Consider the following 144,179-nt stretch of genomic DNA (forward strand, 5'->3'; position numbering starts at 1 on the left):
AACTTTAGAAATATCATACCAAAATTTGGTGTCAACAACTTGCCCATTTGTTTGATTAGGATCGATGAAAGAGATCCTGGTCAAACAAAGTTGACTAACCCAAATTTAGTTTGATAAACTTTGAACAAAACAATATGAGACGTTAGTAGAGATTTTGAACAATACTCTACATCCGTCAATGTGCTGAAAATAATAAACAAAAGGCAAGGATTAATTGTAAACTGAACAACATTCACATACCTTCGATGTTACTTTCAAAATTGCACAATGAAGGTAGTGTACCTCTTTGAAAGGAGGATGATGTGAATAACATGTCACTTTTAACGAGGTGACAACCCAACGCTCTCTTTGAAAGGCGGATGACCCAATTTGAACATAACATGTCACTTTGAACGAGGCGACAACCCAATGTGTCTCTTTGAAAGGTGGACGACCCAACTTGAATATATATGTCACTTTGAACGAGGTGACAACCCAACGTGTCTCTTTGAAAGGCAGACGACCCAACTTGAATATAACATGCACTTTGAACGAGGCGACAACCCAACGTGTCTCTTTGAAAGACGGACGACCCAACTTGAAGATAACATGTCACTTTGAACGAGGCGACAACGCAACGTGTCTCTTTGAAAGGCGGACGATCCAATTTGAACATAGCATGTCACTTTGAACGAGGTGACAACCCAACGTGTCTCTTTGAAAGACGAACGACCCAACTTGAAGATAACATGTCACTTTGAACGAGGCGACAACCCAACGTGTCTCTTTGAAAGGCGAACAACCCAACTCGAATATAACATGTCACTTTGAACGAGGTGACAATCCAACGTGTCTCTTTGAAACGTGGGCGACCCAACTTGAATATAATATGTCACTTTGAACGATGTGACAATCCAACGTGTCTCTTTGAAAGGCGGACGATCCAATTTGAACATAACATGTCACTTTGAACGAGGTGACAACCCAACGTGTCTCTTTGAAAGGCGGACGACCCAATTTGAAAATAACATGTCACTTTGAACGAGGTGACAACCCAACGTGTCTCTTTGAAAGGCGGACGACCTAATTTGAATATAACATTTCACTTTGAACGAAGTGACAATCCAACGTGTCTCTTTGAAAGGCGGACGACCCAACTTTAACTTAACATGTCATTTTAAGGGAGATGACAACCCAATCTTGAACTTAATATGAATGGTGTATCACAATATCTGCAATAACAATGTTAGTAACAAATATAACATAAATGCAACATAAATTATGCAAACATGGCCTCATATGAACAAGATATTAACCAATGCAATAATTCAAACTTAATAACATCATGAATAAAATAAAAAAATGTCAATTTGAAATGGAATAACAAAATAAAAAGTGTCATATTGAATGGCATGACAAACCAATTTTAAAAAACATCATTTTATTTGAGATAACAAATTATTATTTTTAAAATGTCATTTTGAAAAGTATGATGACCTAAATTTAAAAAGATGTCTTTTTAAAGGGTATGACTACCCAAATTTAAGAAAATATCATTTTGAAGGATATGACGATCCAACTTTAAAAAAATGTCATTTTGAAGGGTATGACGATCCAAAAATTTGGTGTCAACAGTTGGTCACCCCAGCCTTGACTTAGAAACCCAAAACCACGGCCTGACCAATAGACCATCGGTCAAACCACGGTCTGTGGTTCATGACCCCAAATTTCTAGTTTCTGAATCGAATGATGGACCGACAGGATGGGCTATCGGTCAGACCACGATCCATCGGTCGAGATCCGTAGGTCGCAGGGTCGGCAGTTATTTTAGGGGTAGTTCGGACTTTTCCTAATTATCTTATTCATATACTACGTCATTTTGCCTATGTCTAAGACCCTTATATAAGTGTTTTCAACCTCCAAATTAGTTCATTCAAGTCATTCTTCCAAAATTTACAAAAGAAGATCAAATCTCCTCCCCAAAATAATTCTCTCTCTAGAAACTTGAAGAAGAAGAAGAAGATTCAAGCTAGGGTTCAGGATCAAGCTTCCATTCTTCAATTTCTTTGGGCTTTGATAGTCAGGTATGATAGTTTTCATTCATGAATTCTTTTTAATAATGGAGTTCTCAAATTCTCCTATTTTCAAAGGTAAAAATTTCCAATTGGGTTAGGGTTTTCTTTAATTGCAATGGGTTCTCTTTCAAGTTGATTTAAATGATTGAATTGTGTTCTATTATGCATGAATTGATGAAATACTATGATTTTTATGATGTTTCCCCATGAACCCATATAAATCCCATGTTTTCCAATTATGATGATGTGATGTGGGTTTGAATTATGAAAATGAATTTATAAAAATATGCATGTCTTCTCTTTATGAAATAGATGTAAATGAATTTGAAGATGCTTTAACTTTAAAAAGATCAGCTTATGAATAATTGAAAAGAATGCATGTTCATGAAACTATGTTTATGACTCCAAAAAACTTATAGATGAGATTGTCTATATGTTCTATGAAACTTGGACACATGACATGAATGACATCTATATTTGCCCTCAATACTTTTCGGGCTAACAGGTTTTCCTCAGTTCCATCCCCGAAATCAAAAGATTTCTCCATGAAATTCATCACCAGGTATGTGGGATTTCACTGGTGGATTCCTTTCATCCACTAGGTCCCTAGAATTCAATTAGAATCTTGATTCCTATATCTTTCTTAGACCTAAGGTTTCTAAAATTTTAGATATTAGTTGTGATTTAGCTTTTAGAATATTCCTAATCAGATTATCATGTTTTCATGGAATATTTGCTTAGTTCTTTGTATGAAATTCATAACCCTAGTTGTGTAGATTCTCTTAGTTCATGAATTACACATTCTAGGTCAGTTAAATAGATATACATGCTTCATTTTTTGAATGTCACATTATCAGTATATAATTGTTACATTCTCAAATTTTGCATGTCAGTATTTTGAGTTATTTAGTATTTCAGTCATAATGTGTCATATACTTATACAGTTCGGAGTAGGCTTAGAACCGAGTGGACTAGGGTTTTAGTGTACCCTCATAGTCCTAAAACTGCATGCCCCCGTAGGTTAAGTCCCCTCTGTAGGCATCAGTTTCAATGATCACGCAGTCATGCCTTTATACCCCTGGCAAGGTATATCGAACCCTTTGATGGGGTGCATACATCGGACACCATGGGTAACTCACGTGGTGGTTATGTCGGTTACTAGTAGCTCCCACAGTCAGATTCTAGTGCATTTGGCCAGGTTTTCAGTTATATTTCAGTATTCAGTCTCAACATGTTATGTACTTGGTCATTGCATTCAGTTCAGTTCTACTCAATATATTTCAGTATTTCCATCATGCTCAGATTATATCATTGCTCAGTTATGTTTTGTTTAGCTATTATCCTATCATGCATGCTCGGTACTGTAACACACCATAGCCGAAAGAGGGAAGCTTAATGAATTTCAGAATTTCCAGGTGTCACCACGAGGGCCAACCACACCCCGTGGTTGGATCCACGCCCCGTAGGTCAATTCGTAGGTGGACACCATGGACACTACCTAAGGCAGACCCATGTCAGGACCCATGCCTCGTAGATGGGTCCACGCCCCGTGGTTAGAGGTGTCGTGGGTGGCCATCATAGTTTCTGACAACCAACCGTGATTGACTAGGATGGACCTCCATCCATGGCCCGTCAACGTGGTCTAGTGGGTCAGGCCTGGTTGAGTAATTAATGGGTACAATGGGACTTTCCGGATTTATTTAGAATTAAGTGGTGTCATTTTACCCTAGACTAAACCACCTATATAAGTACTTTAGACCCTTAGATTAAGTCATTCTTTCAAACTCACCAAAAGAATTGGGTTCCTCTCTCTCCAATAATTCTCTCTCTAGAAAGTTGAAGAAGAGGAAGAGGGTCAAGCTAGGTCAAGTCAAGTCTCCATTCTTCCAAGCTTGGTAGGCGTTGTAATCACGGTATGATCCCATGATTTTCCCTATTTAGAAGAAGAATTCCCCAAGTCTAATTAGGGTTTCTTCTAATGTTATGAGTTATGATCCAATTGAGTGGATTAGGGTTGTTTATGATTGTTTATGATGGAATTACATGTTTTTTGTATGATTGTACATGTATCCATGCTTAACCTATGATTCTAAAGTGAATTTGATATAGATAGGTTTTATACGATGAAAGGAGAAATTGAGGGTTTAGATGTAATCTTCTAGGATTGACGATATACATTATAGATTGCTTGAGATTGAAGCATATAGATATGAATAGATTAAGAGTAAAGATGTCACACCCCGAGCCTACACCATGGGTGGGACTGGCACTCGAGGACCATTGTTGGCTCCAAGCGAACCCTTGGCATGGCTAGATACTCAGCGGAAGACTTTACTCATGAAGAAAAATACTTTTTAAAAGTGAACTGAATTGCTCAATAAACACTTAGAATGTATCAAGATAACATTCGCTGGCCAAAAATGGCAACTCAAGTCTCAATCATTAAAATAGGAAATAGAAACTCAAGAACAAACATCTAACTGTCTATTGTTGACATCCAATTTTGGCCCTCCACATTTAATTAATTTTCAAGCTTCTCCAATTTCAAACAATTTGAAATAATTATTTTCGCAAATTTAAAAAATACTTTAAAATTATATTTTGAGGACATTTTGTTGTTTTCCCTATATATTGTATCTTTCTATATTTTATAATATATATAGAGTCACATATTTTTCATTTTGAATAAATATTTAGAAAATCATTTTACTAAAAAATAGTTTTAATTAAGTATGCATCCTATCTCCTTTAAAAGTGATAGCAATTTAATTAAGATCTTTTCGAAATAATTATTTTGTGTTGTTAAAGTTAAGAAGCTTGGGTAATTTGTTGAGTTTATAATTTGTCTCGTTTCCATTTTTATCAAATTTGGATTAAAAGTCTAGTTGAAATTGATAAAAATAAACCATGGACCATATCCCTTCGGCCCTTTTAATTTCCTACAAGTTTTACCCCAATTTAAATCAATTACCCGACCCATACACAGTACTCTGTACCCTTCTCCCTCACATACTATGTACCCTTCAGCCCTTTTAATTTCCTAAACCCAATACTCTGTACCATTCTCCCTCACATACACACACAATAACATTTACCCAGAAAAGAACTAACCCAATTCCCAAATTTGCCGCTCAAATTTCCCATTTTTTACCTCAAATTTGTACGATCTGCATGCCTAGCATGAGCCAAAAGACACGCAGAGCTTTTGGAGGAAGCCATGGTGTGGTCCATTCTAATTTCCTTTTTTCCTTTTCAATTTTGTTTCAAATTGGTACGATTCCAGCTTACCCGAGCCTTATCCATTCAGGATTTTGAATTTTTTGGGGTTCCCACATCGATTTGGTGCACTATTTTCTCATAATCTTTCCCTATATAAGCTCATCCCTTTCAATGTTCAAAGGGGGACGATTTTTGAGACCTGAGAGTACCCTTAAAGGTTTGGGAAATCTTGTTTCAAAAGTTTAATCTTTGTGGCTGTTCGAGTTGAAAGAGGTGGTAGAGTCATCTTCTCAACCCGTCGTTTTAGTTCGCTGCTCAGCGAAAGGTAAATTCTTTCTTTGCATCATTTTTTTTAATTCCCAACTTGTTTTCTATTTATGTATTCTTGGCTTTGTTTAGACTTTGGTTTGATATTTGAATAGCTAATAATGTCTCTTATGTTCTTACTATTTTATTATTATGGTCGTAAATCTTCTTAGCTTCTTTGGTGTTCTATTCGTGTTGCTCGTCTGAATTGGTCGTGAAGATTAATGTTCATCTTGGTTCTAGTCCTTACACTGTTTCCTTTAATGATAAGCATCCAATTTCATGTTTATGCATCTAAGAAGTTAAGTGTATTAGTTTGATTTCTCTGCTTAGAGCTACTGTTTGCAAAGCTATATATTTTTTTTCTAGGATATCTCCTTTGAAATGATAGTGCCCTTGCTCGTGCTTCTTCATAGTTGATATTTGTTCAGGTTTTAAGTTGCTAGTAACCTGTTTTGGTATAGTTTCGAGCCCCTTTTTTTAACTATTACCTCAAAATGGTTTCTAAATCTATGAATCTCTTGTAGCTCTAGTTCGGAAACCATATTTTTAGCTTTTCCTAATTTTGGCATGGTTTTTGGTTATGGCACTCTTTTCCTTAAGTTCATGGTTATTCTTGCTTCCATATATATTTAAGTCTCTTTCATTTGTTCTGCCCATATCTAATTAATTCCTCTCTGTCTAATAGGATTTTCAGATTGCCGTTTAGGTTCTTGAATGATCTATTCTATGTGTCTGCTCCTGTTTTGTTCATAAATGGCCCTCCTAGTTATTTGATTCTGATCACTGCTCTCTTACTCATTGTGTCGATTGCATTTTTTGTGTCTTGTCGTGAATCACTCTTATATGCTATATTACAGATTCTCGCAAGCATTCGTATGGTTAATTTCCCTTGTTTGTGGCAAATGTATGCGGATTATTTAAGATCCAAGTTTGGCAAAGGTTTCAAATGATTGTTTCATGAGATTTAATTTTCTAGAATCCTATGTTGAGCATAAAAAAAATTATTTCCTTGCTCCTCTGTTTCCTCTTAAATTTTTTCTTTGTCCTCCCTAGTTCCCATATCTTGTTCATGGTTAAGGTTGGTTGATCTAAAGGGTTATTATCTTTTGGATAAAAAAAATGATTTTGTTCAATTAAGCACGGAATTCTATTGTTTAACTCTTATCTGCTAAGTTGAAACCATTGTCTTCTGTAGGTTCTTATCTAAGACTAGGATTATTCATTTATGTGTCTGTAATATGAATTTGAATTTATTTATGAAATGGTCTCTGTTTGAGTGGTCTTGGGCAAAGAAATTTGTTAGTTTCGAAGTGTCTTCCCTTAGAATTATGTATTGTCTTGTCTTTATAGCCTTGTTTTATATCCACGTGTGAAGATATAATCATGCTCATGCTTTCCTCTTGCATTTGTTTCACAAAATATCGTGTCTATTCGATCTGTTGCTTGCTCGAACAATGGTTCGAACCAGTTTTCTTGCATTTGTAATCGAGTGACACTTGGGCCTTTTGCTTGGACCATCATACTTGCTTGTTTTTTTTTTTAACTTGATTTTCATACCCCTTACAGATTGTTCACTTTTTTTTTGTTTAAATTATGATGAGTTTAAGTCCTAGGAAGCAACTTAGTAAATCTGCAAAACTCTCTGCTTCAGCACCTTTCTGCCCACTTCTTCTTAAATGTTTTGAGTTAGAATAGGACACTCACAATTGCTGTCCATTGCTTTTTGTTTCTTTATTCAAATTTATGGCGATACCATGTAGTTATGATTAGCTGTTAGCTTTCGATTGTATTGATCTGGGTTCGGCATATTTCTTATCTTTTAATTAATTTGATTATTTTGCTCAAGCTAGAGATATGGTTAATTTCTTTTCCCTGGTTGTTTGTGTGCATTTAGCCAGATTTACTGTCTCTTTTATTCTCTTCAAATTAGCTCTCACATGAAGTTCGTTAACTTATTATTGCCTCATGGTTGAACTAGTAATGTTAAGTTTGCATATTTGAACTATATTATGTAAGTTCTTCCTATTGGCGACCTTCATATGATATGAATCCACCACTAATTGATAATTGAGTTGGCTTAAAACCTTGATCAAGTGGAGGATTTTCTTTTAATGTGTTCACATCCATGTGTGTGATAGTGTCATTATTTTCTTTTGTTTTTGTGTAATTTTGTATCAGATTCTGTCCATTGCTAATAAATGTCGCATGATTTCCTTCCGTCAAATTGTTAAATTTTTGTTTCTGTGTTTTGTCTTTTATTTTATTTATTTCTTATGTTGGTCTAATTATTATGAGCTCTTGAAGTATTTTCCTTTAGTATTTTCGTATGTTAGATTAGATTGTTAATCTCTTTTTTTCTTTCTTTTCTTGCGCATGAACTCTCTCCGAATGAGTCCACGGACTCCCTTCTCTTGCATTTTCCTCTCTTTGAGTCCTCCATCGAAGTCGGGAAAGGGAAGCTAATATTAACGAATTAAATCCCAAACCAGTGGCAACAGCGTAATAGCAATCCCAAATGGCCGAAAATTGAATTTTGGATTTTAGAATCCAATTCAATTGCAGCAGTAGCAGCAGTAGTCCCAAAGGGACTCAAATTGGAATTATTTGGACTTTAATAAGTCCAATTTGCAGCAGTAGCAGCAGCCCCCAAAGGGCTACAAATTTTGAGATTTAGGACTTGAAGGTCCGATTTGAACAAAAGCGACAAAAGTTGTTCGAGCATTAAGTCAAGTGGCTTGATTTGGAGGCATGCTATATTTCCTTTCTTGGTTTTTATTATTTGTTTATTGATTGATTGTGAATTAACTTTTTATCTAATTTAGATGAATCCTTGGGAGTTTTTAAATAACTCTTCTATTTCATTAGTTGCTTACTTCAAATATTTAAATTTTTCAAAACCCGTTTTAGTTAAGTCACTCTAAACTTCAAGACTAACTTGAGAATTATCCATATTCTTTCATAGTTAGTATTTAGCTTTCAAATCCACGCTTAAGTTATTGTGTTGATTTTTCGACTCAAAACTTGACTCGGATAAAATGTTAAGTTTCTTAAAATAAATTAGTTGTCTTTTAATTTAACTTAGAACTTTGTACGAATGACTTAAGGATTTTTCTATGTCCTTTCTTAGTTATTAAACAAGGTCCTTTAATCCATGTTTAGGAGTTTGGATTAATTGTATGGTTCAAAACTAGACTATGGGTAAAAGTTTTCAAGTTAGGTTTATTCTTGATATCATTACAAGTATCAAAATATTTTTATCTAAGTTTCAAACATGAACTTTTTTTTTTAATTATAAGAAATTATTTTTATAAAATTAGCCAAGCTTTTAAATCTGCCGGTCAACGGCATGTTAGCGGATTCTCTAAGATGCCTAAACCCTTCCTTAGAGAATTATTATTTGAACCCTTACCCGACTCTGGTTTATTAAAGATTTTACTTCAAAATTACCTTTCAAATGGTTTTCTTAATTTTATCCCAAAAATTAAGTGGCGACTTCCAAATTATAAATTTTTCCAAAAAAACATGTACAAAATTGCCAAAGTTACGAAATTGGCTTTGAGACCTTAGTTTTTGAAATCGGATCGTAACATCTATGAAGCCTCTAAACAACTGAGATGTATCTCGGGACAAAACCCACGGCATCCTAATGAACTAATAACAATACTGAAAGTAATAAAAGGTATCCTTCAGAAAGCAAGGAGGCTCACCACAAGACTCTGAGTACTCAACTTGATCAACGATGCGCTGGATGCTGATCCTGGTTTGAGATAATTGCTCAAAACTTAGCTCAAAGGCTCTTCTTGGAAATCAAAGTTTCCTCTCTTGCTTAATTGTGAAAACATTTACTCTTTACTGAAAAATTAGCTCAAAGGTTGTTTACTGAAATACTAGCTCAAAGGCTCTTTACTGAAAAACTAGCTCAAAGGCTCTTTTGGAAATCAAAGTTTCCTTTCTTGATTAAATGTGAAAACATTTAAAACTCTTTCGGAATACATAGTCCCCATATACTCTTTGAAGAAATGAACTTCAACATTTACTCAACTCAAAACTCAAGTCTTAAAACAAAGTTAAAACGTTTGTAAAAGACTTTTGGAAAACTCTGAACTTCTTTTGACTTGACTCTTAACTTATCTTGAATTGAATTTATGGATTCATGGATTGTGATTTGTGATAGGAAATATCGCATGATGTTTAGGAATGTTTTTAGATAGTTAAACATGGGAAAATATCAAGAAATCACTATCTTGAAGCAAGTCCGCGATGCGGAGATGCATTTAATTATTTGGTCGTGAAATAAATTTTGAGGCAGAACGGTCCATGACCACTCCGTGACGCGGAGAAAAATTGTCACTTCTAAGGAACAGGTCCGTGACGCGGACCTGGTACCAGATTTGCCCGACTTGTTCCTTCTTCATTTTCTAACCCCAATTTGCCTAAACTCGGTTTTTTTTTCTCAAATCCCCTTTAGATTCAGATACCCAATATGTATACACAATAATCTAACTTTAAAAACTCAAGGAAACAACATTTTAACCTCAAGCAACCCCTCAATCACAACCTAACTCAAGAACGAAGGCCAATTTCAAGAACACCAATCAAGATTCATCAACCTTCAACTTTCTAGAACGATTTTCATTGAAATAAACATGATTGGTGAGTGGGTGAACAAACCCAACGCTATGAAAGACTCACATACCTCGTAGGGATCACCCCTTGACGAAATCCACGATCCTAGCTTTGAGAATTTGACGATTCTTGCTTTTTCTCCTCATTTCTCTTCTTCTTTTCTTTTCTCTAAAACCCTAACTCAATATTGTAAAAGCGTAAACTGAATCCTATCAGTTTAGACCCCAATTAATTACCAAAAAATGAAATTAAGTCATGGGATATGGAAAAGACCATAATGCCCTTCTAAAATCCGGATAAGATTTTTCTTATTTGAACAACCCAACTTCAAATGGGCATATCTCACTCATACGAACTCGGAATTGCGCAAATTTGGTGGCGTTAAAAATATTATTCCAAGATAATTCCTACGATATTTGGAAACACACCTAACTCATCCTGAGCTAGGATTTATGGTCATTTGAAGTTGACTAAAAACTCAACTTAACATACTTAACAAATTTTCTAGATTTTTATATTCTTTCCAAAAATGACTATTTCCATTTTTTAACATCTTTCTAGTTCTTTCTAGTTACGAGGTGTTACAATATCTCCTCCTTGAAAACATTCATCCTCAAATAAGCTTACTCTTATTATGCTAAGAGTGTAACATGAAACATGCAGTTCAAACACCCAACAAGCACAATGCAATTACAATATGCCAACTTATAAATAAAATGCCAAGAAAGGATTAGTACCTTAATTTGGAACTTCTCTGGATTCGAAGAGATGTGGATATCTCTTCTTCATATCCTCCTCAACTTCCCAAGTGGCTTCCTCAACAAACTGATTCCTCCAAAGAACTTTGATTGATGCTACCTCCTTTGTTCTCAACTTGAGAACTTGGCGATCGAGAATCTAAACCGAAATCTCTTCATAAGATAAGCTATCCTGGATCCCAATATTTTCAGTTGGTATGATCAATGAAGGATCGCCCATGCACTTCTTCAACATGGAGATGTGAAAAACCGGATGAATCGCGGCTAACTCTTGTGGTAGCTCCAATTCATAAGCTACATCACCTACCTTTTTCGATATTCTGTAAGGGCCAATATATCGGGGACTTAGTTTCCCCTTCTTACCAAATCTCACAACACCTTTCATGGGTGAAACTTTCAAGTATACCCAATCATCTACTTCAAACTCTAACTCTCTTCTCCTAACATCAGTGTAGGATTTCTGACGACTTTGCGCCATTTTCAACCTCTCTTGAATAACTTTCACCTTCATCATAGCTTGATGCACTAAATCTGGTCCTATCAACCCTGCTTCACCAACTTCAAACCATCCAATAAGAGATCTGGATCTTCTCCCATAAAGAGCCTTATAAGGAGCCATTTGGATATTAGAGTGGTAACTATTGTTGTAAGCAAACTCTAAGGTTTGAATAGTGCGCTCTGCTTGCCCATCTGTCTGAGGATGAAAGGCAGTACTTAAGTTCACCTTTGAACCCAAGCCTTTTTGGAATGACTTCCAAAATTGTGCAGCAAATTGTGCACCTCTGTCTAAAATGATGGAGACCAGAACCCCATGAAGTCTTACCACCTCTTGAATATACAACTTAGCGTAATATTCTGCTAAATGTATAGTCTTTACCAGCAGAAAATAGGTTGATTTTGTCATTCTATCGACAATCACCTAAATGGAATCGTGCTGCTTGTGAGACCTTGGTAAACCTGTGATGAAGTCCATGTTGATCATCTCCCACTTACATTCTGGAAGTTCTATATTCTGAGCCATACCACCTGGCCTTTGGTGCTCTACTTTAACTTGTTGGCAATTCGGGCACTTGGCCACAAACTCTGCAATGCCCTTCTTCATACTATTCCACCAATAAACTTCTCTCAAATCGCGATACATCTTTGTGGAACCCGGATGAAAGGAATATCTGGAGCTATGAGCTTCCTCCATGATCCTTTCTTGGAGTTCATCCACCCTTGGTACACACAACCTACCTTGATACCTCAACACACCATCTCCTCCTTGTTCAAAAGCCAATACTTTTTGCTTATGAACATTTGCCTTCAATTCAAGAAAAGTAGGATCTTGGTCTTGTTTCTCGTTTACTTCTGACACTAATGATAATTCATCCCCATTCATCACCACCACTCCTCCTTCTGTGGAATCCATTAGTCGGACTCCCAAGCGTGTAAGTCTATGCACATCTTTCGCTAACTCTCTCTTATCTTCCTCAAAATGGGAGGTACTACCCATAGACAACCTGCTCAAGGCATCAACAACAACATTAGCCTTACCTGGGTGATAATGAGTAATTCAAACCACCTCATTTGTCTGAGATTAAGCTCTTTCTGAGTAAACACATATTGAAGGCTCTTGTGATCAGTGAACACATCCACATGAACACCATAAAGATAATGACGACATATTTTCAAAGCAAAAACTACAGCAGTCAACTCTAGATCATGGGTTGGGTAGTTCTTCGCATGAACTTTCAACTGTATGGAGGCATAAGTTATGACCTTGTCATTATGCATTAACACACAACCCAAACCAACTCTAGACGCATCATAATATAAAACAAAACCTTGCATCCTTCTGGTAAGGTCAATACTGGGCAGTAGTCAACTTCTTTTTCAATTGTTGAAAGCTTTTCTCACAAGCTTCAGACCATTGAAATTTCACTGTCTTCTGAGTTAACTTGGTCAAAGGGGATGAAATAGATGAGAACCCCTCTACAAACCTTCTATAATAGCCAGCCAAACCCAAGAAACTCTTAATATCAGTTGGAGATGTAGGTCTAGGCCAATTCTGCACTGCCTCAATTTTCTGAGTATCAATTTTATTTCCCTCTCCAGACACATTATGGCTTAAGAATGCCACAGACTCAAGCCAAAACTCACACTTAGAGAACTTGGCATATAATTTTTTATCTTTTAGGGTCTGGAGAACTATTCTGAGATGGCTAGCATATCTTCCTCATTTCTTGAATAGATTAGTATGTCATCAATGAACACGATAACAAACATATCAAAATAATTCTTGAATACTCTATTCAAAAGGTTCATGAATGCTACAGGCGCATTGGTCAAACCAAAGGACATAATTAAGAACTTATAATGACCATAACGGGTCCTGAATGTTGTCTTTGGAATATCACATTCCCTTACCCTCAACTGATGGTAGGCAGATATGAGATCTATCTTAGAGAAATAGGTGGCACCCTGAAGTTGAACGAAAAGATCATTAATTCTCGGAAGAGGATATTTGTTCTTGATGGTAACCTTGTTCAACTGACGGTAATCTATACACATCCTAAGGGAACCATCATTCTTCCTCATAAACAAGACCGGAGCACCCCAAGGTGAGACACTTGGTCGAATAAAGCCCTTATCAAGGAGATATTTCAACTGCTCTTTCAACTCTTTTAACTCTTCTGGTGCCATTCAATATGGCGGAATAGATATAGAATGAGTATTTGGAAGAATATCTATTTTGATGTCTATTTCTCACTCAGGAGAGACTCTAGGAAGATCATCTGGAAACTCTTTTACTGCAGAAATTGACTGAATATGAAGTATCTTGACATTAGAGTCATTAACACGGACTAAGTGATAGACACACCCCTTAGAAACTAACTTCATTGTCGTAAGGTACGAAATGAAACGACCCTTAGGCACTGTTGAACTACTTTTCCACTCTAAGACTGGATCATTTGGAAACTGAAACTTGACAACTCGAGTTTTACAATCAACTGAGGCATAACAAGCATGAAGCCAGTCCATACCAAGAATGACATCAAAATCTACCATGTCTAACTCAACTAAATTAGCCATGGTGTTCTTGTGATTGATGGAAATGGGATAATGACGATAGACTCTCTCTGCTATAATAGACTTACCAACAGATGTAGAAACACTGAAGGGTTCACTAAGTTGCTCAGGAATAACATCAAAATTCATCGCAACATATAGAGTTACAAAGGATAAACTCACTCCTGGGTCTAGCAAAGCATAAACATTAGAGTTAAAAACTTGGATCATACCAGTAACAACATCTGGCGAATCCTCTTGCTCTAGGCGACTAGTGATATCATATAGGCGGTTTGTTCCTCCATACCTAAAGTAGCTCCTCTAGGTGCAGCTCTGTCTGGTGGAGCAACTGAAGAAGACTGGGTTCTATTGCCCCCATTACCATTACCCTACTTGTTTTTTGGACACTCTCGCATGAAGTGACAATTCTGTCCACACTTGAAACAACTAGTGGAGCCCTCATGACAAGTACCTGAGTAGTTCCTACCATACTTAGCGCAGGCAGGAGTCTTACTACCCCCTGGTGCCATACTACCCTAAGAATAGGCAGGTTTGGCTCTGAAATTCTGACTATTGTACTCACTTTTGTTCTTTGGTGCAGGTGCACTAGGAGATGATGGAGCATGTCCTTTCTGTTTCTGTTGGAAGGCTAACCGGTTGGCATTATTCTTCTGTTGTCCGGACTCATTCCTTGTCTTAGCTTACTTATTCTTGAACTCATCTCTATCCCTCAGCTTCTCTTCCTCAACCTGCTGCACATAGACCATCAATCTTGCGATATCCATGTCACCTATTAGCATTGCAGCCTTACCTTCCTTACTCGACAGACGAGACAGCCCAGCAACAAATAAATGCATTCTACTCCTCATGTCAGCAACCATCTCCGGAGCATACTGGGAAAGTTGTGTGAACCTCAGACTATACTCATGAACGCTCAAAGAATCCTACTTAAGTGTGAGGACCTTTCGTACCTTAGCCTCTTTCAGTTCTCGGGGGAAGAAATTCCCCAAGAAAGCCTCCTCAAAACAAGCCCAACTCACAGGTGGTGCATCCTCAACTCGGTTCTTCTTTCATTGATCGAACTATATCCTAGCAACACCCTTCATCTAGTATGCAGCTAGTTCCACCCTCTCAACATCAACAACATGCATGATTTCAAAAACTTTCTGAAGTTCTTCAACAAAATTCTTTGGATCCTCAGTAACACTTGAACCTGTGAAGCTTGGAAGATTCATCCTTAAGAACTCGCGGATCCTCGAAGTGCCAGCTTCTTCCTGTCGATTCCTTTTCTGCTGCTCAGCTTGGTTGGTCACAACTTGGCTCAACACATGTATAGCCTCACGGAACTCAGCTTTGGTAACCTCTTTTTGGGGTTGCACTTCTAGTGCATTAGGTACCCCTTGTTCTTGTGGTTCAACATTTCTCCTAGCCGGATGACCTCTGACTGCTCTTCGTGGAGGCTTGATCTGAAATACACGCGCAAGCACGAGTTAGAATGAACTTTTTAGAGATCAAACTCTAACGCACGAAATGAGTGTGAAAGAAGTGAGAAAATTTCCTAAGTTTTGCAACCTCCTAATTATAGATGTGGTGCGCTTCACACCGATAACTAAGACTCTACAGATACAGCTTCATAGACTCCTTGGACTCTTGAACTATGTCCCTTGATACCAAGTTTGTCAATCCCCGAGCCTACACCCTGGGTGGGATTGGCACTCGAGGACCATTGTTGGCCCCAAGCGAACCCTTGGCCTGGCTACTTACTCAGCGGAAGACTTAACTAATGAAGAAAAATACTTTTAAAAGTAAACTGAACTACTCAATAAACACTTAGAATGTATCAAGATAACATTCGTTGGCCAAAACTGGCAACTCAAGTCAAAACCATTAAAACAGAAAATAGAAACTCAAAAACAAACATTTGACTGTTTATGAAACCTCTAAACAACTGAGATGGATGTCGGGACAAGACCCATTACATCCTAATGAACTAATAATATTACTGAAAGCAATAAAAGGGATCCTCCGAAAAGTAATGAGGCTCACCACAAGACTCTGAGTGCTCAACTGGATCAACGATGCGCTGGATGTTGATCCTGATTACATGTGTCTGTATCATAAGAAGATACAGGCCAAATGACATCAGTACATTGAATGTACGAGTGTGCGAGGGAAATTCTAAAACAATACATAAGCTTAAAAGGATTTGAAGAAATTACCTGCCTCAACTCAACTCAACATAACTGAACTCATTTCAATATAAAACAGTTTAAAACAAGTGCAATATAAAGAAAAGTTGTTTAAAACATGGATGTCAATATTGTGTGTATGCGAATATAGAATATAACTTTGAAATGTATGTAAAAATACAATGAAATTGTTTATATAAGAATACAATTACTTATGTGGGAGTTTCTCTTACCGACAACAATCACTTAAGAGCTATTGTGATGATACAACGTTTTGCCTCACGCTGCCAGGGTCGTCCTATACGTTGCCGGGGGTATAGAACCTGAACTACTAAGTGGATCCACTAGTCTATGCTTAAAAGCACTAAGGAATCATCTAAAAAGTATGACCTTTTTCTACCCATGGTGGCTATATAGTATATGAGGGTTGTGAGTTGTCTCAACTCTCCCCCATATCGGTGCTCAATACTACTCCCAAAATATGATACTAGCTCTTATGTTTAAAAACATAACTTCTTTCTATGGTTTGAGATAATTTCTCAAAACTTAGCTTAAAGACACTTCTTGGAAATCAAAGTTTTCTCTATTGCTTAATTGTGAAAGCATTTACTCTTTACTAAAAAATTAGCTCAAAGGTTGTTTACTAAAATACGAGCTCAAAGGCTCTTTTGGAAATCAAAGTTTCTTTTCTTGCTTAAATGTGAAAATATTTTAAACTCTTTTGGAATACATAGTCCCCATATACTGTTTGAAGAAATGAACTTCAACCTTTACTCAACTCAAAACTCAAGTCTTAAAACAAAATTAAAACGTTTGTCAAAGACTTTTGGAAAACTCTGAACTTCTCTTGACTTGACTCTTAACTTCTCTTGAATTGAATTTATGGATTCAAGGATTGTGATTTGTGATAGGAAAGATCGCATGATGTTTAGGAGTGTTTTTATATAGTTAAACATGAGAAAAATCAAGAAATCACTGTCTGGAAGCAAGTCCGCGACACGGAGATGCATTTAATTATTTGGTTGTAAAATAAATTTTGAGGCAGAACGGTCTAAGACCACTCCGCGATGCGGAGGAAAATTGTCAATTATAAGGAACAGGTCCGTGACGCGAATCTGGTACCCAGATTTGCCTGACTTGTTCCTTCTTCATTTTCTAACCCCAATTCGCCTAAACTCGGTTCTTTTTCTCAAATTCCCTTTAGATTCAAATACCCAGTATGTATACACAAGAATCTAACTCAAACAACTCAAGGAAACAATATTTTAACCTCAAGGAACTCCTCAATCTCAACCTAACTCAAAAACGAAGGCCAATTTCAAGAACACCATTCAAGATTCATCAACCTTCTAGAACAAACTTCACTAAAATAAACGTGATTGGTGCATGGGTGAACGAGCCCAACACTATAAAAGACTCACATACCTCATAGGGATCACCCCTTGACGAAATCCACGATCCTAGCTTCAAGAATTTGACGATTCTTGCTTCTTCTCCTCCTTTCTCTTCTTCTTTTCTCTTCTCTAAAATCCTAACTCAATAAGTAAAAGCGTAAACTGAATCCTATCATTTTAGACCCCAATTAGTTACCAAAAAACGAAATTAAGTCATGGGGTATGGAAAAGACCATAATGCCCTTCTAAAATCCGGATTAGAATTTCCTTATTTGAACAACCCAACTTCAAATGGGCATATCTCACTCATACGAACTCGAAATCGCGTAAACTTGGCGGCGTTGGAAAGATTATTCCAAGATATTTCCTACAATATCTAGAAACAAACCTAAATCATCCTGAGCTAGAAGTTATGGTCATTTGAAGTTGACCAAAAACTCAACTTAACATACTTAACAAGTTTTCCAGATTTTTATATTCTTTCCAATAATGACTATTTCCAATTTTTAACTTCTTTATACTTATTTATAGTTACGGGGTATTACTAAAGCATATAGACATGAATTGATTGAAAACAAAGTATATATGATGAATTATGACTTGTAGGCGTTGAGGATAGAGTTGTCTTGAGATCAAGGCATATATGATGAGTTATAATGATTAGGGCTTTTAGAGTAATGCTTGCATGATGAAGTATGTTTAGTAGGGCTTTGAGAGTAGAGCTTATATGTTGAATTATGTCTAGTAGGGCTTGCGAGTAAAGCTAATATGATGAGTTATGACTAGTAAGGCTTTGGGAGAAAAGCTATATGATGATTGTTGAATTGTAGATAGAATTGTTGTGGAAGGTTTACCCACATGATCTAATCTATGTATGTATGAATGTATAACGTGAAATGTTTTCTCACATAGATTGATTCTAGGTTGAATGGCTTTCTTACCTAAAATAAATCAAAGCATGTATGAACTATGATAGCTTGAACTAGTGATATGAAATCCCTTCATGAATAGATTGACTTGGTAAGACAAGACCAAGCATGGTAGCTTGAGTTAGTAGATCTCATGGATAGCCTTGGATTGAGAAATAGTACCATTCCAATGGTTTGCTTGAACTGAGCACAATAGAGTACTTTGCATGGTAGCTTGACTTGGTGAGGCCATATCTTTTCATGATAGCTTGGATTGAGAAATAGTACCCTTCCTTGAGAAGCTTGGACTTGCATGAGAGTATGTTTTCCATGATAGCTTGATTTAGCATAATGATATGATTTTCCATGGTAGCCTTGAATTGGTAAATCGTAACCATTCATGAGTAATGATTATATTGGACTAGTAAAGAAGTACTCTTCCATGAATAGTATGAATATGAGGGACTAATCCCTAATCAAGGTAGCATATTTATGATGAAACAAGATTACTTCAAGGAAGTATTGTAAGTATGTGTTGATATGAGATTGATTGTAAGATGGATTTTTTAATTGAGTTGCTTTCCTTGACATGTATGAATAGAGGTGGATGACCTATGTATTGAGTAAGGACAAGTTAAGGTTACTTGAGAAGTGTTCCTCTTATGATATGATGAATTATGTGCATTGAATATGCTTATGACTTCTGTTGATTATCTCTTATGATTAGGGTATATGTCTTATGTTGACTAATGCCTATTTTATGATTATGTTAACCATCATATTTAGTACATTCTTGTACTAACGCGTACTCTTTCTAACATTCTTATCAAATGTAGGTCCAACGATATTCACTTCCATTCTTGTGGCTAGGATCTTAGTAGAGCAAGCAAGTGAAGATTTGGTGAGCCCTCATAGCATCAGGGATTTGATCACCTTTCCTTTATGTTTTTCAATTATGTTTAGAACTATTGTATGGGCCGTGTCCCTAAAACTATTCAAGTATTAGATGGTTTGAGACAAGTGTTAAAGAGTTTTGCTTCGTTTTATGAAACTTTGATATTATTTGAAAATGTTTTAATTTCCGCACCATTTTCTATTATCTCATGTTATGATATGCTAAGGGGCTTGTGTAATACTTTTCTGAGTCTTGTACGCCTTGTTACATCTAGGGGGTACCCCTGGGTAGTGACAAGTACCTTCCAAGTACTGACGCATACTCTGCGCTACATTTTTTCATGATGTAGGTTCAGGTCCTCAACATTCAAATCACGTGTAGATCGGTTCCCAATCCATATTCAGCAGCTTCAGTGGTCAGTCCTCATACTTCGAGGACAATAGACACGTTTTCAGATTTAGTCTTTCATTTTAGTTTCAGTTTTGCTAGGGTTAGCTGCGGACATATCCTAGCAACTCTAGTCAGTTAGAGGATTTTTCAGACGTAGTTTAGATTCAACTTTAGTTTTTGAGTGATTGTTCAGTATCACTAAACTCTTAGAATTTTACATATATTTAGACCAGTACTGGGTATTCCCCATCATTCAGTTATCTCATGATTTATCTTCCGCATTAGTTATCTTTTCTTAGATATATTCAGTTTTCTTATGATATCCTAGCTCAGGGTTTACTTGGGGTCACTCGTGATCCTATGTCCCATGTTTACCCCTATGGGGTAGCCTAGGGGAGTTACAAACATGGTATCAGAGCATTAGGTTTAAGAGTCCTAGGGTGTCTGAAAGCCGGACTAAGTAGAATTTTTTTCATAGGTGTTAAGTGCACCACATCTAATGAGCATGGAGGCTACAAAATGTTTTAAGAAAACTTCACTCTCTTTGCTACTCTTATCGTGCATGATGTATGATCCAATCTCCTTGTTTCTAATCCGTCGTTATGCGTTTCAGATCATGCCTCCTCATAGAGCTTACCCAAGGAATACTAATTCACACAATGCTAACGCAATTCCTTCAGTCCCAGACCATGAGGTTTCGAATGCACATATTTGAAATGCTATCCAACTTTTGGCTCAGAGTGTAACCAACCAGAACAATCAGCAAGTCTCATCTCCTACTAATAGAAATGGTGGATCAGTGGCAGCTAGAGTTAGAGATTTTATTAGGATAAATCCGCTTGAGTTTTTAGGATCGCAAGTTGGTGAGGACCCATAGAAATTCACTGATGAGGTTAAGAAAATCTTTAGAGTGATGCAAGTGACTGGTAATGATAGGGTAGAGTTGGCATCCTACCAGCTTAAAGATGTGGCTCACATTTGGTTTACTCAGTGGAAAGAAAACAAGAGTGTGGATGTAGCTCCTGTGACTTGGGAGTGTTTTAATGGAGCTTTTTTGGACAAGTTCTTCCCAAGAGAGTTGATGGAGTCCAAGGAACAAGAGTTTATGAATTTGAGGCAGGGTTCCATGTCAGTCCAAGAGTACGGACTTAAGTTCACCCAACTCTCCAGGTATGCTCCACACATAGTTGCCAATCCAAGGGCACAAATGAGTAAGTTTCTATTAGGAGTATCCGACTTGGTGAAGACAGAGTGCAGAAGTGCTATGTTGTTAGAGGATATGAATATCTCTAGGCTCATGAATCATGCTCATCAAGTTGAGGGAGAGAAGCTTAAGGAAATGGCTAAGGAGAACAAGAAAGCTAGAACACGGAACGATGAGTACTCTCAGCAGAAATCGGGCAGTGGAAATCACTTATAGTTTCGACAGGATCAGAATAGTAGGGCAACAGGCTCTAAGTATCAGGGGAGTGTTTCAGAAAATAGGACCTACCCAACTTGTCCAAAGTGTGGTAAGAACCATCCGGGTGAGTGTCTTCCATGCAAGGAAGGATGCTTTGGGTGTGGTCAGTCTACTCACAGGGTGAAGAATTACCTTTCTGCCAGGCATGGTCAAGAAGGTAACAATTAAGGCTGGCAAGGGGACGGGGACGGGGACTGGGGGACGGGGACGAAGGGGGACGGGACGGGACGGGGGACGGTTCAGGGGGGATTTTGGGGGGACCGGGATTGGGGGGACAAAAATAAGTCCCATCCCGTCCCACTATATATACGGGATGGGACGGGTTTTGGGGGGACAGGACGGGACGGGACGGGGAATTTTTTATTTTTTATATACTTATTTATTTGTATTGAAATTATATGTTATTGAATAACATTTTTAGTTTATTTGATTTTTTTTCAATAACATTTTTAGCTAATAAATAATGCTTAAGTTTTCAAATTTCAAAATTCAAATTTCAATTTCAAACTTCAAATTTCAAACTTCAAATTTCAAACTTTAAATTTCAAATTTCAAATTTCAAATTTCAAATTTCAAATTCAACTTTCAAATTTCAAATTTCAAATTCAACTTTCAAATTCAACTTTCAAATTTCAAACTTCAATTTTCAATTTTCAATTTTGAAATTACAAATTTGAGAAGTTCAAATTTGTCTTTTAAATATTTTAAAGTAATTTAAACTTGAAATTTTGATTTTGAAGAAAAGTCCCCAAAAAAGGACGTTATGTGCAATAATTTGAATTTTCCTTCTTTTTTTTTTTTTTTAATAATCTAGGTGTTAGTTGATGTATTAAAGTTCCACTTTTTAACATTTGTTCCTTATTATAAAATTTTGTAATAGCTAGTTCTCTTTTTATTATGTTCAACTATTTTCAAACAAATTAGTATATATGTAAATATGTATGAATATATTAAAATTAAAATGCAAGACAATAGTTATATAAAAAAGACTTAATAAAGCCTTCAAATTTATTCAATAAAATCTAATTGCAACTTAGAACTTAGAAGTTACAATTTACAAATATTAGTGGAGTAACTAATCTACGCAGCCACCTTCTAGGAAGGGTTCTGTTTCAATAAGTTCTCATATGTAAAACTAATATTTGTTACAAATATTAGATGAGTAACTAATTTACGCAGCCACCTTCTAGGAAGGGTTCTGTTTCAATTAGTTCTCTGATGTAATCTAATATTTGTATTTTCCTTTAAAATTCAATTCTAATTGTCGCATCATATCGACGGTAACATCCTCCGGTGTTGGCAAACTTGCTAGAAACTCTTGTGACTCTAATTCATCATCACTAGATCCAAGTACCGCATTAATCCAAGCTTCTTGTTTGGAACTTAACTTTGGCAAATTATCATTTCTCCTTTCGGCGTTGACCCAATCTCTAAATAAAACTGATATTTCCAAACTGTCTTCCGCCAATGAATGTCTATGATCGCCAATTTGAAACCTTGCCGCACTAAAAGCAGCCTCTGATGCAACTGATGAAGCTTGAATAGCTAGAACATCACGAACCATTTTGCTTAAAATTGGAAATGCAACGCTCCGCCTCCTCCACCATGCTAATAAATCTTCATTGCCATCTTCGTCTTCCACTGTTTCTAAAGATTGATTAAGATATTCTTCAAAATCATCACGGTTAGTAGAATTAAGACCAAGAAAATCTCGCATATAACTTGAAATTCGAGCTTTACTCTGAGGATTAGAAGTTTGACCAACTTCTTGAATATTTCCTGTAGTTCTACATTTTTCATACAAAATTTTTGCTTCTACTTTTATGCTACACTTACACATTTGACTAGTTGGATTTATTTCCGGTGAAATTTCTAAGGTATTATAAAAAGTGTCAATAAGTCCCTGCACACCTTGTAATTTATAGTTAGGATGAAGTAAAGTAGCAGTTAAAAAAAATTGAGGAATAGGAAAAAAATATTTTTTAAATTTTTCAATCATACCTTCAATTGCAACTCTAAATTTTTCAATATTTTTGTATTTAGAAAATTGAATTGAAATAGCACAAATATTTATTAATACTGATGAAATAGTAGGATAATAAATTCCAGAAAACATGATTGTTGCATCATAAAAAAGTCTTAAAAATTCTAATAGTTCATTACTTTCTTCCCAATCTTCTTCACAAATTCTATCTAATGGGTCAGCATTATGAGCATTAAACACCATTTGTATGGGTCCTCTATATTCGTAAGCAACTGAAAGCATTTCGTAAAAAGAATTCCACCTTGTTTTAATATGTCTTGGAATTTTTCTTGGTGGCAAATCACATAGTACACAACGCTCATTAAATTCCTTAATTCTAGCAACTCTATTAGCATAAAAAATCCAGGCAACAGCATATTCAATTTTCATACAACCACATTCAAATAATGAAATACCATCTTGTACAACTAAATTTAATACATGTGCAACACATCTAACATGAAAAGAATTATCATCAATTGGACATAATCTAGTTTTTAACATACTAGCAGCGTTTACATTATTAGATGCATTATCTAATGCGACAGACATTACTTTATCTATAAGCATGTAATAATCTATAACACTCAAAATATTTGAAGCTAAATATGCACCAGTTTTTTTCTCTACACATTCTTTATAACTTAAGATTCTTTTTTGCAAATTCCAGTTATGATCAATCCAATGTGCTGTAACAGTTAAATAATCACGTCCATTAACACTACGACCCATGTCCGAAGTTATAGACACTTTACAATCTAATATGCTAAACACAAAACGAAGATATTGACAATGTTTACCTTGATATACAAAAACATCAGATTTAATAGTATTTCTTGAAAAACCTCTATAATTAGGATTATAAGTTTGTTGAATATATTCAATAAAACCGGGATGTGAAGGAAAACTATAAGGTAAACCACAAACAGAAACCATTTTAGCTAAATTTTCACGATCTCTTTCCTTATTATATTTACGTTGTGTTAGTGGACCACCGGGGTTAGAAGGATCTAATGTTCCTTGAACCATGTTAGAAGCCCCTACCGATTCATTAACATTAATATCAAAATCATTAACTGAAATTCCTTTTTTTCTATCGACTAATGATTTAGCTTCTTCATATTGAATCGGCACACAAGATAACAAATGTCTATTTAAGCCCCCCGTCCCACCTTGACCTCCACCTTGTTTATGTTTAAAAGGTTGCTTACATTTATTACAAATAGCAATAGAATTTTCCTTATCTAAAGTCATAAATTGCCACATAACAGAAGTTTTAGGGCGTTGATACTTCACCTTCTCCCTTGTAGGAGGTATAATGGGTGGGCGTTCAGAATTTTGCTCCGTTGAATTTGTAGTTTCATTTGGAACATTTGTCACCGGACTAGTAGGTGTATCTTCTAATTCATCTTCTCCCGAACCAACTTCTACTTCTTCACCTGAATTTTCATCAAGATAAGGATTAATATCACCATAAATTTGTTGTAAAAGTTCATGATCGAGTTGAGCATTTGAATCAATATCATAAGAAGTATCATCAACATAAGTAGAATCATTTGTATTAAATCTAACTCTAGAAGTACCACCACATTTACTCTTATTTTTTTCCTTACTACTTTTTTTAGTAAAATTAAATAATCTACTAATGCCACTTGGTTCCTTCTCTTTTCCTTTACCAGTATTTTTTTTGTTAGAACTCATATTTAATTATATGTAAAGTATAATATAAAAATAATAATAACACAAAAATTAATGATGAAAAATAAAATATAAATATTATGAAACGAATGTACCAAACGTCTGCGTTAATAGCAGACGTTATAACCGATTCTTGAAGCTTGTAGTTTGTTGTAACTTGTAACTTGTAACTTGTAATTTGGAACTCCAATATTTGATAGCAAATATAATATGAAAACTTAGATATATATATTATGATATATAATATGAAAACTTAGAATTGAAATATATGTATTATGATATAATATGAGACTTAAATGAAATAAAATATTGAGATTTGAGACTTAAGATTGAGAGTTGAGACTTGAAAGAATATAAAAAATAGATGAGAGAATATATAATTTTGTAAGAAATAATAAGGGATAGAGGGGTATTTATAGTATTAAAAGTGGGTTAAAGTGTATTTATAATAACTTGAGGGTTTAAAGTAAATTATTAAAAGTAGGGGTGGTAGGGGGTGTTGGTTGGGGGAAAAAACTGCCAAAATATCCGTTGGGGGGGCCCACTAGCCGTTGCCCAACGGATAGAATTTAAAAAAAAAATATGATAGGGGATCCCGCGAACCGGCCGGTTCATCCGGGCCGGGTTGATCGGGACCAACGGGTGAACCGGACCGGTACCGGTCCCCTATCCCGAAAGCCCCCATCCCGCCATCTTCAAACGGGACCGGGTCCAGCGGGCCGGGGCGGGCCGACCCAGTCCCCCTGCCACCCCTAGTAACAATAGTAGGGCTCAATCTAAAGTCCCAACAACACCAGCAGGACGCCCAACTCAGTAGGGTGTGTCATCTGGTACAGGTGGCAGTCAGCGCCAGAGCAAGTTCTATGCTCTCCAGGCTCGCTAGGACCACGAAGATTCTCCGAATGTGGTCACTGGTACGTTACGAGTCTCTCTTTAGATGTTTTTACATTGATAGATACAAGGTCTACTCTTTCTTTTGTAACTCCCTATATGGGAGTAGTCTTAGGTGTCAGTCTAGAAACTTTTTTAGAACCCTTCTCAGTCTCTACTCCAGTTGGTGATCCAATTATAGCTAGACAAGTATCCAGAAATTGTCCAGTCACAATCTCTTAGAAAGTCACCTCAGCAGATCTTGTAGAGTTAGAAATGGTAGATTTTGATATCATTTTATTCATGGATTGGTTACATTTCTATTATGCCTCAGTCGATTATAGAAATAGGATTGTTTGGTTTCAGTGTCCAAACGAGTCAGTCTTAGAATGGAAGGGTAGTTGCTCAGTGCCTAGAGGTCGATTTATCTCTTACCTTAAGGCTAGAAAGATGATCTCTAAAGGGTAGTGTAGCACATGTTGAGGAAGAAAGGTAAGAATTAGCAAAAGATGTTCATTGGCATGCTTGCTTAGGAGTTAGTCTTACGGACACATCATATGGTGGTGTGATAATCCAGAATAGATAAAAATCCTCATTGGTAATGTAAGTTAAGGAAAAACAAGATAGTGATCTTATACTGCTTTAGTTGGAAGGTGCAGTTCATCAGCAGAAAGTACAGGTTTTCTCCCAAGGGAGAGATGGTCGCTTATTCCTAAGGTAGATGAGTAGGTGAAGCATCCTTGATTGGGCCAGATTCGGTACATGATGCTAAGGAAAAAGTTCATCTCATCAGAAATAGACTTAAGACAGAAGTCCTATGCAGATATGAGTAGAAGTAACTTCGAGTTTGAGATAGATGATTGGGTTTTCTTGAAAGTATCACCTATGAAGAGGGTGATAAGATTTGACAAACTTTATTAGGAGTTACTTGGGAAGCAGAAGCAGCCATGAAGGCCAAGTATCTTCACCTCTTTCCTTTCGATTCCAATTTAGCTTGAGATAATAGTTTCCTCTCCAATCTCTCAGTTTACTGGTGCATAAATTCAGTCTTAGTACCTTGCTCTTCAGTCGTACTTGCATTTTAGCATAATTGCAGGTTCTTGGAACTCAGTTCAGTCAGATTTCAATTTCCAGTACTTAGTAGTAGGGATTGTATCTCTTTCCCTCCATATTCAGCTAGTTTAGACTTCATTCGAGGATGAATGTTCCCAAGGGGGAGATACTGTAACACCCCAGATTCGAGAAAGGATAAAATTGCAGATTTTCAAAAGTTGCAGGTGCCACCAACAGAGGTGACCTACGGATCGTAGGTTTACCCATGGACCGTAGGTGGGGTCCAAGGTTGGTCACCTTAACTCCGTCAAAATTTTTAGAAAAAGGCACGACCTATAGCCAGACCTACGAACCGTAGGTCAAACCACGGTCTGTGGTCGAGGGTCCGTAGATCGTGACCCTCAGCCTCAGTTTCTGAAGCCAATCGACGACTGACAGGACGGACCGTCAGTCAACCTATGATCCGTCGGTGGCCTCGTCAGCTTTTAAGTTAAGGTCATTTTGGTTTTTTTCCATATGCGTTAGACCCCTAAACTACCTTGTTATACTCAGTTTAAGCCTATCAACCTAGTCAGAACATAACCAGAACCTTTATTCACCAAAATTCACCAAGCTTAGAACAAGTGATGAGAAAGAGGCGACTCAAACCCCTCCAAGAACGCAACAGGTTTTCTTCAGTTCCAGCCCCGAAATTTAAAGATTTCTCCGTGAAATTCATCACCAGGTATGGGGAATTTCACTAGTGGATTCCTTTCATCCACTAGGTCCCTAGAATTCAGTCAGAATCTTGATTCCAATATCTTGCTTAGACCTAGGGTTTCTAAAACTATAGATATTAGTTGTGATTTAGCTGTTAGAATATTCCTAATCAGATTATCTTGTTTTCGTGGAATCGTTGCTTAGTTCTTTGCATAAAATTCAGAACCCTAGTTGTGTAGATTCTCTTAGTTCATGAATTACACATGCTAGGTCAGTTAAACAGATATACATGTTTCAGTTTTCGAATGTCACATTATCAATATATAATTGTTACATTCTCAGATTTTGCATATCAGTATTTTGAGCTATTCAGCATATCAGTATTTCAGTCATAATGTGTCATATACTTATTCATTTAGGAGTAGGCTTAGCACCGAGTGGACTAGGGTTTCAATGTACCCTCATAGTTCCAGAACTACCTGCCCCCGTAGGTTAAGTCCCATATATGGGCATCAGTTTTAGTGATCACCCCAGTCATGCCATTATACCCCTGGCAAGGTATATCGGGCCCTTCGATGGGGTGTATACATAGGACACCACAAGTAGCTCACGTGGTGGTTATGTCGGTTACTAGTAGCTCCCACAGTCAGATTCTAGTGCATTTGACCAGGTTTTCAGTTATACTTCAGTATTCAGTCTCAACATGTTATATACTTGGTCATTGCATTCAGTTCAGTTCTTCTCAGTATATTTCAGTATTTCCATCATGTTCAGATTATAACATTGCTCAGTTATGTTTTATTCAGCTTATATGTTTTGTTCAGCTATTATCTTATCTTGCATGCTCAGTAACTTCAAGTACTGGCGCATACTCTACGCTATATCTTTTCATGACGTAGGTTCAGGTCCTGAGCATTCAGATCATGAGTAGATCGGTTCCCAATCCACATTCAGCAGCTTCAGTGGTGAGTCCTCATACTTCGAGGACAATAGACATGTTTTCAGATTTAGTCTTTCATTTCAATTTCAGTTTTGCTAGGGTTAGCTGGGGACATGTCCCAACAACTCTAGTCAATTAGAGGCTTTTTCAGACATAGTTTAGAGTCAGCTTTAGTTTTTAAGTGATTGTTTAGTATTACTAAACTCTTAGAATTTTACATATATTCAGACCAGTAGTGGGTATTCCCCATCATTCAGTTATCTCTTTATTTAGCTTCCGCATTAGTTATCTTTTATTAGATAAGTTAAGTTTGCTTATGATATGTCAGCTCAGGTTTAGCTTGGGGTCACTCATGATCCTTGTCACGTGTTTACGCCCAAGGTGTAGCCTCGGGGAGTGACAAAATCCAATGGACTAACCCAATTTCATATGCACTTTATTACTAAAATCCTCAATTGCCTTTACACAAGTATACTCATGAAGACTTCCTTTTGCCATAAGATTGTCATTTCGATATCGATCCACTCCCTTAGAGCTTACGATGAAATCACTAGTCCTTAGTTAAAATTCTCGAGATACACTTTATAACCTAAACACATTAATATCGTACAAAAAATTCACCACTAAAATCTTCCTTATAAACAATCTTTAACTCAAGCGTCTATAGTAACAAGCTAGTTGTTTTCTCAAATATGAATGCAACATCGAATCTCATTATACGAGCATGTGGTACAACTGATAACCCTTAAGTAGGTAGTATTCATACTTGACAATCGACGTATCCATTTCCATATACCACTCGTACCACATCGTGAATGTCTATTATATGCATCACAAGAAAACCTCATACCTATCGAAAAGATTGTACCCAAATAGCCCACATATTTCTACCCGTTGAGTAGCTGCAAAACATTATCAAATATGTTCAGTCTCTTTCCCAATCGATATGCATTCTTTCTTAGATCAAGTCGATAGCAAAAGTAAAACACTCTATAACTCTAACCAAATAAACATCGATACTATTGTAGTAGTCGTATAATGAGCTTATTTGATATACACACAATCTATAAAAATCATCGTAGATATTCTGACCTTAATTGACACAACATCATTCTGATCATTCACTAAGTAATCCATACTTGTTATGACAACTTTACAAACTGTATTTTTCGAAGTTACAATGTTCATTATCTAGCCATCCTTTTAATCCTTCCACATCCAATTGTCGAACCACTCCACATATCGTATAAACAATACAAATATTGTTCCCACTACTAGGTAACTAACCAGAAAAAGATAATACATTCAAGAAGTCTCTCAGAACATTGTTTAACCTCATCATTCAGATATCCTCAAATGCTTCGTCGAGCCATTACCTAACCTAACCCCTTCAAGTCACTAAACATTCTAAATTTGACCACATATCATTTTGATAAGTCTATCACTTCTAAACCAAATCTAACCTTCAAGCCATACACAACACCAACTACTCGTATGAAGAATTATGCACGAGTGATCACGATAAGTGAGAGAGTGGAATGAAGTGATAGGGAATCAAATCGGACCAACGACGCCTGATAGAGATTCAAGAAGTCACGTGTACAAGCCTCTAAAGTATTACAATTGATAAATGACAGTGTTTCTAGAATAAAACAAGATCATAAATAGGGGTAAGAAACTCTGCTGAGATGACAAAAAGTTACCTCACAAATCTCCATCGGAAGCCTCGGGAAAGAAGAAAATAAAAAGTATCACGAAGATCCGGGCTCATAACCTACAAAAATGTAGGAGCAAGGGGTGAGTACCAAATCAGACAGTACTCAGTAAGTTAACATCTATACACAAGCTAAGAGAATAGAATACGGGTACTCCTTACACCCCAACCAAACCTCCACAATTACAACCTGAATAAAAATCAGTCCAACCTAATAGTTCACAATTTACATATCCCACATGTCAACAACAATAGTCTAACAATTACATATCCTCAATAACAAGCTCAATATTCATCATTCACAAGTTCCAGAGAAATCACTCACAAGATCAGCAACACACAAGATCAAGTTCACCAATGATAAAGATGTACAAGACAATGAAATGCAATGTCAAGTATATAGTGATGCATGTCTGACCTAACTATACACACTCGCTGTCTCTCAGTCCGGGACCCATGGGAGACATATCTGTTCATACATCTGTCACGGCGTGCGACATGATCCTCGATAATATAATTTATCACAGTGTGCGACACATCCCTCGATAATAGAATTTGTCGCATTGTACGACACTTCCCTCAAAATATAGTATCAGTTGCAGCGCGTGACACGTCCATTAAAATGGTACATCCTCTTTATTTTTTTATTCTTCCTCAATTCACATAAAACTTGTAACAACTATATCTCAAAACTAATGCAAATGACATGTTCACACAAATAATGCAGAGATGACTATTTTCATAGTCATGCACAATTCACAACAACACAATCACGATACAACATCAACAATGAATCAATAAGCCCTTCAAACCATTCTCAACACATCACACACCAATATTTAATCACATTACCTTTTGTTACCCCTTTTTCATCATTAAAATTATTCAATATGGACAAGTCAGCCATCACCTAGTCTCATTACTTCCCAACACATACCATAAGGAAATACATGATTCTATACACTTAACAAGAGTTTAGGAATCCACTTGCCTCGAACAATTACTCTGAGACTTGAGTCTTCTCCTTTCGTTGAACTTCCAAACGGATGCAATCTATTCACATAATAATAACATTAAGATTTTGAAACTTACAACACTCAATTTACTATATGTCTATCCTAGACCCAAAAACTCACCCAAATCTATAATCAAGTTCCTAATCTTGGCGCCAATTAAGATGTCAACTCTCATATTTCTCAAATTCAAGCCTAGGGTTAGGTCTTAATTACTCCAAATATCATAAATGTAATAGACTTCATGTAATATAATACACTGAATATTTAATTACCTATCTCAATATATCATAAGCTAATTTATAACGTGATAATAATAAGGAAATTAACCATTTACGAACCATTAACTAAAACCAAATCAGAAAACCTTCAAATTACATATGCATTTTTGTCTCTTCTGTTACTTCAACCATAAAGGACCCTCATCATCACTTACCATCAATTCCTAACTACAACCACTAAACCCATCAATTTATATCACCCATGTTGCCTCTTTGCCAATCCAAATTCACGTGCATTGAATACTACACCCATAATCATCTAAGCTTCTTTCAATGGGCCCTAACGATAGTCATACAATATCACATCTAATATGCTAATAATAGTTTTCCTTAATTATCAAACCAACATCTACGTATATCAGCTATAAAAAATGGTTAAGGATTTCTCTGTACCTGGAGGCCTTCTTTTCTTTGTTTCTCTTCGTGCGCCTATGTCGTTTGCACAAGTGTGGTTCTTTTCTCACTTCAAATTCTTTAGGGAAAATAATTATGGATTACTAAATAAATAAATAAGTATTAATTCCTAATATATTTTTCATACACATGGGCCATGTGGCAAGGGTATTAAATAAATTATGGACTTGGCCCATCAACCACCAACTAATAAAAATTAAATATTTAATAAATATTTGTTGACTAAATAACCGTAGTTAAACGAATCGTTCAAGATTCTCATTTAAATTTTACGAAAAGGTTCTTTTTAAATAAATATATCTGGTACTCAAACGGACTAACGGGTCGCTACATTATCCACCACTAAAAACTATGTTCGTCCTCAAACATAAAGAGAAAGAAGGAAGAATAACTAACTTTACCAAAATTTTGGGTTATGATCTTTCAAACGGTGTTCATCTCTCAAAGTGAGCTCCTCCTTAAGACCATTCCATCAAGATTAACTACTAAGAACTGAACTTTCGAATCAAACTTTGGAAGATCAACAAATCAGGAGTGATTATCAAGCCACAAACTAACCCATAAACCCAATCTAAATTAACACCCACTGGACCATAACACAACCATCATGATGATTTTTTTTCCTCATATAATCAAGATAACGTTCTGAATCAATACTGGCAACAACTAGAAGTGAACGTGAACCAACCACCACACACTCATAATGCACAAACCATCACAGATCTTATCAAGATTTCCTTTCCACAACACAATCTTTTCACGAGTTTAAGTTATAAAAATCTTATCTTTAGACATCGGATACTAATCAAGGGAGAATCAAACTTGTCTAACCCAAAGAAGAAAATGATTAAGTAAACACCCAACAAGAGATACACTTAAAAATGCAGAACCTCTAACAACACTCCTAGACAATTGTAACTCTTCATAGCTCTTATATAAGTTCTCATAAGCGACGTTGTGCGTTTAGTACTACTGGTATACTTCAATTATCTCAAACAACACCAAATCTGTCATAACTGAAATGACCAACTCTGCCCAAGGATCCTACCCTATCAATAGGACATAAGAGGATCGGTACATCTGATCCACAACTAGGGATTCATTCATAGATGTAGAAACACGCGTGGACATATGCAATGAATCATACTCCAAATCATATCCGAAACAAAGTAAGTGGTCACATAAGAATATATGGAACCAAGGTCAAATAACACAAGATATTCTTTTTATAGTGTCCAGACCAAATATTTTCATTCAGTTGACTCCGGGATTTTTAGCTACCCACAATCCACCGGTCTGGTCCCCATTACGATCCTACTCATACTCAATGTATCATACCTCACATACTTCTCATATTACTCCACTGAAGTCAACCCTCTTAATACTAACAAAACATCATAACCACACCAGTCATTTACCTTACTGTCAAACCTTCACTAGCATTAAAGTCTTCTAAGCAAACACATTGTCGCCTTCAAAAATTCTGAACCATGGCTCCCTTTATTTTCATTTAAGCATTCCATGACAAATAGGAGTCACACTTAAGACTGATAGAACTAATTCCAAATCTAATAGTACTTTTCCATCGAGGTACAACAATTGAATCACACCATAAGTCAACTTCACACAAACTTTCACATACAATATTTCCAACTACCATTCTAAACTCACATAACTCATTCTAAAACTCATAAAAATCCTTGGTCACTCAAATAATTTTGTATACTATAAGCTCATAACCTCTATTTACCATCCAGTGTCTATGTAATGCATCACAACAGTCTATGTAGTCACATCAATAGGGTAGTATCAATCTAACTTGAAATTCTTAATAATCATGTAGAATTGTATCATATCATGTAGTGCATCCACAAGTCAATTGCCATAATTTGAACAATCTCGCTTGACATAACCACATAGAATCTTCCACACATTATTGCTTGTCACCCAAATCAAAACTCAATCTTTGTAAAAGTCGTTGATAATTCCCTAGTAAATCTGTCTGAACTAGTTCACATCTTATAGTCATATCTAAACTCATAGGCAAAAATCAATAAAACCTTCAACTACAAACCAAAGGTTTATACGAGAGGTCTTATTCCTTTACTTTTCTAAAATTCTTCCCATGACACAAAATTCTAAATATCTTGAACTCTTCAATACACTAGACTCTTGTTCTTTTTGTTGACTCGCTCACCAATCTTATTCTTTGGCCAACAACCCTTGACATTTTTACCTTATCCTATAAATAAAAATTTTAAATGAAACCCTTCCTTAGGTCCTTTGAAAATCAAAATAACACACTTTATGACTCAAATCATCTACAAGTCCTTTCAAATGTTCAATACCTAGTGCAATCAACCCATTCTTACCTCACTAATCCATACCATTATAAAACATAATTCAATGAGCATAGACTCACAGTGAAAAACTTGAATTTTGATCACAATCGTGTAACACAATCCCATTATCTATCAACATTAGTTCATACCTTGAAGATATTTATGAATTCACATATCTTAGTTTATTATTGATTGCCTCTTCATCAAGCGTACCGTATATTTTGAAAAAAAATCCAACCTTACCAGTCACCAAACTCGAAACCACAAAAGAACTTCTCACAACACTTGAACAGAATGTATGTAGACTTCTTCCTCAAATCTTATCCAACAATTTTTAACTCATATGAACAACGCGTAACACTATCACTATAACCATAGTAAAACAGATGGAACCATGTGTCTAAACCCAATTCGTCACTCCTTGCAACCACAGTAAATATTTTTGCTCTCGTTTCCTCCCAAAGTCTAAACTATACTACACTAATCCTTTCCATTAGAAATCTAACTCCTTTCAATTCTATTCGAGTGATGTCCCAACACATTCTACAACTTTTTATACAACCATACTACTCACCAAATGGTAGTAAACCATAACTTTAAATACCTACAGGTCATCATTACCATACATAAGTCGTTTACCAAAAATCATTATCAAGTAGTCGTATCCTAATTATAATCTATCGAACTCTTATTACCATTATGCTTGGTAGTCATTACCATCATCACAAAGTATACCTAATTATCAACATGACACCTTGAACCCACTTATACCAATCAAATCAAATGGACTAACCCAATTTCATATGCACTTTATTACTAAAATCCTCAATTGCCTTCACACAAGTATACTCAAAAAGACTTCATTTAGCCATAAGATTGTCATTTCGATATCGATCCTTTCCCTTAGAGCTTAAGATGAAATCACTAGTCCTTAGTTAAAATTCTCAAGATACACTTTACAACCTAAACCATTAATATCATATCAAAAATCCATCACTAAAATCTTCCTTATAAACAATGCTTAACTCAAGCGTATGTAGCAACAAGCTAGTTGTTTTCTCAAATATGAATGCAACATCGAATCTCATTATACGAGCATGTGATACAACTGATAACCCTTAAGTAGGTAGTATTCATACTTTACAATCGACGTATCCATTTCCATATACCACTCGTACCACATCGTGAATGTCTGTTAGATCCATCACTAGAATACCTCATACCTATCGAAAAGATTGTACCCACCCACATATTTCTACCCATTGAGTAGTTGCAAAACATTATCAAATATGTTCAGTCTCTTTCCCAATCGATAAGCACTCTTTCTTAGATCAGGTTGATAGCAAAAGTAACACACTCCATAACTCTAACCAAGTAAGCATCGATACTATTGTAGTAGTCATATCATGACCTTATTTGATATACACAAATCTATAAAATCGTAGTAGATATTCTGACCTCAATTGGAGCAACATCTCTAATCATTCGCTAAGTAATCCATACATGTTATGACAACTTTACTAACTGTATTTTTCAAAATGACAGTGTTCATTATCAATCCATCAGTTTAATCCTTCCACCTCCAATTGTCGAACCACTCCACATATCCTATATACTATACAACTATTGTTCCTGCTTCTGAGTAACTAACCCAAAAAGATAATACATTCACGAAGTCTCTCAGACCATTGTTTAACCTCATCATTAAGATATCCTCAAAATGTTTCATCGAGCCATTACCTAACCCAACCCCTTCGAGTCACTCAACATTCTAAACTTGACCACATATCATTTCCATAAGTCTATCACTTCTAAACCAAATCTAAACTTCAAGCCATACACGACATAGACTACTCGTACAAAGAATCATGCACGAGTGATCACTATAAGTTAGAGAGTGGAATGAAGCAATAGGGAATCAGATCGGACCAAGGACGCATAATAGAGATTCAAGAAGTGAAGATTTTTCCTAAAAGTCACCATAACCTCTCGAAGATAAGTATAGACGTCTCCATACCGATCATCGAGACTCTATTAGACTCGACTTGTATATACGTGAGACATACGAACCTGGGCTCTAATACCTTTTTGTCACGACCCAAAAATGGACGTGATGGCACTCGTCTTGTCCCATCAAGACAAGTCAACCTAAAACCCAACTAATATAGTGAATGCGGAAGTAAAAAAAGAAAACAGGACTAACACTATCTAATAATGCAGAAGTCATAATCAACTCAAAATAAAACCCCAAAACCTGGTAGTCACGTGTAAAACCCTCTAAAGTATTACAATTAATTCGAAAGAAATATACAAGTCTCAAATGACATTGTTTCTAGAATATAACAAGATCATAAATAGGAGTAAGAAGGTCCGCTGAGATGACAAACAACTACCTCACAAATCTCCACAGGAAGCCTCGGGAAAGAAGAGAATTGAAAGTATCACGACGATCCGGGCTCGTAACCTACAAAAATGTATGAGCAAGGGGTGAGTACCAAACCACACTGTACTCATCAAGTAAACTTTTAAACACAAGCTAAGGGAATAAAATACGGGTACTCCTTACACCCCAACCAAACCTCCACAACTACAACCTGCATAAAAACTAGTCCAACTTAACAATTCACAATTTACATAGCCCACAGCTCAACAACAACAATCTAACAATTACATATCCTCAACAACAAGCTCAGTATTCATCAATCATAAGTTCCACAGAAGGCACTCACAAGATCAGCAACACACAAGATCAAGTTCACCAATGATAAAGATGTACAAGACAATGAAATGCAATGTCAAGTATATAGTGATGCATGTCTGACCTAACGATACAAACCCGTTGTCTCACAGTCCGGGACCCATAGGGGACATATTTGTCTATGCATCCATCGCGGCATGTGACACGACCCTCGATAATAAAATCCATTGTGCCGTGTGACACGTTCCACGATAATAGAATTTGTCACGGCGTGTGACACGTCCCTCGAAATATAGTATCAATTGTAACGCGCGACACGTCCTTCGAAATGGTGCATCCTCTTTAATTTCTTATTCTTCCTCAATTCACATAAAATTTGTCACAACCATATCTCAAAACCAATATAAATGACATGTTCACACAAATAATGCGGAGATGACCATTTTCATAACAATGCATAATTCACAACAACACAATCGTAATACAATATCAACAATGAATCAATTAGCCTTTCAACCTATTCTTAACACATCACACACCAATAATTAATCACATTGCCTTTTATTACCTCTTTTTCATCGTTAGAATTATTCAATATGGACTAGTCACCCATCACCAAGTCCCATTACTTCCCAACAGATACCACAAGGAAATACACGATTATATACACTTAACAAGGGTTTAGAAATCCACTTGCCTTGAACAATCAAACAATTATTTCGGGACTTGAGTCTTCTCCTTTCGTTGAACTTCCAAATGAATGCAATCTATTCACCTAATAATAACAATAAGATTTTGAAACTGACAACACTCATATTACTATATGTCCAGCCTAGACCCAAAAACTCACTCAAATCTATAATCAAGTTCCTAATCTTGGCGCCAATTAATATTTCAACTCTCATATTTCTCAAATTCATGCCTAGGGTTAGGTCTTAATTGCTCCAAATATCATAAATGTAATAAACTTCATGTAATATAATACACCGAATATTTAATTACATATCTCAATATATCATAACCTAATTTATAACGTGATAAGAATAAGGAAATTAACCATTTACGAACCATTAACTAAAACCAAATCTGAAAACCTCCAAAATACATATGCATTTTTGTCTCTCGTGTTACTTCAACCAAAAAGGACCCTACTCATCACTTACCATCAATTCCTTACTACAACCACTTAACCCATCAATTTATATCACCCACGTTGCCTCTTTTCCAATCCAAATTCAGGTGCAGTGAATACTACTCCCATAATCATCTAAGCTTCCTCCAATGGGCCCTAATGATAGCCATACAATATCACATCTAATATGCTAATAATATTTTGCCTTAATTATCAAACCAACATCTACGTATACCAGCATAAAAAAATGGTTAAGGATTTCTCCGTACTTGGAGGCCTTCTTTTCTATGTTTCTCTTCGTGCACCTGTGTCGTTTGCACAAGTGTGGTTCTTTTCTCGCTTCTAATTCTTTAGGAAAAATAATTATGGACTACTAAATAAATAAATATTAATTCCTAATAATTTCTTCATACACATGGGCCATGTGGTAAGGATATTAAATAAAGAAAAAACTACATAATTAGGCATACTTAACTATCATATATACATACTAGTTAACATGTTCGCGCTTCGCGTGATCATAACAACTATTTTAGAGTCAAAATTTTCTTATAAAGTAGCACATATTAAAAAAGAAGAAATATGATCAATACTTAGGTAAAAACTTTTAAATGTTTATCATAATTGTTTTAATTTATAAGATACAATTTTCTTTTTATTTTGTTGGGGGTGAAAAAAACATGTTTTATATTTTGAAAAAAAAAATACTAATTTTATTTTTTGCTTAATTTTCTATTTGCCATTGATCATCAAATGGAAAGTAAATAATTCGTCCTCCTCATTTTTTAAAAGAAGGGATGCTTATTTTTTATGAGGAACTATTGAAGTTAGACCTTTTTTAAATCATTCCTCAATATGATTTATTTAACAAAATATCATACTTGTTAGGTATGGAATATTTTTTAAAAGTCTTTATTTTTGTGCAAGTTAAAATATGAAAAATAACAAAAGGCATGTCAATAGTAATACAAAGGAAAGAACGAATAACTATTTTCTAATAAAATAAAAGATATATATAAAATCCTAATAATAAAATTGAAAAGCAATTAATATTAATGTTTCAACAAACAACTCGATACAAAATTATATCGTCATTTTTATTTATTTTAATTATCAAAGAATTATTAGACAAATAATAAATAATTAATATTTTAACTCTTGAGGAGTTACAAAACTCACTAAATGTGTAATTATTTAGAGAAAATCAAATTTTAAAAATAATGACAAAAAGCAAAAAATAAAAGAAAAGAATAAGTAGTACTCTTACTATATAATAATTTTTGCTATTGTCTGTTTTTATATCATATCAAAATTATTTATAATTTCTTTTCCATCTTCACACAAATAAAAAAGTTTATCTTTATAACTCAATATATTTCACTAAAATAGTACGTCAATTCATTTTAGTGTGGATTTTGTATGTTTCGTTGTGGTCGTTTTATTTAATTACTAAAAAGTTAGAAAATAGAAAAATATATTTCATTATTTTAGTACAAACTTTAAAAATCTTGAGTGTTAATAAATAATATATACTCCCTCTATTTCAAAATAAGTGAATTGTTGAGCCATTTTTCATAGTTCAAAATAAGGAATTGTTCAAAGTTTAAGGGAGATGTTGAAAAATTCTTTCATTTTTGCCCCTCATTTACAATATTAAATAATTATAAATGAAATGATTTTTTGAATATGGAATATGTACACAACGACAGCATCATCAGAAAAATAAATCATTAATTTTTAAAGTTATTTAGAGCGCTCATATATGTAATAGATAAATGACTTAATTTTAAGTAATTTTAATATATGTTGTAAATGAAAGAAAAATGGGAAGAAGTTTTAAAAAGAGAGAGAAAGAATTAGGTAAAAGGGAATGGAGGAGACATGTTATTTAAGTAAAAAATATAAATAGATAAAGATTTTGTAAGTCATGAGATGGATCAACCAACTAATAAAAAGAACAACGCAACACAGTAGTATTTTCCTATTTTTTTTTTAAAAAAAACAAAGTTAGAGTATGTCTTGTTACCAAAAGCTTACAACCACAAATAGAGAAAAAACATATGCATCCGTGAAAATGTTCTTACATGTAAACCTTGAATAGCTGATGTGCAAATGATAGACTAAAATTTAAAGCCATTATATTGTGGGAAAACTAAATGTAGAGGTAATGAAGAGAATGATATAGAAAGGAGTTGATGAGATATGTCATTTAAGTAGAAAATGTGAATAGATGGAGATTTTTGTAATTTGTGAGATGTAATAAATATTATAATTTTTTTAATTATCAAACAAATTAATTAATGAAGAGAGTAAACTCATCTTTACAGTTTCATAATCAACTTAATTAAACAAATATCAATTTTCTCTATGTATAATTATTTTTCTACTTTTAGTATTTCTTAACTCAAGAAAATATGTTCATTGTAATTGGATATTGGCAGAACAAACTTGGTTCATTCGGACAAATTTCATTAAATTAAAAGAATTATATGTTATGTGAAAATTGAATCCAACAATCATATATATAGACTAATTTTACATAAGTGTTAACAAATACGAAACAAAAACTTAATGGAGGGGATCTCATCTCTTTTTTTGGTCAATTCAAATTTCACAAAAGAAAAAAATGTATTATATCATCTAAATTAGAATGAAAAGAAGCGGATGAAACTAAACAAAAGATGATGGAATCTTGATCGAGAAATTATGTCATATTAACATGTTATATACATAATATATATCGATAGAGTATGGATAGTATTTTCAAAAGACAAAAGTTTGTAAGATGAAAATATCAAAAAAAATTATTTAAGCAACAAAATAGTCAGTTGAAGATCATGTTGCCCTTGATACAAAAAGTGTTTTGTAATATAATCTTGTTCTTGAAGGGTACATATCTTGATGGATAAATTATTAATTGAAAAATTATATAACCAACAATAAGTGCATCTATATATTTGTAAAGTATTAAAACTTCTACTTTTTCAAATTATAATCTGACCAACTCTTGATGAATCTTCCACCGCCATTAAACTTTCTTCTTCATTTTGATGACTTGTAGCAAATTAATTTTTGATCATCTCTTTTGGCGAATCTTACATCGGCTTCAAACTTTCTTGTTCATCTTGATAAACTTTTGTTTGGCTATTGTAACACAAGAAGAAATTTTAAAAAATATATCTATAATCTTCATAAAGCTGAAAAACAAAAAAAAAAAAATAGTAACAATATGAAGTTGGAGAAAATATAAATGAACATGCAACAACACCATAGATGATTGCTATTTATAGATGATTTAAATCATAAGAATTAAGTAGAAGGAAGTTGAGGAGACATGTTATTTAATTAGAGAATACATATAGGTGGAGGTTTTTTTGTAACTTTCATATGTATAATTACTAGATATGGGACCCCGTGCCAGCACGGGGCCCAATATATGTTACTGTTTCTGTTTTAATTTATGTGGTACATATGAACTTTGAAGTTAATCAATTTTTTAGTATGTTTTCATATATTTTAAGTTGCTAATTATTTTTATTTAGAGTATGTTTTACGTAAATATATTATAAATCACAATAAATAACAAGTTAATTTAAAAATATATATATAAAAAAAATTCATTGACTTTTGAAATCTCATTTGTATCACATAAATCAGGACAAAGCGTGTAATATATATGAAAATGACATAAAACATACTATAACTCACAGTCATTAGTAACTTAAAATATCTATATATCTATATTTCTCCCAATTTATGTGGTATAGATGAAGTTTTGAAAGATAACAAAAACTTTTTATATGTTTTCAAATATTTTAAGCTATTAATTATTATGATTTATAATACTTTTTACGTAAAAAATTTATTTATATAAAGTATAAAAGAAAAATTTTTTAAAAAGGAAACATAAATGTTAGCAGGAGTCCAATCTATGTTAATTTCTCTGTTTTAATTATTGTAATACCGATTGAATTTGGAGAGCCAACTAAATTTTTTTAAAGGATTTTTTTAATAAATTTTAAGTTGTTAATTTATAATATTTTTATTAATTTTAAACCAATATATGTTTTTCTCTATCTCAATTACATGAGACATATGGAATTTGGAGAGTCAACTAAAATTTTAAAATATGTTAAGTTGTTAATTATTATACCTTATAGTACTATTACGTGATTTTCAAATAAAATATGTAATTTTTTTTATTTCAATTTATATGTCATTGATATAATTACATATATTAAGTAATGAAGAATTAATGTGTAAATTATGTGACACCTATGAATTTTGGAGTGTAAATCAAATTAGTTATATGATTTTAAAAAAATAAAGCGGTTAATTATTACAATTTATAATACTTTTTATATATTTTTTAAATGATATATATATATATCTTTATGATATTGATATTAGTATTATAATAAATTAAATTTTATTATTTTTAAATTTATGATCTCAATTGCCAACCTATGCCACATTATAAAATGCTCCAAAGTAGATATCAGATTTACAAAAATATCGATGCCAGCTAAAGTAATAAAATAACATCTAAGGGCATGAACCTATATATGTATATATAAAGCTGAATATAGACAATCTGATGTGTCATCTCTCTATGACCAGTATTTCTATTCATCTTTTTTCTCCTTTTTTTGACATTTTATCTTTGTTTTGTATTTCTTATTTGTATTTTTTTTTAAAAAGTATTTATATCATACCCGATTAATTATGCCCTTTATAACATCCAATACACTAATATAGATTTAAGTAAATGAAAATGGAAGATGAAAAGATAAAAACTATTCATTTTTCATAACTGTTTATAATTATTTAGCCTATAAAATAAAATAGTTGACCATTTGTAACAAATAAGAACAAATTTCTTCATTTTGGCTCTTCTTCTTCTGACGATGATGATCAATATATGGTATCAACTTCTGTCGCTAAGATGTCCATCAAATTTCTAGGTCATGTGACTTTTTTAACAAAGAGAAAGAGAGAATATCTCATGATTCTTGTGAAGACATTGATGTAAAGAAAGAGATTATGTAACAAAAAGTTCTTTTCAAAATAAAAGACTTTTTGAAAAAATGTTTATTCCTCCTACAAGGAGAAAAAATTCATTGTGGTTGACAAATTTATAAGAAGGCTGATTAGTGTTTCAAAGGGTAAGAAAAATTATTTGGAGAAAAAATCATTCTATTTATGGAATTCGTATCAAATTAGGAGGAGAACAAGCAAAAATTTATTTTGTGATTTGAAAAGAGAGAAAATTAGATATTATTTCTTTCAACCTCATTATTCTTCTAATTTCTTTCTTCTTTTATTTTGTCTTGATTTTTTGTATCTTTAAAGTTTTTTTTTCTTATTTATCTTTGATTAAAGTTTATATATATTTTCTTAAAAAAGAATTTAAAAAGATGATCATATTTAGTTTCTTTCCTCATCAATGCTATTAATCTCATAATTAGTGTTATTTATATTATTTTCTTAATTACTCTTTTTTCTTTCATTTAATTATTCATTTGAAGAAATTAGTTATTATAACTTTATAAGAATTACACATGTATTTTTACATAATTGATTTGTTATTTTAAATTTTTTTGGATCATTCTTCATCTTAAAGTTTCTATCTATATGTAATAATAAAGCTAAAATAGAAAATGTGGGGTGACACCTTCTTAGCAATAGATACTTATTTATTCTTATCAATGTTTCTGACATTTTTTGTTATTTTTTCCTTAAAATAATTGTTGCCTCGATTTTTAGTTTTAGTTTTATTTTTTTAGCATTTTCTAATTTTAAAAGACTGAAAAATTTATATTGAAATTTTGCAAAAAATAAAAAATGATTTATTTAACTCCTATCATCATCAATATTATTATTAATTTGTTTTACTTCTTTTATTAATCTTCATTTCATCATTAATGTAATTTATATCATTTTCTTAGATATATATATACAAGTTGGTCCAACTAAACAAATTTTCAGTGCAACTAGTCTTCGAAATGCCTAAAGCAGTTGACTCTCCATCAAAACATCTCTTGTTCCTCTCTAACCAAATACACCAAAAAATACAAGCAGGTATCATAATCCAGATCTTCTTGATGGCATTGCCAACTTTCCATAGACTCCAACTCTCATATGCATCCTTAACAGTGAGGGGTGTGGTCTAATTGATGCCAGAGAGACAAAAACATGCTCCATAATTCTGAGGCCACCTCACAATGAAGAAGAAGGTGTCTGAGGGTTTCAGCCTCTTTTTTGCACATATAGCATCTGTTTGGGAATTGGATTATTCTTTTCTTTATGTTGCCTTAGGTGAGACATGCCTCATATAGAGCTATCCAGGTAAAAAAAAAACTACCTTAGGTGGTAGCTTGGTCCTCCAAATGAGTTTCCAGGGCCAGTTAGCTATCACGGGGTTTCTAGAGCACAACTGTTGATACCCTTCCTTGACTGTATAAACTCCTTTCTGGTGTCCCCATTTGAGCTTATCGACTGACTGGAGATTAATGTGACAATGTTGTAGTCTAGCAAAAAGGTCTACCAGATCATTCACTTCCCAATCGTGCATATTCCTTCTAAATCTCAGATCTCAATTGATCCCTTCTCTATTAGTAGCAATAACAGAAGAGCTGGGATCTTGAGCAATTCACCATAGACTATTTTTTGTTCCTCATCCGTCTTGAAAGTTGTAAAGCAGCAAGGGCTTTTTGCTTTTAGACAACCTGAGAAAAAAAAGTGCTTTTATCTCATTATAATCCTCACATATTAGACATTCACTACAACAAAAACAGATAAATATACATATTCATGGAGTGCTAAAGCTTTTACCGACATTAATTAATTATTATTGGATCTAATGTTGCTATAGGCTTTAGGAACATTTACAAAAAGTGCCAAGTGCCGCTAAAAATATATATTTAGTGGTGATTAAGCTATTGTGGTTAATTAATTGCCGCTAAAGATCATTTGATTTTCTTCTCATATTCACATGTATTTGGCTACCAATGCTAATAACAATAAAATGTTGCCCTTGACCTTTTTCTTTCTATTTTCTTTACTCGCCGTACATTGCTCTTCTAGTTGCATCTCAGGAAGCAGTTGGTTGCAATTCCTTACCTTATCTACAAAAACTGTTTACTTGAACCTACTTTTCCCTAAGACTTAACAGGAGATCAAATCCAATATGCTATGGGAAATAAAAAGAATGAAGAAGGGAAAAAAATTCTTCTGAGTTCAATAGGTGGAGTACTTATTAGGCTATTAGCAGAGACACTACCATTGACTCTTTCTTTATAATCTCATTTAAGTACTTTATATGATAAGACTACAAAAAGCTAAACTCGATCAATCTCATCATCCTCTACTGGAGGAGGAATGTTCTGATTCATCATAGTACTATTAGTTTATTGTATTGATTCTGCTGAAGCACGATCCAAAAGAATACTATATATATCCCAAATAGGGAGAAACAAATCATATATTTTATTGATGCACGGAATGTGGTACATTGGAAATCTAGTGGATAGATTTCTTGCAACAAATAAATGATATCCACACAAATCTACTCCAGGAACCACAGGGTCACAGCAAAAAACACAATGATTGACAGTTCATAATCTAGGTGAATGCAACTCTCTTCAACTCGTAGTAACCTTTTAGAAGACTGAATTATAGGAGATAATTGCATACTAAAATCATAAGATGCAACAAAAGTTTGAATAATACCTTTGATATATGCTCTTTTATTCCATCATTAACTAGCTCATCTAGTGACCTCTCAGCAAGTTCATAAAACGTTGCATTACCTCTGGACCATTAACTTTCTCTTTGTGGATGTGCAAAAATTAGAACACCAGAAAGCAGAACTATGTGACGTGGACATGGAATCCTCTGGGTTGTCGATTCTAACCTTTGTTGGACAACTGCTTCCAATGCTAGCCTGAGGTTTTCGTGGAGGATTTTCATCAGTTTCAGACAATTCCAACCGTCTCAAATGAGGCCTAAGATTTTCTTCAACACATTGATAGCAGCAAATTTAACAATAAAACAATGAATATTGAAAGCTTACCTTGAATTTTCAGCCGTCGATATCACTGCTAATTTCATGAAAGCACCAAAGAATTTGGCAACTCAAATTCTTTCTAAACAATCACCTGAAATCATAGCGCACAGGAAAATTAAATCACCTCAAAGCAGAAGCCTTAACATATAAAGATTAATCAATTGTTTGGGGAAAATACTATATGAAAAAAAAGATATCATGGGAAAAAATGCCTACTTACCTAAGTCCACCGTTCAAGTTCATTAGCGCTTTGAATCATCTCCGAAAACAATCAACTCTTGGAACTAATAATAAGCAGAGATGACATGATTTGGTTGTAACAGAACTTCAAGATTCACATCATTGTAACAAAACTTCAAGCTTTTTGTGAGATTTTTCTTCAAAATGTAAATAGACTAGGACAATCTCTTAGGTACTATCAACTTAGTGTTCATTTGAATCGGAAGCTTTTTAAAAATGTAATGAAGAACTGAAAACGATGAGCAACCTTACTGAACAAAAGAGATTGATCCAGCCACATTAAAGTAGAATGATCCTGAAGAAACTGATACCATCAAGGAAGATACAACAATATCATGAGATAGAAGAGGGGGATGGAAAGCGACGGGAAAAGCAGAGTGAAAGAGGGCATGAAAGAAGAAAGGATAGATGGGATTAAACTAAAACAACAACATGGACTGAGTAGTTACTAAAAAAGATAGGCTGCGGAGTACACCGACGACGCGGAAGTAAGTGAATATGACCAAGACAAAATAGGGATAGAAGTACAAATGATTCAACATTTTTCATAGATCAATAATTGTACTACACATTCCTTTTCTTGATCTACTTTATACCAAAGGGAATTCTAATCAATTTTTCTATTGTAAAGATCGTATAATGTGGGGTTGATTTCTACAACATGTCTATATGAGGATACATTCATAAAAAAAGTTTCATTGTATTTCTCAAATTTAAGTAATATTCTATTAAAAAAACTCACTGACATATAAATTCATTGTTTTTCCTTGAGTACACATATACATTATTTTCAAGATGGCATCCACAAAATATGTTTGATTCCTTTTAATTGTTCAGTGATACTCATCCGATCATGTGGTAGAATATTTATTTATGATAGAATAAAAACAACATCTTACTTGTAGTGTTATTCAAAAGTTGTGTTCATCTAACTTTCCAGTAGTAAAGTTACTTGTAGTGTTATTCAAAACACCATCTTACTTTCTATCAACTTCAAGTAAAGAGGACCACTTGGTGTTCAACTCGATTTTCAATATATATAGCTATAAAGACGCACAATGAAAGAATATACTACTTACAACAAACAACATCATTCTTCATAGAAATAAAAATTGCGTTATTAATGGGAAAAAAGGTAGTAGTGGTCTAACAGCTAGCATCCTACTTGTAGAAGGATAAATCAATCAACTCCACATTAACACGAACTTGATTTATAAAAATTATAGTAATGAAAAAGTATAGCAAGCATATGTTCAAAAAATAAGTTCAAACTTAAACATAAAAATGTGAAATGTCATGAAAATACCATCTACAACACACTGCACAACTTTAACCATTCCAAATTTTGTCATTCATTTATTTGTCTGATTTTCTCTTCTCTTATCCTTCATTCTGGGGTCTTTGAAACGTTATAAGATATATTTTTTCTTCAGGACCTTCAAGATGTGAACTTGATTTGAATAACCAGAACATCAAAGAAAAAACAATAGATAAATGGGAGGGAGGAAGGGGGGTTACGTTGTGTGAGGTTAGGCCAATTCTAGCTTATATGTAAATTTAATTTTTACAATTTAAAAATAGTGTCAGACATCAAAAAGTGTACCAGGTAATGAAGGCAATTATATGAACAATGTTCTTAAAGATCTACTCTTGTGATATACTATGATTTTTTTCTCAATTAAAAATATAAGAACATTAAAAGAAGCCTCATTAAGTATAGCTTTATGACTCACTAAATTATTCTCTGTCCCAAATCCTGAGCCCTTTTATTTTACTAATTTCTATAGTTATAAGAAGTCACTCATTTCTTTTTTACATGTATTCTGCATATTAAAGTGAATTTTCATATTCATGAGTTGCATCGGTGATAATTTCTCGATCCTAAGGACAACAAAAAGATAAGTAGACTTTCATCAATGAAAATTTTCGAAAAATACAACTAAACAATTAAGAGTAGAACTTCACTTATGAAGAAGCTCGATTTCAAAAAAAAAATAGTACCTAAAAATAATAGCAGTGTCATTCCGAAAAATCTCAAGGGCCTTTTCATAATCTTAAGAGAGGGAGTGTTTTCAAGATCCTGCACCAAATTCTCATAGCTCTTTCTCTCTATCGTCGCTACTGCCTGCCCTAACAAGACATTAACCCAAAGAAATATAATTTTCAGGAGCACGCACCCAACATTAAAGGAACATAGACGGAACACGCGCCGAACATCAAAGGAACATAATTTTCAGGAAACTTGGTGCGACATGTTAAAAGACCGGCGTTCCACATGACTGAGAAAATCCTATTATGACATTTGAATGAAGAAGTTGATAATATATATGTGAGAAAGCAATAGCATATACAGTGCACATTACACAAAAATAATAAAACAAAAAGATAGAACTTTTTTATGAACAAAGAGATTTAATATCACTGTTGTAGCAGTGATATGGAAACACATGTTATGAATAATCTTTCGTTTTTAAATATACTTGGAATGGAAATGATAACATGCTTAATTGGATACCAAAGAATCACAAGCCCCACAAAATTATTTTACTATTTTCACATAAAAAATTTACTTCTTAGTTGATAACAAACTTATTTCCAATGAGCCTTTTAACATCATATATAATAGGTTCTAGGTTAAGACCTTACCATATTCCCTTGCTTCCCCTACCTTACACTTTCTGCTCAAATTAGAGAAGTCTCCTAGAAGAGTAACATATTAGATCAGTTAAAAACAACAACAATTACAAATTTCAAGAAAGTAACTACAATAATTAAATATATCTAGCAAATTGTTACCTTGTCATTGAACTTAAGCTCAACCTTTAATGGTTTCATTGTCGAGTTGCGAAATAAAAGTCACCAACATGATTTCATCTGATGGTTGAAAGAAAACTCCAAGTATCTTTAATACAGAGTCTTTTAAACTTCAGCACAAGCTCTTCAAACTAAGTGTCAAGCTCAACAAAAGGAACACAAAATTAGGTATCCATTCAAAAGTACTTACCTTGCACCAAAGTTTACTTCCAACTAAGATGATTTCTTTTGCTAATATATTCAGAGGAGAAGTCATTTTTACATTCGGAATCTAACAGAAGTGAGTAAACTACAATAGAATTTTATATACATAAGTTCCTGGAAGACGCTCTCAAATATTAAGAAGCAGCTGAAACTTTAATGTCATCTTTTAAAGTATTATCATAAGAATTGATTTGTACGCCTGCCCATAAAGATTTATATACATCAACTTCCTATTAAAAGTAGAATATTTCAACACATCATTTTTCAGAGGGCTATATCATTATGGATTATCTATCCTTTTCATTTATCTTGCAAGGTAAAGCGAGCATAGAGACTAAAATAGGTGAATATAAGAAATGTTTGTATGGAATCTTGAATTCATTTTCTAGTGCATCAATGTTTAATATTACCGTTTTGGTCTAAGTAGTGAATGAAGGATAGAGAAGGAGAAAAACTGAAAATTATATATCATGTTATTTTAAATACAAACATTTCAGAACGTCAAAGAGAAAATCTTCACAATCTAGCAAAGGTGATGCGGTGATCTTTCATCGACTGGTACTTTATTTACTCTATTATGGCAGAAGAAGCAAAAGAGAGGACCAAGAGGAAGCAGATTTTGTTGCGTCGGCCATATTTTTGGAGATATAAAAGGCTGAATGGCCATGTTTTAGTAATAAAAGGTTTATTTTTTTAAAGTGAAATATTTTTAGTATAAGTAATTTTATTTAATTTACCCAATATAAAATGTTGGGCCCGCGTAACAGAAGTGGTCTGCCTCAATCAGAAGATTTACATACACCTCCAAATTTAGCAGAATCGTTTTATCTTCAAGTATAAGACATTATAGTCCATACAGAACTTTAACATTTAATGATCGATAAACAAAGATGACAATTTATTCTAACTGTACCGAAATATAAAGGTGAAACTAATGAGAAACACGTTGACTAAAAACACATGAAGATCGTAATTTCTTTAGAAGAATACGAATGACGAAAAATATTTATCAACGTATCCATTATTCATTTCGTCAGTGCCAATTTCTGAAAAAGAGATATGTACACTGAAAGGTAATCCAGCTTTCGCTAGCTTCTTGTTTGTTTTATTTTGTTAAGTTCCAAGATGGTTGGATTTTCAGTTCATTCAATATAGCCAACATGAAATGGAAAATATAAGTGAACAAAGAAGCTTTCAAACCCCTTGAAGGCTTAATAGAGTACTAATAATCGAGAAAAATAAAAATGAAGAACCGTTATAATGGTAGCAGAATGTAACTCCTGAAGGTCAGTCCCACAAAAGGGATTATCTCACATAAGATTCTACATTCAAAAATTATAGCAAATGCTCTGAAATAAAAATATCGACAGCACACATATCACGGACAGAGCTGAATATGAGCAAGTATAATACTATGCCAAGGAAAAAATGAAACAAACTGTCACAATCAAATTAGAGAAGATGAAGCATAGTTAAGGAGTATAACTATTTAGATCGCAGACCAGAAATCTATGAACTTACCTATGAAAATTGGAGAAATTGAGTAGATTTTTTTTTAATATGAAGTTTTTATGCCCATCCCTGCATATCATGTTTGCAATCCTCTCATTTCTCCTTCAAGTAAATGCAAAGATCTACACATGAAAAATTAATAAATCCTAAAAACACTCACATCAAGAACAAAGCGTAAGGAAAACTAAATTTCAATAACCTAAATTTTTTTTAAAATAAAAATTAAACTGATAAATAGGGAAACAGACAGGAGAAGGAGAAAAAGAACCAGAAGCAACATCTAATTAACCCTAAATCCAGTGCATGCAACATTACTAAAACACAAAAGCGAAATAGATCAGCAAAATTGAATGAAAAATCGAACCAATCGAATAAAAAATCGACAAGATATGACCTAAATTCAAAACAAAAGAAATAAAAGCACAAATATCGATAGCCGTCAGATACTATTGGAATTCTATGGAAAGATTTATGATAACATTTGAAAGAAGATGGAAGAAAGCTGTTAAAAAGTAACAATTGGAAGATAATAAAAGAGGTAGTTGGTATGGAGAATTGGTAAAGTTTCATCGGACATCCCTATGCCTTCCATGAAGACGAACATGAACAATACGGTCACTTTGCAGAGCAAACTTTTTCTTAAAAGCTTGGACATAGAAGATAAAAAAAATCAGTACGTGATTTATTTTTCTAAGTACTGAACTTTCTGCACATTACCCGATCCAATCTTCCCAATATAGAAGACAATCAAAATTTTCAGAAAAATAAACTGACCGAAAAAGGAGAAAATACGAAGGGCTCTTCGACCAACCTTGTTCAAGAACCAATTTTGAGCGAAGGAATGCATCAATTTTTGTAGAGAAAGGAGTGAGAAGCTGAAGAAATTTGGGGAGAAAGTGAAAATCAGATGTCTCTCACAAAGGTAAAAAACAAGGTAATACGTTTCTGACCAAAAAAAAGAAGGAAAATGGGGAGAGTGAACTTAAAATACACGTGGACTTAAGCAAACAAAGAAATAAAATGGGCCCCAAGTCTATGGTACAATTTTCATTACTTGTAGTACAACTGTTTGATGCTGTGTTAGTCCTTTCCAACTCCCACTTCTAAATGTACAACTGTTTGATGTTGTGTTGGTCCTTTCCAACTCCCACTTCTAAATAAGGAGAATATGTAATGAATATGATTGTTTTTTTTAATTATTTAATAAATTGATTAATGAAAAAACTCAGCAAAAAAAAAAAAGGATCCTAGGCCATTGAGAGGTGCCACATCACTTCTTTTTTATCTAGCTTTTTTTTTATATATATATATATATATATATATATATATATGATTTTACCTATAGTTTAAAAATATTACTCATAATACCACTTTTTTTTATAATTATACCATACATTTTAAAAGGTTAAATCAAATACACAAATCCTTAAATATGATATTGAATAATTATCTTAAAATTCAAATTCCTTAATTAAAGGTACTTTAACAATTCAACCTCACCAATCTCCTCCCCCACCCCCACGTTATCCACCATTTTTTCTCTCTTCCCTCATTCTTTCACCACATAATTTCTTCAGAATATCTATCAAAAATGAGTTTTGTTCATCCTCTCAACAAAGACATGAGGATTACTCCTATTCAAACATTAATTGTATTTAAACTAAACAATTTCACAGCCAAAACTTGCAAATTCTATACACAAAAAAAAAAACCAACAAGAAGAGCGAAATCTTAGTAACTAGAATCATTATCACTGTTATACCTAGACTCGGCATTGGCACTACTACTTTCTTGACTATAACAGCTGCCGTTGCCGACACTGTCATCTTTGTTCAACCAATTTCCTTCGCTTTCACCATCGACGACTATGAATTGTGTTTGATTTTAAATATCCTATGTATCTAGTTTCTTTCTTTCATGTATCTGATGTAATGTTTTTATGTATTTGATCTTTTATGTTAATGTATCTAAGCTTTCAATGTCTTGTATTTGCTTTCTTTTAATGTATCTAAGTCGTTAATGTATTGAATCTAATTTTCCTGTTAATGTATCTAGTATGTATTTGAATCTGACTATTGTGAAAAAACAGGTTTACCGTCATAGTTTTGAAATGGAATAAAATGGCTATTGTGAAAAAAAATATAGATCAAGATTCGAAGAAATAAAATTGAATTAATGGAAAGAAGAAGATTTTATACACTTTTTATGTTTCTAAAAAAAGAATGAACGAAATTCTATATTTTTGAATTTTTTTTTAAGTTGTTATGTTGCAGATCCTCAAAGGTCGTTAACAGTAGTGAATTGCTCTATTGATCGAGCAAATCAGTACAATCATTTAATTCAAACGCTTTAAAACATGTATCTAGCTTCAATTGTATCCCATAATTTACTCCGTTAATTAAGGCATTAAGTTACAACATTTAATTCAAAAGTATTTCAAACACGTATCTCAACCTTATACACCCTACTGATACACATGTATCTGACGTATCTCGACACATGTATCCAACAACTAAAAATAATATAAAATGTAATATCAAAAACTATGAACTAGTGAGATTTATGTAGTTTAGCCACGAAAAAAAATCTCTTGAATTCGTCGTGTTCCAATTTGAAGGACAAATTAGGAATTTCCTAAATGGTTGCTTTTTTCTCACAACCCTGGGCCTGTGCACCGCTTTACATTGACCATTCTCCTCTTTCTTCTTCGCAACTCAAATTATATACTCAAACTCAGCACACACACAAATTAGAAATTGAAAACGAACGATGATATTTTCAAAGGGTTTATCTCAGATTTCCAGAAACCGCTTCAGTAGATGCCGATGGTTATTTTCATCGCGTCCCATCCAACAATTACATCAATCCAATCACATCCACGATCCTCCAAAGGTGAAATAAATCTCTTTTGGTTTCGGAGTTGTAGTTTTATTAGTTACTGTTGCTTCTTTTTTTTTTTAGCTCTAACGGGGGAATGGGTATTCTGAACGAGTTGAGTTTGCGGCTTTTCATGTTTTATTATCATTGTTTTTGCTGATTGTTAGCTCCTGTTGCTTTTCTTTATCTGTAACTGGGAATGCTTCTTGTTTTTAGTCGGGATTATGCAATTTTTTAATTGGAGATGTCGGGGTTTGAGTTTTGCCATTTTTCCAATCGATCAAGGACTCGTCAATTCCACTATATCATTGGTTTCTGCTATGCTGAAGTCCATTTCATTCTACGAATTTAGAATTTAGAAGGGCACAATGAAAGTATACAATCTGTGTAGGCGAGATCAATTAGTTGTGTGTTTTAATCATGCTAATACATTTTCTTTAGGTCCTAAGCTTTTTAGGAGTCTTTTAGACCTCACTTGTTTTCATTAACATTAAGATGTCTCAATCTAAATGCACATTTGAATGATTAAGATGTTATCTTGGATTTAAACACTGGATGGTTAAAATGATTTTTTTTTTCAATATGTGAATGTGCATAATTTATTTATTTGTAAACATAATAAATATGAAATTCAAATTAAAAAGTAATTAAAGTATTAATTTAATAAAATAAAATATTCATGTTCGCTAGTGATGGTAGAAATGGTTTTTTAGTGGTGGTGGTGATAATGGTTGGTATTAGTGATTAGTAATGATGGCGAGGATAGTTGTGATGGTGGAGGTGGTTGGTGTTGTAGTCTAGCCTGATGGTGGCGGTTGGTAGTGGTGGTGGTTGTGATGGTTAAGTTGGTTGATGCTAGTTGTTGGTGGTGTTGATGGTGGTGATGATGAAGAATGTGTGCTGGTTGACAATGTGTTCGCCGCAGTTGGCGGCACTGCTAGTTATGATGGTGGAGGTGGTTGGTAGCAGGAATTGGCCTCAATAGTGGTAGCGGTTGATAGTGATGTGGCAGTGATGGTGGTGTCTATGAATACAATTATAATGATGGAGGTCATAGGTGTGGTATTGTCTGACAGCTAGTAGTAATTGCCGGTGATGGTTGTGATACAAAGATGGTTGCTGGTGGTGGTGGCTAGTAGTTGGCGACTGTAATGATGTTTGTGATGACAAAGGTGGTTAGTGGTATGATTGATTATTGCAGATATAGTGGTGCTGAAAATTATCCACACAAAAATAAATGATATTAAGACTTTGTTTGAGATCTTAATGTTTAAGACCTGTTCAGACCAAATAACTTCAAACAAATTGTATGATTGATTATTGCAGATATAGTGGTGCTGAAAATTATCCACACAACCCTCAGGGGTTGGCCTGCTGGCAATTGACTTGAGCCTTGGGGTTTGCTCCCTTTCAAGGTCTCAAGTTCGAAACCCACTAGGTGCAAACAATTTCTGAGGGCCATCGGACTGGGTAAAACCTGAATTAACCGTGGTGCACTTGCGGGAAACTCCTTGCCGAGGGCCTGTGCACCCCCGGGATTAGTCGGGGCTCAAAGAGACTCGGACACCCGGTGCAAATCAAAAAAAAAAAAAAAAAAAAAAAAAAATAAATTATCCACACAAAAATGAATGATATTAAGACTTTGTTTGAGATCTTAATGATTAAGACCTGTTCAGACCAAATAACTTCAAACAAATAAGGTTTCTTCATATTTACCAACAGAAAATTATAGAGAACTCCAGGTACTTTTTATTTTGTATTTTGTAAAATATCAGGCTGGATGAGCTCAAATGGAGCTACCCATTGATATAGCCAATCCCGCTTGTAGCTATTTTTTAAAGACTGCATAGTTTAATTGCTGAATTTATTGTTATTATTGCTAATTTGGGACTTTTCATGCTTTATCATCATTGTTTTTGGTGGTTATTAGGTTTTGGGTTGCAGAGTAATTCATTCATGGGTTTCTAATGCTCTTAGTGGTATTGGGCAACAAATTCATCAGCAAAGCACTGCTGTAGCAGAGGTTTGTATAGCATTTTCATTTCATAAATCTACATTACTTCCTGTCTTTTTGCTAACATCATATGTTCACTGGTGGATCTTATGGTTTATATTTCGTGTAATATGTTGTGATCAAGTATTTCAAGAAAAGACACCACAGCACCTACTCAGTGCTGTTATTTACTAATAAACTGATCTTTTACAGATAAAAAGAAAGTATTTCAAGAAGAAAAAGGTGATTATATGGTCTAGGCAATTATAGAAATATTCACAGTTGCTTCTCCATATTCTAATCAAGAGTATATGGGAATGAAGGCCCCTTCTCTTTATTCCTCTCCAGTTGTCTTAGGCTGGCTAGGCAAATCAAAATCAAAATACTTAAAGCTTCGAGCAAGTAGATGAATTTTCTTGGGATCGAAAATGACTTCGTCTGTGTCATTATTGTAGAGCTGCCATTTTAAGGTGTTTTCTGAGTAGTTCAAGTTTCTTTCTGATGCAAATCATCAAGTCTTTTATTTTCCTATCTTATTTGTCGTCGGGTTTTCTTTTTACATCTCCTTGCTTTATATAATTGTGGGTAATGTAGTTCACACTGTTCCACATTCTCTTTTTCTCAGGAGCAAGTGGACCCATTTTCCCTTGTTGCGGATGAATTATCCCTTCTGACAAACAGGCTGAGATCAATGGTAGTTGCTGAGGTATATAACTTGTTCTGTGGTTTGGCAGTTGCTACATTCATGATGATAGATGAGAGCCTGTTTCATTTGTATACAGGTCCCAAAGCTGGCTTCAGCTGCTGAATATTTCTTCAAACTGGGAGTTGAAGGAAAGAGGTTTCGACCCACAGTATGATTTGTGACTCCTAAGCTGAATTTCTATGTGTACTGTACATTTATCATTTTTTGGTGCATAGGCTTTTGCGGATAGTTCAAAGAGAGAAACTTTCACCTTCATCAAGTAATTGTTGGATAAGCAAAATCCACATTTCCATTGATGAAGGCTGCATAGCTTCCAAAAAAAAGTCTCGATTCTCTTACATCACTGAGTTCCTTTTAAATGCTGATGAAAACCAAGTGCTTGGTGTTACTGTTTAGTGAAGTTTAGAGGCACACATTTCACACATTTCTTTCAGAAGGCTTGAAACACGTTTTCCTATAAACTAAGGAAGAAAACGAATTTCCCTTAGTTGCACTTGTAGTAGGTTCAAGCATGATGCTCCAAGAGAGGTGACTGAAAGCAAAACAAAGAATGTGAATAAAACAGGGGGAAACATGAAAAGACTAAAGAAACAAAAAAAGTTGGCAAACAAAATAGAACTGAGTTCTATTACTTTTAACAACTTGGGTCTCCTTTTTTATTTTAGTAGAACATAAAGTTTCATTTTATTTATAAAAACAACACTTAGAGGAAATAATTCCTTTTTTATTAGATATGCAATTTCAAAGCAAGTACATGTGTGGTATCGATAGTACCCTCTTGAAACATTGTACTTTGGTGGTGCTTCTTATTTGCATTAAAGGTTATTGACTTATAGTGCAGTTGCTTGGGCAGATCCATCACAACATAGATTTGTTTCAAGTTTGTATCATGTCAATGTAACATCCATTTTCAACTCATGGTTTCCTACATTCTCCCTCGAAAAATAAATAGACTGGTGTACTTCTTGTAGGTTTTGCTGTTGATGGCAACTGCATTGAACGTACAGATTCCTAGATCTGCTCCCCAGGTGGATGTTGATTCCTTGTCCGGGGATTTGCGTACAAGGCAGCAGTGTATAGCTGAGATCACTGAGATGATCCATGTAAGTATTCCGTCTCTTCATTCTGATAGGATGGGAAGACCATCAAGTTGATTGTAAATAGAGTTAATATTGACTTTGATGACAAGATTTTAATATATTACCTTACCTGGACTTTGGTACGTGTGTTGGATACAACACAGATACCAAATATGAATACATTCAACTTAATCCATGTTTTACGTGTAATTTGAAGGTTCCATACAAAAGTACCTGACCAATGTCATAACTATTTGATACGAGCACCTGATTTAAAAAAACTTTTTGATACGAGCACATGAAAGGCAAAATGAACAAGTCAAGTGACATAGATGAACTACGCTTTCAGGTGGATTTTTGTACACAGAGATAGAAGATAAATTCATGAAAAGAATCTCATATATAAACCTGATTGGTAAGGAAGCAACAGAGAAACACAGAATTTAACTGATATATCTCACCTTATTGGTAAGGAAGCAACAGGAGGACGGAGCAATCTATAAGAGAATTTCCATATGGTATGATAAGTACTAATCTACCCATAACCATGCATGAAAAATTGCATTCACTGGGAAAAGTTTGTGGAGTTCTGTTCTGAATTTTTTGGACAGCAGTTGGATGTTAAATTTTAAAGGGTGGCTGATCATTCCTTTCATTGGGAACGGTAGAGATGCAGAGTTGTTTGTTTTGGTCCAGTTGGTTGGTTTGGTGATTGTTGCTATCTTGGTTTTATAAGGGTGACCTCTCTAGTTTTTTACTTTTCCAACAGAAAAGGCAGCTGCAGCTGTTGCCAGATTGTTTGATATAATTTCGTATTTAAGGCGAGTAAGACCGGAACACGTTTCTATGCCTTACTTCATCAAAAAGAAGAAAAAGAAGACCATAATACATTGCTATACCTCATCAAAAAAAAAAAAAGACCTAGACGCGTTTCTCTTCCTTATTTGGTATTTTTCCTTAATGTATCATGTATTCCTTCATCCCTGATGCTCAATGAGCCAACCGCATGGCATTGTTGGCGCAAATTATATGAATGGGCCTGCATTCAGAAACACCAGCATGACCATTTAGTTGATATTTCATATTCTCTCTTCCTCTAGTTTATTAATTGATCTTAAAATGCCATTTCCTTACAACTTTCTTTAAGTCAGGTTTCTTTTTTCACTCTATCATAGGTTGCCAGCCTACTTCATGATGATGTACTGGATGATGCTGACACAAGACGTGGGATAGGTTCTTTAAACTTTGTGATGGGAAATAAGGTACTTAGTTCTTCACTTTCCTTTTCTGAAATATGTTATTTCCTGTTAGTGTCTTCCATATAATGCAAGCAAACAGATGTTGTAGCGAGATTGCATTGTGTTTTTCTTAAACCATCTGATATCTGGATTTCACTGGCCCAAATAATCCAAATTAATGCCAGGTAGGTCCCATTACGAGAGAAGTGCCCTCTACCAGGAATTTCTCCATTTCCAAGGAGCTTAAGGTGTTATTTGACTTGTTAACTATTTTAATGGTCGTGGAAGAAAATATTCATCTAATGATGAAAAGTTAACATGATAGAAAAAATATCATTTGAAAGTATAAACTATTTATTGTTAAAAGATTCAAATTCTTGAAACTTGTGAAAGAGGTGTAGAAAAATACTATTAATGGAATAATGTCAAACATTTTGAGCTTGCCGTAATGAAAAAAATAAGGTGTTATATAAATTGAATCAAGACGGAGTATCTTATATTACCAAGTAGAACATTGGATATGACATGCTAACTGGAGATAGTGGTATCACTTTTTAATTATTAGATTATACGGAAGCAGTCATTTTTAGAACTAGAGCAGGCTGAGCGATAAAGGGGCGTCAGGACCTATGCTCTCCTCTTGGTGGAAGAGCAATTGTATTGAAATGGATATTTTAATTTTTTTAAAAAATGGATGGGTAGTAGAGCAATTTTCACGAATGGGGTTTATATTTAAACCAAAGTAACTCTTTGTAAAGTACATCGTTAAATCATGTTATCTTGGTATCTGCTGACCCTATTATCTCTTCTCCTATTTGATGCAGCTAGCTGTACTAGCCGGAGACTTTTTGCTTTCCCGAGCATGTGTGGCACTTGCCTCCTTGAAGAACACAGAGGTATACTTTGCCTTCTCCTCTTGGCTCTAGTAAACATTTAATAGTTTTGCACAATTGACAAGAGTTGGAACCATGCTGTTCGTAGTATTCTTACTAGTCTCTGGGTTCCCATGCGTTGCATGTTTATTCCAAAATACATAATATAAATTGTGTTGCAATTGGAAAATTTAAATGGTATATAACTATATATATTATTTGACTTTCTCTGAACAATAAAATAGAAATCAAACCATATAAAAAAGTAAGAACCCATAAGCTAAGGCTAAAAATTCTTGCAAACTTGATGATACTTTAGGTGACATATATAATACTTTAATTAAAGATAAATGCATACTCGAACATATATATAAAAAATCTTCAACAAAAACAATGGAAACTAAAATTCAAATGATGAATCATTTGGAAGGAAAAGTCACATGAGAGATATTTATATTAATGTGTGAAGACATGATGTTAGGGAAAAATGCATAGTAATAAAGAAAATTTCTAACGGAAAAAAGGAAGAAGAGGATATAGTTATTTGATAGTACTTGTGCTGTGCGGCCACGTTTTTTTTTTTTTTTTTGATGACAAGGGAAACCCACAGCCGCAGCCGCTACCCTTTGGGTGCGCATAGGGTAAAACTCCCGCTCCTATGCAATAGCTCGCAAACCACATAGGAGAGGTAACCCGCACTAGGCAAGCCCGGTGCGACGAGCTCGACCCAGAAGGCGTTACCCCTTGCTTTCGCTGGCAAGGGGTTTCGAACTTGAGACCTCCAACATGGAAGTTCCAAGCCCAAACCACTGGGCCACCCCAAAGGGTATGTGCGGCCACATTTAAATAATGCACTGAAGATGTAAAACAGTTCCATACATTAATTGTTATTAGTGTTGGAAGCTAAACCTTCAAATTGAATAGAGATAATTAAATGTGAGGGCTTTAATTTAAGCACTGTAATGTGAAAGAGCAAGGTGTTAAATATAAGGAGTGAGAAGAATATAAAGGGACATCATATAGTTATATGTGTATTATAATTTAATATGATAAAATTAATTAATTAATTATATTAGATATTTTATAATTTTTTTATTTAGTGTAGGGGTAAAATGGTTCCAACTTTGCACTTTGGAGCTTCCCACTTTTAGTAGTATATGATGATTATTAAGGCTTGTTCTATTCCTACTTATCCAGAGTATTCTTTTCTGGGGATGTATTATCATTGTGCATTATTTCTTTCTATAAACTTCTTTATAGTCAACAATAAATAATTTTAATTTGTCCAGGATTATTGTTTTTACACACTTTAAACTAGTTAACCCATGTACTTTCATGCAAATTAATCTCTTATGGTTGGTGATTCAGTGATTCTTTTGTACCTTATACATTGTATCGCAAAACTAAGGTTTTTGCTCTTGTTTATTTCCAGCCGTACAACTATATATAAGTTCTTTTTCTCCTATTTAAAAATGTTCACACTTAATTTTCTGCCTGTTCCGTTCATGCATGGATTTTGATTCTCCTCCATTAAAAGAAAAGTAGAGAAATGGCAATACCAGCTAACAGGGATAGGAGTTAGCTAGAAGGTTGATATTAGCTAACCCTTCTGTTGCTTTATTTTAGTTAACCTCTTGTCATCCTCTCTTCAGTTCTGTCGCTCTGATCTTGTAGGTTGTATCTCTTCTGGCAACTGTTGTGGAACATCTTGTTACTGGAGAGACAATGCAAATGACGACTTCTTCTGATGAACGTTGTAGGTATGCTGGTAGAGTGCGGATTAGATTTTTATGGACCCTAATTGAAATTAAGTCAACTAAAAGACATCTATATCTTGAGATATTATAAAACTTCGTGAGTTCTTAAGTAGATCGTTACGTCTTCCCAAATTTGATCATATAAATTAGATCACCTTGTTCACTTAACTTCTTTTTAAAGGTAGTGGGTAGTGCAGATGCCGCAGCAGATAGGAAGAGACTCATGTATTAACAAGACTAGAACCTGTTCCCAACTAGTAGGTATCATCTCCTTAATGCTGAAGAATACAATACTTAACAGTTTTTTAAAAAAAACAAAACTTATTTGTATCATCTCCTTAATCCTGAAGAATACAATACTTGTTTCAAAAAAAAAACTAGTAGGTATCATCTATATGGATATATTTCCTCCACTATGCCCTTTTTAAGCCAAGTCTGCAAAACTCTATATTTAACTAAAGATAAAACCATGTAGCTATAGATTAGACCTTGTTTTCAACTAGAATATAAGAACAAATAAAGTCGGTGATGATGACAAGAAAGTAGTCAATTATCGAAGAGAAAAATGATATAAGGTAGTCAGAATATCTTTTGTGATCTACATTAGCTTCTTCCTCCTGGCGCATTAAGTATAATCCAGCTTAGTAATTTATTCTCTATGTAGACTAGTCACTTAGACAAAAACTGGCTACAATATGCAAGCAGTTCTAATCTTCTTTCCCAATTACGTGTCCCACTTCCCTACAACTTCATGAATCCCATATTTGGCCTCCTGAAAGGCTGAAAACACTTCTCTTATAAACTTGCTGATAATATTAACAAAACAGTGTACAATAAAAGAAATCAAGAAGATGTGGAAGATGAGAAAATTAATGAATAATTTTTTTTCCTTCTCTCTTCATCATCTTTTGTAGAATTCTAGATATTTCTTATTATATTTCATTTATTTAAACCTGTTGTATCAGTTTGGTAGAAGAAGGGGATCTGGAGCGAGCTATTGCATAAGAGCGGGGGTTTACCCTGTGCGCACCCAAAGGGTAGCGGCTGCAGGTTTTCCTTGTCATAAAAAACAAAGAAGGGGATCCAGAGTTAAAATTCTGGCTACATAATAATATTAGAACATTGGAACAGAGAATGGGATATCATTAAACCACATTTCTGTAGGAACAACCTTCTTTTCAAAATGCTAACCCTGTGAATCAACTCAACAAAGAAAATGCTGCAAACAGATAAATATGAATGAACTACTGAATCATAATTATTTGTTTGAAAAATTAAAATGTTCTGATACTATGAGCAAAATGATGCTTACAGTCAGGAAATAAGACCTAGCTTATATATCTTTCAAGGACACAAGATTGTGTTTAACTTTCAGGGTGTTAGGTGTTATGGCTCCAATAAATGGGGAATCTTGTGTCAGCTGATGCATACTAAACATGCACTTTTGCCTAGCTTTCACACCTGATACCTTAGCTGGCGAGGATGTAAACTAACTTTAGCCATATCATCTCTGTTTTAGAACACCAAGTGTTTTTACTCAGTTGTCCCAGAGGCAGATCCAAGATTTGAAGTTCGTGGGTTCCTATAACAATCTCAAATCAATATACCATAATAACTAGGTTCACAATTAAACATTTATAGATATTTATTGGGACACATAGAATAGTTAGCTCTCTGCTGCGTAAGTAGTTTGATCAGTGAATACACATGTTAATGACAAGTAAAATTAGTCATGTATGCATTGCGCTAAAGGTTGCTTACAATCTGATTTATTATCTGCATCTATTTGTTTGTTAGACATTTTGACCAACACTTCTCTGAAATTAATGTTCTTAGTCTTCTGTTGCAGCATGGAGTATTATATGCAGAAAACATATTACAAGACTGCATCATTGATTTCAAACAGTTGCAAAGCGATTGCACTACTTGCTGGGCATACTGCTGAAGTCTCCGTGCTGGCTTTTGACTACGGAAAAAATCTGGTCTGTATAAGCTTCTGCTGCAAGTCCTACTTGACTTAATATATTCACTTTTAGGTTATAATGGCTCAGTAAAACGTAGTAAAAATAGTTCTATGTTCCGATCTTTTCTCCATTGTTGCTGTCTGGGTGGAAATCTAGTATATAATACTCATAAATTGTTGATATGCGTCTTATAACATGACCCTTGTTAGAAATTTCAGTTCGGCAGATATGGTTTTCCTTGTGATTGGACAAATAAAGACCTGTTTAAGTAGTTCACCATAAGGAGTCGTTTAGTTTGAATACAAGTTATGATGGGATTAGTTATGATGGAATAACTTATGCTGAAATTAGTTATGATGGGATGATTTCTTATTGAGTGTTTGGTTTGTTGTATCCAAAACAATATGCATTGTATAAATTTTAAGAACAAATTATTTGTTTACAAAAGTACCCTTCATGAATGTGGAAAGTGATATATAAAAAGGGCTTAAAGGGATATCTTTGTCATTTACCTATTTTATATCTGGATAAGTTATCCTGGGATTACTACACCACCCGGATAACTTATCCCGGTACTAATTATTAATCCCGGGATAAGTTATCCCGGACTTGCCAACCAAACAACAAATTAAGTGGCACTATAATTTAATCCCATGACTATTTGGCGTTATCCTTCACACCAAATGACCCCTAAGAGTTCTTCTAGTTCTGATTTCTTGCTTTCTATGTCTGTTTATGCAGGGATTGGCATTTCAATTAATAGATGATGTTCTTGACTTCACGGGCACATCTGCAACCCTTGGCAAGGGTTCATTGTCTGATATTCGTCATGTAACTTCTCTGGCCTTGTCAGTTGTTTCTCATATTCGTTTACCTCAATTTTAGTTGACCTAAAAGAATGGCTACACAGTTTAGGATGTTGGGAGCATTGGCTTACCGACAGGTTTACTCATTTTTCTAATGGATTTCAATTTTCATATCCTGGTCAGATATATGTTTATAAGTTAAGAATAGCAAGAAATTGTCACTCTATGGTTTTAATATCTTATTACCATTACTTTTATTGTTACTATACTATTACTTTTTACTGCTACTACTACTACTACTGCTATTACCACGACCGTTACCACTGTCAACACGACTGCTCTACTACTGTTATTATATGATAATTGAATTCAACTACTGCAATTGAAGAATTGAGAGTTTGGATCTTCTACTAGAATATTTGAACTCTTTAGAATTGTTTTCATTAGTGTAGAAGTGAGGCATATACTCTTCTAAGGCTTCCTTTCTCTCTTTATTTTTGTTCCAACAATGATTAGTGCTCAAGTGATTTTTTCATCTTATATTTCCAATTAAACTTTTCATCTGTGTGCCGTTCTTAGTTTCTCACTGGCTAGTGATTCCAAATGCCATATGATGAAAACTAGTTTCATACTCTTTAGATAACCCTTTACATGATGTGCTCATTCACGAATTCAAGAGTCTTGTCTTAAGAAGCTATTCTCAATCACTTTTCCATATGTAGTGAATTTCTCTGGAATACTTGTGTTTGTAGGGGATTGTAACTGCCCCAATATTGTATGCCATGGAGGAATTTCCTCAACTGCGTACGCTGGTGGACCGAGGTTTTGATGATCCTGTCAATGTGGAGATCGTAAGCATTTTTGTGTTCATTTTCTCCTAGCATGTCCATAATCACCTTTGTATTCTTATAAACTTTGTGGTTGAATGTCCTTTATACCTTTTAATTTGGCGCTTTAATGAAAATGATGATAATGACTTTACTTATCCAAATGATAGAGGTGTGTTTACCCTCTAAATATGCCACAATTTTCTATCAAGTCTATAGCTTTAGTTCTATATAGGGGTGGCAATTGGGTGGGTCAAAATGGGTCAAGACAATAAACGGGTCAAGACCCAACGGAGTCCAAATTTGTTTGGGCCAAAATGGATTGGGTCAAAACGGGTTAGTAACGGGTCATAACCCAACCCGCCCAATTTTTACTATGTTTTAATTGCTTTATTTGTTATTTTATAAGCTTTTAGTACCTAATATTTTTTTTCTTTATTATAACTATATATAACATATAGAATCAAAAAAAAAAAAAAAAATTGACAAAATTTCTCAAAAATCAATTTGGGTTACATATCATCCCCATTTTTAACGGGTTGAGCTAACAAATGGGTGGGTCAATAACCAACCCAAACTTAAATGGGTTGAGTCGGGGTTGGGTTTGATTTTGCCACCCCTAGTTCTATATGAACCCTCATTTTCATTGAGTGTTTCCATCAACAGAATGCAGTGGTTGAGTGAATTGGTTATTCTGAGATCGTCCTTTCAATGTTCAATATTGGACTAATTTGTGATACAACCATTTGTTCCAAGTCTATTACCGCTCTGGGATTTGAGTTTTAGTAATGCCTATTGTGGTGCGCATATTTCTAGTTCTCGACTTTTAAAAATGTTGGAACCGATGTCCTGTGATAGATTAATGCTCGGATCTTCTGGATAGCTGGATTTATTTTTATTAGGAGTACTAGTTTTTGCTAATGACTATCATGTTGTAAATGTGTTGTTGGTGATGCATCCTTTTGCATTCCACGTCCTGATTGACTATTGGTTTTCTCATATAATGTGTGAAATTTAGTTGTGATCACTCTACCAAAATCTACTGATGAAAATTGCAGGCTCTAGACTACCTTGGGAAAAGCAGAGGGATACAGAGAACAAGAGAACTTGCCAGAAAGCATGCTAGCCTTGCGTCAGCGGCAATTGACTCTCTTCCAGAAAGCGATGACGAGGAAGTTCAGAGATCAAGACGAGCACTTGTAGAACTTACTCACAGAGTCATCACAAGAACAAAATAGGGGGAATAAAGGGAATCTATCAGGTGCAGCCACACATTCAATTAGTGTATGTTTTTTTTTCTCAACTTAACACGAAATCCTGTATTTCTAGGGACAACATACCCTAATTTTACATTATGATTTTGTTATAGATAGATAATTTATGATTCTTCTCATCCAATAATAATTTGTTAAGACCTTTGTTTTTGCTCGCTCTGTACTGGAAAGAATTGTGTAGATTAAATGTGATACACTTTGATGTTGTACAATCCAGTTGAAACTAAGTGGATACATAAGGTTGAAAAGGCTAATGGATATCTTACTAGGTATGCGAGTTGCGTTCAGTTTTGTATTTGTATTTTATTTTTCGATTTTGAGAAATTGTAATCTAGTCAAGGCAGGGGTGATGTGCTATGTCTTTTTTCTTCTTCAGTCTGTACTTATATTGTGAGTGGTGATTATTTGCAGTTTGTTTGTAATATATGTGGATAACAGAATCTACTTTGCAGAGGTGAAATTTGGTTTGAATGGGTGGAAAGAAATAGAAATGTGATGCGCAGGAGAAGTAAAGCATGGAATGGGGCTACGGAGGAAGCTAAATCCAACTTGTTTTGTTTCAGGAAGAAATAGAGGTTTCATTTTAGAAATTACATTAAATGCAGGATGGCAGTTGGCATATGCTAAACTACCAAAGAAAAGTAATTAGAGGCTTGAAAATCTTATCTTTAAAAGTTTGGAGATTGAAGCTAGCACACCCACCTATCCCTATGTATTTTGAGTGATTATGAATAATTTATTATCATATTAAAGTGCAACTAAAAGGAAGGACCAAATTACATCTTTGTCTCTACTATTTTTCAATTTACAAAAATCCCCTAAAATTGTTGTCATTCGGATACATCACATTATACAACTAATTTATGGAGATTAAATGTCAGTTCCCCAAATCATGCAAATCAAATTAATGTCAATCTCTCCAAACAATTCAAGTTTCAATTTTTCTTCTCTCAAATCTCTCCAAATTGTAACAAATTCAAAAAAAGAAATCGCCAATTTTATATAGTTATGTATCATATACAAAAAAAACTATGAATATGATATACACTGATTTACATATAAAACAGTGTTGCAGATGCTTAACAACATGTGATACATAACAAAGTTATATGTCTCATATACATAACTATGAATATGATACAAATTGATTTTGTTATATAACATTAGTGTTTATGTATCAACAATAATATTTGATTGTGTCTACAGATGCCTAGCCTTCTAGTTGAACAAGGATGGGTATATGTATTTGATAGTAAAAGATAACGAAATTTGTAATAGTTGTGTTTCTAATACATTACTATAAACATGATACATTGTAATTTGCGTTTTAATTAACTAGAATTATGTATCAAAAATAATATTTGAAAATGATATATTGTACATGGTAAAATTGTAATGTATCGTAAAGGTGAAACAAACGAATTATACATTAATTTAAGAATCAAAATCAACTAGATACATTAAAAGATCTGTTGAAAGCAACTAAGAATAAAAAAAATTCAATAAATTTGATCTACTAAAAGCAAAAAATTAAAATAAAGAAATCCTTCCATACTTTCTCCTTTGTTATGTATCAACTCTTGTAGCTTTTTTTTCACTTTCAACAATGGCGACTCATCCATGGATCTCGACCTAAAATTTTTACCGGAGCCACCATCAACCCTTGATAAAATTGTAATGTATCATAATGTTGAAATGAAGGCAATATACATTACTTTAAGAAACAAAACAACTAGATATATTGAAAAACTGAACCCATCACTACAAGAAATATGACTTTTAGCGATAGGAAATTATGTCGTTATAAGTCCAAATCCGATCGTTATAGGTCAATAACGACTGGAAAATATTTGACCGTCACCGGTAGCTAAAAGCTCCGTCGTTAAAAGTTAATGACCTGATTTTGAATCCGATCGTTAAAGATCCTTTAGCAATGAAAAATTTTCCGGTCGTCATATATCTTCATTTCAACGACCGATTTACCCTACGCTAATTGTTAAATTTCCATTCGGTCATGCTCATTCAATTATTTGACAATTTCCCTATCCTACTGAGAAATTTTAGTACATATAATTAGATAAACATTTATGATTGTCACTATAGTTATTGAATAATAGTAACCATTACTATTTCTTAAACTAGAATACACATGTATAGATACACATACACATCCAAAAATATACCAAAATAACTCACATTGATATAAAATTTTCATTGTATGAAATTACAAAGAAGAGAGGAATCACATCACTAAAATATATACCCCTTACCAATTGTAGGAAATTAGTTTTAGCAAATTCTAAACAATGAGAAAATAAAAATATAGCATATGTACAACTGATGCATGTGGATTAACAGATCCAGCAGAATGAACATTCCATATTCTGTTGCATTTGTATATAAGAGTTTGGATTTCTTGGTCATGACTACCAAATTCACTTGCTCCAACTATTGAGTCATTTATCTTGTCTATTGTATTTGTACTTTGTTCTAGATCTGCGAATAATAGACATTACAATCAAACAGGATAGGTCGTTCTAGTATAAATAACCGCAGTAGATGAATATTGTTAAATTTACGAGAGTTATTATAGAATGGTAGATATCAAAGACTACATACACGCAGAAAAGGGATATATATATCAGAGAAGGAAAAAACAATATATATATATATATATACAGGAAAGGTATGGTGTTTAAGTTAAGCTATCATTCTGTAATCAGTGAGTAGTGTTTTAGCCTGTAAAAACTGTTAGTTCTCTATGTGTTAAGAAGTCTAATAAGATATTTCAAGCCATTACTTGATGAAAATTGCTAGAAATATTTCATAGAGAGAAGTTGGATGCATAACCAGAAAGCATAAGCTATATATCAGCATTAATTGTGCCATGGTCATAAGATAGAAAGAAATTGATTTGACTAAAATTCTAAAGCACAAAGCCTAGGGTAGATTCATTTATATAATTTGGAAAGCATAAAAAGAGCAAGAGTGGTTGCGTACGTACTTTATTCCTTAAAAGTAAAAAAGCCTATTGTGTTCTTCTCCTTCCACTCTTGTCTGATCCCGGGTTGGAGCTCCCTCGCTCCCACCCCTTCATAAATCGCCACCCACTACAACTCGAGCTGATTACGATATGATGTTTCAGAATATATAATTAGAAACTGCATGCTTACTACAATTAATAATGTAACTTATGATCAGTCATCGTCTATTAACAACATCATGAGCTGGATTAGAAAACATACATGCTTCCGACAGTAGTAGTGTCAACAAAAAATTCTGGTCGGCTGACATGGACGAAAGCAAAAGGGTTGCTGTTCCTACATCCAAAGGTCAAGAAGCACTTGCTGATGAATATGGCATTAAACTAGTGCCAAGAAAAATATATGAATGTTGACGAGGTTTTCTCTTTCATAGCTAGCTCGATCGGGATATAAAACAATTAAAGGCTTGCCGAATCTGACTCAAAAGCTGAGCCTCAAACCTATAAATGATCAAGGCGACAAGCAAGCAAGCTGCATTCAATACCTTATTCAAGAAATTAATTTGGAAGTTGTTTAAAATTTACAAAATCAATATAAAGAATGATTTCCAGAAAGTTTTTAGTTTCAAAATATTATATGCAAAAGGGTTAAGATGAAATATTGTTTCCATTAAAATATTTCATTCGATCGAGGAACCACCATGCATGCATGATCGCGAAAAGAGGTATTAGTAACACGGAGAATCAAAAGCACACATGAATGGAAATTTCATAATAGAAACAATTTTATTTGGATCACATAGTCGTCAACCATAGTACACATTCTAATAAGTATCTGGTCGAACTTTCTATCGATTAAACAGAATCCTTTGCACTTCTAACCCCTAACTAAGCATGATCAACACAGAAAATGAAAAATTAAGAACCCAAAGTACACAGAGTAAGGTAACTATATATATAATTAATAATTAGGATCTCAATCATATAATTTTATCTTCTAACACCCTAACATGAAGAATCACATGGAACCGGTATAGTATTTCACAGCTTGACTAGCACTGTCATTGTGAAAAATGTCCATACAAAAAATTTGTTGAGATACATGCCCAAAAGTGTCCACAATTGATTAAATGGTCATACCTAATTAGCTTTCCAGACGTAAACATCAGTGTGCCACAAACTAAGGAATCTTGAAGCGGACTTCATATTTCATTGGAGGTGCCACATCCAATTCTTTAATTACCAATGGCTTTGCGCGGCTTCATATGCAAATGCAACTACACACATTTTCCTTCATGATCGAAAATTGAAAAATCTGGAACCTTAAACGCGCGCTACAAAAGGTTAAGGTAGAAATTTCCTCTGGTTCTTAAGCTAAAATAGGTGCATCAACCTAGCTAGCTAGTTTGATTGCTTCTTTGGATACTCCCTTGCCCCAAATATAGTAAATTCAATTCGCACATTTGTGCTGATGATCTCAATAACATGTAAAGAGTCACAAGATATGCAGCTCACATTTTTCTTTAGATTACATATCAATTAAGTCTTAAAATTCTTACGACTTAATGCATGTATAATGGCATTGCAATGGTCATCACATAGTTAAAGATTAGGATAGTTTTAAGTGACATGTTTTACGAGTTTCACACATCAATCGGATTTAGCAGCAACAATGAAAATGTGTTAGTAGGTAACTAGGATTGAACATATATAAATATTTAAGTTAAGTTTGTTTTATTTTATTGAACATCTATATCTCTCTCTATATATATATTACCTTAAAACCATGAACTCCTAACTTGAATGTTAAATTACTATAATATCCCTAACTTAGGTTGTGACTTTTTTGACGAGTTGTGACTTTTCCGATAAGTTGTGACTTTTATCAAAGGGTTGTGATTTTTCGATGAGTTGTGAATTTTTCAAAAAGTTGTTGTGACTTTTTCAATAAGTTGTGACTTTTCCAAAGGGTTGTGACTTCTCAGAAAGGTCGTGACTTTTCAGATACGACACAAAAAAACACTTGTTCATACTACCCTTTGTTGACTATAAATAGAGGGGTTTCCTCTCATTTTTAAACCATAATTTTTTTTAGGGGAAATGCATAAGACCCCCCCCCCCAGCCTATGCCCAAAATCCCTGAGACACACCTAACCTTTACTAAGGTCCTATTACCCCCCCCCCACCCCCCGAACATATTTTATATATAAATTTATACCCTTTTTCGGCCTACGTGGCACTATCCTTGAAAAAATTGTCAACACGCGATGGGCCCACAAGATCAAATCACTAGATCAAGAAAAGATAAAATGAATAATAGGTCAAGAATTTGTTTGTTCAAAAAAAGAATTTCGCTCAAAAAAGAGCCTCGAGAAAAATATACAACGAGATGAAACTAGAGAAGGGTGCAAAGTGTTGATATATTTGTCGAAGAAAGAAGAGGAAAAGTGGGTTGTTGCTAAGCTGGTCTCAGCCCATAATCATGAATTTGGTTCTCCACATAGCCAAAAATTCTTGTGATCGAAAAGAAAAAAGGCAGAAGCTCAAAAGAATCTTATTGATCTATTAGATAATTCAGGTGTTCGTCCTAATAAAGTTGCATCAGTATTAATTACTCAGGCAGGGGTGTAGAAAATCTCAATTTAATTGGACGAGACATTCAAAATTATCTAAGTACTAAAAGGCAAAAGAATCTTGAGCAAGGAGATGTCCAATTGATGTTGAAGTACTTTCAAAAGCGTCAATCTGAAAACCCGGGCTTCTTTTATGTAATACAAATGGATGTAGATGGTCATTTAGCTAATTGTTTTTGGGTAGATGTTATATCTAGGATAGCTTATAAAAATTTTGGCGATGTTGTCATTTTTTATCCTACATACTTGACAAATAGATATAAGATGCCTTTTGTCCCATTTACCGGAGTTCATAATCATTATCAATCCATTTTATTTTGTTGTGCTCTTCTTTGGCAGTGGCGGACGCAGAATTTTCATTAAGGGGTGTCAATGGTTATAGTAAAAAAATTTATAAATAGGCTAGTAGGACTTGAACACTTGACCTCATGGAGTGTTTGCAATCCTCTAACCAATAGACTAAACCTTCAACTTGTTTCAAAAAGTGTCAATTTATGTATTTATATTTATTAAGCTAAAAGTTAGTCACTATCTACAACGTAATTTTCCGACGAAGGGGTGTCGCTTGACACCCCTTGGACCAAGGTAGGTCCTCCACGGTTCTTTGGGATGAAACTCAAGAAACTTTTGAGTGGTTACTTCGCACTTGGAAAGAGGCAATGTTTGGTGCTATGTTTCATACAATTATCACGGATTAGGATGCTCCAATTACAAAAGCAGTTTGCAAATGTCTTTCCAAATTGTGCACACCACTTTTGCATGTGGCACATTGAGAAGAAAATTTCTGAATATTTAAGTCATGTCTATCATGACTTTGATGAATTCAAAACAAAGTTTAGTAAGTGTCTACATGGTACAACAACACCTGAGAAATTTGAAGTTGTATGGACTGATATTATAAAAATCTACAATTTGGAAGAAAATAGTTGGTTGCAAAGAATATATGCAATCAGTGAAAAATGGATTCCAGCATATGTGAGAAGGAATTTTTGTGATGGAATGTTAACAACTCAAAGAGGTGAAAGTATGAACAATTTTTTTAAGGATTATGTACACTGATGAGTGTATTTGTAGCACAATATGATAAAGCTGTTGATGCTAGGTATGATAAAATAAGGGAAAAGGAATATAAAACAAAATATTCAAAGACTATATTGAAGACTTTATATCCCATGGAGGATGAAGCATCAAAGGTATATACCAGAAAAATATTTCAAAAATTTCAAGAAGAATTGATTCAGTCTCAAAAATTTATTTCAGAAAAGATTGAGGTTCGGGATGGAATACATATCTATAAAATTCACTTGTTTCAAAAACAAACTCCTGCATACACGGTTAGATTGAACCTTATACTGAAAGATGCTACTTGTTTTTGTCGTAAGTTTGAGTTCATGGGAATCTTATGTAGGCATGTGCTTATGGTATTTATAAAGAAAAAAATGTACTCACTTCCATCCTATTATCTGTTGAATCGGTGGACAAAGTATGCAACCAAAGAAAAAGTTACTGACATTTCAAATGACAAATCACAAGTGAATAATTTGAAGCCTTCCTCTATACATGGTTCAATAATATTATGATGCATTCTTTTGGTCTCTCTGAACGAGATACACGGTTCGAAAGACATTATAAATTTGTGTATCAAAGATTATTCCAACTATGTAAAGAACTTGATGAACTTCCTTACTAGACCGAGAATGATAATATATGTGATGGTCTAGTTAACGAATCAAATGTGGAACTAAACACAAGTGAGCAGAGACAAAACACTATCTTGATTGACCCTTTATGTGTGGTAATTAAAGGACGTCCAAATTCATTGAGAATGAAAGGTGGTATGGAAAAATCTCTGAAGGTTAAAAAAATGTTCTTCTAAGAAACAAACTAGTCAAATCAAAAGTTCAAAGAATGGCAAGGCAAAGGACAAAGGCAATGAATGAGGTAATCTCACTTTATATAGTGCAACACTTTATATAATGTAATAATTATTGATTATTATTTTTTGTAACTTTGATATTTGATGTATAGTTCAAGCTCTATAATTGAATTGGAATCTCAAAGCACATGACGACTACTTAGTACAACTCCTAGTACAACTCCATAATGGTAAAATCTTCTATGTTATGTGTTTATTAAAATTTATTTTCATCTACCTCCATAAATTTATCTAATAAATTGTACTTCTTTTTGCTTTTAAAAAAAGCACTTCCAATCATATTCAGGATCATTTCAAGAACAAATTAACCATGGATATCATACCTCATTCACGGTAGATTTGCTCTTATCGTGTTCCTATATATTTATAACGTATCTATACATGTTAAAATGACTTTTAGTACTTTTTCAGGATCTGATGAAAACAACTTCATATCCATATAGGTAAGATTTATGATTTATGAATGTTAAACTTGTGTTTAGAGCTTCGAGACTCGAGCTTCAAGACTGATGGAGAGACAAACATCTAGAATTTATTTATTTTTCTTTTCTTTTGGTAGAAAATAATTCTAGGTTCTAATGTACAATTTTTTCCTTTCAAGATTTTGTTTTCAACTGTAATTGCAATCACTGTTACAGTTTTAATTCAAGTTTATGCTTTATATTGTTGGTTTTGTATTTATTTACTCACATGAATTTGCAAGAATGTCTCAATAAAATTAATGGAAAAACCAAATTATAATAATAGACATTAAATATATACACACATGCACAAAGATGTAGCTAATAAGATGTTATACATTTGTTTGCAATACATCACATTGTATGTAGATGTAAGAATTTTATTTATTAATATGAAGATTTGAATTGTTTACTATAGTTGTTTACACATGAAAAGCTTCTCACAAATCTACCCATGATAAAATCAAGAAAACCCCTTCAATAACCTTAACCTCTATATCCAAAATTAACTTGCAAGATTTGATCTTTTTGTGTTTTTGAACACGTTGTCACATTTCAATATTGTAATATCTATTAAGAACAAAGAAAAAGGTCAAACGGTATTTGAAAATGGCAATACCCCTCCAATAACTTATAGGTAAAGTTAACTTCCAAGATTTGATCTTTTTGTGTTATTGGTCAAAGTTGTCAAAATGTTGCACTTTTGATCTAGAACAACTTCATATGCTGTGGAGGACAAACGTAACTGATTGGAGGGGGAGTTAGTTAAAGATAATAGGAAATTACATTTCAGTTTTAGTAGTTTAAATACTAATTTCATTAACTACAGTTTACACTACAAAAAAACCCCAAATTGCCAATAAATTTTACTAACAACTTAAGTTGGTTAGTATTCTACTAACAAATTACCAACATATTTCTAACTGATTTATATTTTAAAACTTAACAACGAAATTCTAACAGATTACCAACCAATATCTTACTAACTAAGTATTTTAGTTGGTAAATACGGCGGGAAAAAATGGCGCCAAATTTAGCAACATTCTATCAATGGATTACCAACTGAAATATTACTAACGCACACCTTTTGTTGGTAATATTACAAACGAAGTATATATCGGTTGGTAAATATGACAAAAATTTGTTTATATAATTTATTAACATATTACCAATGAATTACTAACCAAACATTTACCAACGGCAAGATTGTGTTGCTAAATTTACCAACCAAATATAAATGTGTTGGTAAATTAGCAACGAAATGTAATTTGTTGGTAAACTTGCTAACCAATATCCAATTAGTTGGAAATTTTGCCGACGAATAAAGATTGTAGTTAGTAAATTACTAACATCATTAAAATAGTTGGTAATATACCAACCGATCATTAATCCACTGGTAAAATTTACCAACATATTAATTATTAGTTGGTAATATTACATATGAATGTTTTGTTGAATAGTAACTATTACCAACTGTGATAAAATTTATTGGTAAATTATTAATTACTAACTTATATTTGAATAGTTGGTAAATTTACCAATTGAAGTTAATTTTTTTGGTAAATCAGCATCTAGTGTTGAGGCTTTCATATTCAGTTTGTGTCGTTAGGCGTTTTAACTTTTAAATTTTAGCCAAAACTTCACTTTGGTCAATATTTTTTATAAACGTGCTCAAATTAGAACTCTGTCAGTGTCATTAGCTTCGAAAGGTCATTTTTGGTCTAATAGGAAGGTTGGTTCAAGTTTTGAAGCTTTCATTTTTTGTTTGTGCCGTTAGGTGTTTTAAATCTTATATTTTTGTCAATATTTTTGTGAACGTGCTCAGATGAGAATTCTGTCAGCGTAATTAACTCCAAAGGTCATTTTTTTATCTAATAGGATGGTTGGTTCAGGTTTTGAGGCTTTCATTTTTAGTGTGTGCCGTTAGGTGTTTTAACTTGTAAATTTTGGCCAAAATTTAACTTCGATCAATATATTTGATAAACGTGCTCAGATGAGAATTTCGTCTGTGCAGTTAGATGTTGAAGGTCATTTTTTATGTAATAAGATAGAGGGTTCGGGTTTTGAGGCTTCCATTTTTAGTTTGTGTAGTTAGGCATTTTAACTTTTAAGTTTTGGCTAAAATTTCACTTTAGTCAATATTTTTGGTAATCGTGCTCGAATTGAAATTTTGTCACCGCAGTTAGCCATATAAGTTCAGTTTTGGTCTCATAGGATAATTGGTTCGGGTTTTGAGACTTTTATTTTCAGTCTGTGTCGTTAAGCGTTTTAACTTTTAACTTTTGGCTAAAATTTGAATTAGGTTAATTTTTTGGGAAACATGCTCAAATTGAAATTTCGTCAGCGCGGTAAGCTCTGGAATGTCATTTTTTGTCTTATAGTATAGTTGGTTTGGATTTTGAGGTTTTCATATTCAGTTTGTACCGTTAGGCGTTTTGACTTTTAACTTTTGGCCAAAATTTGACTTTGCTTAACATTTTTTATAAACGTGCTCTGATGAGAATTCGGTTAGCACGATTAGCTTCGAAAGGTCATTTTTATATCTAATAGGATGGTTGGTTCAGGTTTTGTCGCTTCCATTTTCAGTTTGTGCTGTTAGGCATTTTAACTTTTAAGTTTTGGCCAAAATTTAGATTTGGTCAATATTTTTGGTAAACGTGTTCAAATTAAAATTTTTGATGTAATTATATGTGTCATATTGAAATTAATTTAACTTGTTATCGTAGATTTTGCATTGTTTCATTCAATTATGATTTATAAAATTGATATTAATATTTTTGGATTTGTGTTCGTGCTCTTAGATTTTTAAATGCAGTAAATTAATAAATATTTTACTATTGGATAATCATTCAGTTAATAATATTTTGAACATATTTTCAATCAATTACTAACCTAACATTGAACTTGAATGATACATTACCAACAAACTAACTATCAATTAGTAAATTGATTAGAAAAACAAATAATCATACTAACGTATTTAAAATTTATTACTAACAAGGGTTGTGGTGGAGTGGTAAATACTCCTTCATCCTTAACCAAGAGGTCTCGGGTTCGATTCCCCTTGGGTACGGAGTCTCCTTTGTTATGGAGCGTAGAGGTCTCGGGTTCGATTCCCCTTGGATACGGAGTCGCCTTTGTTAGGGAGTACTTTACCCCCCAATGTGGGACTTCCCGGCGTGAATCCGGATTTAATCGGGCTCCAATGTGGGTACCGGACCGGATGGGAAACCAAAAAAAAAAGTACTTAAAATTTATTGGTAAATTACCAACATAAATTTTATGTTACTAAAATTGCCAACCAATTACCAATGTATCTGGAAAAGTTTACTATCAGACATTTGTTACTATAATTACCAACGTATTACCAACGGAATCGAATAATGAAGAAAAAAGTTACCAACTCCTTTTCAATTCGTTAGTAAAGGTACTAACGATATACTAACCAAAAATTAGTTGGTGAATTTACCAATGGAAATTTTCAGGCCATGTTTCAAAATTTTGTAACAACATCTTTGGGTGTTTACCAACTACTTTTTGGTTGGTAAGTTTACCAACAAATTAAAATCGATTGGTAATATTTACCGACGAGCCTTTTAGCAACGGATTAATATAAGTTGGCATTTGGTTGGTAACTCAATTTGCCAACCAATTTGATCAATTTACCAACGAATTTTTTTGTTGGTAATTGGAGTTCCTTTTGTAGTGTTAGTTCTTTAATAGTTTTATTCTGCATTTACAGTCCTCTGACAGAGTTATTATTTAGTACTATGAGTCAGCTAGCATCCAAGAGAGGTCACTATCCTTGGACGGCTATATATTGTACTGAAAGGTTCTCTTTCCTTTCTTATGAATGAAATTATCTAGTGTTATCTTAGCTAGCTTCTTTTCCTATTTTTCCTTTTCTAGTTAATTATTATCTTCGTTATCACTATTCCATTGGGATTTTCATTTGCAAAAGCTCATTTTGCAACACTTGTATCTAGCCAAATCTATCAAGAACAAAGAAAAAGGCCAAAAGGGTGTTTGAAAATGACAATCTTGGATATGAAAAGGGACTAAAGAAGCAAAATTAACTTGCAAGATTTGATCTTTTTTGTGTTTTCTTCAAGTTTTCACATTTGTATATAGCAAAAATCTATCAAGAACAAATAAAAGGGGCAAAAGGGAGCGAGCGTTAGGTTGCCTGATAGTAGTGTAAAGGTGCACAAAGCTTATAAGAGTTTAGAAATGACGTACATATTATCCTTTGATCTAACTTGCGAGATTATAATGTTGTTATAACATTTGGTATCTAATGAAGTGAAATGCTATCAGGTTTTTGTTTTTCTAAAAATTAAAAAGTGCAAACCATTTTAGACAATCCAATTAAGCTCAATGCTTTCAAAAATTCACAGATTTTCTTGTTTTTTGTTTTGATCAATGAAACCAAGTTTCAATAAACAAACCCGAGACATGGTTTTAACTTTAAAATGATAGGAATTTCACATCATTCTAAAACAAAATGGTTGTGCCAAAATTACAAAGGAGAAACCGCTAATGTATAGTTTCACGTCAAATAGATGAGGTCAGTGATGGGGGTACTCAAACACAACATCTTTGCCTGAAAGCTTTCTGTTAACTGTTGAAAAGGTCTCCAACTTATACTTGGGGCCAACGTGATACTTCCCAACAATCTCTGCTGGAACAACCAAGTCCTCCAATATGGCATCATGAACAGATGAAAGAGTTCTGCTGCGGGGTCGTTGCGCACCAAAAGAACCTCTCAATATTTTTGGAGAGTTCGAGCCATAGGTTGTACCCATAATTACACAACACATCCAAAAGATACGACTCCATATCACATCTGTAGGTGTCTGGCAATTTCATGTTTTGTCTCAAAACTCCTCAAGCCACCAAAAGATGTGAAAAGGCACCGCAACCAACACAATCATCATTAGGAATTCTGTAAAAGATTTAAAAGTAAATCAATGGACATCAACGAAACAATTAACATAAAACATAGGGAAAAACCAATTTCGAGAAGGTGGTGGAGTATGAAAAGCATATGACACACACAACCAAAACAGAGGTCGTATGTCACGTGTTTATGAATCCCATATCCCATTTGATTGATTTGTGAATAAACATATCTCAGTCTTGCCAAATGAACCCACCTAGCTCTCCCTAACTTATCCTCTATGTCGCCAGAGAAAAGGAAACGAAACATTATACAAAGATAACTATTTGCACAATAGAATCTGACAAGCATCAAATCATTCGTTTCAATATGGGGCTTGGTCTGCAAAGAGCATGTTTTTTCAATTTCAATCACCCCCCTATAGATGATCTGGCCCCTTGTTTTTCCTTATCAATAGAAGGTTCTCTTACGGATTACTTATCGCAAAAATAAAAATAAACCCCACGTACACTTATTAGGTTCCAGGACCTTTCCCTTCAAAGCAAGAAGTTCATTGACATTACCTTTGGAAAATGGTGCAAAGGATTTCCCACAGCCTTGCTTCACAATGTCAGCATCATCCGAGAGAACTAGGTGGAATTCAGAATCGGTACCCCAGAAGAAGGGCACACTGCCATCAACATCCTATAACACCAAAACTCATACATTTAATCCAACACCGAGAATATCAAAGATAAGTCAAGATCAAGATAAAATGATAAAGAAAACTTACAGCTAGAAAGGTACTCTTCGAAGCACTATCATAAAGAACGAATGCAAACTTTCCATGAATATCTTTCACAACTTGATCTGGAGGATAAGGACCTCTATACCTCAAAGTCCTGTAAGCATCAATAACAATGATCACTTCATTTGCAGTCTTGTTTAACCCATACTGTTGCCTAAGATGTGCTACATTCTCGATGTGGCCTTGAAACATGCAAGGAATGTCATCCACAACAGCAAGCAAACAACCTGGGAAGAAGAGGGTTTTCGTGTTCAGATGAATAAGCCAAGAATCCAGAAGAACCAGGTTCAGATGAGATTGGAGATCGGAGATAACGACATCAGGTTGAAACATCATAAGAATCTATAATAGATTCAGATTACAAACATCTGCTACAAATTTAAAATAATTCCCCAAAAAATCAAAGGTAACAACCTTTTATGGATAATTTCACATGAATAAAAGTGATCATGAAACCCATGAGGAGCTTAGCAGCTAAGGGGAGATAGAAGTTCGGATAAAAGAATCCCAAGTCCGACGATTAGGAGTCTGAGACAGAAAAAAAAATTCCGATGGTTATGGAGTGTGAGAGAGAGAAAAAAATTACAGTAATAAATATTAAGAGATCTCAAATATTAAAAAGAAATAGATTAGAGGTTTAACTGAGTTTGGCTATTACCGTTAAACTTACCTAATTGTGTAAAAAAACTTTACACAGTCAGTGCACACAAGTTAATCTCTTAAAATTTAAAGAAGAAATCATACTAAGAAGTCAAGGGTTCAACCTCTACAATATAAATAAGATATAAGTTTGACCATATATAATGTAATTTTTCGACAAAGGGAATTCGGATAAACCCCTTTCGGTACCCTAGCACCGCCCCTCTAGTGTCTCCTAAATAAACTAGATATTGTTCAACCCAATATAAAAAGAAAACTCTACACAAATTCAAGTTGAATTCAACATTAATCAAACAACAAAAAAATTATGCTTGTATATATTTGGCAAACAATTAAGTCTATGATGAACACCCAAATACTGACAAACAATACTAGTTATGATAAAAAGTGATTAATCAAATCCAGAAGGAGATCATTGAACAACAAAAGAATATTGATTCAACAATTAGTGGTTATTATAGATTTAGAGACCTGATAGAAACTTACCTTGATGAGATGAAACTATTAAAATTCATCATTTTTTTCAATCGGAGGTGACAAGCAGAGTTGTTGTTTTAGAGCAGTTATCTTTATCCTTCAAATTGAATAAGAATTAAGTTTGCAAAACAGAGAGGATTAATGGGGACGTGTCCAAGACTTGATGTCCATATCAGCACTCTGATCTGACAAACCACCAGCATTTCAAGAAATCTTGGTATGCTTGAGATAGTGACTTCTTTCTGAAATATAATGAGCTACTGAATCATTTGCCTTTCGATGTCTATACTTTCCTATTGTAGCCTTGTCAGAACAGTAATATGTCCTAAAAACACACAATGATTTCCTCTTTACTATTCAAAATTCAAGTCCTCTGAAGCTGAGGCAACTTATGGCCACGCTCGACAAAGCGCAACATGAGCTTGTCAGCCTCTTCTACTCTGCCACCTTGCATCAATCTATCCCTCACCTTGTCACAGACCTTTAAGTCAGGAATAAGGTTCCGGTTGAACATTCGACACGCCACCTTATATGATGAAAGAGGATTCCCTTCCTTTAAATAGCTCTCTATAAGAATGTGGCAGGTATTTGAATCAACTCTTGAAGCTGTCCTGAGGACCTTTCCCAATAGCTTATAAGCCTCATCAGTATATCCTAAACCACAAAGTTTTTCAATAACCTGATTATAGGCAGTCTTGCACCCCTCTCTTGAAAGCATCTTTTCCAGTAATACCAACAGATCATCCACCCTATGTTGCTGACAAAATCGATGGATGACTGTACGATATGTCACAGCAGTGGGAAGCACCCCTCTATGAAGCATTTTATTGGACAGCCCAATAGCTTCCTCTATCCTTCCTTGTTTTCCTAATCCATCTATTAACGTTGTATATGTGACAATATCAGGGTGTTTATTGATTAAATACATGTCATCAAGGACAGAGAGAGCAGCATCCAACTCATTCTTTAGACAGAAACCATGAATTACAGTGGTGAAATTCACAACATTAACAGCACATCCTTTCTTCAGACATTCTACCATAAACCTCTTTGCTTCATCTGCTCTGCCCTCTTGGCAAAGAGATTTAATGATCAGGTTAATTTCAACGGGAGAAAGGAAAAAACCCTTTCCAATCATTTCCCTACCCACCTCACAGGCTTCAGACAGTTTTCCTTCCCTACGATAACCATGCATTACCACACTAAATGTAATAGCATTCGGTCTCCACCACCATTCTTCACACGTGTTCATAATCTCCTGTGCCTCAGCAGACCTTCCACTCTGGCAAAGCCCGTTTAACAGGGCAGTGTATGTTACAGTATTTGGCTTGCAACCATATTTGTACATATGTTGAAGTAACTTTTTTGCTTGATCAATTCTCCCTGCAAGGCAAAACCCATTCAGTACTGCAGTGTAAGTAACCACATCAGGAGGACATCCTTTGGCAATCATTTCATTGACCAGTTCCTTTGCCTTATCTAAACTTCCTTCTTTACAGAAGGAGTTCACTACAGCACTATAGCCCACTTTATCCACTCGGAATCCTCTTTCTTCAGCTTCCCTTAAGAATCCTAAGGCTTCATCAGCATGACCATACTTTGAAAGCATATGTATAATAGTGTTATAAGTAACCTGGTCAGGCAATAAGTTACTATCTTTAGCCATTTTCTCCACCAACTCCCTCACTTCATCAGTTTGTTTCTTCGTGCAAAAGAATGCAATCAAAGTATAATAACTAACTTTATCTGGGTAACAGCCCTTATACGGCATTTCAGCAATCAACTCTAACGCATCTTCAACGCGATGCACATCACAATAACCTTTGATTAAGCAATTGTATGTAACAACATTTGGTGTTATCCCAACTAGTTGCATCCGCTCTAGAAACCTCAATGCTTTCTCAGTTTTATCACCCTTCACCAAAACATAAATTGCAGTGTTGCATATAGACAAATCAGGCTCAATTCCTGCTCTTTGCATCACATTCAGGATCTGCATTGCTTTCCTTAAATGTCCAGCTCGACTAAAAGCAACCATCACACAACCAAAATCTTCAGGTCTCTGTGGAATTCTTCTTCGTGCCATCAGTTTAAGAATGCGCTTAGCTCCCTGGCACAACTTTGTCCTGCTTAGAAGTTGAAGCATCACATAGTAAATGATAGGGTCATGTCGGTACCGCCACTGCTGGTCTGCCCAATAAAAGAATTTCAAAGCAATTCTTTCATCTGATTGAGACGTTAACACAGCACAAACTTGGTGAGGCTTCATACTTCTTAGCAAACGCCTCAATTCTATTTCAAGCTGTGGATTCCAAGCTGACAGACGTTCAATTAATCTACATGTTTCCTTAACCAAATGATGTCCCATTTCCTCTTCAATTCTTCCAGAAATGCCAACATTTTCTGCCCTGTTGACTTGTTTTTTACTTTTACCAAATGAATCCAAAACCTTAAAATCATCATCAGTACAGACCAAATCACCTCCTCCATCTTCATTCTCTGAATCTTCAAACTCATGGACATGGTCAAACCTACAACTACTAGCATTATGTATATAGCTGCAATTTTTTCCATCATCAGTAAAACAAGTATCAGAAAGGCTCAAAACTTTACATTCCTTAATACCCAATTCTTCTTTTACAACATACCCATCTCCAGAATTACCATTTTGCAAGTATAATTTAGGGTTCGGATTAAATCTAGGGCTATCACTTGTAGAAAATAATGCAATGATTACTCCATTATAAGTAAATGGGTTTCCACGAAAATGGATTCCCGATAGAGAAGCCCCAAATTTTGCAGCATAAAGACGATTATACCATGAACCAAACCATAGAATGTTGCAAAGCTTTCTATGGCTAGGCAAGGTAGCGCATATATTCGATTTCAACAACATCTAGTCAGAATCTAATGCATTTCTTGTACACAACAACAAAGTTCAGACGAGTTCCAATAGCTTACCTGGGATGACAGCACTTCTCTTTACTGGGGAAAGTGAAGCCTCATTCATTCGCCCTATTTAATTGACCTTTCAAGTAAAAAATATGTGTATTAAAAAAAAGTTTAAAAAATGAATACACATAACTAAATAAGTTGATTCGATTTTTAATGTATTATAAAAATAAAATCACAAAATTTAACACATAAAAATTTTATGATTAATTTTTAAAATTATATTTTAATATACTTAGTTATGAATATATCTCCATGTATTAATTTCATATAGAAAGAGGTGTAATCATTTGATTTGAAAATGCAACGAGTATATTTGAAATTAAAGCATATTATCAGAGTATTCAATTTAATTAACTCTCAATTTTATTATTCTCTATATAATATGTGAGGTTTATTATCTATCAATTTTTCATAGTTAATATGAATCTATTTATCGATGCATTTCATATAAAAGATTTACATAAAAATATAGTAAGCGAGTTAATAATTCAAAAAAATAATAATTATGTTGTCATTCGAGGTTGGATATATTGAGACTTAATTATCGGTAGTGTAACGTTTTTAGATTACTTTCTGAAAAATCATATTTGGCGAGTGTAACATAACATTTATCTTTTAATATAAATGCAACCGAAGAATCTTAAATATCAATAGATGTGATCTATGCAAAAGTCATACAAACCTAAATTGTATATTTGAAAAAGGAACAAGAATGATTGAAAAATGAAATATTTAAAGAAGTTTTATCATATCAATATGACAAAGAAAATAAGACATGCTGATGTATTTTATTAATATTTTTCAGTTACTTTAACACATAATTCTTAGATACTCAAGAAAAAAGGTACACCGAAGTATATGTTGTAATATAAATATTCAAATTGGTTGATATTTCAATAAAATGTACTAGGTGACATCAAAATCTATTGTTAAATGCATGTTTAGTGCAATATAAACGAAACAAAAAAATTACTAAGAAAATATATCTTGACGTATTGATGAAGAATGTACTATCCCCCATTTAATAGATTATAGATGCTAAATCTATTAAGTTTCATTCCAATCGCCATTTCAAAACGATCTTCATAATTAATATACAATTAAAAAACAGAGTGATAATATTACGTTTGGGCAATAGAGAGAACATATATAATTAATTGAAGAAAGAGTAATTCTTTAACAATTATTTCAAAGATCGCGTGAAGCGTAGTCAAATTCCCTAGTATTAGAGAAAGAGCAGATTTGTCAAATTGTATTTTATTTCTAATACTAAAAAATAGGTAAAAGAGATTGTTAAAAAAGTCAAAATAATTAAAAAAGATAAACTTAATATCGCAACCACAAAAAAGATCAGTATGATAGAGCAATATCTAAGAGGAGGTCTATGAAATTATTTCTATAAAATATCTAGGTAAAATTTTCATTAAAAATTATAGAAAATAAAATTGAATTGTGTGAGAAAATACCAACGGAAAAAATAAAAGAAGAAACAATGGATCAACCGACGAACCCACCCGCTATATTTCCTTCTATTGGTCCCTCAGGTCTCCATTTCGAATAAATACCGGCACGTTCTCCTCATTCGAATTACACGACGCACATCTCCTCTCCGATCGAAATGGCCGCCGTCGAGAACGGCAGCGCGCAGCCGCAATCAGCGTTGATCTTCCTCGGCACCGGTTGTTCCAGTGCCGTTCCCAATGCATTGTGCCTGATCCGCCCCTCTGATCCTCCATGTACCGTCTGTTCTCAGTCGCTTACCATGCCACCTGTAGAAAACCCTAATTACAGGTCATTTCTCCATTATCTGCCTTCTAATTTTACTGCATTGTGATTGTTTTTTGAATAGTTGCTAACTTTAATTTGCTTTCCAGGCGAGTGATATGTGTGTGTAATTTGTATGTTCTGATTTAGGTTAGTCGAATCTAGCAATGTGTTTGATTAGTAATTGTTACATTTTCAGTATTGAGAACTGTTTAATTGCAGCTTATCGAATTATGGAGTAGTGGCTTATGATAAACCAATGCGAATTGATTACTGGTGAGAGCAGGTACAGATTGATTGATTGATTATTGGGAACTGAGAAGAAGCTCAGGAAGCAAGTACATATTCATGCTTTTCATTGTACATTTAATTATTACAGTGGAAGTCTTTTGATGATTGTTTATGCATAACTCTGTGAGATCTCATATAAAAGTTCAAGTTGTTAGATAGATACATTTATTTACTTATAATTCTTGTGTTTATTTGTATTATTGTTGATTGGTTGTGGTGAGATTTGAATCTAGAACCTCGATTTGATGTGGTACCATATTGAATTATGTGACCGTCTCATTATACAAATCTTACTAGAACTGTTCCTTTTTTATCAGTACTGTTACTGTAAAGAAAAGAAGAATAGGATGAATTGGACAAAGATACAAGTCTAAGCTGTTAGAGAAAGGAAATGCATAATTCTTATACTAGGTCTGCAACATGTTAGACAAGTATCAGCTATATACAGCAACATTTATGCACTCTGAGAATTGTTTAATTGAGCTTAAAGTTATGAGGTAGTGACTGGTAGTAACAGTTGTCTAATGGCCTGCAGGTGTAATACATCTCTTCTTATTGATTATTGTCAGGACAATGGTGAGCACAAGTACATATTAATTGATGTTGGGAAGACGTTTAGGGAGCAAGTACTTCGGTGGTTCACTCGTTATAGAATTCCTCACGTTGATTCTGTGAGTTCATTTTATGTTTATTGACTTACTTTCTCCAGTTGCATTACTAGTAGATTGAGGTTGTGTAACACAGTTAATGAGAAAATTTGTCAAATGTGCATTAAAAGTTAATTTGAGGAATAACTTGAACAATCTGGTTTGTGTATAAAACTTAGATTTACATGCTACAAGGTAATTACAACAACATACCCAGTGAAATCCCACAAGTGGGGTCTGAGGAGGGTAGGATGTGTGAAACAAATGCAACCACGCAAATTAAAAGTTCATTCATGTGTTGGTACTCTTATTGCCAAGCTTAACTTACCTATACAATACGGTTATACCTATGGATCCTTTGAAAGTTATAACATTAAGATATTTCTAGGTATATGATTTTTGTTTGTTCTTTTTTCCTTGATTATACTTTCTCTTCCCTTCTGCTACACATGTTTCTATTACATGCCTTAGCATTGATTTGCTTCTTTTAGTCTGTCATAATTTACATGGTTATCTGTAACTAAGAAACAAGATTGCATGTAAATGATATGGATAAATGAATAAAGGATTATATGTTTTTTTAGGATCCTTTAGAAATGGTAAACCATTTTTTGCATGCGAAACATGTTTATCTTTGTATTACTTCTCACTCATCCTTCATTTGATATGTTAATATGCTTGTAATATTTTGCGACTTGGAGGCATCACATTTTCCTAGCTCTGCTTCTTTCCATCTGTCTTCAGATTTTCGTTTGATCTGCGTGTCATCTGTCTTCAATTATTGATAAAGATATAACATTGCCTTCAAACAAGGGAAATGTCGCTGAGATATTTCTTTATTTTGCCTTGAATATTCCCCAAATACTTTAAGATTGGAACAAGCACAAGAATGCCCTTGCACTAATAATTTCTATATGACCTCACTTGAAAGTCAATCTTTAAATATCCTCTAGTTTCTTTACTGTCCAGAATAACCTAATGGGTCAAAAGTTGACTTCATTACCCTTTTTTTACATTAATATCCAAAAGCCACATTACATTTGCACCATAAGTGCACTATATTTAGTTTCCCATCATGGCAAGTTCATATCCTAAGGCAAGGAGATGTTCTATGTGTTTTTTGGTACTTAACTGTAAAACAATTTCCCCATTATTTCCCTAGACTATTCTAGGCAGAGTTTCTTTTATTTTAATAATGCTTGTGTTAGGGTAAGGTCTGTCTACACTCTTCCTTTCCCCAACTCCACTTGTGGGATCACACTGGGTATCTTGTTGTTTGTTGTGTTAGCATTTAGCAGAATATGCAGCTTATAATGAGTTTCCCAAGTTCCAAATTGCTAAGTATATCACTTTTACCTTGCTTAAAGAAAAGGCATCGATCATCATAATTCATATGTAACTTGATGACAGTATAGATACTTCAGGTCTTAGCACAAAACCTGTGTTTTGGGAGAAATTCATAGTATGTTGCTCTTTCGCTTGGGAATTGTAACTCAACTAACTTTCTAATAGTAAAGGAGCTTCAACATTGCCAAGCTAGGGGTGCAAATAAGCTGAGATAGCAAGCTGATAGAAATTTTCGAACAAAACTCACTTTGTGATATGACAAGTATGGTGTTTCATCAGTCTGAAGCAAACAATTCATGAGGATTTGGGAAACCTTAGAGGTGGTATTTGGGGCCCTATTTATCTGGTTTAAGCATTCTAGGTATTTATTGAATTATGAGACCTCAAAAATGCTATGTTATCTGGAGCTGAAAAAACATTAGAAGATATAGCTATTTCAGCAGTTGTGGGAAGTGTACCGAATAAGTTGTTTGAGTTTCCTCTAAGCGTTTTGCATCTGGGCTTATTGATAGAGATATTAGAAACTAGGATGACGGTGACATATGCTAAAATGCACATCCACGGGGTTTAAATTGCAGTACATGAAAAAAAAGAGGTAGAAACATCTAGCAGAATTGATAGACATCAAAAGTTTCTGAATTTTGAAGATGATTCCTAAGTGAGGAAATGAACTGTGCTACCACTTAACAGAAGAAATCATCAAAACTATAAGTCAGACATACAACACTAATCTTATTCTCCAGAATTCTTCACCAAGATTAACAGTTTCAAAGGATTCATCATAAATTGGCTGGTAACTGGGAATATGGTTTTAGTGCCCATATGGATTAACTTATGTTTAGGTGCTTTTGACTTTTAAGTAGTTTCTTAGTTTTGTAGGTATTTGGAAAGGTTATAAAGTGCTTTTAAGCACCCACTTTTAGCCAAAAAAGTTTTAAAATAAGTTAAAAGTAGGGTACCATTTACTTATGACTTTTAGCTTTTGACTTATAAGTTACTTTTTATAAGCCCATCCAAAGAGGCCCTTAGTCAGTCTTTTAGTCTTGTCAGTGATTTTAATATAGTCGAAATTTAGAGAACTCCTTGTACTTTTGTATTTTAACCTTATCGCTCAAACTTTTGGGGAAGGAACAAATATTGGAGAAATTCAGTTTAACACATAAAGGTCTGCAGGACATTTATTAGTTCAATATTCTTCCTTCAGCTTATGTATAGAATAAAATTTATTTAAGAGGTTGCATACATAGGGCATCTTGGATTTGATTTAACAGTCTTTCATGGTCTGCACCAGCTCGACTCAACTTGCCAAAAACAGAAACCTCAATAACGAAGGTCGAATGTTTTCGAACCAGAATTCTAGGTACAGAAAATAAAAAGAGAACATAAATTTTCCCAGTTTGAGAGAACACAGAATTTCCTAGTTTTTGTTCTCAAGAAACAAATCTGATATCTGATGGACTTAGTTTCTATTCGATGTAAACAAACTTTATTAACATATTTCAATATGCAAAATAAAAGATTTTTTATTTTACTTTTGGATATTAGCTTACATAGCAGATGGAGATCTGGTTCAACCATCTGCTTTGTTATTGATCAGAAAGCACTAAAAATTCTAGTCATTACCATATTTCTCTAATTCTTTGGACTAAATTTAACTGAATGGTAGTGTTCTCCAATAGAAGAAGATGTAAAAAGTCTAGAGAACTGTGATAAGACAGAGGTATATGATTGAAGCAGCTCACTGATTTTATCTTCGATATTGTTTTGTGAGATAGAAAAATCTTTCAATGTTTTTCTGTTCTATATAGAGCTGTCTATTTGGAACACAGTTTACTTAGCCGGAGGTTGTGATGTCATCAGATTATTTTGACTCATGAGCATGCTGATGCAACTCTCGGCTTGGATGATATCCGTGCAGTGCAACCATTTAGCCCAACAAATGACATTGATCCGACACCAGTGTACCTGACTCAATATTCAATGGATAGGTACATTTATGAAAATTTTGCTGCTTGTATATGTCTACCAGTGATAACCAAAAAACAATAACAAGAGAAAGAAAGAAAGACTATGAAGGAGAAGATGGCTTGAAAGTCCGTGTGTCAATTCCTCCTTAATTTGGAAGATAACATTTAACATTTAGTTGAAGATCCTGTCATGATTTGGACTTTGTGCTTTTATTATTACTTCCATGACTGTACATTGTTTATACTAATTTAGTGGTTTTACTGTTGAAGTATGTGATACAGGTTTTCTTTGTACTATAAAGATTTTTTCTTCTTCAAAGCTACGGATAAAACTTCCCCCTTGCATGAAATAATGTAAAAGGTGTAATTTGTTGGGATCTCACTATTCCTTTCTGTTGTTACTTCTGCCATAATTTCCTTTTGTCCTAGATTCATTAATAAAAAGTACCTCTGTAGATTTCACTAATAAACAATTATTGCATTTACAGCAAAGTAATGACATTGAAAATATGTGCATGTGTACTAAACATGGCAAGCTCTTCTGTATCATCTTTGGAATTTATATATAATCATGTTTCATTTATGCACCATTTGCTTCTTGTGCAATTTTCGTGATTCTCCTAGAGTTCTTTATCTGAAACAGCATTGTTCAGAAATTCCCTTACTTAGTCCAGAAGAAACTTAAGGAAGGCCAGGAAATTAGACGTGTGTCACAACTTGATTGGCAGATTATTGAAAATGATTGTGAAAAGCCTTTTGTTGCATCAGGACTAGAATTTGTTCCGTTGCCAGTGAGTTTCACCATACCTCCTTTTATTCTAATGCACTCAATATTTCCTTGTGTCTTGTCTTTTTTAAACATGTAGACTTTGGATGTAGGTAATGCATGGCGAAGATTATGTGTGCTTGGGGTTTCTTTTTGGTAAAAAATTCAGAGTTGCATATATATCTGATGTTTCCCGCTTTCTTCCAACTACTGTATCCTGTGAGTATTATCTCTATCCCTCTGGTATGTGGGGTTTGCTCTTTGATCATTGTTGATCTTACCTTTTCACCCAAGGGACTGAATATTCCATCCAGTCACTGGACTTGAGGATAGTTGAAGCCTCCTGGCCTAGTTCTCATTAGATGGAAATGTGTATATTCTTGATAAATGAAGGTCGAGTCTTGTTAAGGAAGAATTTTTTTTTGCAGACATTTCAAAAGATAGTGGTCAACAACTAGATCTGCTTATTTTGGACACTCTCTATAAGGTCAGAGGCATTGTAAAATTTCAAGTATTTGATTACATCTAGCCGTTGAAGCCCATAAAAGCCTGTTATTCATTCTAAATTCTAATGCATGTCTATGTCATTAAATTTTAAAGCAATAGTTAATCTATGTGGTAAATGACCACATGAACATGCTTTGGTTGGTACTAGGATGCATAGCAGAAGATTCTGTCTGTGCATTCTCATTGTTGGTTATTCTTCAAGATCTCACTTCAATAGCATAGTTACTAAATGTCCTCTTTATACCAACCCAATGATTGTCACCATGAGTAGAGCAACCATTTGCATATATGTTGTACTATAGATATATTTTTGTTTTTGTTTTTGTTTTGGATAACAGTGGTATTTAGATTTATATGTGCACGCCTTGGCTAATCTACTTAGCACCCACTTACCCCCACAAGTACAAATAGTGGATAAGTCTGTCCATCAAAGTTAAAACAGATGGAAAGAGAATAACCTGGCCTTTGCGTCTTCTGGGATTTGAACTTCGGTATCCCATGGTCCGTTCCTACTTCATTGATCACTAAGACACATCCTTGGGTGTTAGATATAGTTTAGTTTTTTCTCAAATGATCCTCAAAACATGAAATACGAACTTGGAGACTGCACCCAAATAACTAACTTACTATTTAGAAAAATGAAATGAGTCTTAAGGGGGATGGTTTGAGTGGTTGAGGAGTAAGGAGTAATAACTTGGAGACCCAGTTCTGATTCCTAGCTACAACAATCAATGTGAGCCCATTGCTCCTTTGGTGAGTATAGGTATACATGACACCTGTGTTTGGCTTGTAAACCGTAATAATTTAGCCGATGAATTAGTTAAGTATATGCAATGAGCCCAAGTGTAGTAATTTACCCAATGAGCACAAGTGTTGGAAGGCATACACAACTTGAGGCCTACAATGTTGAGAAAAAGTTGCCACAGAAGACCAGTGACAGAGCAATGAAGAAACAGATGGCTAATGGATTCTGTTTCTAAACCACAAAAGGAAAGCTAGAGCATAATTAGAATCCCCTTCTCTTTAAATTCTCTTCAGTCAGGGCTCAGGCAAACCTCTCTTATCACTAACCAGGAGAAACACACAACTTTTGTGGGAACCTTGACTTTCCGAATATATCTCCAGGGCCACTGTGCTATTTGCTGATGCAAATTACAGTGTATGGTAAGCAGAATTCACTGAAAAAACACCATCTTTGCCAGGTTTCCAGTAAAGCTTATCACAAGACTCTTACCCTTTGAAATCTTCTAGAGTCTTAAAAAATTCCAGAACTCCTACTTCCCAGTCATTTCGGGCCTTTCTAAAGTAATATTCCACCCTTGAATATCCCAGATCGTGTCTAATCTTGCTTCAGGGAGGGAAGCAATGTTGTAAAGGTCAGCGAATAAATCTTTTAGAGTACCATGGCCTAACCAATTATTAGCCGTTCAACCATTTCCCACCTTGATGCTGGAGTTGGCTGCAATAATTTCCCTGTGTGATCTGATAGACTTCCATACTCCAATCCTATAGGAACAACTGACACTCTTTCAGCACCATTTCCCATCTTGCTCATATTTGGCTCTGATTACCCTATGGCCTATTCCATAGAGCATTTTCCTCCTGATTATATCTCCATAGCCATTTTAACAATGTTGTGAGCCTGCAAATTTTTAATGCCCAATCACACTCTCTCCTTGCTAGTAATTAAGGATTTTTACTATGTGGATTGCTTCTGTTTGTTTTCTTGCCAATTGAAGTTTCTTCTTAGTGCATCGATTTTGTCCTTAACTTTCTAGGTCCCACTTCTTGGGAGTGAAAGCCACTTGATTGTAAGGAGAGGAGCGGCTGTGAAACGGCAATTCCCCACTTTCCATTGAAGTAGGGAGGGCCTCCTACCCCACCATTCCGGCCTATCTTTACCGATGCTGAAGATAGCTTGCTTACCTAGCTGCCCACTTGAGTATCTAGTCGCCAGGAAAGAAGCGAGGAGGAAGCGAAGCTGTCTATGAAGCTTTGATCTCCCCTTGTAGTCATAATACTCCAGCTTGCGCAGTACTTTCAGTACCCAAAGGTAAACCCAAATAGACAGTAGGTAGATAGCCTACCCCACACATCCCAAAATGGCTGCCAAGGTTTGAATACCCTCTGCTTCTTTAACGGAATAAATCATACTCTTCCTCCAGTTGACATGAAACCCTGAGACTGCCTAAAACTGACTAGAATTAGTTTTAGATACCATAATTGTTCTGCCTTAACTTTACAAATACCAATGAATCAATCAACATAAAGAAGATATGTGATCTCCACATTTTCCCCTTCCCTGTTAGAACCAGTGAAGTCTTTTAACCAGTCATTCGGCTTGCACACTTTAGCATTTGATTCAGACCTTCCATGACAAAGAGGGACAAGAAAGGTGATAACTCAAACTTCTCTGAGAAGAGAAAAAGCCTTCAAAAGGGAGTGTAATGTAAGTGAGGGTGCCCCCCCCGTTTTTTTTTTTTTTTTTGTTAGCAAGAAGTGGTTGGACCCATTTACCTAAGTACAGAACCCAGCTGTCTTGATACAAAAAGCTATCCAGTTGATACACTTCCTGCCAAAACCCATATCCTTGAGAACCTTGACAAAGTAACTCCAGTTAACATGATCATAGGCCTTCTCAAGATCAAGCTTACAAAGAATACTAGATTCTTGCCCTTATAATCTAGAGTCCAGATATCATTGGCAATGCATCCATGATCTGTCTGCCTTCTAAAAAAGCCACCTGGTTCCCATTGAACAGCTCATCAGCCACTTTCTTCAACATCTCTGTCAATTTTTTTGAAATAATCTTGTACACACTTCCTATTAAACTAATAGGTCTGAAGTCCTTAAGTTCCTTAGTGCTACTTCTTTTGGGGGATGAGAGCAATATAGGAAGCATTAAAGCACTTCTCAAAGTACTCATTGCATTGAAAGTTCCTGATGGTATTCATTAACATCTTCGTTCACAATCTCCCAGTACTTATGAAAGAAGCTCACATAGAAACCGTCCGGGACCAGGTGCCTTATCTGCTGGACAAAGTCTCAGACTCTCCACCACCTCCTGTTCTTCATTCTTTCTCTTTTGCTGAAATTCTAGTGCCACCTTGATACGAGAATTGAGGTCTCCAACTTTCTTTCTTTTTTTTAGTAGAGATTATGATAAGACACAATCTCCTTCCTAATCCCTACTGGATAAGTGATTAGGTTCCCCTGTACCTCTAGCTTATCTATATGATTGAATCGTCTGTGAGAATTTGTCATTTTCTAAAAGACTTGGTGTTTTCATCTCCTTGCTTCAACCATAAAGTTTTGGACCTCTACCTCCATGAGATCTCTTCTTTCTTTTTTTCTTGCTATATCCTGGAATTCCATATGTAATGATGCCCTTTCCAGAAACTCATTTTCATTTAGTGGCCTTTGTTCCTGCAAAACATCAAAACTGTTAATTTGATTTAAAAGCCTGATCTTCTTCTTCTGCAGGTTCCCTTCATAAGCAATGTTCCATTCCTTCAACTTGGGTATTAACAGTTAAGTTTTCTAGCCAAGATAAAATCAGGCCTTCCTGATATTTCAAAAGATTTCCACCACCCCTCTACTCTCTCCTTAAATCCTTCCACCTCCATCCACCAATTTTCAAACTTGAAATAGGACTTTGTAAAATCCCATTCCCCACACTTTAAAAGGACAGGCACACAATTCTTGGAAACAGGCTGTTTTTATTTTATTGAATTCCTCATCCCATTCAGATGAGAAGAGAAATCTATCTAATCTTGAAAAGCACTCGTGAAGATTTTCTTTGTCCCAACTCCCAAGTATGTTTCCCTCCAAGTAAAGGAGGATGGACAAACTCCAAATATTCTATGGTTTCTGAGAATTATCTCATTGCCCTGGAAACCCCTCTGCTATTCTTCTTTTCTGTAGCATATCTAGTGATGTTGAAGTTCCCACAAATCATCCAAGTCCCTTCACATACCCCTCTGATACCATCCATTTCCCACCATAATTCTTCTCTCTTCGACTATTAGGAGTATAATTCTTCTTTCTCTTGGTCTATGAATCCTCTGCATTTCTGCAGTCATTTAACTTCAATATTGTTAATTAGTGTTCAAAAGACACAGCACTTTCGTCATACAATCATACATTATCAATAAATTTAGAAGCCTGGATTATACCATCATCTATTATCCATTAAATCGTAAGTTTGGACTCTCGTGGTGGAAAATAGGGTAAAATGGATTAACCCATTGAGCTCCATCCTAATTATAAATACCCCATCTAGTCAGAATATAACAGATCTCCTACTAGCGATTTGTGACCTACCAGCCAAGCACTAATCATACTATGAATAAATGTTATGCACCAAGCTTCAATTGGTTAACAAAATGTGTTTGGGAAATTTGAAATTAGAAACTAGAAAGGAGGAATTGTAGCAATTCCATATGAGGTGCTATTCATGGTTAGAACTAATTAAGGGAATTTGCAAGTGCTGCATGGGCGGAGTTTACTTAACAGTAGTAGAAAAGGAAATTTCAGCCCGATTTAAGAAAGGGATAATACATAAGTATCCCTTTCAACTTGTTTTGAAGATTCAACTACACCTTTAAACTTTGCAGGAGACCTATTGCTTCCTGTCATTGTTTGAACTGCAATTCCTGCCATCCTGAGAGGTTTATAACCATAATAAGATGAGAACATGGTGGTTTTGCGCTGAGGCACCCGACTATAAATGGTTGCTGGACCCTTATGAACCTTAACTCTCAGCACATTCAACAATTTTAAATTTTTTTTTCTCCTCTTTTTTTTTTTTTTTTTTTTTGTATATTTTCCATCTAGGATTGATATATACAAGACATACCATTGTAAATGATTGGGTGTTCTTTTTATTTAGTCTAGTTAGGTCTTATTCTCTCTTGTACTTGATTTTGTCTTCAATATGTGCAGAACGGTTCCCACAATGTTCACCTTTGCCTTACTCAGGTGTGCTTACTTTATAGGAACTCTCTATTTGACCTTGTATTGTTCATGCCCTATTTTAACATCTGAAAATATATATTTTTTTTCCAGACTCTCGAGGTGTTGAAGATACTATGCCCAAAGAGGGCTCTACTAATTGGAATGACTCATGAATTTGACCATCACAAAGATAATGAATTCCTTGTGGAATGGTCTAGAAGGTATACTTTCTAAGTGGTCCTTTAGAGGACGGGGGGGGGGGATGCAAATTTTATGATTTAGCAGCTTATCTAGAACTTCACATGATTATTTGCTTGCAGAGAAGGTATACCAGTTCAACTTGCACATGATGGATTGAGGATCGCTGTTAACCTATAAAGAGGTATGATAATATCTCGGACATGTCTTCCATGATATAACTTCCTTAAATTATCTACTTTCATTAGAGAATATTAGGAGTCATAGTATATGACTGTAAACCAAGAAGCATGTAACTTCTCAATGATTGTGGTATACAAATTAGCTCTTCAATGTTATATTGGATTTTAGTAACAATCTAAGCGACTGCAATGTTCTTATTCTATGCACTTCGAAACCTAATGATTTTGACATCATTTGAAAATGCAAATTATCAGTAGTATATCTGTCAGTATGACCAAAAGTATTCAACCATGACTTCAGTTATCGTTGATTAAACAGCTAGTCATGTGATAGAAAAGGACAAGCTTAGTGATAGTCTTTCACGGAATGTCAAACTATAGGCCTTGATATAGAAGCTTCTTCTGCCTTGTTATTACACTATTCTAGATGACATCTGATTGGTCAAAGATTGCTCTGTTTGGCATGACAAAAAATGTTTTCTCAAGTTTAGTGATCTAAACTTGTACCAATGTTGTTTTAGGATGAGAATTAGTTTTCTCTAGCTGTTCTATTCTTACAACACTCAACTTGCTACCTCCAACTATTTAGTATTGTCAGTTTTTGCTACTTGGAACTAGTATCAATTGTTAGTTAACATATGTTACCTGCATTTTCACGACTCCCACAGTTACTACCTTTTATGTAAAATTATTGGTGAAATAGTTTTCTTTTGTAAAAAATATATACATACAAAACATTCCATGTTATAGCGACTAACTCATAATCTCAACCAGATGATACTGCGGAATGGACAAAAGAGAATATGCCTAAAGACTGAGTAAAGGCTCTGAGAGCATCCTTTTGATCTGTTAGTGCAAGTAGATTATATACATGGAAATAGTTGGGACATGATGTAGCATTGATGTCGATGTTCACCAGATTATACTTGTGTATTTTAATAATTTTCTCAAGAATACTAGGTGTATGGAGTTGAATATTAATCATTTGTTAAGCTTATACGAAAATGAAGCTTTTGATGGCAATTTCATTTTCATTTCCTGAATCTGAGAATTAGTACTCCGCTCAGGAAATAATGATAGCTAGAGCCTAGAGAGAGGTGTCAAAACTGGACCTCGCGACTTTTGAAGTCATTAGTATGCAATGGCGTAGTTAAACTGGATTGGACCAATCCGGTTTTGCAGCTGTAATAATTGTAGGAGCATAAAGGACTAGCAGATATGCACATAGATCTAACTTCAATTGCTAAATATATCATTTTAATATTCCTGAATTAAGAATTCTTTCTCGAGTTTTATCAAAGTTGGATCTAGCTTTGCAACATGTTCCTAGTGGGAGAGGAGGGTGCTTAAGTTCAAGGGATGTTGGCATTGATTTAGCTGATTAATCTTGTACATAAGTGGCACAATTACTTGCTCTAAATTATGATTTTAGGGAACAAATGAATGATTTGTTTTTCATCATTATGTAATGATATAATAAAATAAAAATATATATTTTAAACTTATGTCACAATACAATAGGATAGTGTATGTATATATAGGGAATATAATGTCGCAAGAAATTGATCAGGATTGTTGAATTCAATTAGAGGGTAGGAGTTGTAGATTCTGAATTCATTTCTACTCACAAACAAATACTTTATTTTAGGAATAATAAAGTAAAGATTAGAGAGGTCCAATGGATGAGGTGGCCACATTTGTCATACTCATACATGGTGAAGTCAAGTGATTGATAGTAACTTTGACAAACTTGTTGCTTTTAATATCACATGTATTTAGGTCCTATGTTACAAACTGCTTTACGTTCACTATTCTTCAATGGACTCCAATATTTTATGTGCCATATTTAAGGTTCAAATCATTTTAATATATTTGACATAAAATCACAATATTATTTTTTAAAATTTTTATGTCAAAGTTAAATTATAATCATTCTTATGGAGTAATATGTACGAAACACACGCAATAGTGGTGACGGTACTAATTTTAAGTGATATTTCATAAGATTTTCTATGTGACGAGTGATGATGATGCAAGAGCTATCTTAAGTGGCGGCATGTATATTATATCATAGTACTGTTTATTTTAGTGATAAATTGTATTTGATTAATTTAGTTCACCTCCCCATCACATTTTCGGTCTTATAGACCTTATCCAAAAACATGAGTCTAATAGACCTAAACTTAAAATTATTAATTTGGCTAGAGTTTGAATTTTAACTTATATTTTTTCCCTCATCAAAAACATAAAAATTCAAACATGAGTTGAGCAGCTGTGTCCGTTTGAAAAAAACCAGTTGGTTTTGGGGTTTGTAAACTAGGCATTGATAATAATATGCAAAATTTAAAATTATGTGCCAAGTTTTGAAATTTTAGAAAATTTGAAGTTGAAAATATACAGGTGAAATTTTATAGGCAAGAAAAATTCTCTTGTTATCTTTTATTGTGGTTATTAAAGCAAATACTCAACATGATTTCTAAGCACCTTGAAAAACCAAGAACATAAATAATGAAACAATATTTAATTCTATACGCACTACAAAAGCATATAAATTAATTTCCAACAATAATGGATATGCTCAAGTTGATCATTCAATTATTAATCTTTTCTTTTTTGGGGTGAAATATGAAAGATTTCTAAATTCATATTAGTCTATCACGTCCACATTAAAATGAACAGAAATTACAAGTTGGCAGTCCAAGTTGGGCTGCGGGAATGTTCCAACAAAAGTTGCTAACAATTTTGACTATTTTTAATATGTTTAACCAAATTATTTGGAGTTAGATTTTTATCCTCGTACACACGTATTTATTTTTAATCTATTAGAGCATATTATTGATCGACTCATTTTTAATATAATAATCTCAATTACTTTGAACATTTACGTGAAATTATTTTTTAGGCAACTTGATAGTTTAAAATTTCTCACGGTGTCAATCTATAGAAGAACTCGTTATTTATGTACTAACAATGAATTATTTTTTGTTACATTATCATTTATCATGGTTACTTAATTGAATATTATCATGTTATTTCTTTAATTTTTAAGATTATCATATTAATTTTTCAATTATATATGGTATTAGCAGTTAGTACAACATGGTAATGAAATATTTTTAAAATCACGAGGATGCACAAAGACATAATTTACCTTTTGGGTCTATTTTACCCTTGCTATTAAATACTATTTATCATCTAACATATTTTTCAAAGCATTAAATTTAATAAAGTCAAATAATAATATAATAATATTACATAATAAGCCCAATATTAAAAGTGATAAAATTGAGAACAAATTATTCAAACTAGCCACTCATATGATTCTAGTCAAAGTGCATGCAAGACCAAATGGGATCCTTCCAATTAACATGTTTGTCTGGTAGTACTAAAATTCTTTAAATACACCATTGGCCAACCAAAGAAATATTATTAATATATGACTCATTGCATGCCTTGTTTGAAACACAAACTAATCAATCAGTCCAACTAAATCCAAATTTGAAATATCCTTTTCTATTTCTTGTACAAATACAAATGAATACATGATTAGAAGAGAAGCTAAGACAAAATAAGAGAGGAGGATCATATATTAAAATTAAGTTAAATCGAGAAGCTAGAAGAATATAAATTATGGCTTGTTTTTTTCCATATAATAGCAGAAACTTGGATACAAGTTTCTTCATATTCAGGCCAACAATAGTGATTGTGGATGATCTTGTGGAAGCTCTCAAGCATTTCTCTTTTTCTACTCAAAATCTTGGATGTGTGCAAAGTGCTATTTTTAGAAGCATTCATGGGAATATGGTATGATCATCCTATTCACTATTGAGTTGAATTCTCTTTTACTTAAATTCTTTTATCAAGTTTCTGGAAATAAATTGCTAGGTGGTAGCTGTCTTGTACAGTTTGGAGTAATCGGTGTACGTGCATACTCCGATCATACTAGGAAAATATTTGACTCTATTGAATATACAGGAAATACTAGGTAGCATTCTATCGATGTCAAGTCATGGACTTGTTTCTTCAACTATTTTTCTATATGTTGGTGCTCTATATGACTGACATAAGTGATAAGACTCGATTAGTTTAATATTATAGAGATTCAGTAAGCATAGTGTCAAATCTCTCTACTATTTCCTTCTCTTCTACTTTGGCCAATATGAGTTCACCTAGTACTAGCAACTTTATTTCATAATTTCTCATTTTAATTGGAGCTTTCCAAAGAAATAGCTTAGTAGTCGTATTACCTGTGCTTGAGATGAGTTTGGACGTGGCCTATTGCTAGTAGCAAATTCAGCATTTGAAGGTCGTGGGGTGCTCACCTTTCTTTAACATAAAATTGCTAGTGATCACAGAGTACATAAATATATAACAACTCGAGCACGTTAATAAAAAATTACATGATAAAACAACGGTTAATTTATCATCACCAAAAATAACTTATAATCACAAGTTACAATAAAGAAAAAGAGACCAAAAAGTTTTTACAAATAGAAAAAGTAAATTAAAAAAAAAAAACTAAATGACTGCGAAAAATCAAAAAATAAAAAGGAGAGGATAAGTATGAAAAAAGAAATATTAATTGGTAAGAAAAGATGCGATTTGGATTTAAAAATATCACTAGTGAGATTCAAACTCATGACTAGTAGGCACCTACACACCGTCAGAACCAAAGCAACAACTAGTTTTTTTGTTCAATGGGTGCTTCTCTAGTTTTTATATCCATTTTTCATAATTTCTCTATAGAATATATACAAAAAATTTGTCGGAAACTCAAGCACCTCTAATGCTCCATGTATATCCCCACCTATTGCATTTTGGCTGTTATATCGCGCGTGTGGTTAAAATAAATAAATCAAAATTTTAAAAAATATACTTATTTTCAACCTAGTTTTCAATAATGCTTCGAGATGTTTACATCATTTTTAATTGAAGATTTTTTTGAGATAAATTGAAAGAGCAATCACCAAGTCACAAACTTTATAAGGTACTCATTCAAAAAAAAACAAAAGGGGGACAAAAATATACCATGCCTTTAGAAAAAAAATTGCAAGAATATAATGCCTAAAATTCGAAACTATTACACCCTAAAGCAATTTGTGACCCACATTTGCCACACTAGAAGTTTACGTATGTCAAAGGGGATTCAACAATCCTGTATATATATATATATATATATATATATATATATATATATATAATGTTTTTATCGTATTTACAATGTATAATTATTTGACGAAGAAGATTGAATTGCACCCTTGTGAACAAAGATAGGTATGTATATGCAGAGGCGAAACCAAGGTTAGGAGTTTGGGGGTTCTAAATCAATTCATTTGGAGGTTCACAAGTTAATATACATAATTTATTTAATTTTCTAATACAAATATAAGGTCTACGAAAAAAGCTAGTGGATTCGTCCGAACCCATGAACCTCACCTAGTTCCGCCTCTGCATATATGTAATAATTCTTTTGTAGCTTGATTGTTAATAGTGTATTTTTGGGGAGTGCAGATGGTATGGTATGGAGCATGGATAAAGAGATCTACTGAGAATAAGGACTCACTGGCTGCAACTCTTGTAAGTCTAATTTAATATTCTCTTTTGTTTTACCTTAGTCATCAACTCATAATCTTAATTTTTCATTAATTTATTATCTGCTTGAATTGGAAAGAAAATTATTGGAGAGAATTAATTGATTCATGTTCTAGCTCTAGGACTCTAATTTCTTGGTTATCACCTTAGGCTTGCTACGAAGAGTTACTCGTTGATTCTAGTCAATATGTTGAAGGGACCCTCAAAGATTGGGGTAGGATGGACAAAATTAAATCTCTTCACTCTTAATAAGAGGTCTTGAGGTTCGAGCCTTGAGAATCAATAAAATCTTCATAGGGAGCCATTTTCTCTTTTATGCCAATATGAAAAAGTTCCTCTTTTGCCATTTGCCAATCAAACAAAGAAATGAGGGATATCTTTAACTAACTTCCTTTCATTTATTAGTTTCAAACAAGCCAGGATTAGCAGTTTGGGGGTTCTAAAGAAGAGAAAAGGAGCTTGGGTTCTAAAGAAGAGAAAAAAATATTGCAAAGTATGCTTTCTTTTGAAGGAAGAGAAACTTTTGCCAAGAAATTTTGTTGAAAGTGGGGTTTGAACCCCCAACTCTAGCGTGGGAAAACATTTTTATTGCCCCTTCCGTACCACTAAGCCGTTAGTTAGTTTTGTTAGGGGGTTACAAGTTTATATATATATATATATATATAATTTTCTAATACAAATACAGGATCTACGAAAAAGCTATTGGATTCGTCCGAACTCATGAACCCCACTTATCTCCACCTCAGTATATATTACACTTTTAAGGTTTGATTGCATATATATATGGTGATTACATTGCTAATGTTACTCCACTTTGCTTTGATTAGCTTTCAATGTTAACAAGTGTATCAAGCATGGCAATCCTACTAGAACATGGCTTCTTTGATGCATATGCTGGAGAATCAAAGGATCATTCCCCCGCTGCGAAATTCTACACAGGGGACATTGTTTCCATGAACTCTGCCTCTTTCTCCCATCACGACATCATGCCAATCGAAGACTTTACATACGCGTGCTTAGCCATTTTTAAGGACCGGTTCCACAACATGAATGGCGCCGTTTCTGGGGTTTGCTTCAAGTCCCAACAACTATCCAAAGTAGCCGCGGTTTTCGTCTGGAAATCCTTACAATGTTGCTACAGTTACATCTTGAATCAAGATTCCAGGAGTGTTCTTCCTTATTTTGATGGCTTTTCACTAAATTTAAAATATGATGTGTTTAAAGTTGTTTATGTTAGTGGAGATAGTGCCTTAAATTTTCGTATTTTTCCTCCACACAAGATGTTGGAGGGCAAACAGGGGTTGCACAATGTTGCTCAAGAACTTAATAGAATTTGTGAATAAAAAATGAAAATAAAGATTAGTAGGTAAGTACTACTAGTATTGGGCATAGAGACATCATGTGGATCATGCCTTCAATTTTGGTATGTAATCCATAGCTATATTATGAGGAGAATGAATTTTTTCTTTTTCTTATTGGAAGAAATGATTCAATTAGTTGCTATTTTTCTTAGTTCAGAATCATTTTGTGCTCTACTAGTTTAAATATTCATAGCTCCTCATATTTGATCAGAGGCGGAGCTAGGTGGGAGTTCGTGGGTTCGGACGAACTCAGTAGTTATTTATAGTAAAAAATTAATTTTATATATATATATATATACATTAATTTGTGAATCCCTAACAAAATTGATTGACGATTCTAAATGAAATTTAGAACCCCCAAACTCTTTATTCTGACTCCGCCTCTGTATTTGATAATTTATTTTCTCTCTCACCATTTCAAATTCATGTGTCCAAAGTTCCTTTTCTATCTCTAGATTGTTTATTGCGTATGTATTTATGAGGAACTTCTTCTAAGAAAATGACTTGTATTTTTTTATCATCATTGAAAGTAATATTCAATGACACAAGAATCTTCTCGTAGCAATCTCCACTATGATTTCAACACAATAATGTGGGAAAATGTGAGAACTTATTATAGGTAACAAAATCAACCCACTAGGAAGATAGAATAAAAGAAAGTATTTGAAAGAGGTTTAATCATGTAATCAGAATAAAATTAATCGGAAATTACATTGCAATAACCGTTGATGATGACAGTATCACCATAATTTATCTAGCTTTTAAGACACACCAAAGAAGAACTCCGGATCAGAGTGTTAATGATATGATCCAAAACGAGTCATAAGTGGCATCCACACTTAATCTTTTAGGTGGACGAACCACGAATTCAAAGTCCAACTTATACTAGTTATTCAATTTATGAAATACGATAATAATGCGGAAACTCAAATCTTATTAACGTGAGAAATAGAAATCTACTAGAGTCTATTAAATATCATTCCCAAAATTCAAAAGTCATCACATCAAGGACATCTAATTCCAAAATACTAAGTCTAAGAGTTTTAAAGGCACTAGAATAAATAAATGAAGCAGTTTGTGTCCAAAACCTAAGGACATCATGTCATGACTGAGAGAATCTAACATGAGCTAGAATGAATAGCTCACCCTGAAACCTGATGTGCTGGAGACTAGCTAGAGTTGAGGGCGAGTTGAAGTCGCTGGTAGACTCGTTGCACTCCACAAAAGGAAAACAAAGAAAAATACAAGTAGGGGTTAGTACAGGACAACTGTGCTGAGTAGATATCATCGGCCGACTCAAAATAGAAACCAATATGCATAAAGTAGTAACATGAAATCAACTATAGCACTTAGTAGGTGGCAAACAACAAACAACAGAACAAGTGACAAAAATAATAAAACAAGTGCATAATTAGTCACAATATCAAAAACATACGTGAGGACTCATGCCTCCACACTACGATCTTGTGGAAAATGGGTTATTTGAGATTGAGTGCATTAAGTTATTTAATATGTTTTCCTTTAATATTATCGTGCCGGAACGTGAAATCCGATTCAATAATAACGTACCGGCTCGTGGCACCTGATCCATATATATTGTGCCGGCTCGTGGCACCCGATCCAACAATATAGTTAACTTATCATTCTGTATCATCACTTTCCACTTCATTAACACTATTTCATCATGTCTTCTCTATTCAAGGCATCACTTTGATAGAGCAAGTTCAAGATTATGAATTTCACAGTCTTAGAATTTCAGACCAATCACAACAACACATAAATCATCCAAACAACAACAATTAAGTACATAGAAAACTTCACAACATTACTCTATGACTATCGATCACTATTAAGAGTCTCTCTATCACATAGAAAAAAATCATAACCTACCTCAACTGAAGAACCGAAGTCAAACAAGTTAATTCCCCAATGTTTTCCCTTTCCTCAATGCCTCAGAAAGTTTCTAATCTATCAAGTATACAATATTCATAAGTAAACGAGTCTGTAGACACCCATATTACTATATATCTAGCCTAGACTCAATAACCCATCCAAATCTATAATCAAATTCCTAAATTTTGATACCAACTAATATATCAAATCTCATATGTTCCTAGTTTTTCAAGCCTAGGGTTAAGTTTTAATTCCTCAAAATAACAGAATTCTTGTGAATTTATAATATAATATACTCAATAGTTAATTACTTAATTTAATATATCAAAACTTAATTTATATTATGATAACAAAATAATACTATTTAAAATTGATGTCACTGGTTACCAAACCAGGTAACCAGTGGAAACAATCACGAACTCAATTGTCAACTAATGATGGAAGACAAAAGTTTGTCTCCCCAAAATTAACCAGTAATCACGTTATGTCAATTTCAATTCATATCTAACCATTAAAGATATAATAATATAATAAAAAAATCCCCCTCCAACCATTAATACATATGTAGGATACTCTTGGAACTTATTAAAATTTTACCTGAAGGCAAGCCGTGTTCCGACCCCACAGTTAATGTTTCTGTTTCGTTCTTTACTTTCCTAAATAAATAAATGTGTAAAAAGTGACAAACTCTACTAAATTATTTTAATAAATATGGGCCAAGTAGTATAAGATATTAAATAAATTTTATACTTGGTTGTAACACCTCAAATTTAGAAAAAAAGGAAAATGCAATTTTTGGACTGAGGTCTATGTCTACGGGTCCCATCTACGGACCATATAAACTTCTACAGTCGTAGATGGCAACCATAAGAAGTGGGAAAAACAATCTTTTCAAATCAGTGTATCCTTTTTACGGTTCACCTGAATGGTCCGTCACCCTATGTATGAGTCGTAGGTAGATCTCGTAGGTGAGTCCCAGACTTAGTGAAATTTTAAGGCCAAAAGTTGGTTTCTACGTTTGGCATGTACGGAACGTGAGAAGACCTACGAACCATACATGAGATCAGTCAAAGATGGGTGAATTTTAAGGTCCCAGTACTTGGTCTACGGTTGACCAGTACAAACCGAAGAAAGTTCTACGGTTCGTACGTCTAAACCATAGATCGAGTCGATAGTTAATTTTTAATTGACTTTTGGGTCTTTTCCTAATTGTTTTAACCCAATCCTATGTTGTTTTAACTTCTACCCTAATCCCTAAATAAACGTTTTAACCCCCAATTTACCCATTTGAACTCATTCTCCTAAATTTCCTAAACTTGGCCAAATTCATCCTCCCAAATTCTCTCAAATCTAAGGAAGAAGAAGAAGAACTAGGGTTCCATACAATTCTCCAAATTCTTTATTTTCTTGGGCTTAAAGGATCAAGGTATGTGTGTATTCACCATGTAGTCCTTTCCTCCATGGGGTCCCCAAAGATTTCAAGTTCCCAATTCAATCTTCAAATTATCAAATTAGGGTTTCAATTCAATGAATGCGAGTTTCCTCTAATTATGATTGATTATGATTAATTAAGTTTTCTAATGCACTATTTGATGTTAACCTATGATGTTCAGTTGAAAATGCACATTTCCATGCGTAAGTTATGCTTTTCAACCATGATCTTATGATAAACCCACGAACTATGAATTATGAATTTATGAAGATACACATGTTTTCATGAAGTGATTGTAAATAAATTGATGATGCTTTGAAAGGAAAGTGTTGATGCTATTGTAGAAAGATTTCTCACTTACTATGATGATCGTGATTCTGAAAGGTATTTCTCACAAATGAATTCACATTGGGGAAATATTTTCTCATTGATGTTGAATTATGTTTAAGGAGATATTCTATGTTTTGATCTTTAAAATGAAAGTGGATTGGTATTGATCATTGTCTTTCACTATGTTAAATTGATATTTTACTTTTATATATTCCGTTGGGATTTTGACTTACCACTGAGTGGGCTTTGAGGTGGAGGCTCAGCTAGGGTAGTCTCTAGTAGCAACCTCTAGTCCTAAAATACGTCCCCCCATAGGATATGTCTTAAATAACCTATAGTGGATCCACTTTAGCAAACGATGATATGTACAGATTGTGTCAGTCACTAATTCACTATTAACGTGAACAAAGCCACGTTGTGCCAGTCAATAGGACCATGTGAAGGAAATCATGACATTTTCTTTTGTGGAAAAATACATGTATACTTTTATATCTATTATTATACAATACATATACACCTTTAAACACGTTTATACATATATGCATACATTGTATGTATGATGTATATGTTATGAATAACCATATATCTACCTAGGCAAATAGTTTCCCCTTCTTTCAGTATGAGGGATATACCAGATTCCATGATATAGCTCTCATGGTCTTATTGTAGGTTAAAGCTAAGATTCCACAAAATGAATATATTTTCTTCAAAGCTTTTCTTATGTCCTTTATGTTAATGTATTTGACTATGTTTTATGATCTTCATATCATTTCTTCTCAAAAAGCTTATAAATGTTTTATTATGATCATGCATCTTCGTTTTCAGCCATTTATATTATCATGTTCATGTTTATGCATATTGCATTATACTAAGTACATTCCATATACTAATGTATACTTGTGTCTACATTGTTTTACAAATATAGGGTCCGACGCTCCTACTTTCCATATTCGTGGTGAGTTGATTTCATAGATCTTGAAGATCGATGAGTCCTTATGTTCCGAGGTCCAAGATGCCTTTTATTGCTTTATGTCATATCTTTTTAAACTTTGTATATGATGTATGAGTTACATCCTAATCACTTTCCTTATGATGTATTAGATGACTTTAAGACTTATGTTAGACTTGTGCTTTTGTCAAACTTTTTTGTATGAAATACTATCATTTGAACTCTCTACTTCTATTATCTTGTATGATGTATGCTAAGTGGCTTGTGTAGGGCCTCTTGGGGTTCTATATGCCATGTTACGCCTAGGGTATACTTTGGGTCGTGACAAACTTGGTATTTAGAGCTCAAGGTTTAGAAGGTCCTAGGATGTATTATAAGCCACATCAAGTAGAGTCTTGTTCATGAGTGTGAAGCGCGCCACATTTATGAATAAGAGGCTCTAAGATGTTTAGGAAATTTCACTTTTTCACCATTCTAAAGTTGTGCGATAGAGTGTAACTCTATCTGTCTCTCTGCTAATCCCTATCTGATTATTTTTAGGATATGGCCCCTCGAAGAGCATACGTTAGGAGGAATACGAGTGAGAATATGGAAAGGCAAGCTCCTCACGTTCTGGCCGATCCTTTGGCTGAACAAGTGACTAATGCAGAGTTTTGAGCTGTTTTCAAATGTTGGCTCAATCCATGACGGTTCAAGACAATAGGGAGGTTGTGGTCCCCGTGAAACCAAACATGGGTACGATGGAATCTAGAGTGAGGGACTTCACTATAATGAATCTCCTGGAGTTTTATGGTTCTAAGGTTGAGAAAAATCCTCAAGAGTTCATTGATGAGGTATACAAGATGTTGATGATCATGGGAGTGACGCCGGTGAAAAAGGCGGAATTGTCCACTTATCAACTTACGGATGTTGCTCAAGTTTTGTTCAACTAATGGAAGGAAGAGAGGGCGGTTGATGCGAGTCCTCTTGATTGGGAAAAGTTTAAGGGTGTTTTCCTTGATAGGTTCTCCCCTCTTGAGATGAGGGAGACAAAGGTACTTGAATTAATCAACCTTCGTCAAGGGAATATGAGTTTGAAGGAGTATGCCTTGAGGTTCACACAACTTTCTAGGTATGCTCCAACTAAGGATGTCGATTCTATGGCAAAGATGAGCAAGTTTATTTTGGGTGTGTCCGTTATAGTAGTTAAGGAATGTCATCACCATACTCATAAATGAAAAAGAGATTTCTCATCTAATAGTGGATGCTAAACAAATCGAAGAGGAGAAACTTAAGGAAAAGTTTAGGGAGGCAAAGAGGGCCAAGACCAGTGATGGTGACTTTATACATTCAAGGTCCTAATGGACATGGTCATTGTAAGATCCGACAAAGGTTTTCTAGTCAAGGTTCCTCTAATGTTCCAGCTTCTAAGTTCAGCGAAGAGGGGGTGTCTAACCTTATGACTCAAGGAGGAAATGGTGGTGGAAATGGTTCTTTGTTTCCCACATGTCAAAAGTGTGACAAGAGTCATCCTAGAAAATGCTTGATGGGTACATATAATTGTTTTGGTTGTGGCAAAAGTGGTCACCACTTAAGGGATTTCCCATCTAGAAATGACAAGGGAAAAAATGGTAGGCAAGCTCAGCCTAGTGGTTCAGGTTCAAGTGCTCCGAAGCAAAACTAGTTCTATACACTTCAAACTCGTCATGAGCATGAGGGTTCTCCCGATGTTGTACTGGTATGTTGAAGGTCTTCCATCTTGATGTTTATGCTTTGCTTGATCATGATGCTACTTTATCTTTTGTGACACCATATGTGGCTATGAGGTTTGATGTTCTTCCGGATGTGTTGTTAGACCTTTTTCTATTTCTACTCCTATAGGTGAATCTATTGTGGCCAAGAGAGTCTACATAAATTGTTTTGTTTCCTTATCCCATAGAGTCACTCATGCTGATTTAGTAGAGCTTGATATGTTAGATTTCAATGTTATTCTTGGTATGTATTAGCTTCATTCTTGTTATGCTTTTATTGATTATAGCTACTGAGTGGTCAAGTTTTAATTTCCAAATGAGCACGTCCTAGAGTGGAAAAGGGGAAATTCTATGCCTAAGGGTCAATTTGTTTCTTGTCTTAAAGATAGAAAAATGATTTCTAAGGTTTGTATACATCATCTTGTTCGGGTTAGGGATACAGATTTTGAAACCCCTACCTTTGAGTTTGTTCTCGTTGTAAATGAGTTTCTAAAAGTGTTTCCTGATGATTTACCCGGTTTTCCTCCTAAAAGGGAAATAGACTTCGGTATTGACCTCCTCCCCGATACCCAACCTATCTCTATTCCTCCTTACTGAATGGCTCTGACAGAACTTAAGCAGTTAAAGGAGCAATTGAAAGATTTGCTGGATAACGTTTCATCCGACCGAGTATCTCTCCATGGGGTGCTTCAATTTTGTTTGTTGGTAAGAAGGATGGTTCACTTCACATGTGTATCGATTACCGGCAATTGAACAAGGTTACCATTAAGAGTAAGTATCCTCTTCCAAGAATAGATGATTTGTTTGATCAACTATAAGGAGCAAGTTACTTCTCTAAGATTGATCTTTGGTCGGGTTATCACCAATTAAGGGTGAAGGAAGATGACATTCTGAAAATGGGTTTTCGATCTCGGTATAGTCATTATGAATTTTTGATAACCTCATTTGACTTGACTAATGCTCCGACTGCATTTATGAACTTGATGAATAAAGTGTTTAGACAATATCTTGACATGTTTGTGATTGTGTTTTTCGATGACATCTTGATTTACTCAAGGAGTGAGGATGAGCACACCGATCATTTGAGGATTGTGTTGCAATTACTGAAGTACCAACAACTTTTTGCAAAGTTTAGTAAATGTGAGCTTTGGTTAAGATCCACTGCTTTTCTTGGTCACATTGTTTCCGGTAAGGGTATTGAGGTAGATCCCAAGGAGATGGATGCAGTTAAGAGTTGGCCTAGACCCCTATCCTATCCCCTTTGGATATCTGAAGTTTCTAGGGTTTGGCGGGTTATTATAGAAGGTTTGTTGAAGGGTTTTCTTCGATTGTCTCTCTTCTAACAACATTGACTCAAAAGAAAGTTAAGTTTGTATGGTCGGAAGCATGTGAGAAGAGTTTTCATGAGTTGAAAGATAGACTTACCTTTGCCCCGATGTTGACTTTAATGGAAGGATCTGATGGGTTTGTTGTTTATTATGATACTTCAAGGATTAGACTACGGTGTGTCCTTATGAAAAACGAGAAAGTTATTGCTTATATTTCACGGCAAATTAAAATTCATGAAAAGACCTACCCTATCCATCATTTGGAACTCGCGGCAGTTGTGTTTTCCTTAAAGATATAAAGACAGTTTTTATATGGTGTTCATGTTGATGTCTTTACGACCACAAAAGCTTGCAATATGTGTTCAAGCAAAATTATCTAAATCTTTGCCAGATGAGGTGGCTTTAATTACTAAAGGATTTTAACATGAGTGTCCTCTATCACCCTGGAAAAGTGAATATGGTAGCGGATTCTCTTAGTCATCTATCAATGGGTAGTGTTGCTCATATTGAAGAAGATAAAAATGAGTTGGTTCGTGATGTTTATAAATTGGAATGAATGGGTGTTCGATTGGTTGATTCCACCAAAGGTGGTGCTATGGTTCAAAATGGTTCAAAATCGTCTTTCTTTCAGATGTGAAAGCCAAGCAAGGTCTTGACCCGATCTTGCTTGAGTTGAAGGAAGCGGTGCTTAAAAAGTCTATTAAGGCTTTCTCCTAAGGGGTAGATGGGGTGCTTTAATATCAAGGTCTCTTGTGTATGCCCAATATTGATGACTTGCAAAAGAAAATCTCATTAGAAGCCCATAGTTCTCGATATTCCATTCACCCGGGAGCCACCAAGATGTACCGTGACTTACGAGAGGTTTATTGGTGAAAGGGGATGAATAAGGATATTGCAGAATTTGTGGCTAAGTGTCCTAATTGTTAACAAGTAAAAGTTGAACATCAAAAGCTAGGAGGTTTGTCCCAAGATACTAGTATTCCTACTTGGAAGTAGGGAGATCTAAATATGGTTTTTATTGGTTGTTTACCTTGCACCACCCGGTGGCAACATGACTCAATTTGTGTTATTGTGGATCATATGAAGAAATTGATTCATTTCATTCTTGTCAAGGTTTCTTATTCGGTGGAAGACTATGCTAAGTTGTACTTGAGGGAAATGGTTAGGTTGCATGGAGTGCCCCTATCCATTATCTTCGACCATGGTACCCAATTCTTTTCTTAATTTTGGAAATCTTTCCAAAAAGGGCTTGGTACTCATGTTAAGCTTAGTACAGTCTTTCATTCTCAAACCGATAGGCAAGCGGAGCGTACTATCTAAAATTTGGAAGATACGTTGAGAGTTTGTGTGATTGACTTCAAGGGTAATTGGGATGATCGTTTGCCTTTAATTGAATTTTCTTACCGTAATAGTTATCATTCAAGTATTGGTATGGCTCCATTTGAGTCTCTTTATGGTAGGAGGTGTAGATCTCCTTTAGGTTGTTTTGAAGTTGGTGAGGTTGCTTTGATAGGTCCCAAATTGGTACATGAGGTTATGGAGAAAGTTTGGCTTATTAGAGAAATATTGAAAATGGCTCAAAGTCGACAAAAGTCCTATGCCGATGTTGGAAGGAGATATCTTGAATTTGATATAAATGATTGGGTCTACTTGAAAATCTCACCCATGAAGGGTGTCATGAGGTTTGGTAAGAAAGGGAAGCTTAGTCCCCGCTATGTTGACCCATATTAGATTTTAAGACACAATGGTAAAATTGTTTATAAACTTGATTTGCCTAATGATTTAGCATCGGTGCATCCGGTTTTCCATGTCACTTTGTTGAAGAAATGTGTTGGTGATCCGACATTTATTATACTATTGGAGAGTCTTTGTAAAAAGAGAGTCTCTCTGATGAAGAGGTTCCGATTGAGATTTTGGACCGGCAGTTAAAAACTTATGGAACAAGGAAGTTACATCCGTGAAAGTCTTATGGAGGGATCAAAGAGTTTGGGGTGCTACTTTTGAGTTCGAGGCTGATATGATGTCTCGTTATCCCCGTCTCTTTGCCTCTGATCCTACTCTAGCTAGAGGTATTCAATTCCTCATGGTTCATACTCATGTCTTAGTCATTCTCATGTTTCCTTATGCATGCATGCTCATGAAAACTTACTTTTTGAGATTTTGATGTAGCTTAGATTGATTTCTCTATGGTTATGTGCATTTGAGTATGATTTGCATGTATGCCTTATTAAATGATGTTTTAAGTATGTTTGAGCTTGGAGTTGATATTACTCCTTGATATTGTGCATTCGAGTTAGTTGCATTCATGTTGGGCTATTAGATCTTCCCTATTCTCCCCATGATGTCTTGAGTTTCATTCAAAGACGAATGTTCCCAAGGCAGAGATATTGTAACACCTCAGATTTGAAAAAGAAGAAAAATGTATTTTTTTGGCTAAGGTTTGTGTTTACGGGTCCCATCTTCGGATCGTAGAAGCTTCTATGGGCCATAGATGGAAGCCGTAGGAAGTGGGAAAAATAATCTTTTTAGATCAATCCTAATATCCTTTTTTACGGTTTACCGGGACGGTCCATCTCCCTATGTACGAGTCGTAGGTAGATCTCGTAGGTGAGTCCCAGACGAGTCGTAGATGGGTGAAATTTAAGGACACAGTACTTGGCATACGGTTGACCAATACAGACAATAGAAATTTCTATGGTCCGTAGGTCTGAACTATAGGTCGAATTGACAGTTAATTTTCAAGGGACTTTTGGGTCTTTCCCTAATTGTATAACCCAATACTTTGTCATTGATTTCCTGCTACCCTAAACCCTATATAAACGTTTTAAGCCCCCTATTTACCATTTGAACTCATTCTCCTAAATTCCCTAGACTTGACGAAATTCATCCTTCCGTATTCTCTCAAGTGTAAGGAAGAAGAAGAAGAACTAGGGTTCTATACAAGTCTCCAATTTCTCCATTTTCTTGGACTTAAAAGATCAAGATATGTGTGTATTCACCCATGGAGTCATTTCCTGTATGGGGTCCTCAAAGATTTGGGTATCAATTCAATGAATGTGAGTTTCTTCCAATTATGATTGATTATGATTAATTATGTCACTACCCGAGGCTACCCCCTTGACGTAACACGAGACGTTGGATCACGATTGACCCCAAGCTAACCCGAGATGGGTTGGCAATAAAACAACCATTTCATTTTTTTTACGCAATTTAAAGATTAAGGAATCAATCACTTCTTCACTTCACACTAGTGAATTTGGTAAAGGGAGATTTTCCCTCCGCTTTAAACGTCTTTTCCCCACCTGTTCAAGGCACCTTTATACTTCACTTCCTCTTCCTTCCTAGGTATATTCCTACCCTACCTATTGAAATGAAAAAGAAGTCCCCTTTACCAGGCTCAGCACGAAATCATTCTAAAAAGTGTGTCTTACATATCATAAGCATACTGAATGATAACTAAATAAAACATGAACTATGCATAAGATAATTCAATAGATAACTGAAAAATGGGGGAAACTCAAATAGTCTGAATGTATAAACCATACTAAGAGTTTAATAATGGTTGAAAGATAACTGAACCATTCAAGCTGATTCTACTACTATGTCTGAAAAGCCTCTAACTGAGTTGAGTTGCTGGGACATGCCCCCAGCTAACTCTAACAAAACTGAAATGAAAGCATGTCTATTGTCCTAAAAAAATGAGGACTCACCACTGGAGCTGTTGAAAGCGAACCGATAGTCGATCTAAGCGTGATCTGGATGGTGAGTACATGAACCTACACCATGAAAGGATGTAGCGCAGAGTATGCGTCAGTACCTGGAATGTTCTGAGCATGTATGATATAGTTAATAGCTGAACAAAATATATAAGCTGAACAAAGCATAACTGAGCAAATGACATAAACTGAGCAACAATGTAAATACTGGAACATAACTGGAAAGCGAAATTTAATGCAATGACCAAGTGAAAATCATGGAAATAGCGTGATGAACTGAGTGTTGTGGTATATACTGAACACCTGGTCAAATGCACTAAGAGTCTGACTGTGGGAGCTACTATTAACCGACATAAAACTACGCGAGCTAAACGTGGAGTCTGATGTATACGCCCCATCGAGAGGACCCAATACACCTTGCCAGGGGTATAAAGGCATGACTGACGTGATCACCAAATCTGATGCCCAACAGAAGGGACTTATAATCCTACGGAGGCACGTAGTTCTGGGACAATGAGGAGACGCTGAACCCTAGTCCAACTCGGTGGTAAGTCTACTCCCAACTGAATATGTATATGACATAACTGAAATACTGGATAGCTCAAAATACTGACATGCAAATCTGAGAATGCACATTTATAAACTGATAACGTAACATTTGAAATCTGGAGCATGATTATCTGTTTTACTGACCTAGCAAGTATAATTCATGAACTAAAAGAAATCATACAGTTAGGGTTCTGAATTTCATGCAAGGAACTAAGAAAAAAAACTTTCCAAGAAACATACTAAATCGATTTAGGATACTACAACAACTAAATCACAACAATTATCTTAGATTTTAGAAACCCCAGGTCTAAACAAGATAGGTAGAACCAAGGATCTGACTGAATTCTAGGGACCTAGTGGATGAAAGGAACCCACTAGTGAAATCCCACATACCTAGTGATGAAAAACTACAGAGAAATCCTTCGGATTTTGGGTCTGAACTTGAAGAAAACCTGTTGCGTGTTCTTGAGAGGGATGTCGACTCTTCCCTTCTTTTTTCTCTAAAACCGATGACTTTTTGGAGAATGAACGATTTGGGTAAGTTATGACTAGAATACTAGGCTTAAACTGAGTAAAAATGTAACATCCCGTAGTGTAGTAGGTCAACTAGCTCTTGACATGAGGGTTAGAGTCCTAGATTTGACTTCCATACTTAGAATGAAAGGTTTAGGGGTTAACGTCAAGGTATGACTCCCCAAGGACCAACCAATGGTGCTTGAGGAGGACCCTAGAAACTACCTAAAAGCTGCCAAAAAAAAATCAGTCCACCGCGATTGGGAACCCAAACCCCGTAGGGAGATCCACGCCTCATGGATGGGGTCGTGGGTCAAGACCCCAGAAGTAGGGTTGCATACCACCACCCACGGAGGACCAGCATGACCCGTGGGTTGGGGTCTCGTGGGTGAGGTAGTGCACTCCTTTAAGTCTGTTAAGTTTTGGGGTTAGGGAATATTTTAGAATTAATTAGTCATTAAATGGTGTCATTTTATTAGTAATTAGACCACATATATAAAGCTAATAGACCCCTAAATACATTGATCCTAGTCATTATTTCAATTAACCAAAGAACCCAAATTCCCTCCAAGAAATTCTCTCTCTAGTAGTAAAGAAGAAGAAGACGAAGAAGAAGAGAAGCAAGCTAGGTCAAATTCCTCCATTGTTGCAAGCTTTGCGAGGGATTCATAATCAAGGTATGTTAGCTTATTCATCCATGGATTCTTCCATCCATGGAGCCTCCTAGATTTCCCCCAATTGTGAAGATGAACCCCAATTCTAGCTAGGGTTTCTTCCTATATTGTGGGTAGTGTTGAGTATGAATCCAATTGAGTGGATAGTACTTGTTTATGATTGATTTAGTATTGAATTATGTTATGATGAAGATATTATATGTTTTCAAAGGCTAACCCTAGTTTAATTGATGAAATTGTAGTATGTAGGTTTATGCCATGAAAGGTGAAATTGAGGATTCATAGATGATCTTCTAGAATTGATGACTTGTATAATAATTGTTTATGAATGAAATCTTGTAGACATGAATTGAACTAGATTATAGTATATATGATGAATCATGACTAGTAAAGCTTGAAGTTGAACCTTTATGATGATTTATGACTAGAATCACTTAATAATGAAGCATGTGATTAGAATCCCTTGAAATCTAGGTATGTATAATGATTGTAGAAGTAAAGCTTTGAGAGTAAGGCTTGCAGTTATGAATGTTGATCACTAGGGCTTTGAGAGTAAAGCTAATATGATGAATTATGTATCTTTAGGCTTTAAGAGTAAATCTATATTAGAATAAAAGATTAATGGGTAGAATTATTGTGGAAGGCCTTTACCTACCTAACCTACCTTATGAATGACAGATTGTATGAAGTGATAGAATCACTTGAGTTATAATGACATCCATGTCTAATGTAGAATTCTAGATATGATATTATGCATGTTTTATGAAAGCTATGTACATGCCTTATGAACAATTTGAGAGTGAAGTGTCTATGATTATGATATGTTGTTGTGTTGTGAAAGACCATTCTCACACACACACTTATGCATGAGTATGATATGATATGAAAGGTTCTCTCACATAGAATGATTCTAGGTTGAAAGTTTATTCTCACATAAAATGAATCGAAGTCCAAGGACTATGAAATGTGATGAGGTTGTGGTGATTACCCTAAAAGACCTTTATAATAGAGGAATGTGAGGTGAATTCCCTTATTCCTAAATTAGATAAACATGAGGTGATTACCCATGTCATGATATGAGAAGTGTGTGGTGATTACCCTTAATATATAACTTCTATAGCAAGGCAAGAGGTGAATACCCATTAGCCTTTAAAATGATATGGAGGCGAATACCTATATCATAGTATGATGGACATGGAGGTGATTACCTATGATCCTTTTTAAGTGATGTGGAGGCAAATACCTACATTACACCTTAAAATAGATTTGGAGGCGAATACCTATATTATATAATGGTGGAACATAGAGGCGAATACCTATGTTTCCCTAAAATTGTTATGGAGGCGAATACCTATCACTATACATGTAAAGTAAGAGGTGAATACCCATTTGACCTTTATGATAGACATAGAGAGGTGAATACCCATTGTCCCTTATGATAGACATAAAGATGTGAGTTCTGATGTCTTAAGCATAAGTGATGAGTAGTATGAGCATGACTAGTTTGGATTGTAGCTTGAAAGGCCGTTCTAATACATGTAAGACTTGGAGTGATTCCCCTTGTCCTTTATGATTCCATGATATGTATGACTTGAGGTGATTCCTTTGTCCTTTATGATGAACTAAATATGAGATCAAAGAGTTGATCAATATGCATGAAAGCCTAAAGTGGTACTTAGTATGGGTAGGATAATGGGGTCTTTTCCATGCATTTCACAAGTATGACTTGAAGCTAATTATGTTGTATGTTTAGATATGATTGTGCTATAGTTGCCTTCCTTGATATGTTTTACTAAAGGTGAAGTTTCCCTTTTCTATTAGGATTATGATAAAGATGAGATCCTAAGAGGGTAAGTATGATTGTGATGGCCAAAGGGGATACTTAGCATGTATGGGATTATGGGATCCTATTCATGTATTGCACAAGTATACTTGGAGGTTGACTTATGAAGTGGTTCTTTTATGATATGAAGGTCTAAGTATTGACTATGTATATGTACCATGCTTTATGATGACTAATGCTTACATTATGTCTATGTTGGAGATTATGTTTATGACTATGTTACTATCGTTTGTGTTATGCTCTTATGCTATTATGCTAGCTATCATATTTAGTACTTTTGTACTAACACATACTCTTGCTTATATTATCATCAAATGTAGGGTCCGGTGATTTGAGTGTCATTCTTGAAGATAGGTTTCTAGAAGTGCAAGGAGTTGAAGACTTGGTGAGTCCTCATAGCATCGAGGACAAAGCCATTATTTTCCTTTATGTCTTTCTTTTATTTTTTAGACTATTATTGGTTATGTCCCAAGAGTTATTCAAAGTTGTATTAGATGGTTTGAGACAACGAGTTATTGACTTTCGCTTGCTTTTATGAAAGATTTCGATTGTGTGAAAAAATGTTTTAAATTTCCATACGTTTCTATTATCTTATGTTATGATATGCTAAGGGATTGTATGAGACTCTTTCGGGGTCAAGTACTCCATGTTACATCTAGAGTGTTCCCCTGGGTCGTGACAAAAATGATATAGTTTAAGTGTTAAACGACGTAGTTTAAATGCCCAATGCATAAGGGAAAATACCAAAATGACCCTGACTTAAAATATGACAAGGGCCGACCACGGAGCCACTGACGGACCGTCAAAGGGACCACCGCCCATCAAATGAGTCATTGGTTCTTAGCCAGGGTCTACTGTTCTGGGAGGCCCATTCACGAGCCATAACACAAACCGTGTGAAAGACCACAGACCGTGAAGGCCACCATGGTTTTTCACTTGGGCTGGGGTCTTATGGATCAGAGTTATAGACACAACCCCGACCCGTCATCAAGACTACAGCCCATGAACGGCTCCGTGGTTTGATGCCTGATCCTGGGTGGTTCTGCCCTTCCTATACGAGCTTACCACGGCTCGTGTGGTGATCCACGACCCGTGAAGGGCTCCGTAGTTCACCAAATATTTTTTGTTCACCCTTTTTTTCTGCTGAAGTGTCTAAGGTAGGTTTTGAGGTGTTATAATATCCCCCCTTGGGAACATTCGTCCTTGAATGAAGACTAAACAAGCTGAGCAAGGAGAGAGAGAGCTGCAATCCCTACCACTAAGTGCTAGAAATTGATATCTAATTGAACTGAGTTCCAAGAACATGCAAATATGTTGAAATGCAAGAACAACAAAAGGAACAAGATACTACGACTAAATTTATGCAAGGGTAAACTGAGGGATTTGAGAGAAACTATTACCTGAAGCTGAAACGGAATCAGAAGGAAAGAGGTGAAGATACTTTGCCTTTATGGCTGCTTCTGCTTCCCAAGTAGCTCTCTCTACTGACTAACTCCTCTACAAAACCTTCATTGAAGCAACTTCCTTATTTCTAAACATATGAATCTGAAGGTCAAGAATTTCAACTGACACTTCTTCATAAGTGAGACTATTCTTTAAAACCACACTCTCTAATGGTACTATTTATGCCGGATCACCCACACACTTCTTTAACAGGGAAATGTCTAAACATATGAATCTGAAGGTCAAGAATTTCAACTGACACTTCTTCATAAGTGAGACTATTCTTTAAAATCACACTCTCTAATGGTACTATTTATGCCGGATCACCCACACACTTCTTTAACAGGGAAATGTGAAAGACTGGATGAACCGCTGCTAGTTTTGCTGGTAACTCTAACTCATAAGCTACCTTACCAACCCTTTTCAGGATTCTATAAGGACCTACAAATCTTGGACTGAACTTCTCTTTCTTGCCAAATCTCATCACCCCCTTCATAGGTGACACCTTTAGGAAAACCCAATCATCAATTTTGAATTCTAAGTCCCTTCTCCTCACATCTGCATAGGACTTCTGACGACTCTGGGTTGTCTTTAGTCTATCTCTGATTAGCTGAACTTTTTCCATAACCTCATGAACTGAATTTGGCCCAATCAAGGCTGCTTCACCTACTTCAAACCACCCAATCGGGGACCTGCATCTGCGCCTATATAGTGCCTTATATGGAGCCATCTGAATACTGGAATGGTAGCTATTATTATAGGTGAACTCTATGAGAGGTATGTGATCATCCTAATTACCCTTGAAATCGATCACACAAACTCTCAACATGTCCTCTAAGGTTTGGATGGTATGGTCTGCCTGACCATCCGTCTATGGATGAAATGTTGTATCGAGATTTACCTGAGTACCAAGACCCTTCTAAAACAATTTCTAGAAATGAGAGGTAAACTGAGGACCTCTATCTGAAATGATAGACAAGGGAACCCCATGTAATCTGACTATCTTATTGATATAGAGTTTGACGTAGTCCCCTGCTGCATCTGTAGTCTTGACAACTAAGAAGTGAGAAGACTTTGTCACTCTGTCCACTATCACCCAAATAGAGTCATGTTACGAGTACGTCGTAAACTCGTAATGAAGTCCATGTTACCACTTCCCACTACTATGTAGGAATGCTAATCTCTTGAGTCATACCTCGTGATTTTTGATGTTCTACTTTAACTTGTTGGCAGTTAGGACACTTTCCCACAAAATCTGCTATGTCCCTCTTCATGCCGTTCCACCAAAAGACTTCTCATCATCATGGTACATCTTAATGGCACCTGGATGAAGGGAATATTTGGAATTATAGGCTTTTGTAAGGATCTGCTTCCTCAACTCACCAACATTAGGAACACATAATTGACCCTCGTAACGAAGTATACCATCTCTCCCTTGGGAGAAAACCTCAACTTTCTATTGATGAACTGCACCCTTCAACTGAAGTAATATAGGAAGTAATATAGGATCACTATCCTGCTGCTCCTTAACCTCCGCTACCAATGAAGATTCTGATCTATCTTGGACTATCACGCCGCCATCTGACATGTCCGTAAGACCAACTCCCAAGCGAGCAAGCCGGTGAACATCTTTTGATAATTCCTTTCTTTTTTCCTCAATATATGCTACACTACCCATAGAAAGTCTGATGAGTGCATCATCCATTACATTGGCCTTACCAGGATGGTAATGCACATTCATATTGTAGTCCTTGAGGAATTCAAGCCATTTCCTCTGACGAAGATTCAACTCTTTCTGGGTGAACACATATTGAAGGCTCTTATAATTTGTGACACATCTATGTGAACACCATACAAATAATCTCTCCAAATCTTTAGGGCAAATACTACAGCTGCAAGCTCGAGGTCATGAGTCGAGTAGTGCTTCTCATGTACCTTAAGCTGTCTAGAAGCATAAGCTATGACCTTACCTCGCTGCATCAACACACAACCTAGGCCGACCCTAAATGCATCATAATAGATCACATAACTTTCTGAACCATCTCGTAGAGTCAAGACAGGAGTTGTAGTAAACCTAGTCTTCAGTTTTGAGAAGATTTTCTCACATTCATCTGACCACTGAAACTTTACCTTCTTCTGAGTCAACTTGGTCAATGGGGAAGCTATGGATGAGAATCCTTCAACAAATCTCCTGTAATAACTAGCCAAACCCAAGAAACTCCTGATATCTGTTGGAAAGGTGGGTCTGGGCCATTGCTTCACTGCCTCTATTTTTCTGAGAATCCACTCGGATTCCTTTGCTAGATACCACATGACCAAGGATAGCGACCGACTATAACCAGAATTCACATTTGCTGAACTTAGTAAATAACTGGCAATCTTTTAGAGTCTGAAGAACAACTCTTAGATGAGTTGCATACTTCTTATCACTCCGAGAATAAATAGGGTTATCATCAATAAAAATGATAACGAACAAGTACAGATACTATTTGAACACCCTATTCATTAAGTCCATGAAAGTTGCAGGAGCATTTATTAGTTTGAAAGACATACCCACAAATTCATAATGACCATACTGAGTCCTAAAGGCTGTGTTCGGAATGTCACTATCTCTGAGTCTGAGTTGATGATACCCGGATCTGAGGTCTATCTTTGAAAAATGACTAGCACCCTGAAGTTGGTCGAACAAGTCATCGATCCTGGGGATAGGATATTTGTTCTTGATTGTGACTTTGTTCAATTGCCGATAGTCAATGCACATTCTGAGAGAACCTTCTTTCTTTTTCACGAACAACACTAGAGCACCCCATGGAGAGATACTAGGTCTGATGAAGCCCTTATCTAGAAGGTCTTTAAATTTCTCTTTCAATTCCTTAAGCTCGATTGGAGCCATTCTGTAAGGAGGAATCGAAATAGGCTAGGTATCTCGAAGGAAATTTATTCCGTAGTTGATTTCCCTTTTGAGAGGAACTCCGAGAAGATCTTCTAGAAACTCATTTACTACTGGGACTGACTCAAGAGTTGGGGTTTCAGAGTTTGAAACCTTAACCTGAACAAGAAGATAAATATACCCTTTGGAAATTATGTTGCTGGCCTTAAGGCAAGAGATGAAGCGACCTATAGGCACTGAGCTACTACCCTTTCACTCTAAGACTAGCTCGTTTGGAAACTGAAACCGAATGATTCTGGTTCTACAATCGACTGAGGCATAAAAGGAATGTAACTTTTCCATGCCTAGAATGATAACGAAATCTACCATTTCTAACTTTACAAGATCTGCTGAGGTGACTTTTTGAGAGACTATGACGAGGTAATTTTTATATACCCGTCTAGCTATAACTGGGTCACCAACTGGAGTAGAGACTGAGAAGGGTTCCGAGAGAGTTTCTGGACTAACACGGAAGTTTACTGCTATATAGGGAGTTACAAAAGAAAGATTAGCCCATGGATCTAACAATACATAAACGTCTAAATAAATGACTCGTGACGTACGAGTGACCACATCAGGAGAATATTCCTTGTTCTGGCAAGCCTGAAGAGCATACAACCTGTTCTGGCACTGACCGCCACCTGTACCAGATTACACACCTTGCTAAGTTGAGTGACCTGCTAGTGCTGTTGGAGCTGTAGACTATGCCCTATTATTATTACCTCCTTGCCCCTAAGTGGCAGAAGTACAATCCTTCAGCCTATGTCTAGATTGACCACACCCAAAGCATCCCTCCCTGCTTGAAAGACACTCACCTGGATGGTTCTTACCACATTGTCGACAAGTTGGGAAAGTCATGTTACCTGAAGTACTATGTGAGACATAGAGCCTTACCTTTCTGATCCTGTCGAAACCTGTGAGATGGGGCACTAACTGATGAAGGTGCTGGGGCTGTAGATTTCTATTGAAACTGTGAGCGGTTCCCACCACCCGACTTTTGCTAAGAGTACTCATAGTAATCTGTTCTAGCCTTTTTGTTATCCTTTGCCAATTCTCTAAGTTTATCCCCCTCAACCTACTGAGCGTGAGTCATGAGTTTGAAGATGTCCATATCCCCTAAAAGTATAACATTCCTGCACTTGGTGTTTACCAGGTCGGATACCCCAAATAAAAACTTACTCATTTGTGCCCTTGGATCGAAAACCATGTGTGGAGCATACTTGTATAGTTGAGTGAACTTCAGCCAGTACTCTTGGACAAACATTGAACCCTACTTCAAGTTCATAAACTCTTGTGCCTGGGATTCTCTCAACTCCCCTGGGAAGTGCCTGTCCAAAAAAGCTCTGGTAAAACACTCCCAAGTCACAGGAGTTGCTTCCGTACCCTTGTTGTCCTTCCACTGCGTGAACCATATGTGAGCCACATCCTTAAGCTAGTAGGATGCCAACTCCACCCTATCATTACCAATCATTTGCATCACCCCAAAAACCTTCTTGACCTTATCAGGATCCTCACCAACCTACGACCCTAGAAACTTAAGTAGATTGATCCGAATAAAATCTCTAACCCTAGCTGTAGCTGATCCACTATTTGTGTTTGCTGGAACTGGAGCATGTTGATTGTTCTAGTTAGCTACACTCTAAGCCAAGTGCTGAATCGCTTTCCATAATTCTGCATTCGTAACCTCATGGTTAGGGACTGGAGGAACAACGTTAGTGTTGCGTGCATTAGCATTCCGTGTGTATGCTCTACGATGAGGCATGATATGAAATGCATAACGACATAATAGAAAGGAGAAGTTGGACCATACCTCACGCACGATGAGAATAGCAAAGAAAGTGAAGTTTTTTCTTAACACACTTCGTAGCCTCTCTCTCATAGATATGGTGCACTTCATACCCATGAACGAGACTCGACATAGTATGGCTTTCAGACATCCTAGGACTGTTGAACCTAATGCTCTAATACCAAGTTTGTCACCCCCCAAGGCAACCCTGTTGATGTAACACGGGACCAAGTATCACGAGTGACCCAAGCTAACCCTGTGTCTAGCATATAATAAGCATGCTGAAAGATAACTAAATAAAACATGAACTATGCGGAAGCTAACTAAATAGATAACTAAAAATGGGGGAAACCAAAATAGTCTGAATGTATAAAACATACTAAGAGTTTAATAACGACTGAAAGATAACTGAACCATTCAAGCCGATTCTACTACTATGTCTGAAAAGCCTCTAATTGAGTTGAGTTGTTGGGACATGCCCCCAACTAACTCTAACAAAAATAAAACTGAAATGTAAAGATTTGAAATGTAAAGATTGAAATGAGAGGATGTATATTATCCTCGAAAAATAAGGACTCACCACTGGAGCTGCTGAAAGCGGACCAATAATCGATCTAAGCGTGATCTGGATGGTGAGTACATGAACCTACATCATGATAGGATGTAGCGCAGAGTATGCTTTAATACTTGGAATGTACTGAGCATGCAATATATAGATAATAGTTGAACAAAATATATAAGTTGAACAAAGCATAACTGAGCAAATGACATAAACTGAGCAAGAATGTAAATACTCGAACATAACTGGAAAGCTAAACTGAATGCAATGAACAAGTGCATATCATGAAAATAACATGCTGAACTGAGTGTTGTGGTATATATTGAAGACCTAGTTAATGCACTAAGAGTTTGACTGCGGGAGCTACTATTAACCGACATAAAACAATACAATCTAACCGTGGAGTCCGATCTATACTCCCCATCTAGAGGACCCAATTTACCTTGCCAGGGGTATAATGGTATGACTGGAGTGATCACTAAATTTGATGCCCAACAGAGGGGACTTATAATCCTAAGGGGGCACGTAGTTCCGGGACTATGAGGATACGTTGAACCCTACTCCAACTCGGTGCTAAGTCTACTCCCAACTGAATATGTATATGACACAACATAACTGAAATACTGGATAGCTTAAAATACTGACATGCAAAATGAGAATGCACATTTTTAAACTGATAATGTAACATTCGAAATCTGGAGCATGATTATCTGTTTTACTGACCTAGCAAGTATAATTCATGAACTAATAAAAAATATACAACTAGGGTTCTCAATTTCACGCAAGGAACTAAGCAAAATTTCCAACAAACAAGCTAATTCGATTTAGGATACTACAACAGATAAATCACAACAATTATTAAGATTTTAGAAACCCTAGGTCTAAACAAACTTTATAGAACCAAGGATTCGACTAAATTCTAGGGACCTAAGGGATGAAAGGAATCCACTAATGAAATCCTACACACCTGGTGATGAAAAACTATGGAGAAATCCTTCAGATTTCGGGGTTGAACTTGGAAAAAACCTGTTGCGTGTTCTTGAGAGGGCAGTCGACTTTTCCCTTCTTTTTGCTCTAAACCCGATAACTTCTTTTAGAATAAACGATTTGGGTAAGTTTTGACTAGAATACTAGGCTTAAATTGAGTAAAACGACGTAGCTTAGGTGTTAAATGACGTAGTTTAAATACCCAATGAATAGGAGAAAAAACCAAAATGATCCTGACTTTAAAGCTGACGCGGGCCGACCACGAAGCCACTGACGGACCCTCAAAGGGACAACGACTAGTTATATGGGTCTTGGTTCTTGGAAAGGGTCTATTGGCTCTGGAAGGCCCATCCACGAGCCATCATGGACTGTGTGAAGGACCACAGACCGTGAAGGCCATCGTGGTTCTTTACTTGGGTTGGGGGTCTGCTGGCTCAGGAGCACAGATGCAACCACGTCCCGTCATCAATACCACGGCCCGTTGAGGGATCCGTGGTTTGATGCCTGAGCCTGTGTGGTTCTACCCTTCCTCTACGAACCCTCCCACGGCTCGTGTGGTGGTTTACGACCCGTGAAAGGCTTCGTGGTTCACCAAATTTTTTGGTTCACCCTCTTTTTCTGCTGAAATATCTAAGGTAGGTTCTTAGGTGTTACAAATTAAGTCTTCTAATGAGATATTTGATGTTAATATATGATATTTAGTTGAGATTGCACTTTCCTATGCCTAAATTATGTTTTTCAACCATGATCTTTTGATAAACCCATGAATTATGAATTAAGAAATTTATGAAGATACGCATGTGTTCATGAAGTGATTGTAAATAAATCGATGATGCTTTGAAAGGAAAGTATTGATGCTATTATGAAAGGATTTCTCACTTACTATGATGATCATGAATGTGAAAGGTATTTCTCACAAATGAATTCACATTGGGAAATGTTTTCTCTTCTATGTTGAATTATGTTTAAGGACCATTTCTATGGTTTGATCTTAAAAATGAAGGTGGATTGGTATTGATCATTGCCTTTCCCTAAGTTAAATTGATGTTTGACTTTTATCTATTGCGTTGAGATTTTAACTTACCATCAAGTGGGCTTTGAGGTGGAGGCTCAAGTAGGGTAGTCTTTAGTAGCAACCTCTAGTCCTAAACTACGTGCCCCATAATATATGTCTTAAATGATCTAGCTAGTAGATCCAGTTTAGCAAATGATGATATGTACGGATTCTAACTTGGCAAGTAGTTTCCCCTTCTTTCAGTATGAGGGATATACCAGATTTCATGATATAGCTCTCATGGTCTTAATGTCGGTTAAGGCTAAGATCCCACAAAATGACTATGTTTTCTTCAAAGCTTTTCTTATATCCTTTATGTTAATATATTTGACTATGTTTTATGATCTTCATTTCATTTCTTCTAAAAAAAAGTTTATAAATGTTTCATTATGATCATGCCTATTCGTTTTAAGTCATTTATATTATCATGTTTATGCATATTGCCTCATACTAGGTGCATTCCATGTACTAATGTATACTTGTGCCTACATTGTTTCACTAATGTAGGGTTTGACGCTCTTACCTCCCATAGTCGTGGCTAGTTTATTTCATAGACCTTAAAGATCGGTGAGTCCTCATATTCCGAGGACCAAGATGCCTTTTATTTCTCTGTCTTTTCTTCTCAAACTTTGAATGTTATGTATGAGTTACGTCCTAATCTGTCACGACCCAAAGTACACCTTAGATGTGACATGGCGTATAAGACCCTGAGAGGCCCTACACAAGCCACTTAGCATACATCATACAAGATAATAAAAATAGGAGAGTTTAAAAGTAGCATTTTGTATAAAAGAGTTTGACAGAAAATAGCGGAAGTCTAACATAAGTCTCAAAGTCATCTATTACATCAAAGGAGTGATTGGGAGGTAACCCAATCATCACATGGAATATCTAAAAAGAAAAGACATGAATGCAATAAAAGATTCTTAGTCCTCGAAACATAAGGACTCACCAATCTTCAAAGCTCAATTAGTGATCACTAGTCACAAGTATGGGATGTAGGAGCGTTAGACCCTACATTAATGAAATAATGCAGGAAAAAGTATGTGTTAGTACATGAAATGTACCAAGTATGATAACAATGCATAAGAGTTATGAAATCATGCTAAAACGACTTGATATGGCATACAATGACCAAGCTTTGTCACGACCCAAAGTACACCCTAGACGTGACATGGCGTATAAGACCCCGAGAGTCCCTACACAAGCCACTAAGCATACATCAAACAAGATAATAGAAACAAGAGAGTTTAAAAGTAACATTTCATATAAAAGAGTTTGACACAAAATAACAGAAGTCTAATATAAGTCTCAAAGTCATCTATTACATCAAAGAAGTGATTGGAACATAACCCATACATCACATACAATATTCGAAAAAAAGACATGAAAGCAATAAAAGAGTCTCGATCCTCGAAACATGAGGATTCACCAATCTTCAAATCTCAATAGGGGATAACTAGTAATGAGTATGGGAGGTAGGAGCGTTGGACCCTTCATTAGTGAAACAATACAGGAAAAAGTATACGTTAGTACATGGAATGTACCAAGTATGATAGCAATGCGTAGGAGTTATGAAATCATGCTAAAAGAAATTTATATGACATGCAATGACCAACCTAAATATAAAATAACATGTTATAAAACATAAAACATAACCATGGCCAATGTAAGCTAAACGTCCTTAAACACATTTGAGATACTTTTAGAAAGTAACCTTAGTTTATTATTGTGAGGGATTTACCTTTAACAGACATAGACCATGTGAGCTGTAACATGGAATCCGGTGTCTATCCCACACCGAAAAGAGACGTCCTTACTTGCCAAGGTAAGAACCATGCACTTCTAGCTTAGGTGGATCCACTAGCTAATGTCTATCTAAGACAAACCTATGGTGGCACATAGCTATGGGGCATGTGTAATTGACACTTTTCCACTCGGTGCTAAGCATAAATCCTAAGAAATAGTCATTAATCTTAACTTGTCATATTATCCATGGAAAGGCATCTCAAGTAGTCAATCCAAGCTAGAGTTCATTAAAATAGCTCCTAAATCTTGATTCAACTTAGGTGAGGAAAACCTTTCAACCTTAAGCATCCTTTATATGAGAAAATCCTTTGACAACAACAACAACATCGATGTTTAACTCTGAGAGCAAGCTTAAATCATTTTCATCAATTTCATAAAGAAACATGAATATCTTGATAAATTCATATTTCATAATTCAAAAGCTTCATCATATGATGAAAATCTAGAAATCATGGATCTTGCACGGGTTCAAGTGAATTCTACTTCAAAACATGCAATTATCTCAATTCATGCATAAAAAGACATAAAACAATCAATTCGATCATAATTGAAGAGAATCCATGTGATTAAATAAAACCCTAATTTCAATTGGAGATTCTAACTTGCAAAATTGGAGAATTTAGGAACCATATGGAGGAAAGGACTCCATAGGTGAATACTATCATACCTTGATGTCAAAAGCGCACAATCAATGGTGAATTTGGAAACTTGATCTTGAAACCCTAGACTTCTTGTTTAAGCTTTAGAGAGAGAAATATTGGGGAAGAACTTTGATCAACTTTGAGAATTTAGGAGAATGAATTCAATTGGGTAATTTTGGGGCAAAAATGTTTATATAGGGTCTAGGATAGAAGGTAAAACGACATAGTATTAGGTTAGAATATATGGGAAAAGACCCAAAATTCCCTCTTATAATTAACTGCTGACTTGACCTAAGGTTCAGACCTATGATACGTAGGTCCACTTACGGACTATCCTGGTGATACTTAGGTCAAGTACTGGGACCAAAACTTTTACCCACTTTTGACGGATCCCATGTATTATCCGGTTGTCTTCCTACGTCCGTACATGCAATCCGTTGTTCCTAACTTAGACCTTCGAAATTTAACCAAATCTGAGACTCACCTATGATATCTATCTATGACTCATATATGGGATGATGAACCGTCCTGGTGAACCGTAAAAAAATTACTAGAACTTGACTCCTAAAATTATTCACCCCACGACCTACGACCCGTAAGAGCTCCCACGGTCCGTAGGTAGGGACCGTAGACACAGACACCAACTACCAACTAAAAATGGATTATTTAACAGATACTCGGTAACTAAATAACTGTGATTAAACGAATGGTTCAAGATTCTCATTTAAATTTATGCGAAGAATCAAAATTGTTCTAGTACTCACATTAATGTAATGGGTCCTTAGAGTTAGTTGGGAATATTATTGCCGCTAACCGTTCGATTCATATGGAATTACAAGAATTCATAATGAACAATTTTTTTCAAATATTAGTTATTCGAGACGATAAAAGAAAATTTCTTTTTAGATTCATAATGTTTTATGGTTGAATAATTTCTTGAGTTGTTGATTTGTCACGATGTTCAGAGAAAATAATAATAATTTAGTAAATAGCAGTCAATTGTGAAAATATTTTTGGTGTAGAAGAATTACTTTACCGAGATGAAAACTATAATAGCATTACAATATGTAATGATAAGTTAAGTCGTTTTGAGCACTAGAACTCACTTTCCATAAAAGACCCTTCTCATAAAATTCAAATAAAATTTTTGAACTATTCGCTTAACTATTACTATTTAGTTGATAGGTATTGTCAAATATCTGATTTTTAATTGGTAGTTAATGGGCCAAGTCTGAAATTCATTTAATATCCTATGTCAATTGTCTCATGTATAAAAATAAAACAGTAGAATTCAACAATTTTGGTTCATAATTATTTTAGAAAAAATAAATTTGGCGAGAAAACATACTTGTACAAACGACGAAGAACAACCGCAAGTTCCTTCAGGTAAAACCATATCTAAAGTTCAATGTTTGGGTTTAGAATTTTAATTTTTTTTTGGATGCGAACTTACTATATTATTATATGTTGTGTGAAAAGAATTGAAGTCCAAGTTTTCATTGGGTTGCTGCAAATGTGATTTTGCATTGTGTTGTCGTAAAATTGCTAATTTTGATGGCTAATAATAGTAATAATTGGATAGATTTTAATGATACATGATGATGGGTTTAAAATTTTCTAAGTCGATGGGTTCTGGGAAAAAATTGTCTTTTTTTTTTGGGAAAATGCATAAGTACCCCCCCAGTCTATACTCGAAATCGCAGAGACACACCTAACCTTTACTAAGGTCCTATTACCCCCCGAACTTATTTTATATGTAATATTCTACCCCTTTTTGCCTACGTGGAACTATCTTTGTGGGCCCAGTGCATGTTGACATTTTTTTCAAGATAGTGCCACGTAGGCAGAAAAGGGGTAGAATATTATAGATAAATTAAGTTCGGGGGGGGGGGGGTAATAGGACCTTAGTAAAGGTTAGGTGTGTCTTTGGGATTTTGGGCATAGGCTGGGAGGGTACTTATGCATTTTCCCTTTTTATTTCTTCCGTAAGTAAAGTTGCAGATTGTGTGTGGCTTCGATTTTTATTTCTTATGATTATTAAATTATGATTTGAGTTTTGAAAGGTTAGTAAATGAAATTAAATGTTGGTACATTATATGATTATCCTTAGATTTATGTTATTTGGAGAAATTGAAACTTAACTATATGCTTGAAATTTAAGAAATATGAGAGTCGACATATTAATTGGCATCAAGATTAGCAACTTGATTATAAATTCACGCACTACAATTTATGGGTAGATTAATTATATATTATGTTATTTAGTTTTACTAAAATTTCAATTTTGGCATTGTGGGCATGAATTCAACTTTTTGGGTGAGTTTTGAGGTCTAGACTAGAAGTATAGCAATATGGGTGTCTACAAACCCGTTTACTTACGAATAATGCATAATTGATAGATTGAGAATGTTCTAAAACTTTGGAAAAGGGAAAGACAAAATCTTGAGGATTCGTGATAAACGTTCGACATTCGAGGTATGTTAAGATTCCTAGAATCCATTGAGGGACATTTTTATAATTAAATACTAAAAATAAAATATACAATGGATAATGGAGAAAGATGAGGGTCTCGTACCATTGATGTGAAAGGCATTGATATGAGTACCAGTGTTATCAAAGGGAAAGTTTATTACTATGAAATGACGGATTGTAATATGAGAATATCAAAGCATGTGAGCATTAGCTAATTTATTATTGACTTGTTTTCTTTTGTGTGATTGTGTTTCTTTATTCAATCTGCATATTTGTGATAGTTGGGCGATTATATATCATACCGATATTTGATTGATTGAGATGCATCATCATCCCTATTTTGTTGATATTGTATTGTGCACATGTATTGATATGAGATTAAGTATGAGTTTGACACATGAAGATCATCCGTGTTGACATTGTTTTATGATAATGAGTTGGGCACGTAGAGATCATCTATGGTGGGGATGATTTGATTTTATGATAGTGCATTGAGATCATATGCATAGACACATAGAGATCGTCCATGTCGATATATGGACCTTGCAAGTCCCCATGGGTCACAAACTCTTGATGATTTTTTGAGAAGTATCATGTATATATGATTAAGATATTGCTTGGAACTTGAGACATATCATCTCATGGTGTTGAGTTGCATTTCATCATATCCTTCATTCTTGTTTGATTGTGTGCTTCATTGGTGTCTAGGCATTACGTGACATTTGAACATTCATATTTGGTGAAACTTGACTGATAAGTATAATGTAGACTTGTAAAATTAGAGAATGATTTCTTATGTACTCTTATCATTACTTCTTCATTTTTGGTCTATATGATATATACTGATACATGTCGTTTTGTATTCATACTACACTTATTGCACTATTTTGTGGTGCATATTCAATTTTTAATATGAGCGCATCTTGTAGAACTTTCTAAGTCTGAGCTTGAGTACCCTTGAGTTGTGGTGAGCTTCTTGACTGTTTCACGGCCCATACCTTCATTCATATATTTATTATTTTTGTTGTTTAGTAATGAGACAAGATATTTCTTTTTCTAGACTTGTCATTTTAGTTTTAGATTTTCATTGTATTTTAGAAGTTTTTGCACTCATGACACTATATCTTGGGTGATATTTTCGCATTTTCCATATTGTTGAAGGTCTTAGTATTCAAGATATTTTCATTCATATATTAAATTGAATAGGTAAAATTAGGGGTTGGCTTATGATTTCACATATCAGGACACTTCTTCCAATTCTAAGTGCCAACGATCGTTAGCCAGTAATATAACCCAACTAAGTGAGTTGGGGTTGAATCCCACGGGGAGTGGTGTGTGTTTGAGAATCAAGAGCCAAGTATGAATATGTTCAAGTCAATCATAAGTAAAGACATTTATGAATAAAAGCATAGTTCAAATTAAAGGGTGACACAAGTGTCAAATATGAGGGGTTTTGATTTTAATTATCAACTACAACAACAACAAATAACACGAATAAACAAGTAATGAGACGAGTTCTTAGGATGTGATTGGGTTATAAGCTAAGGTACACAAATGGGTGATTGCAACTAATAGTAAATAGTTGTAAATCAGTGAATAAGCTAGACTTTAGTGGGGGTAAACTTTCTCTCGAACAATTTACCCCAAATCAAATTGGTTTTTCTTGAACACTAATAAGCAGCAATTCAGAACCACCTACCCTTTAGTCTATTCACTCTCTCGAGCTGAATGTGTGAAAAAGAGTTTAGGATTCACTCTCTCGAGCTGAATGTGTGAAAAAGAGTTTAGGATTCACTCTCTCGATCTGAACCCATGACAACCCAATACCCACAGACCATCAAAATCAGTAATCTTGGTTTTAAAACCTCTCTCTCGAGCAAGCCAAAAACACAAAGGTAGAGTTACATTTGCAACTACAACCCTTTAAATTAAACCACAATTACTGATTGAAATCACTTTTAAATAGTATTTAGACTGTCAATTAACAATACCCAGCAGCTAAATCAACCCATAATCACATAATCACACCCCAAGAATTGGGGTTTTAGCTACACATCATAAAAAGTTAAAAATCGTTATAAAAATGTTTTTCCATCAACTGGGTAAGATTAATCTCATCTTTACAAAGGTCAAGGTTGAAGAATCTCAAAGACCCACTTCCAATTTCTCAAAAATGGAGAACTTCAATTCTTCAAAGCTAAGGAAAAATATTATCTCAATACTCTCAGTTCTCACTCAAAAACTACTCTAATGAATGCTCAGAATAAAATTTGATACTAAACATAAAGTTTGAAAATGTATTTATAGTTGCCAAAAATTATGCTGTGAAGGACCATTCGGCGCAATAAGTCAGGATCGTCGATCCACTCGGTGATCCACCCTTTGGTCAGTTCCATCGCCGTTTTGCTTTGGCCTTCAGCATCTTCAAGTTCTGTAACTTTAGGCGATAGAGCACTGCATCGCGGAACCGTTCGGCCACACGCCGACTGCTCCTTTCTATCGCCGACTTGATTTTATCCTTCAAGGCTTTGCACACTATAACTTTAGGCGAGATCATGGCCATTCGGTGACTCACCCAATGGGTTAGGTGATCATCAGGCCTTTTTTTTTTGTTCTTTCAGTTGCCTTGTTCCTTTTTGCTCATTAGCATCCATGCTTTGTTCCTCAATCCAAATATCTGAAAAATCAAGGATTTACATAAGTTATTGGCACAAAATATGCATTTGAGGACACTAAATCTATTGAAATAAAGCCCTAAATGAGTCCAAATCGTGGACTCATCAACACCCCCAACTTAAACTTTTGCTTGTCCTCAAGTAAAACTCAAGTTCAGCAGCTCAAAAAGGATGTCTCAAACAGAGCTACACAAGACTCAATCATGAATGCACACAAAAAGACTCAACTTACTCATGCAAGGATCAATTGTGCACTCAAAGATTCAAGTTATGACTCACCATTACCAAAGAATCTCAAGCTCACCATACTTGCTTCAAATGCAAGTTCAAGCTTAACAAAGGTGTTCAATTGCCCTCACACAAAGGATGATTCCATATCTATACACAATGGTTCAACAATTTAAAGCTCTGGAATCAAGTGCAACACACACACTCACAAAGATGAACACAATGCATGACTCCACCCATAAGTTTGCCCGTATTTTCTAATCAACAATTGTTTCAGCTCACTCAAGATAAAAAAGGTCTTTTCAAGGCGTGTAACAGGGGCTTAGTGCAAGGGTATGGTTATTTAGGATCAGTGGCTGCTATCCTCTTGATATGTGGTAAGAACAACACTTCCTTCCCTTTCCTTCATCATTCTCATTCATGGTCAAAAGTCTCCCCATTATTCACTTTCTATGCACATGTTGGATGCCCCATTTTCTTTGCACTTTCACAACTTTATTCCACAACTCTTTCATTCTTCTTCTTTTCCTTTTCTCTTATTTTTTTGTATGGAGGCGTTCCATTTTTCTCAAAAATCATGGTTCAAGGGAACTTCTTTGCATTTCTTGGTTTACCTTCTCTTTTCACCACACCTTTAACTTAGGCTTTTGGTCTAAGTTGGTTATTCACACAAACCACAAATTATGAGGATTATGGGTAATGGATAAAGAAAGAACAAAATTTTATCAAGTTTCTTTCAAGAAAAGGATAAGGCTCAAAAGGTGTTCAAGCAAGGATCATACACTGACAAGGTTGGCCACAAAAGAGGCATAATGTCAAATTGTTTCACACTCTTCAAATTTGCCTAAGATCATTTCAAGAGATTGCATCACTTGGCCAACCGGACCAACGAGTCAAATTCTAGGTGTCATCACACATGGTTCACAGTAAGCTCATCACACAAGGCATTAACACCAATATCAAACAAGACTCCACACTTTCACTAGTGTGCAATATTCATCACAAGAGACTCAATTTGATACTTGGCTAGTCACAACGAGATGCAAAAAGTTCACATATTATATATGCAACTTCATTTGACCTCATCGTAGCCGCATATTCATTTTTGTTCGATTATGAGCACTATTCAAGTTATCGGTATTGATCAAGACCGATGCTCAAATTTGCAAGAGAACAACCACATTCAAATACAAACAAGAGGTGGCATAAGGTGGGCATCACCCAACCACAGTATCAACCCAATATAAAGCTCAAAAACCCAATATATACAGAAAAATAGTCACACAAGGTGGGCATCACCCAACCACAAACAAAAGTCATTTGTCCTCAAATGCAAACAATAAAGTATCCAGAAGTCAAATAAAGATTATTTCTAAACAGTCGTTTTGTCTGTCTGGGCATCAGTGTCCGGTGCATCACTCTGGTCCTGGGTCTCAGTACCCGGAGTCACAACTACAGTATCACTAGCTCCACTAGGGTCAGCCAAACGCCTATCTTGTAACGGGGTCTGCACAGCTGCATCGATCATGGCCTCTTCAATCTCGGTAAGGTGCTCATAAGAAGCCTCTTCAGCAACCTCCAGCATCTCCTCATCTGTCTCCGCCTCAGACTCAGGATCTGCTACCTCCTCAACTCAAATATCATCTCTGGTGGTAGCCGGAGACATGTCTGGCTCAACTGACACATCGGGGATCTCCACCGTCCCGAAGATCATAGATATATCGGTGGACTTCAGTTGGTCCATATCTCTCCTCAGCGCAGCAATTGAGGCCTTTAAAGCCGTCACCTCCTCGGTGTCCCCTTGGCCACACTCACACACCGTTATCCTAGCCGCAAGGGAATCAATTGTAGCGCTCAATGGTGTCACAACATCAGCTAGGACTGTCTGAATTATGCCTGGGATGGAGGCCTCAAGTTTGGCAGCACGACGATCGGCAGAATGGGCTAGCTAGCCTATCTGGAGTAATGCAACCTGAGTGAGCGGGGTCTGAGAAACAACAACAACAATAGCTCTGGGAGGCAACGTAGTAGCAGAGGAACTAGGGGTGTTAGAAGAGGCAACAATGGAAGTACCTAAAGGCCTGGGGGCCGGATTAGGCAAAGGTGCCTTTGCAGGTAATGAGTCTGTGTGCACAATCGGGGAAGAGTCCACTGGGCTACCTTCTTCTTCGCCTCCTCATCTTTTAAATACTCCGCCTCAATTCTCTGAATATCAGTAGAAGATGTGGGAATCACTTCCACATCCTTCTTCTCATCTTTAGGAACTCGAGCCCGTCTGCATAGCTCGGTGTTCAACACCGGGAAAGGAAGTGAGGTCTGGCGCTGCTTGGCCCTCATGGCCATCTCCTGCCCAACAATCATACTCAAATTTATGCGCTCTCATGCAATGATCGAGCCAAGACAAGCCGCTTTTGTGTGGCGAATGACGGACTTATTCTGGGATGGCATGACTGTACTACTGATAAAACCAAACCAGTACCTCACAACTACATTGAGGTCCTTCTTATCTATCGGATCCCCTTCCTCCAACCACCTTGGAGTACCATCACATATGAGATGGGCGAGCCAGCTTTTCATTCCCTCCAAGGACTTAGTCTTCAACCTATACTAGTGAGCGTTAGCAATGTTGTTGGTACACTCCAAAACTGCATTTATAGTAGTACTGTCACACAACACTTTCTTGCCCCGGACAACTACATAGTCAACTGGTTTGAATGCAGCTGCCTGCTTCTTTCTCTGCAGTATCAATGCTTCATAAGCAGCGTAGAACTCCCGGACCCAATTTGGAATATAAGGACCTCGGGGTTGAGTGAACAACTGGAAGTTATGTGACTTGAGGCAACTCATTATCTTCGGGTACCTGTCAATGACCCCATCAGTGGACAGGCGCTTCTTCTCAATGATTGTCCTCATCCCTTCAGTCATCAGTCTATTCATAGACTTAGGAGGAGGACCATGTACTAGTGGTGCTAGGACCACTGCCTGTGTTGGAGCTAGAGGATGAGTAGGGGTGGCCTGAGGAGTCCTGATCCTAGATGGATCATTCAACCTTTTGGATCGCAGCTCAACCCTCTGTTCTGCTATCAGTTCATCATCCTCAGGCTTCGAAGCTGCAGCCTGATGCTCCCGATGCTCACCCTCACTCTCATAAGTAGTGAGGTGAGTGGCATAGATACCGTCATGGTCGGAGCTGGCCTCCGGTGATGTAGGTGTCTTTCTTTTGCCACCAGTTGTGGGAAGTTTAGTGGCCTAGCCCCTGGATGCAGTGCATCCTCATTGATAGTTATCCATTTGGCTCTCTTGCGGGGCGGCATGTCTCTATCAGCAACTTTCGGTCTAGCCATGTCTACAAAAACATCATAAAGAGTTAGAAACAATTCAAACGAAAGCACAGAAAAGAAGTTGCAGACAGACTAGCCGAACAGGTCGGCGAGTCACCGAATCTCTTTGGCGAGCTATATCAGGCTTGCCAAAAGGATTGGCTTAAAAATCCCAAAAAAATTTGGCATATCGGTGATGGGAAGGCTTTATCGGTGAATCACCGAAAACATTCGGCGAGTAAGAACTAGCCCGCTGAAAGTTACAGTGCAATTAAAGGTCAGGGGTGCAGACAAAGGGCGATCAAAAAGGACTTTCGGTGAGTCGCCGAGTGCATTCGGCGACCTCTGGCTTCTCACCGAAAGTTACAGAACCAAACTTCACATTTAGCATGAAATTAAATGCGATATGGGGAACTTCGGCGAACAGCCGAGTTGTTCGGCAAGATCGACCCAGCTCGCCAAATGACCCAACGTGCCAACTTTCAACCCAACTTCTCAAATTCAACCCCTCAACCCCCGAAAACAAAATCAAAACATGCACCCATCAAATTAAACTAAGATTCATTACTCCCATGCTGCCGGGATACTCAAACTTCTCCAAGTTTGGCCAATTATGGCCATTTGACGACTTTTGACCTTAAGAATGACGTCAACCGCTCCATCATTGGGTAAAATACGTCATTTGGCACAAATGTAGGCTACTTAGACTTCACCCGACTAGACCCAACAACATGCAAGCACAACCCCATAAATTTTAAAGCACAAAATCTCGGGAAATTAGCATTATAGGCATTACGGCACGATATTCAAGTTAAGACAGGCACACATAAATACAATTACGATCAGAGAGTCCCAACACACTTTACTAAGACAAGATCAATTGAAAATGAGTACAGATTTCTAAAAATAAATTCAGGGTTCAGAAAACCAACCTTCGATGCCGAATAATAAAGATTTCGAAAGCTAGGCGGCAAAGATTCCAACTCCGAGCACACAATCAATGACTCAAATACGATAATAACTAAAAAATATGGAATACTAGAGTGCGGGTGTGATTTTGGAAAATTCAAAAGTGAGGAAAAATGAAAGAGTTTGAAAGTTTAAACCTTTGGCCTTTAGAAACCATCCAGTTCTCGCCCATTCGGCGACATTGGTTTTGCTCGCCGACCCACTCGGCGACACTCCGAGTGGGCACTTACCTCACCGAGTTTTACAGGACCTCCAGTTAATGTGGGGGTACAAACGGCGAACTAGATCGTGATCTCCGACCTGGTCAGCGATTCGCCAAGTTTTTCTTGGGCTCGTTGAGCTTTACAGGATCAGACCCTAACATTTCTTAAGTCCAACAACGGTCCGAGTCGGGCTCGCCGACCACTTTGGTGAGTCACCGATTGGACTTTTAGCTCGCCAACCTGCACTTTTCAAACACATTCTACACTTCAACCTACAAAACCAACACACGATTATTTCTAAAACAAAATGAAAGAATTAAAACCTTGAGTTGCCTCCCAAGAAGTGCCTTAGTTAATGTCGTGGCATGACACTAGTCCCCACTTAAGTTTCAATAGTGGGATTTGCCTTATCTTCATAAGGCAGTCCTTCTTCTGGCTCGGCGTAGAGATAAGATAGCACTTGGTCCATTTGGGACACTAGTAGCTGAATGAGCATGGAATGAGAGGTTTTCATCTAGTTCAGGATCAAGACATTCTCTCTATCTCCTCCAACACCTTGTCGTGCTCTTCGACTTTTTGTAGGATGAGTAAGAGGACCTCTTTAATTCGTCCACCCTCTTGTTTCTTCATCTTTCGACGCTCGTGAGGGAGAATGTATATGTCCTTCTTTTTGGACACTACCTCCAATTCCATGACTTTCTTGGCCAAGACATCCAGTCGAGTCAACAATTTGTTCTTGGTCTTTTTCTTCCTCCTTGTTGGTCTTGGCCATGTGATCAAGGAGGTGGGCTGCTTTTGCATAAGGTAGCTGGATGAGACTACCTGGAGAGATTTGGTCAGCCACTATTCTATTTTTGGGGCTAAGAACCCGGTAGAAATATTCCAGAAGCATCTTCTCTGGAATTCCATGAGTTGGGCATTACTGCAATAGGGTCTTAAATCTTTGCCACAACTCTTAAATGGCTTCACCCTCCAATTTCTTGAAATTTAGGATGTTATCCCTAAAAGTCATCAATCTCAAAGGAGGGTGATCCATTGGGTCACTGTTGCTACCAAATATGCTCCAATTCTCTGCTCAAAACAGTAACACACAAACCAAAACTAAAAATTAAGTAAGTTCAACTTTAACTAACAAGAACAAAATTCAACTTAACTAAAGATTCTCAACCAACACCACTCCCTGGCAGTGGCGCGCTATTTTAATTTCACGTATCAGGACACTTCTTCCAATTCTAAGTGCCAACGATCGTTTGCCAATAATATAACCCAACTAAGTGAGTTGGGGTTGAATCCCACAGGGAGTGGTACATGTTTGAGAATCAAGAGCCAAGTATGATTATGTCCAAGCCAATCATATGTAAAGACATTTACGAATAAAAGCATAGTTCAAATTAAAGGGTGACACAAGTGTCAAATATGGGGGTTTTTATTTTAATTATCAACTACAACAACAACAAATAACATGAATAAACAAGTAATGAGACGGGTTCTTGGGATGTGATTGGATTATAAGCTAAGGTAGAAAAATGGGTGATTACAACTAATAGTAAATAGTTGTAAATCAATGAATAAGCTAGACTTTAGTGGGGGTAAACTTTCTCTCAAACAATTTACCCCGAATCAAATTGGTTTCTCTCGAACACCAATAAGCAGCAATTAAGAACAGTCTACGCTTTAGTCCATTAACTCTCTCGAGCTGAATGTGTGGAAAAGGGTTTAGGATTCACTCTCGATCTGAACCCATGACAACCCAATACCCACAGACCATCAAATCAGTAATCTTGGTTTTAAAACCTCTCTCTCGAGTATTCCAAAAGCACGAAGGTAGAGTTGCATTTGAAACTACAACCCTTTAAATTAAACAACAATTACTAATTGAAATCACTTTTAAACAATATTTAAACTATCAATTAACAATACCTAGCAGCTAAATCAACCCATAATCACACCCCAAGAATTGAGGTTTTAGCTAGACATCATAAAAAGATAGAAATCATTACCAAATTGTGTTTCCATCAACTAGGTAAGATTAATCTCGTCTTTACAAAGGTCAAGGTTGAAGAATCTCAAAGACCCACTTCCAATTTCTCAAAAATGAAAAACTTCAAATCTTCAAAGCTAAGGAAAATATTGTCTCAATACTCTCAGTTCTAACTCAAAAATTACTCTAATGAATGCTCAGAATAAAAGTTGATACTAAACATAAAGTTTGAAAATGTATTTATAGTCGCCAAAAATTGTGTTCTGAAGGACCATTCGGTGCAATAAGTTGGGATAGTTGATCCACTCGGCGATCCACCTTTTGATCAGTTCCATTGTTGTTTTGCTTTGGCCTTCAACATATTCAAGTTCTGTAACTTTGGGTGATCTAGCACTGTATCTCGAAACCATTCGGCGACACGCCGACTGCTCATTTCTATCATCGACTTGATTTTCTTCTTCAAGGCTTTGCACACTGGAACTTTAGGTGAGATCATGGCCATTCGGCGACTCACCCAATGGGTTAGGCAATCATCAAGCCTTATTTTCTTCGTTCTTTTAGCTGCCTTATTCCTTTTTGCTTATTAGTGTCATGCTTTGTTCCTTAATCCAAATACCTGAAAAATCAAGGATTTACATCAGTTATTGGCAGAAAATGTGCATTTGAGGACACTAAATCTATTGAAATAAAGTTCTAAATGAGTCCAAATCATGGACTCATCAGCTTACTTATCGGCAGGGAAGATAGGCTTTATCATGACTTGTATTTTTGGATCGTGACGATTTGATATCAGAGTTGTAGGTTCATCATCTCACGAGTATAAGAATTGAGTCTAGTAAGTCTTGGATGTAGATATGGAAACGTTCATTACTTATCTTCGAGAGGCTATAAGACTTTAGGATACTTTCATAATGTTAGGGGATTTTTGATTGGGGGGAGATTGTATGGCTCTTAATATGCCACAGAAAAAACTCTATCTGTTAGAGCACTTGAAGAATTTGTACTCCGATATTGATGAATTTTAAAACACTATTTCAGACTCTCCCCGATATGGAAAGGTTCCTTCCTTAGTATTAGTAGCACACGCTTCGAATTGGAGCTCCCCTCTAATTCAGTTTGGGATGCTGGATCCTCAGCCCTACCCCTAGCAAGTCAACTCAGTTCCCGTTAAAAAAATTATGATAGTTTCAATAGCTAGCAAGTTTCTATTCTTTCATTCCTTATTGTGCGTATATAATTTGGCTTAAGTTCAGAATTTCTGTGTTCCACTCTCACTAATGGCTGGGGATGATGTTACGTGTAATAGTGCGAATGTTGTGTGGTTAGCAAAATAATATGTTAATAAGCATTGCAATTTTAAGGGATGAAATTGAGAAGATTGAGAATAATAAGCATAGTTTTTAGACAAGAATACTTCAACTTCATTCAAATTTATTATAATTATTTTCTTACACGTGTTTATCAATGATAAGTCAACAATTCAGTAATGGAATGGCACAATGTTGATGTCTTGAATACAAGTGTAGTATTGGAATCAATTGATCAGATGGGAGGATAGTGATTATGATAAGGCTATGAAGATAAGTTGAGGAAGAACAAAGACATTAAATGTGATCAATTGTGATAAAGTGTGAGATGATAAGAATTGTTTTAAGATTTGTGTGAAGGATTTTTGTCTATCCTTTGGAGTTGAGGTATAATGAAGATATTTTGAATAGTTCAAATTTGATGGCATGATGGCCACATTGGTATTCATTTGACGGGGGCCATAAGGTGGGCTAGGTCTACTCCAGAGATTATAAAGAGGCTAAATTGGGAATCAATAAGCAATGACATTTAAAATGGCAGGTTAATGGTAGATATTGATAAATTCATACTGTGAGGAGCCTTTAAGATATTTAATTGAGGATAAACAATATTAATTTACTAAGAGGGAAGAAGGATTCATTATTTAAAGGATTTTGACAGTGATATTTGTATGAAGCTATATAAGACATTCATAGAGACATGTGTATAGTAGTTATGAATTGCTCTGCAAATGATGGACCAATGCAAAAATGGTTGGAAAGATTACTCAACAAATAACTTACTATATAGGAGTAACCAATGTTGTCCAAGATATTGTTCAACATGCCCTCGATCAAATACAATTTTATTTTGAATATGAATATACTTCATTTTATGTAAATCGTACATTATTTCGAATTTGAATATGCTTTGTGATTCTTCTTCTCTGTTTGTATATATTTCTACATATGTAGATGGTTCTTAGTCGTGGATCAATTACATTGATTAGTTATTTATGACTTGGTAGTACATGACATGAGGATGTACTTAATTACTCTAAATATGGTAGACTTCAACATCATGTTGGATTTGGATTGAAATTCTTCATATCATGCAAATTCAGACTATTAGGCCAAGACAATTGTC

At 35.2% G+C, this 144,179-nt stretch overlaps 4 protein-coding genes and 1 pseudogene across 4 annotated transcripts; 4 read left to right on the top strand and 1 right to left on the bottom strand.

The window, feature by feature from the left end:
• The first annotated feature begins 53,642 nt into the window (after window positions 1-53,642).
• On the top strand, window positions 53,643-66,514 carry LOC125824243 (solanesyl diphosphate synthase 3, chloroplastic/mitochondrial). Its single transcript, XM_049503589.1, has 12 exons — window positions 53,643-53,862; window positions 55,778-55,870; window positions 56,466-56,546; window positions 56,623-56,694; window positions 57,518-57,649; window positions 58,801-58,887; window positions 59,688-59,759; window positions 61,410-61,495; window positions 63,342-63,474; window positions 64,198-64,287; window positions 65,015-65,113; window positions 66,148-66,514. The coding sequence occupies exons 1-12, from the start codon at window positions 53,740-53,742 to the stop codon at window positions 66,325-66,327; spliced, it is 1,248 nt and encodes a 415-aa protein (XP_049359546.1). The 5' UTR covers window positions 53,643-53,739; the 3' UTR covers window positions 66,328-66,514.
• A 6,464-nt stretch (window positions 66,515-72,978) lies between these two features.
• LOC125824239 (protein FAR1-RELATED SEQUENCE 5-like) lies at window positions 72,979-73,855 on the top strand (annotated as a pseudogene).
• A 7,463-nt stretch (window positions 73,856-81,318) lies between these two features.
• Window positions 81,319-84,096, bottom strand: LOC125824242 (pentatricopeptide repeat-containing protein At1g09900). The gene has a single exon (XM_049503588.1). The coding sequence runs from the start codon at window positions 84,094-84,096 to the stop codon at window positions 81,565-81,567; it is 2,532 nt and encodes an 843-aa protein (XP_049359545.1). The 3' UTR covers window positions 81,319-81,564.
• A 1,521-nt stretch (window positions 84,097-85,617) lies between these two features.
• On the top strand, window positions 85,618-97,785 carry LOC125824246 (putative hydrolase C777.06c). Its single transcript, XM_049503592.1, has 10 exons — window positions 85,618-85,946; window positions 86,746-86,881; window positions 90,065-90,192; window positions 90,815-90,962; window positions 91,051-91,156; window positions 91,366-91,424; window positions 96,389-96,424; window positions 96,512-96,621; window positions 96,721-96,782; window positions 97,555-97,785. Exons 1-9 carry the CDS (start codon window positions 85,774-85,776, stop codon window positions 96,776-96,778), a joined length of 954 nt encoding a protein of 317 aa, XP_049359549.1. The 5' UTR covers window positions 85,618-85,773; the 3' UTR covers window positions 96,779-96,782; window positions 97,555-97,785.
• Window positions 97,786-100,341: 2,556 nt separating this feature from the next.
• LOC125824240 (uncharacterized) lies at window positions 100,342-103,715 on the top strand. The gene is made up of 3 exons (XM_049503586.1): window positions 100,342-100,584; window positions 102,292-102,357; window positions 103,200-103,715. Exons 1-3 carry the CDS (start codon window positions 100,411-100,413, stop codon window positions 103,713-103,715), a joined length of 756 nt encoding a protein of 251 aa, XP_049359543.1. The 5' UTR covers window positions 100,342-100,410.
• Window positions 103,716-144,179: the final 40,464 nt, after the last annotated feature.

Source organism: Solanum verrucosum, unplaced genomic scaffold (assembly GCF_900185275.1).
Source record: "Solanum verrucosum unplaced genomic scaffold, falcon-dt-bn FXZP01000291.1, whole genome shotgun sequence".
Taxonomy (NCBI): Eukaryota; Viridiplantae; Streptophyta; class Magnoliopsida; order Solanales; family Solanaceae; genus Solanum; species Solanum verrucosum.

Coding starts and splice junctions, on each gene's coding strand:
- LOC125824242 (XM_049503588.1), bottom strand. CDS start 84,096: ATGTTGTTGAAATCGAATATATGCGCTACCTTGCCTAGCCATAGAAAG.
- LOC125824240 (XM_049503586.1), top strand. CDS start 100,411: ATGGCTTGTTTTTTTCCATATAATAGCAGAAACTTGGATACAAGTTTC. Junction 100,585..102,291: donor GAAGCATTCATGGGAATATG/GTATGATCATCC, acceptor TGGGGAGTGCAG/ATGGTATGGTATGGAGCATG. Junction 102,358..103,199: donor ACTCACTGGCTGCAACTCTT/GTAAGTCTAATT, acceptor TGCTTTGATTAG/CTTTCAATGTTAACAAGTGT.
- LOC125824243 (XM_049503589.1), top strand. CDS start 53,740: ATGATATTTTCAAAGGGTTTATCTCAGATTTCCAGAAACCGCTTCAGT. Junction 58,888..59,687: donor ACTTTGTGATGGGAAATAAG/GTACTTAGTTCT, acceptor TATTTGATGCAG/CTAGCTGTACTAGCCGGAGA. Junction 61,496..63,341: donor TCTTCTGATGAACGTTGTAG/GTATGCTGGTAG, acceptor CTTCTGTTGCAG/CATGGAGTATTATATGCAGA.
- LOC125824246 (XM_049503592.1), top strand. CDS start 85,774: ATGGCCGCCGTCGAGAACGGCAGCGCGCAGCCGCAATCAGCGTTGATC. Junction 90,193..90,814: donor ACTCAATATTCAATGGATAG/GTACATTTATGA, acceptor TATCTGAAACAG/CATTGTTCAGAAATTCCCTT. Junction 96,425..96,511: donor TTCACCTTTGCCTTACTCAG/GTGTGCTTACTT, acceptor TTTTTTTTCCAG/ACTCTCGAGGTGTTGAAGAT.